General features: G+C 49.4%; 3 protein-coding genes and 1 long non-coding RNA gene across 9 annotated transcripts; 1 reads left to right on the top strand and 3 right to left on the bottom strand.

Moving 5' to 3' along the window:
- Window positions 1–16,946: 16,946 nt before the first annotated feature.
- On the bottom strand, window positions 16,947–23,561 carry TCF15 (transcription factor 15). Its single transcript, XM_043884644.1, has 2 exons — window positions 22,955–23,561; window positions 16,947–17,630 (listed from the first exon to the last, which is right to left on the bottom strand). Exons 1-2 carry the CDS (start codon window positions 23,471–23,473, stop codon window positions 17,556–17,558), a joined length of 594 nt encoding a protein of 197 aa, XP_043740579.1. The 5' UTR covers window positions 23,474–23,561; the 3' UTR covers window positions 16,947–17,555.
- A 40,678-nt stretch (window positions 23,562–64,239) lies between these two features.
- On the bottom strand, window positions 64,240–71,187 carry SRXN1 (sulfiredoxin 1). The gene is made up of 2 exons (XM_043884075.1): window positions 70,829–71,187; window positions 64,240–66,521 (listed from the first exon to the last, which is right to left on the bottom strand). Exons 1-2 carry the CDS (start codon window positions 71,039–71,041, stop codon window positions 66,318–66,320), a joined length of 417 nt encoding a protein of 138 aa, XP_043740010.1. The 5' UTR covers window positions 71,042–71,187; the 3' UTR covers window positions 64,240–66,317.
- Window positions 71,188–71,215: 28 nt separating this feature from the next.
- LOC122681696 lies at window positions 71,216–129,211 on the top strand. 6 transcript variants are annotated; one of them, XR_006337073.1, is made up of 8 exons: window positions 71,216–71,348; window positions 71,978–72,020; window positions 109,826–109,917; window positions 112,109–112,229; window positions 114,449–114,620; window positions 123,011–123,081; window positions 125,007–125,072; window positions 125,672–129,211. It is a non-coding gene; the product is annotated as an uncharacterized LOC122681696 (long non-coding RNA). The 6 variants fall into 6 exon arrangements; XR_006337075.1 differs by lacking the exon at window positions 71,216–71,348 and adding an exon at window positions 71,399–71,458; XR_006337076.1 differs by lacking the exon at window positions 109,826–109,917.
- On the bottom strand, window positions 80,706–95,606 carry SCRT2 (scratch family transcriptional repressor 2). Its single transcript, XM_043884074.1, has 2 exons — window positions 94,500–95,606; window positions 80,706–83,416 (listed from the first exon to the last, which is right to left on the bottom strand). Exons 1-2 carry the CDS (start codon window positions 94,630–94,632, stop codon window positions 82,632–82,634), a joined length of 918 nt encoding a protein of 305 aa, XP_043740009.1. The 5' UTR covers window positions 94,633–95,606; the 3' UTR covers window positions 80,706–82,631.
- Window positions 129,212–142,181: the final 12,970 nt, after the last annotated feature.

Here is a 142,181-nt window from a genome sequence, read left to right as displayed (position 1 = left end):
CCCCGCCCTTCAGAAAGCCCAAGAAGTAGTTACTACTTTCATTTCCATTTTTCAGATGAGGAAACTGAGTCTCTGAGAAATTAATTTATTGTTGTTATTCAGTCACTAAGTCATGTCCAACTCTTTATGACCCCAGTGGACTGCAGCATACCAGGCTTCCCTGTCCTGCACTATCTCCTGGAATTTGCTCAGGTTCACATCCATTGAGTCGGTGATGCTATCTAACCATCTCATCCTCTGCCTTCCCCTTCTCCTTTTGCCTTCAATCTTTCCCAGCATCAGGGTCTTTTGCAATGAGTTGGCACTTTGTATCAGGTTGCCAAAGCATTGGAGTTTCAACTTCAGCATCAGTTCTTTCGATGACTATTCAAGGTTGATTTCCTGTAGAACTGACTGACTGGTGATCTCCTCGCAGTCCAAGGGACTCTCGAGAGTCTTCTCCAGAGAAGTTAATGGGCTGTGCTTAGTTGCTCGGTCGTGTCCGTGTCCAACTCTTTGCGACCATATGAACCATAGCCCGCCAGGCTCCTCTGTCCGTGGGGATTCTCTAGGCAAGAATACTGGAGTGGGTTGTCATGCCCTCCTCCAGGGAATTGTCCCAAACCAGGGATCGAACCCAGGTCTCTCACATTGCAAGCGGATTCTTTAACATTTGAGCCACCAGAGAAGCCCTATTTTCCCTGCTAGGGCCTACCTAACCGAATCTTCAATGCAAAACAAAAGACTCAGTTCAAGCAGGGGTAAGGACAAGAGTAAGAATAAGAGAAGTTAATGCTAGGATTTAAATCTAGTTCATGTGGCTACAAATTCCATGTCTTTCCCACTCCACTTCCTCTCTCTCATGGTCCTTTGGGCATGTTGTATGGTTGTGCTGGTCACTGAGCTTCGGAGGTGCGTAGGGAAGGAGGTGGGACAGTGGGAAGAGGAGAATCATACATGACTTAGACAAAGTCACTCATGTACTAAAACATGTGCTCCATCACATTGGAGATTATCTCTGTATCCCCAGACTTTTAAACGGTGCCTGGCACATGGTAGACAATAAATATTTGTTTTTGCTTGAACTCTTAATAAAATGTTGTCATTATTTTTTTTTAATGTGACTGATAGCTTAAGATAAGGTCAGTCTTTATTTTTTTTAATTTTATTTATTTGTTTTTGGCTGCACTGGGTCTTTGTTTCTGCCCATGGGCTTTTTTCTAGTTATGGCGAATAAGGGCTACTCTCTTGTTGCAGGGCTCAGGCTCTAGACTGTTCGGGCTTCAGTAGTTGTGGTACATAGGCTTAGCTGACCTGTGGCATATGGAATCTTCCTGGACCAGGGATCGAACCCATGTCCCTTGCATTGGCAAGCAGATTCTTAACCACTGGACCATGAGGGAAGTCCTTGACTGAATTCTTTTGCAAAGAAAATGGATGACCCGTTAGAATATAGAGCATATAGACTCAGTTGTTCTAAAATAACACAAATCCTAAGTGATGATAGCATAAAGAAGAAAGTATTTTCTTTGTTTCAGGCCTGGACATAATAACTCAGGACTAGCTTGATAAGGTTGGGGTCCCAGGCTTCTCTTAGCTTGTAGCTCTGCCATCTCTAAGGTGTTGCCTGGCTCCTTATGGTCTCAGATAGCTCCTCCATGTCTACACCATGGCCAGCCAGCAGGGGTGGGGTTGGGGGAAGGAAAGGGGTAGTCATGACTTAGAAGACATGCAGGGTACTCTGTGTACCATTAGTCAGAATTTAGTCACATGACTAGAACTAGCTGTAAGGGAGAAGCTGGGAAATAGAGTCTATTTTGTGTGGCTAGGTGTCCAGCTAAAGATCAGAGGTTTTATTTCTGTACGAGAAGGGGAGAATGGGTGTGAACGACCAGCAGTGGTCTCTGTCACAAATGAGGACCCTATGTTTGAGCACCAGTATTCTTCATGGTGTGAAGACTCCGTAGGGATAGATATGGTCTCTCCCACTAGACTGCAGGCTCCCTGAGGGGCAGGAGGCTATGTTATATCACCCTGATATCCCTGGCAGCTTCTAGCTCAGACTTAAGAAGGAAGCTCTCTCAGACCTTGGATAGAGTCTTGATGATATGATGGAATCAGAACAAGTGGGTTAGAGGGCTTTTGCCTGGTGATGATCAAATGGTGAGGACTAAAGTTCAGGCTGGGCATCTGGGAGGAAGCCAGCTATAGTGGAGGGACTCAGGAAGGTAACTTACGGGAGGACTGGATTGGGTGAAGGGGCAGAGAAGATCTGGGAAGGAGGAGGCAGAGTTGGGGGCAGAAGGGACCGTGCAGTAATCACAGATCTTCTACAATAAAATGCTCAGCAGTCCACAGAGCATCTTGGCTTCTGCTACCTTATCAGTGAGGCTAGATGGTGCCTGAGTTTGAGTGGGGATATGAGGTGCATCTTGAACGCCACTAGCCTGTCCTGTTCCTATCAGAGAACCGGCACCGGTTTCCTCCCTCTTTCCTTACCTCCCTCCTGCTCTCCCTCCCTCCTTTCCTTCCTTCCTTTCCCCTTTTATTTATTCAGTTTATCTCAGAAATTTGGAAGGATTCCATCTTGTACTGGGATCTTTCAAGAGGTCTCTAGGCTATTCTAAACTGGGAAGCATATAACCCCATTCTGTCTATCTATCTATCTATCTCATATACAGGTGTATATATACATATACACAGACACATGCATATGTATATATGTGTATATAATCATCTACTCTGTCAGTGCTAGCCACTATGCTAGTCTCTGGGGAACACAGTGGTGAACAAGTTGAAGTCCTTGTCCCATGGAATGTACAGTGAGGAGAGACAGATAATACATAAATGAATACATAACTAACTATAATTATTAAATTATTAAATCAGTGCTACAAAGTTAATTAAATTATTAAATCACTACAGTGGCTTCCCTGGTGGCTCAGTGGTTAAGGAATCCTTCTGCCAATGCAGGAGACATGGGTTCGATCCCTGGTTGCGAAGATCTCCTGGAGAAGGAAATGGTAACCCACTCCAGTTTTCTTGCCTGGGAAATCCCATGGACAGAGGAGGCTGGCAAGCTGCAGTCCATAGGGTTGCAGAAGAGTCGAACACGACTTCGTGGCTAAACAAAAGTACAGAATGCTATGAGAGCATAATCACGTTTCATTCCAGCATTCATTATACAAATATTTAACAAGGGAGCTTATATATATTAAAAATAATTTTTTCAAAAGAAAAAGTCATGCCCCTTGTTCAAACATAAAATGAACATGTGTCAAAGTTTTTATTTAAATGATTAATTAATGAGAGAAACAATAAGGTGTTAAAAACTAGATCAAAGGAGAAGCCAAAGCATATATATGCTGAAATTAATTTGTTAAGATGTAAAACTATTTTCTTCCAAGAGGGATGGGGTGGGGGGGTGGGGGGATTGATTATACCTCCAGCAGATAAAACTTACTTGCTTCCCTAAGGCAAGAATTATTTGTGTCACTACCAGTCTTGTTACAACTTACACAGAGATGCACCATAGCTCAAAGAAAAGGAAAGGGATCAACTATCACAGAATCAGTTAACCCCAAATGAGGTGAAGACTAGGGATAGGATTCTATAGGACAGCCGGTGATCTTTGTGGTTCTTGTTTTGTTTTGCATTTTGCCATTTTGAAGTTGTTTACAATTTTCCTCAATATGAGTCAAATCTGTACTAGGTACAGGTAATACAGAGGTAAACCGTACAGACACAATATCTCCCTCAGGGAGAAGAATGTTAAATGTTCCCTTAAGTTCTTATAGTGGGGCAGTGGTCTAGGGAACAGAAAGTTTTGGGAAGCCAAACCAAGTCTCTGCCATTTTTGTCTAATAGTCAGATCAGATTATAAAAGCACTTTATAGCCTGAGAAAAACCAGGGCTCTCCTGTCTAGTTCTAAATCCCCAAACAAGCCAAGCCTTGAGGCTTTCTTGTGAATTTCCACCTCTCTAACAAAAACAACTTTATTTCTTACTTCTGCAAAACTATGTCCAAAAATAAGTGATTACCTTTGCAGATATAATAATCAGGTGAGAAAATCATTTTTTCTAACTTGGAGAGACTAATCCTTGGTAATTTTTCTCCCTTGACATATCTGTTGCATTTTTATTTTGTTAATACAAATACCTGTTGTATTGTATCTGTGGTCTTTGTTGCTGCACAGGCTTTTCTCTAGGTGTGGAGAGCGGGTGTTACTTTCTAGTTGTGGTGCAGGGGCGTTTCATTGCAGCTGCTTCTCGTGCTGTGGAGCGCAGGCTCTAGAGTGTTCAGACTTCAGAAGTTGTGACTCCCGGGTCTGGAGCATAGACTCACTAGTTGTGGCACATGGGCTTCGTTGTCCCATGCCATGTGGGAATCTCTCCAGACTAGGGATTGAACCCACGTCTCCCACATTAACAGGCAGATTCTGTACCACTGAGCCACCAGGGAAGCCCCACTGTTATATTTTTTATTCACTGATTTATCATTCCAAAACTTCTTTTCAGGTACATTTTTGTTTGCTTTCTAGCTGCTTTTGTCTCTAAATTTTCTTTGAGACAACTGACAGTTATATACACTCACACATGCCAAACAACCAGGATAATTATACACTGTTCTAAGTGCGTGAAATAAATCAATGCAGTGATACAATCAAGATGAACTGGGGACAAAGTCCTACTGTATAGCACAGGAAACTATATTCATATTATGCGATATTAAACTATATTATGTGATAAACCATAATGGAAAAGAATATGAAAATGAATGTGTACAATGTACAACTGAATTCTCTCTAAATTAACACAACATTGTAAATTGACTATAATTAAAAAGAAAAATAAAACTTGGGAAGAGGGGAAAGATTACTTTAGATAAGGAGTCAGCAAACTTTTTCCTGTAAGGGATCAAACAGTAAATATTTAGGCTTTGAGGCACATCTAGTCTCTATCACAGTTCTTAGCTCTGAATTATAATGGGAAAGCAACCATAGACACTATGTAAATAAATGTATATGGCTGTGTTCCAATAAAACTTTATTTATAAAAACAAATGGTGGGCCAGATTTGGAATATGGGCCATTGTTTGCCAATCTCTGCTTTAAATAATGCAGTTTTACAAGGGCTTCCTGAGCAGATATTTAAAATGAAGCCTGAAGAAAGAGAAGAAGCTAGCATCCCAAGCAGAGTGGACAGGATGTGCTAAGACCACAGGGTAGAAAAGAGTCTGGTGTATCTGAGGAATAGCAAAGGGACCAGTCGCAGAAGCACAGTTATAAAAGAATGAATAAATGAATGAATGAATGAACTCAGTGCCTAACACAAAGACTGCTTACATAACAGGGGCTATAATAAATATTTGTTAAAATTTGAGTGGGTGATATATTCACACAGTTCAAAAAGTATAAAAAGGGATCTTGTGAAGAGTCTCATTCCCAGTCTGTCTCCTTCCCACCACTTTTATTCGTTTCTGATCTTTTCAGAGTTTCTTCATTCAAATTTATGCAAATGAAAACTACATCCTTGACCCCCAGGCCATGCTTGGTGAGAGTAGCTGGGACTGAACAGGTGGAGACTCCTGTGCCCATGTACAAGAACCAGAGCTCCCAACTCAAGCTCCATCCTGGCTCCATCCTGACCTTCTCCACCCTGGCCTGTGTGCAGGGGAGGCTCGGCCCCTCCACAGGAAAAACAGCTTCCTAAGAGTGGGTGGAGTGGGACAGGTCCCACCTGAGCTGCTGCCTGGTGGAGCCACTCCCAACTTAAGAGCAACTGAGCCCAGAGTGGAATTTTCCTCCCTTTCCCGTTTTCCTTCAACTTGTTGTTGAGGAGAAAGTCTCTGTTGAATGCTGGTGTGTTTTTAACACCTCTCTTAACACTTACTTCCCTTTTTAACAGAGAGCAGGCCTCCACCTCCGAGCCTTCGGCAGGCAGCCGGATCTGGCAAGAATTTAATGACATTGTTTTGTTTTCATTGTACTTATTTTTATGGTTACCTTCTATTTATGGCATGAGATACTGGTTTTCCATTTATGGAGGGATCTAAAGTTCCCTTTTGAAATGAATATATCTATGTTTTTAAAAGAGGGTTCATTTAAAGAAAAAAAATATTACATAACTGATGGCACAGGTGGTACCCAGACATGGAAAAAATTGAAAAGAGGGACATGATGGGCTGAAAGGTAGGAAATGCCTCTTAGGTCAAATGCCTTGCCAGCCCCTGTGGAACAGAAAGGACCTCTGAGGCTTGGCAAGGGGAAGGGACTTTTCGAAAGTCACATAGATGACATGGACTGAGACTTGGACCTCCTGATCCCCTTGTGGTGGGGACATGCTGTGCCAGAGGGATAGGGCAGGGTCAGGGATCATGTATACTCTCGCGGGCCTGACCACTGTGCTAGCCAGGGTCAGGGTCTTTCCAAAGATGGCCAAAACACAGACTGAATGTAAAGAGGGCTCAGATTGTGGAGGAGAGGAGGTAAGCACAATGATGTCCCTCAAGCAGAGTCCATGTGCTAGACCCTGAGCTGAGACCTTGCCCAGGGGCACTCACAGATTCAAGGGGAGGACAAAAATAACTTAAGTTCCTGGTGGCAGTGTGGTCAGTGCTCCAACAGAGGCATAGCTGTTACATTCATCACTGCTGACATCTGGGACTATTGCCTGCCCCAGTAGCCATTTCTTTTGGGAAAACCACCGCTCCTCCCTTTCTTGGTTTTATAGCTCAGGTCAGGCAAACCCCACACTGGTTTCAGAGATGGCCATAGGATTAGGTCTAGCCAATCAGAATGCTTTGCGCCTCTAGCCATAGTGATTGGCACAGGTCGGTAATGTGACCCAAGGCAGGCTAATGGGGGCCTTCTCTTGGACTTTTGCTGGAACTACTAGAAAAGGGGCCCAGTCCAAGGGATTTCTAAAAGGATGAGTCCTGATCCAGCATTGTTAGCAGTCATCTTTGATACCAACACCACATCAAACTTCAAAAGCATCAATAAACTATTTAATGAGCACCTATTAAGTGCCATGTATGGTCGTGAGAGTTGGACCATAGAGAAGACTGGGCACTGAAGAATTGATGCTTTTGAATTATGGTGCTGGAGAGGACTCTTGAGAGTCCCTTGAACAGCAAGGAGATCAAACCAGTCCATCCTAAAGGAAATCAACCCTGACTATTCACTGGAAGGACTGATGCTGAAGCTGAAGCTCCAATACTTTGGCCATCAAATGCAAAGAACTGACTCACTGGAAAAGACCCTAATGCTGGGAAAGACTGAGGGCAGGAGGAGGAGGGGGTGACAGAGGATGAGATGGTTGGTTGACATCATCGACTCAATGGACATGAGTTTGAGCAAACTCTGGGAGATGGTGAAGGACAGGGAAGCCTGGCATGCTGCAGTCCATGGAGTTGCAAAGAGTCGGACACAACTTAGCAAGGGAACAACAACGTCTACATGCCAGGTACTGTTGAAGGGCTGGTAAGGCAACAGTGAACAACGCAGCCAAAGGCCATGCTATCTTATAGCTTCCATTCTAGTCTAAACAGACAGGCAATAATCATGATAAATTGATAAATAAGTATCATAAGGTCAGGTAGTAATAACTTAGAAAGAAAAACTAGGACAAACAAAGTGGATGAAGGTTGGTGGAGAGCTGTTTGGGATTGTGAAATGTTCTGAAAACAGATGGCAGTGATGGTGTTCATGGTGAAAGTACTTAATGTCACTGAATTGTACACGCAAAAGGGTTAAAATGGTGAATTTTATGTTATGTCTATTTTATCAGAATTTTAAAAATAGATGGGTGGAGGAGCGCTATTGTAGTGATGGTAGTCAGGGCAGACCTCCTTGAGGAGGGGACATTTGAGCAAAGATATGAAAAACGGGAATTAGTGAGCCTTGAGGATACATGGAGGAAGAGCAGTCTAGGCAGAGGGAACTGCACAAACAGAAGCCAGGAGGCTGGAGTGTGCCCGGTGCGCTGTGAGAATTGCTAGGAAGCTGGTGTGCCTGGGGCCAAGAGGGCAAGGAGGGAAGGCAGAGAGCAAGGGGGACAGGGAGGGAGGAAGATGAGGCCACATGGGGGGCAGAAGCTGAAGCACAGGGAGAGAACTTTGGGTTTGGTTGTAAGAGTGATGAGAACCCTTGCAAGTGTGGGCAGGAGAAGGGGCAGGAGTTGGCCCTTTCTGTTCAACTTTTCCCCTCTCTCCAGCACTGTCTCTTAATCAGGTCAGTCATCTCACCTCTGCTTCCTGAATATCTCTCCTGGGCTGCTGCCCTCTTCTTCCTACCTTCATGACCACTACCTAATTTATCGTTTTTTAACACAGATAACACAAGCAGCCTCCAACCAGCCTTCAGGCCTCCTGCTAATAGGGCCTCCACCATGTCCACTGGAGGATTTTTCTACCTGCACTTGTGACCAGTCCTTCCCTTGGGGAGAGCCGCGTCTCCCCACTTTCCAGTCCAGCCCTGTCCAGCTCTCCAGTCTCTTCTCCCTTCACACTCGCCCCCCACACCTTGGCTGCTCTGAGCCTTCCAGGAGTCCCCCTGCTGCCTCAGGCTCTCTCCTCAAGGCTGGTGCACGTACCCTCTCCTCTACACAGGTCCCTTTTTACCTAGAGAATCTCCCCCATGATCCTTTAAGAGTCAACCCAGCACCACTCTCTGCAGAGACTTCCCTGATTGTCTACACCCCAGGCTACCTTAGCTGCCTCCTCTTCTGTGTTCCCCCACCTCTTCCACCAGCAGTCCAGAGGACGCTGTCACGCATGGCTGCTTGGTTTGGTTTGATTTTTTCCAAACCGCTACCTCTCCTCACTTCCTGGAACCCCCTAGTTCTCTGCCCATAGTATGTTCTCAATAAATATTTGTTGAATAAATGAATGAGTTTGGAATGTATCTTGCAGAAACAACAATAGCTAACTTGGTTTAAGGATGTGCTATGTGCCAAGCTAAATACTTTAGAGTCTGGATCTAATTTCTTTTTCACAGTCTTAGGAGGAAGCTACTGTAATTAGTCCCATTTTAGAGGTGGGAAAACTGAGGCTTGGTGAGATTAAGCAGTGTCCCCATAGCCCTGAAACCTGGAAGCAGTGGAGATGGCAGCGGAGCTGGCAGCAGAGCTGACAGTTCAGAGAGCCCAGTTCAAAGTCATGGGCACATCACACAGCCAGGGAAGGTTTTAATAGCATTATTGGGCCCATGATGGGGTTTCCAGGAGTCTCTGAACTTTATATGAAGCTCAGTTGTTCATGAGCTGTTTTCAGAGAGCAGGCTGATTGCTGTCATCAGAGTCTCAGAGGGGTGCTTGATATTCAAGATGCTCTTCTGCATACAAGAGAAAGGTGGAGAATTTTTGAATATTGGACTGATGAATTCCAAGTTATGCTTTGTTTTTTTTTTTTTCCCCCAAGTTATGCTTTGGAAGGATCACTTGGGCAATCATTGCAGCATTATTCATAAGAGAAAAAATTTGAAATATCCTCAATGTTCACCAAGAATGGACATATTAATTATTTTATGGAATCCTTCCATAGAAGGGAACACCATGCAGTTGTAAAGATGAATGAAGAATCTCTTTCAGCACCAATCTGAAACGATTCTAAGATACATTTTTAAGTAAATGAAGGAAAGTGCAGATGAGGGTGTATAATAAACTTCTGTTTTTAAAAAGGGAGTTGAGGGTAAGATTACACATCTAGATTTGTTTCTATATGCATAGAATACCTTTGGCAATATTCACAATAATATAGACAATGGAAACCCTACTTCATACAATTTTTATAAAGATTAAATGAGTTAATATTAGATAATTGTTTAGAAAAGTGCCTGGCACTTAGTACATACTAGAGGAGATTTTGTTGAATAAAATAAAAGAGGAATTGCCACAGTGGGCAGACAGGAGATGATAGGCGGCAGTGGAAAGACTTATTTCCTCTCATGCTCTCAGGCAACTTTTGAATTTGGTAACATGGGCAAATATTATTATTATTTTTTTTATTATTGACGTGGACCATTTAAAAACTCTTCATTGAATTTATTACAATATTGCTTCTGTTTTTTGTGTTTTGGTTTTTGGCCACAAGGCTTGCAGGATCTTAGCTCTTCAACCAGCATTCCCTGCATTGGAAGGCGAAATTTTAACAACCAGACAGTCAGGGAAGTCCCCGTGGGCATGTATTATTGATACATATTTTGAAAGTTAAAATTAAGTGTATTCAGATACATAAAAGATAATCTGAGGGGATCAGAGACTGGAAGGAGGTCCCACCCAGCATCCCCGGGAATTAGCTGGAATTGGTCAAAGACTGCATTGTGTAGTGTGAAAGTCAGGACGTGAGGAAAAAGCGGAGGGGGGCGGGTGGACACCAAAACGCCCACGCCCCAGGGCCCACTATAAAAAGCACATTTGAAAACATCAGACTGGAAATGTTTTTTTTATTTTTATTATTATTATTTTTTTAAATAGCCAAAGCTCGTCCCCCCAGGAGGCGTGTTGCAGCTGCGGGCCGTGGCAGTTCCCAGGTGATGTCAGTCCTGGCCCCGCGCCAGCCCCGGCCCCTTGGAGACGGTCTTGGTGGGTTCAGCTTGACTGTTTTTCCTTCCTGAGACTTGAGGACACCTTCCTGTCTCAAAGAAAGCAGCCTTTCCAGGGCTTTCTGAGAGCCTGGGGCGGGGGAGGTGGTGGGCCTGGGCTGAGAGGAGAGAGGGAGGCAGGGGAAGGTAGGTGAGGGGTGGGGAGGAGGGGGAGGCCGCATCCAAGAAGAGTGAAGGCTGGGCGAGCTGCAGACAGGCCCAGCTCCGTCCGGGTGGCTTCAAAACCACCCCACAGGGGACAGGAGGGGGCGTGCTCCTTGGGAATCCAAGACCCGTCTCCCTGACCCCTTCCTCCCGCTGCCCTGGCTGCTGCCTGGGGGGATGCACTGGGGTGGGGTGGGGTTGGGGGCAAGATTCGTTCCCACGGAGTTCCCAGCTGGTCAGCGCCTCCTCTCTTCTCTAAGCTCTGGGCCCATCCCTCTCTCCTCTCTGGCTAAAGGCCCGTTGCCAGTATCTTCTGAGCTTTCAGGCGTGGGTTTCTACAGATGGGATGAATTGCAGAGCCGGGTTCGGGGTCTCACTGTGCTCCTCACTGTGTAACCTCGGGTCAGCCACTGCCCCTTTATGGTCTCCACCTATGAAATGGGTCAAACCCGCCTCGCAGGGTGGATACGAGACTCTGATTCTGAGACTCTGGTTCCCTCAGTGTGGGCTGGACTCTGGGCAGGGGAGAAGACCCAGACTCGGGGAGATGAACTTTTCCGTCTTGTTCTGGAAGCCCAGCCTCTTGGTCTTTCAGCAGGTCTCCGCTAAGCACCCGCTATGTGCTGGCACCGTGTGAAGCCCTGGGATGCTGCCGCGTGATGGTGGAAGCCAGAGGTGTTGTGAGCAGGGGCTCTGGCCCAGCTCAGGGGCCTGGGGAGAGTTGCCTCCTGCCTCGGAACCTCGACACTGAGCACGTGGACAGCAGAGGAGGAAGATGAAGGGGTGGCTCTGGACTCTGCGTGTATGCTGTCTCTTCAGTCGTGTCCAACTCTGTGCAATCCTATGGACTGTAGCCCACCAGGCTCCTCTGTCCATGGGATTCTCCAGGCAAGAACACTGGAGTGGGTTGCCATGCCCTTCTCCAGGGACTCTTCATGCCTGTGTCCAAATCCTGGTCTATCATTCAGTGGCTGAATGACCATGAGGATGCTAACAGTCCCTGCCTCTTGGGGTTGGAAGAAGTAGATAAATTATGGGTTCATACCACGCCCGGCGCAGACCTGGTGCTCCGTGAGCTCCCCCATGCTTTTCTCCTCTGTCCGCAGAGGCTTGCCTTACTCGGAGTACTTTGCAGAGCAGCCCTGGATGCCCAGAGGAGACGTGTCAGGGATTATCAGGTTATGTTCAGGGGAGGTCCAAGGACCCACAAGAGCCCCAAGCACTGCATCTCATGCAGGGGTGGCCTAAACAACTTTGCAGGACCTTTGCACACTCAGCAAAGTCTTTTCTTGCCTCCGAGGCATCATCCTTATGTTTCCTCTATTCTTTCTCATTCACACACCCCCACAGACCTTGGAAGCACCCATCATATTTTTACTCTTTCTTTGCTCACAGCCTGTTTTTCGGATAGACCTTGGCCTCCGTGAGAACAGGCACCACATCTGTCTTACTCTCTGGCCAGAATGACCTTTTCGATCTTGTTCTGCAAGCTCAGGTTCCGTCCAGGCCCTTACAGGACTGGGCACATACCTGGTGAGGCCGTGTGGGCCAGGTGGCAGTTCCCAGTGGGAGTTCACTGAGGCTCTGCAGCCAGAACCTGGTTCAAATCCACTCGCTTGCCAGGGGCCATGTAAAGGTGGGCATGTTCCCTGTGCCTCAGTTCCCGAAACTATAAAATGGAGCCATAACTTGTTGAGTAGGTTATAGGTTACATTAACTTAGGCAAAGTGTGTAGACCAAGACCTGACACCTAGTAGGACCTTAAAAAAAGTCAGGCACTTTTCCAAGTCTAGAGGATCTGGGCATTCAGAAAACACCAACTCCTAAATTTTACCAGTCTTCCCTCCACAGGGCCAGTCTGTCCTAGTTTATATAGCCCTTCTGGTCTACTTGGTGCAGGCTGTGCTAAAATGAGGAAAACCAAGGCCCAGAGAGAGGCAGACACCCACCCTAGGTCACACAGGAACAGTGGCCAAGCCAGGTCTCCTGTCTTCCAATCAGTTCAACCTCAGGATCTCCTTGGTTTCTAGGCCCTGGTGGCCTACCCTCTGACCCTGGTTCCCCCGGGAGCCCAATCCCAGGCTCGTGGGGTCTACAAGTCTGGTCTGGATTAGACACGCTGGTAAGCAAACGCCGGGCCCCCCCAGCAGGCTGCCTGGCGGGACCCGTACTCACAGCTGCTGAAGCTCACAGGGATATAAATCATGGTGGCAGAAGCCTCTGGGGCTGGGACCACCTTAGCCTCCTGAAGGGCACAGCGGCCTGAGAGTCATGGGTAGAAATGCTTGGGTCCACTGGGGGTTTTTCTGTCCTCTGCTGGGGCAGCTGGAACAGGGCAGGTCAGAGCGGGCCAAGAGACCATTGGCAGGCCTTACCTCCTAGAGGGCCAAGATCTCAGCTCTGTTTTAACTTTTCGCTCTGGAGTTCTTTACAAACATGCAGCAAAGTAACAGAAGGAGTGCAAAGAACTCCAATATACCCTCTACCTGGATTCCCCGAGTTTTAACAGTTCGCCACATTTGCTTTGTCTTGCTCTCACTCTCACAGTTAATTTTTTCTGATCCATTTGATAGTATGTCACCTACATCATGTTCTTCTACTCCATAATACTTCAGAGTGTGTTTCTGAAGCACCAGAATATCCTCTTACATCACCGTACTGTTAGCAAATTCAGTAAATGTAATGTTGATGTATGTGTGTGTGCTCAGTTGCTAAGCCGTGTCCAACTCTGTAACCCCATAGACTATAGCCCACCAAGCTCCTATGTTCGTGGGATTTTCCCAGGCACTGGAGTGGGTTGCTGTGTCATCCTCAAGGGGATCTCCCCAACCCAGGTGTCGAACCTGAGTTTCCTGTGTCTCCTGCAAGCAGCTTCTTTACCACTGAGCCACCTGGGAAGCCCCAAGTGTGATACTGATATACCTTAATCTGTTGTTCTTACTCCAGTTTTGACAACTGCCCAGTAACATTCTCTATAGCATCAACCCCCAGTAGGACAGGGCCCAGCCCAGGGGCATGTGGCATTTTGCTGTCCCTATCTAGACTTTAGATAGCAAGCCCAGAGGAGGTAAAATATACAATAGCAAGAGATGCAGACAGGTTGAAGAAAGATGGTCAACCTTACATGTGTGTCCCACAGACTGATGATTTTGTAAATCTTCTAATGTTCTCATGATAATTCATCATTCTTGTGATTGTATAGGTTGCTTAATAAATTAACTTGCTGAATATGCTAGAGTTTTGAGGATTCTATTCTGTAGTGTGTTTATTTTTTAAAAATCTAATAGGAGCATCATAAAATGGAAGTGGTCTGGGCTACTGAGGGGAACTAAAAGTGGTGGAGGAGCCCTGGGCTAGAGAGAGGGACTTTGCATTCTCAGCTCCAAAAGCTGTGCAGCTCTGGCCCTTCGCTGTCCTTCTCTGTTTCTCCATTTCCATGGGTGGCCTCTGAGGCTTTCCAACTTGCAACTGTGGAATTAGAGAAGAGAGTCCTAAATGGCAGGCAGGAAGACTTGGGCTCCTGGCGGCTCAGCAGAGCCAGGGACTAGCTAGGGGACCTCGGGCAGGTTGCTTGTCTGTATCAGCTCAACTTCTCATGGTGAAATGATGCACTCTGAGATCCTTCTTGTGCTGATGCTCCTTGCGGCTAAGAAGGCTTGGGTGGAGGGTATAAACTGATATTTAGGCCTCCCCTTCAGGGTCCCAGGTGGCCTGGATGAAGTTGCTCATCCCACCTGCCTCAGCCCTGGGTTTCTCCTCCCTGAACTCCTTAACCTCCTCTAGCCCTGAGTTAAGTCCTCACTTAGGCTACATGGAATGGCTGGGTTGTCCCATCCTACAGGCAGGAAGTGTGTGTGTTGGGGGCAGGGATGTTTGGCAAGTGGCTCCCAGAGGTACTGGTCCACAGTTGTGCCTCTCCCAAGTCACGTGTGTTGCACTGGCCTTGTAGCTCACATGGGCCCCAAGATATTAACTGTCCACTACCCAGGAATGAGGCCCAGGGAAGACAACAAGCAGCAAAACGTGCAGAATGGAGCAGTATGCAGCTGCAAAAAAGCATGAGGCAGCAAAAAAGCATGAAACAGCTCTTTAAACACTGAAGTGTCTCCAAGATGTATTGTTCAGGGGAAAAAAAAAAAAACGCAAGTGAAGATCAGTGTGCGAAATGTCACTTCTCACATGGAAAAACAAGATACACGTGATATGCTTGTATCTGCAAAGACTGCCTCTACAAGAATCCCTAAGCTCTGGTTAACAGAATTGCCTCTGAGAACTGGAAGTGAGTGACTGGGAGAGGAGACTCACTGTCAGTTTATCCTGTCTTCTGAAGTGTGAGCTCTGTAAGTGCATTGTTTATTTCAAGGGGAATACGATGGAAGCAACCCAGTATGAGGAGGTACTCGTGAGAGGCTCCTAGGATGATGCTAATCGCATTTCTTGCTCTGCATGCTGGGTGCACAGGTGTGCTCAACCTGTGAAAGTACACTTAATGGCACATGGACCGTCCTGCACTTATGTTACACTTTGATAAAAGTTTTAACTTAGTATGTTGTAAATGATTATTTAAGTATATGTGTTTTACAAAAACTCTGCAGGATTATTATAGTGTTAACAGTGGTTGTCTTTGGGATGGGTGGTATTTCTAAGATCCTGCAGTATTTGAGTTTATATATATATATATATACACACACAATGAATACCTAAGCAGAGAAATCTATATACTTTTTCAGAACCAGTAATCAGTAGAGAGCATTTCTGGAAGGACACACGGAAACTGCTAACAGCAGTTGCCTTTGGGGAGGAGCCTGAGGGAGGTACATACTTTTCACTGCATCTATTGGATACAACTGGTCTTGTTTACTCAGTGCATAAATGGACTATTAAAAACTATTTAATAAGGCAAAACAAATAATTATTATTCTGTCTCAGCTGTTCTCGCTGGTTAGGGATTAGGCCAGGGAGACTGGGAGGGGTCAAGCAACTTCTCTGGGGTCGCCCAGCAAATCTGGTGGCAAAAGTGGGCCTCTAGCCCAAAGCATCCAACTATCTGCTCTGTCCTTACTTCCAGGTTTCCTGCCATTGACAAGGTCACAGTCGTCTTCCCGTGGCTTTGCCAGGGGCTGCCTGGACCTGGGTAGGTGTGGGGTGTACAACGTGCTTTCCTAATTAGCTCCCGAAGGGGGACTGTTTGCTGATCTGCAAAATGGGCGGCCCCATTTCAGGCTCTGACTGAGGGCCAAATACAGGGTGTGACAGCGAGGGTGCAGCATAGAATCTGAAGCCAGTCTTCAGCTGGTAAAAAGTGTCTGTTAAAAAAAATAAAGAAATAGGCATATGAAAGTACCTGGAGGAAAGGGCAGCTGCCTGGCTCTGCCGTCTCTCCTGGCCCCTCTCCTTGTTCCCTGCCTCCAGCTTCCCCAGCTTCTCTGATCCTGGACCCACAGGGACAGAGCCCCACAGAGAGAGCCAAGAATGGCTCCACTGACCAGCCGTCCCCATCGCCCTCTCGGCTGGACCTGTGAGATGGGGAAACACCACCTCCCACCTCTCAGAGCTGCTGGGAAGATAACAAGGGTCACAGGGGCTGGCACCCCGACTGGGGCATCTCCAGGGCAGGGGAAGGAGCTCACTTTGGGCTTTACAGGTGGACAGACCTCACATCATCACCCTGCCATGTGCCAGCCATGCGCCTTTGGGTGTCATTATTTCTTCAAACCATCTCAGTTACAACAGGGGTAAGAGTACCCCCTGTTAGCACATACCCATTTGCACATGTGGAAAACCACATGCTTCCCCAACCCTGTCTGTAAAGACATGGATAAGGCATAGATTAAAGTATGGTACGTTCACAAGATGGAACAAACAGCTACTAAAGAAATGAAGAGAACCCTTTACCTTTATGTACTGACTTGGGATAACAGCCAAACAGGATTAAGAGGGAAAAAAAAAAAAAGAAAAACACATGGAGCAGAAAGAAGGTAACAAGGGGCTACTGTCTGTGTAAAGGATAGAAGAAAACATACATGAGTATTTCTGTATTTGCTTGGTTATTCACATGGAATAGAAAAGTCACACAAAACTAGTGGCTGAGCCTGTCTGCAGTGGGAGAACTGTGGCCGGAGGACAGGAGGGAGGGAGGCTTTTTTTTTACCACATACCCCTCTGTACCTTTTGACTCGTGAACCATGTGGATGAATACATTCCTCATTCAAAAATAAATAAAATTAAGATTTTTCTTTTACCAACCACACCAGATACCCAACAGTTGTTCAAGAAGACAGTGATGAAAAACTGGTTATCTCGATTTCTGGAGAGGGAGACCCCTATCGTCCTTCAGCCCCACTCCCTCCAGGGCACAGGGCAGCACCTGTGACACCCGTGTCTCTTCCAAGGTCCAGGAGAAGGGCCACCTCTGACCTCTGATGTCCCAAGGCCCCTCCCTTCTGCAGCTGGGAACATCTTTTACTTAAAAATACCTTTTATTTTAAACCCATCAATTCTCTCTCTCACACATACACCCACACTCATCCATAGACGCACACACCCTCTGTCACCAACAGTCTATGTTTTTCCAAAAGATCTGCCTTGTCTCTGACCAGCCAGGGCTGGGGCCGGCTGGACGGGTCCTCACGGCTCTCCAGGGTGGGGCGGAGATGTCCCAGGGGGCCTACTCTGAGGGTCATGGGCCCAGGTCATTGTCCTCTGGTCCCTCCACAAAGAAGGGACCCAGGTTTGGCTCCTGGGGTCTTCTCCCCTGTTCACCCAGTGGCTGGCCTCTGGCCTTCTTCTCAGGGTCCTGCTTGGAGCAAATGACACAGGGATCCAGGCTCATCTCCGTGGCACTCGAAGTGGGGCTACCCCCCTCACCTTCAAGCAGCTGCCCCCCAGGTCACGACGGCTTCCCTGTGGGAAGGGAAAAAAGAGGTATTAGGGGGTTCAACTGTCTTCTTGAACACTGGAACTAACCTCTGTGCCCAGCAATAGGGGACTTGATAAACACATCAGTTAGCCACACAGTCAAGTTCATGAAGCAGAAGGCAGAAGACACTAAATGGACTAACAGGGGATGATGCTGCAATAACAACATTTAAAGACAAGACCAAGGACTGAGTGCGTGCTCCTGTGTGCTGAGATGTCCAGAGAGGGCACATGGGAAACTGCTAATGGGTTCATCAGAGAAGAAGAACGTGATAAGGAGGAGACAGGATGAGAGGGAAGCTTTTTTAAAAAAAACTCTATATACTTTTTTACCTTTTTCATTTCTTTTTTTTTTTTACCTTTTTCATTTCTTTCTTTTTTTTTTTACCTTTTTCATTTCTTCCCCATGTAATCCGTTGCTTAAAAAAATCCAATACAGGTCAAGTCATACAATTTTACACTCAAGGGCATGACACATTCCACAGTGGTTCTCCTGCTGCCTGGGCTGTAAACTCAGTGGGCTCCTCATCAGCCTCAAAAGTAGATTCTGGAATTCTGGCCTCCCTGCCTTCATTCAAGGTGTTCGCAGGAATATGCACTCTGGTCCTGTCCTGGGAAGATTTCTCTGTTCCTGCAACTGCCTGGCACTCCTTGCCTTTCTGGGGCCAGGATAAAACCCAGAAGGGGAATATGGGATCTCTCTGTTCTCCCATCAGGCTGGGAAACTCAGTGGGGTGGCTGGAGAAAATCCTTCACTCTGTAGCCCCAGTTCCAGCCTGGGAACTGGCATGGAGCAGTTACCAACCAATGCTGCTTGGATCAGGGGTGTCCACTGGAAGACGAGCTAATGGTGGCAGCCCTGGAGGCCACCTGTTTCCCTCACGCGGCAGGGACAGTCTCTCCCCGCTATTCTGAGGTCTGACACCAGGGTTTCAGCCTTACTGTAAGCCAGCAAAGTCACAGACATTAGAGCACCCCCTCTTTTGTGTCCTCCAGCATTGCATGAATGGCTCAGAGGCACCCAGCCAGTTGGTAAAAAGGGCTGTGCTAGAAAATCCATGTTGTCCAGTCTGTCTGGTTTCCAGGACATAGTGGGGTCTGAAATCCCACTGTAAACGCTCATTCCTAAGCCTGACTAGGGGATGACGGGACCAGCCTTTTTCTCAGCCATCTAGAGAAATAGCTGACCATCTGGGAGCTCTGCCCCCTGCCCCCCTCCACTCCTGGGCCCAGGTTGGGGCAGATCCATCCAGATGCAAGCCCAGCCTCCCTTGAGGCTCTCTGGGCCCAGGGACAGCGTGTTCATTCACAGGCAAGGCTATTTTGAGGGCTGAGGCCACAGTCCCAGCAGAGCCTGGGGCTTGGGCTTCTCAGACAAACTCTGGCAGCCGCAGCTGAGAAGGGCGGATGGGGGTGGCGCGGGGTTGCGGGGGGGGGGGGGGGGTCGTGTTGAGGTTGGAGGATAGAAAACCAGCTTCCCACCTTTTCAGGGTCAGGAGAGCTGCCTCTATCCCACGTCTGGCAGTCATCGTGAGACTGGCATTTCCCTGAGAATGCTGAGACTGTTCACCTCCCTGAACCTCAATCTCTTCATCTATGAAATGGGGACAAAATGATTCTACTTGCCACACAGAGGTGCAGTCAAACGCAAGTGCAGCTGTGAAAGAGGCTTGGAAACTGCCAAACACATTTAGAAGAGGCCTTGACTAGGCCCCAGATTCTTTGTCCCTTTGCCCCCGAGTGCCAAGGGCTCCGAGAAGCACTGTAGTTAGTAGGTGCTTAGAGTAAAGCAGACCTGGGCTTCAACCGCAGCTTTGTCTTGGACTACCTGTCAGACCTCAGGCAAGTGACTTCAGCTCACGGAGCCTCAGTTTCCCCATGTGTAGTTACCATGAGGATTATACACATTGACACAGGTAAAGCCCTTAGCAGAGTCAGGAACATAGCGAGTGTTCAATGAATATTCACAAGTATTAGCATCAGCATCACCTGATGATGGCATCTCCTTGCCCCACTGCTCCTGGGCTGGTACCCCAAGTGGGGAAGGCTTTACAAGATGATCTTATGTGACCCCTACCCTCAGGTGACAAAAGGGAAAACAGGGCAAAGACAAGAACCCCCTACTTCCCCTTGCTATTTCTACCACAGAGGGCCACACCTAATCCCTCCTTAAACAAGATGCTGCAGGGAGCTATCTCCATGGTGACCCCAACCCCTGACCAGCCAGCTTGGGGCGAGACGGTAGCTTGGAGTGAAGGGATAGAGTCCCGGGCTTTAGAGCTTTCTGGAAGGCTCCCATGGGCTCCCCAAGACAGCCAGTTTTCTTCCAGTTGAGTCCCCAAGTCTTTGAGGAGCCAGAGCCGGCCAGGATCGCCCCTTCTGCCTATTCCCAGAGGAGTCTGTGGACTTGAGAGCATGGCTTCTGCAGCCAAATTTGGCTGGGTTCTAGGTCCTGTAGACAGATCCCAGGGAAGGGGCCAGATCCAGGCGAGGCCCTGAGACTAGCAGAGAAGCCCCCAGGCTACCTGCTATGTGGGTGGGCACATGACAGACACACCCTCTCCCCCAGGCCTACTGTTACCAGGCCTTCCCACACTAACCTCCTATTTCCCAATCGAGCAGGCCTGAGTTTGAATCCTGGCTTCTTCATGGGCAGTGTCTCTGAACCAGTAATGCCATTTCTAAGCAGGTAGGGATAACTAGAGCACCTTCTTCCCCAGCTATTGGGGGTTTTTATCTTTTTTTTTTTCTTTTCTGCACCATGCAACATGTGGGATTTTAGTTCCCTGACCAGGGATGGAACCTGTGTTCCCTGCATTGGAAACTCAGAATCTTAACCTCTGGACCTCCAGGGAAGTCCCTGCTGGGGGATTTTAATGGTAACACATGGAGGGCGGTTAGCATGAGAGATCAGGGCTCATCAAGACTGCTGACACCACTGTCACTGGCCTGTCTTCGCCTCCCCTTTGTGTGTTGCCACTTTCAACATCTTCCTTTCTTTAGGTCATGGTTTCTGATCCCAGCTCTGCCTGTGCCTTGCTCCTAGAACACCTTCCCCTACCCTTCAACCTGCCTGCCTCAATCCTCAAGCATTGTCGGGGACTTAGCCCCTGGGTCAGGGGCTTCCTTTGACCCTGACAGTCCCTTTGTGCACCCCCATCAGACCATAGCATCCCTCTTTTCACCTCCAGGCCCTGCCCTGACCCCGCACTGGGAGTTCCCGACTGCAGTGCACAGGCACCTACCACCTGCTTCTCTGGGAATGTTCTCAGAGCTAACAAAAAGCAGCTGTTGGGTAGTTGAGGTTTGCTGAACCGAGTGGATGGGTGAAAGGCAGTCAGGGAATATCGCTGAGGGCCCAGTCAGCCCTTCACAGCGTAGGCTGGATTGCCCGCAGGCCCATCCTAGCTTCTCAGTCCAGCCTGGAGCACAGAGAAGGGCCCACAGCTGGGAGTAACAGGGACCCTGGAGAGAGTTCAAGTCTGAGCCTACCAAGACTGACTTAGGGAAACAGAGGCAGCCATTGGGGTGGGAGGCCAGGATGGGAGTCTGATGAGCTGGAAGGGGGTGGTCTGAGGCTAGGACCCAGGGGCTTTCCTCAAACAGAGTGAAGAGGGGAGCTGGGGCAGCTTTGAGAACCAAAGACTGGGTGACCCTCAGAGGCCTGACTCCAATCCCTCATGCTTTTTTTAATTTTTATTTTACATTAGAGTTGATTAACAATATTGTGTTAGTTTCAGGTGTAGAGCAAAGTGATTCAGTTATACATACACATGTATCTACCCTTTTTTAGGAGAAGGGGACGACAGAGGACGAGATGGTCAGATGGCATCACTAACTCAATGGACATGAACTTGAGCAAACTCTGGGAGCTGGTGAGGGACAGAGAAGCCTGGTGCGCTGCAGTCCATTGGGTGGAAGAGAGTCGGACACAACTGAGTGACTGAACAACAATCATTTTTCAAATTCTTTTCCCATTTAGGTTATTACAGAATTCTGAGCAGTGTTCCCTGTGCCCTCAATGCCCTGTCACTTTCCAAAAGGCCATGGGCCGGTCAGGGACTCTTTCAGCCTCAGTTTCTGCAGCTGTAAATGGAAGCTGCTGGGATGCAAAGCGGTCACACAGACAAGACTCCTTATGCTAAGAAAAGCCCAGGCCAGAAGGGGAAAGGCTAGGGGTGAAGCAGGCTCTTTGGGGCTGGTGCAAGGGGAGAACCAGCTTTCAGCCACAAGTGCCCCTCAGCGACCTCTGTGGCTGCTCACCCTTACCCAGTGCCTACCAGCCTGGTACCCATCCTTACCTAGGACAGACCAGGGGAGCCTACCTCAAGCTCTGCCCCGATGACTCAACAGTGCCTTTCCTGGACGCGCTGTTCCTTTAGGGGGTGGGTACCCTCAGGGGACCCCCTCATTCATGCTTACTGCTCATGAGCTCGGTGCCTCCGGCTCTTGACTGGGGCTGTGCGTCCCCTTTTCTTCTAACCTCCTGCCCCTTGGTCAGTCTCAGGATGCATAACAAATCTTTAACAAAAAGGGCAGTTCAGGGCACACACACCCAGCAGACCTGCATTCTGGCTTCCGAGCTGGGTGATGAGGGCAGCCCCGAGACTCAGATCCTGATAAAACCAGCAAAGCTACCTGCCTGATGGGGGTTCCTGCAAAGGTAAAAAGAAAGAAGACCACGAAGGCGCCCCTACATAGGTAGGGCCTGCTGCTGCTGCTAAGTCGCTTCTTGTGTCCAACTCTGTGCGACCCCATAGACGGCTGCCCACTAGGCTCCTCTGTCCCTGGGATTTTCCAGGCAAGAATACTGGAGTGGGTTGCCATTTCCTTCTCCAATGCATGAAAGTGAAAAGTGAATGTGAAGTCGCTCAGTCGCCCGACTCTTAGCGACCCCATGGGCTGCAGCCTACCAGGCTCCTCCGTCCATGGGATTTTCCAGGCAAGAGTACTGGAGTGGGTTGCCATTGCCTTCTCCGAGGTAGGGCCTATGTTATGTTAAAATGCCTTTGTTATGATCTCCCCACGCGCTCTTCCCAGCACACCTCTAGTTGGAGCGAGTGTCCCTGGATGAGCAATCTCCATCCTCTAAATTACGCCTGAGCGCCGGGCTTCCCTGCATCCCGTGTTTGGGGGACATTGTGAGCTGTTGTGCTCCACACCAAACTCTGGGCTTGGACAGCCACACCCTCGACGACTCCGTGTCGCTTCCCCCCTCTCTTCACTGGGGTCTCTGCCCCTCTCTTGCTACCTAAGGGGCCAGCTCCCTGACCCCACGGGCGCAGTGCTGGAGCGCGGCGCGCACTCACCCCCTTGCGCTGGTTGCTGAGGCAGAAGGTGCAGATGGAGCGTGGCTGGCGGCCGCCGTCGGGGGCGGCGGAGACCGCGCTCTTGGCACTGCCGGCAGCTCGGAAGCACGGCTGCCCGTCGTCGGCCGCGTCGCCCAGCAGCAGCACGTTGGCCAGATGTGCGATGTAGCTGGACGCCAGGCGCAGCGTCTCGATCTTGGACAGCTTGCGGTCCACCGGCTCGGTGGGGATGAGCGTGCGCAGCGCCGTGAAGGCCGTGTTCACGCTCTGCGTGCGGTCCCGCTCCCGCGCGTTGGCCGCCTGCCGCTGTCGCACCACCACCACCGGGCCCGCGCTGCCCGCCGCCCGCCGCCCGCCCCCGGGGCCCGGGCCGCGCCGTGCCGCCTCCAGGCCCTCGCAGCAGCCGAACGACTGATCGGAGGCGTCGCTTTCGCTCCGGTTCTCCTCGTCCTCGCTCAACAGCCGCACGTCCGGGTACAGCACGTGCGCGCCGACGGGGCGCAGCAGTGCGAACGCCATGGGCACCCGGCCTAGTCCCTGGATGAGCAGCGTCCCGGCGTTGGCCGCGCCCCGCCGTGCGCTCCCGCGCGCTCCCACGGCCCCTTCGGCCGCAGCCTTATAGCCGAGGGAGGGGCCAGTCCGGAGGCCGCCCCGGCCGGGGCGGGGGGGCTCCGCCCCGGCCAATGGGAAGGCTCCCGCCGCCGCCCGGCCAATGGCTAGGCGCCCACCGCCCCCGTCCCCCAGGTTGAAAGCGGCCCGCGAGCTGGTGGCCCGCCCTGAATGCTCCAGGTCCCCGCTGGCGAGCTGGGTAAACGTGGGGGTCGGCGAGGGTGGGATGGGCTGTACTCAGATCCAGACTCATCTTCAGCCTAGGCCGCCGGGAGACTGCGGGCAGATCCCTTCTCTCTTGGCTTCAATTTCCTTGTTTGGAAAGAGGGTTACAGAGAAACCAACTCGGGTTTTTCTGCCCTCAAATTCTGCTGTTGTGATGCTGCAACTCACGTGTTGTCAAATAAGGGAAGGGGGCGGGGGAGCTTTTAACTTGATAAATTCCCAGATTCCTCCCAATCTGATTCAGCAGACCCAGGAATCTGCATTCTCTACAGGATGGTTGTGTCCACGGAGAACAATCGGAGAAACACTAATAATCTTTCCAAATAAGGACTCAGTGTTGTCATGTCCCTGACAACAAACTTAGAAGGGAGAGGGGGAGAGAGAGAAAACGAAAACGAAACACACAAACGCCAATAGCTCTATTCATTCATTTATTCATTCAACAAATACTTACTGGGTCCCGGCTATGCCAGGCATGGTTTTAGGTGAGAAGAGAAATGTGAACAAAACGAATTCTTGGCTTCACAGAGTTGGCATTTTGGTTGAGGTTCTACCACCAAAATGGTTGTGCCAGACACAAGGCTGCGTGATGGTTACTGTTCTCTGCCAAGTTGTGGGGAGGTGCCCCTGATTGACAGAGGAGAGCTCTGTCCTTCAGGCTGAGTGAGAGCACTGGCCCTAGCCTGCATGTCTTCATGATCACCCCTGTTCTGTCTCCACCCCCAATACAAGGAGAGCTTCTCTCCCTTACTCCCCACAGTCCCATCCTGTGCGGCTCCTGCTGCGGCCGCCCTGGCTCCCAATCCACACCCTCCCCTTTCCTTCTGCTTGAAGTGCCAACACCACCCCCTCAAAACACAGGCGCTTACAGAGAGAGGGGGTGGGAGGAACTATCTTCCCTTGTTGCCTTCCTTCCTTCTGGAAACCTTAGATTGTTCAGCCAGATTTCTGACACGTCCTCTTCCTCAGAGGCTCTGGGAAGAATTACCGAGATGATGGTTGCTGGGATCCCCAGGTTGCTCATGTCCCTTTCCCAGCTCCCTTCTGTGGGGCTGGCCTAACCTGGATTCGCTTGACCTTGACAATAGCTTTCTCTTTGGCCCACATGGCAGCCCGTGAAGCAGAGAGAGCCCAGGGAGTGAAGTTGGAGGAGCTCTAGGTGCTTTAGGCTCCATCTTTCTTCTGGGCATCAGTTCTCTGGACTGATGCCTCCTAGCTCTGCCATGCTGTGCTTTCCTGGCTCTCCAGATGCAGGCCAGAACTGGGGAGAGACAGGGAACTGGAGGGTTTCCGTTGGCCTCTGGGAGAGCAGTCCCTGAAGTCTTCAGGCCCTAGGGCCTTCAGGAAGGTCTGTTCCCACACCTGGCTCTCCCCCCACCTCATTTGACCATGACCCCAGACAGGCTGGGCTTTGGAGAGGAGGAGAAGGAGTCTGCTCGGCCCCCTCCCTGCAGGGCCAGCCCCACACACAGCCCCAGGCCAGGCTGCTGCTTCCTGAGCCGATGAATTATTACCGGGAGATTTCCTTCCCTGTCTGCGCCTCCTCACAGGGGCTCCCGCTCCCTTCACTTTCGCTTCCCCCCCTACCTTCTCCCCCTCTCTTCTGCTCTGGACCCTCAGGCAGCTTGAGATTCCTCTGTCCAGCCCCCTCCCCTTCCAGCAGGACCTGGAGGAGCCAAATAGGGCGTGAACTGGGCCCGGAAGGCGGGGAGGGGGGCTTCCTTGGAAGGCGTATTCATTCATTCGCTCCTCAGGCAGGTTTTGACACAGGGGACCCTGGGAGTAAAATAAAACCATGAATGAGACTCAAGGCCTTCTGCCATCCAGAGGGGAAGGCAAGCTGTAAACAAAGAATTCCAGGACAATGTGGACAGTGCAAGCCAGGGCCTGGCATCAGAGAGACCCAGTTCCGGCCCAAGGTTAGCTGCGTCTTGGAGTCTCAGCTTCCTGCTCTGAAAACAGAGGAGTAATAATAGTACTTATTCCTAGGGCTTCCCTGATGGCTCAGTCGGTAAAGACTCTGCATGCACTGCAGAAGATCTGGGTTCGATCCCTGGGTCAGGAAGATCCCCTGGAGAAGGAAATGGCTACCCACTTCAGTATTCTCACCTGGAGGATTCCTTGGACAGAGGAGTCTGGCGTGCTACATCCGTGGGGTCGCAAGAGTTGGACAGGACTGAGCGACTAAACCACCACTTCCACATTCCTAGAGCTTTTGGTGGTTGTTCCCACCACTTCCACATTCCTAGAGCTTTTGGTGGTTGTTCCCTGAGTTGATGCCAATAAAGCTGGGGCCTGGCACACAGAATGCATAACGGCTAGCAGTGGTTGGTGCTAGCCGTTAGCCATGTCAGGGGCTGGACCCTGCCGAGGAGCACTCTGCCTGGGAAGGCACTGAGCAGCTTGGACTCTCTGGGGCCTTTTCCCCGGGAGGGGTAGGGGGCTCCTGCCACATTCTCAGCCCACCCACACTAGGCTTTCAGCCCCTCCCCTCTTCTGTTCCTCAACCTGCTCCAGCATCGCGGGGCTTCTTGCTATCCCTGGAGCGCACTTCTGCCAGGCACCAACTGTCCCCAAATATTCCCAATGCTAGTTCCCTTCCTTCCTCCCCATCTTCCCTCAAATCTCATCTCCTCAGATAGGCCTTCCCTACCCACCAGCACCTCTCTGGCTATCTCTCTTCCCCTTCCCCTATTTTATTTTTTTCCAGAGTATTTATCATTTCTTTCACTCATTCATTTATTCATTCATCCACAAACATTAATTGAGTACCTACTCTGTGTCAGGCGTGGTTCTGGGTACTGGGAATACAGCAGTGAACAGACCACATATTTACCTGTCTGCCAAATGTCTATCTTCATCAGGAAGATAAGTCCCCTGCATATGAACAAGTTCCAGCCCGAGAGGGCGTTCAAAAGTCCAATTTGTTGGTTAGTCAAACAAAGTTAGCTGAGGTACTCGACTAACATAATCGGCTATATAGTACTGTACTTTAATAGGCTTATAATACTTTTCATACAAATAATACTTAAAAAAACAAAAAATAAAATATTTTTCATCTCACAGTACAGTACCTTGAAAAGTACAGTAGTACGGTACAAAGCGGGCATACAGAGGCTGGTGCTGGGTGAATGGCAAGAAGAGTTACTGGGAAGGGAGAGGAGATGGGAGATGGTAGAGCTGAAGGGTTGTCAACAGTAGGAGACGGAGGACAAGCTGCAGTTTCACTCATGCCTGATGATGGAATGCACGTTTGCATCTTTGGAAGTTTGCAACTTGAAGGTTTGTATGTAGGGGACTTACTGAAAGCTTCTTACGGCAGGGACTTTATATTTTGTACTTTGCCCATCACAACCTTCTGACGTAGGTACTGTTATTCCTATATTACAGATGAAGAAACTGAAATTCCAAGAGGGAAAACAGGACTTGCCAAGGTGGCATAGTGGTTAAGAATCCTCCTGCCGAGCAGGAGACACAGGTTTGATCCCTGGGTTGAGAAGATCCTCTGGAGAAGGAAGTGGTAACCCAAGCCAGTATTCTTGCCTGAAAAATCCCCTGGACAGAGGAGCCTGGCAGGTAGAGTCCATGGAGTCACAAAGAGTAGGACACAACTGAGCAACTAAACAACAATGAGAAGGTCACACAGGGGCCAGCAGAGGAACTCGGCTCGGTCTTCCTCAGCCACACAGCCTCTCAGGCAGCCCAGAGGCATCTGAGGGCTGAGGTCTGCCAGGTTAGAGGAGGAGGGTCTTTCAGGCTGAGAGGACCACGGATGGCCCCTGCCTTCTGGACCAGGGCACCCTGGCTTCAGTTATCTGAAACACTTGCAGTTCCTCTGCAGCCCCAGCTTTGCCCGTCTGACCACCTCTTCTGGAGTGCCCACCCTTTGGGTCTGACCAGGCAGCTCGACTGCTCTATCAAAGTTCAGTGGAGCTTCTCAGTGGAGCCCGCTTTGTGGTTCCTCCTCCACCTTGGTGCAAAGTCCTGTATTCATACACCATGTTTTGACTTCTCTCCCTGATTCCCCACTCCCTTTTCCCTCTCCCTACGGGGCTCAGTTGTGTCCGACTCTTTGCGATCCCCTGGACTATACAGTCCATGGAATTCTCCAGGCCAGAATACTGGAGTGGGTAGCTATCCCTTTCTCCAGAGGATCCTCCCAACCCAGGGATTGAACCCAGGTCTCCCGCCTTGCAGACGGATTCTTTACCAGCTGAACCACGAGGGAAGCCCAAGAATACTAGAGTGGGTAGCCTATCCCTTCTCCAGCGGATCTTCCTGACCCAGGAATCGAACCGGGGTCTCCTGCATTTCAGGAAGATTCTTTACCAACTGAGCTATCAGGGAGTCCTCCTACATGGCAACCACCCTATTTTAAAATTTTTTTCTTTTAATACATTTATTTATTTGTGGCTGCACTGGGTCTTCATTGCTGCGCGCAGGCTTTCTCCAATGGTGGTGAGCCGGGACTTCTCTTGTTGCAGAGCACAGGCTCTAGGGTGTGTGGGCTTTAGTAGTTGTGGCGCACCAGCTTAGTTGCTCCACGACATGTGGAATCTTCTGGACTGGGGATTGAACCCGTGTCTCCTGCATTGATAGGCAGATTCTAAACAACTGGACCAGGCAGTAAAGAAGCCACCTGCAATGCAAGAGACCCAGGTTCGATCCCTGGAGAAGCGAACGGCTACCCACTCCAATATTCTTGCCTAGAGAATCCCATGAATAGAGGAGCCTGGCGGCTACAAAAGGAGCCTGGGTCTCAAAGAGTTGGACACAACTGAATGACTAAGCACCCACACACCAGGAAAGTCCCCACTCTATATTTTTAAAGACAATTTTTTAAGGGCAATTTTACGTTTAAACAAACTTGAGAAATTCAGAGATTTCCCATTGACTCCTTGTCCCCACAAATGAATAGCCTCCCTGTCATCAGCACTTCCCAGGAGAATGGTACATCTGTTACAGTTGTTGAACCTCTGACACATCATGGTCACCCAGAGTCCATAGTTTACCTTAGTTTCCCTCTTGGTGTTGTACATTCTATGGCTTTGGATAAACATGTGCTGACCTATATCCATGATTATAGTAGCATACAGAGTACTTTTACTACCCTAACATTCCTCTGTGTTCTGCTTGTTCATCTACCCACAATTCCTGCAGCCACTGATCTTTTTATTGTCTCCATAGTTTTTGCTGTTGCCAGAATATCATGTAGTTGGAATCAGATAGTATGTAGCCTTTTCAGATCTACTTCTTTTACTTAGCAGAATGTACTTAATGTTCCTCCGTATCTTTTCATGGCTTGATAGCTCATTATTTGAAGCACTGAATATTCCATTGTCTAGATGTACCATAATTTATTTATCCAGTTACCTACTGAAGGATATCTTGGTTGCTGCCAGGTTTTTGCAATGAACAATCAGGTTGCTATAAACATCTGTGTGCAGATTTTGGGTGGATATTAATGTTCAGTTCCTTTGGGTAAATACCAAGGAGAACAACTGCTGGATCATATGATAAGAATATGTTTAATTTTATGAGAAACCGCCAAACTGTCTTCCAAAGTGGTTGTAGTATTTTGCATTCCCACCAGAAATAGATAAGAGTTCCTACTGTTCCACATTCTCATCAGCATTTGGTGTAATCAGTGCTCCAGGTTTTGGCCATTCTCATAGATGTGTAGTGATATGTCATTTTAATTGGCATTCCCTTATGATGTATGATGGAGAGCATCTTTTCGTATGCTTATTTGCCATCTGTACATCTTCTTTAGTGAGGTGTCTGCTAAGGTCTTTGGCTCATTTTTTAATAGGGTTGCTTTCTCATTGTTGAGTTTTGAGTTCTTTGTATTATTTTGGGTAACAGTCCTCTATCAGATGTGTCTTTTGCAAAATATTTTCTCCCAGTCTGTCATTTGTCTTATTCTCATGGCATTGTCTTTTGCATAGCAGAAGTTTATAATCTTAGTGACAACTAGCTTCTCAATTATTTCTTTCATGGATTGTGTCATATCTAAAAAGTTATTACCATACCCGATGTCTAGGGTATGGCTAGGTTTTCTCCTGTTATATTCCAGGAGTTTTATAGTTTTGTGTTTTACATTTTGGCCTAGTGTCTATTCTGAGTTAATTTTTGTGAGGGGTGAAAGGTCTGTGTCTAGATTCATCTTCCTGCATGTTGATGTCTATTGTTCCAGCACCATTGGTTGAAAAGAATATCTGTGCTCCACTCTGTCTTGATTACTGTAGCTTTATTGTAAGTCTCCAGGTCGGGTGGTGTCGGTCCTCCAACATCCTTCTCTAGTATTGTATTGGATATTCCGTGTTTACTCTAATGTTTTTGATGCATGTCTTCGAATATGTGGGTGTCCTTATACAAATATATGGTGCTGATCTGTGTGAGTGGATTACTGCATGTGTGCTAAGTGCTACAGTCTGTCCCACTCTTTGTGACCCTATGGACTGTAGCCCACCAGGCTCTTCTGACCATGGGTTTCTCCAGGCAAGAATCCTGGAGTGGGTTGCCATGCCCTCCTGCTATTCAGCTTACACAGATGTGAAGTTTTCATAGGTCTGTTTCTAGGTTGTTTTGTTTACTTGACCCCAAGCTCCATGTGAAGTCTAACTGGAGTCCATTGCTTCTTCCCACTGCTTAGTATTTGTGGCGTGCGTGTGTCCACCATGCCTCCTTTCTTCACTCTCTGACTAATGGGCACGGGGCTAACTCCACTTCAAACACCTCCCCAAACAAAGCTATGACAAACTTTGCTGCATGGCTCTCCTGCACTCCTATGCGTGTTTCTCTGGCCTGTACACCCAGGGGGAGGATTCCGGAAGTGGAGAGATTACACAGAGCCTAAGTGCTGTCTGACTGCAGTCTAGGATGGCTGCTGTCCAACAGGGCACAGTGGACTACTTTTCCCCACGTCATCCCTGGCACTTGGAATCATCCTACTTGCTGTCTTAATCTGAATTTCTCTGATGACAGAGAAGTGGGTTGTTTTCTGTTTCACTGTGCTTGCCTCTCCCACTAGACTATGAGTTCTCCAGGCAGGGATATTACCCCAGAATCTTAGGCCAGAACCCGGACGTTGTAGGTAATAGTGAATGCTTATTGTATGAATGAATGAATGCATTAGTTAAAAGGCTAATACACAGCCTCCTAAACCTGCTGCTGCTGCTAAGTCACTTCAGTTGTGTCCGACTCTGTGAGACCCCGTATATGGCAGCCCACAAGGCTCCCCCATCCCTGGGATTCTCCAGGCAAGAATACTGGAGTGGGTTGCTATTTCCTTCTCCAATGCATGTAAGTGAAACATCAAAGCGAAGTCGCTCAGTCATGTCCGACTCTTAGCAACACTGTGGACTACAGCCTACCAGGCTCCTCAGTCCATGGGATTTTCCAGGCAAGAATACTGGAGTGGGGTGCCATTGCCTTCTCCTAAACCTGCTTTGTACCAAACCTTGACCTTGATGGTGGTGGTACAAGTGTTTGTGTGCAAACAAGGGGACACACAAACAAGGGCAAAGTCCTACAACTCAATCTACCTGGAAAAAAGATTAATGGTAGTTAGCATTTAATGACAGCCTGAAAATTGAAAGTAAAACTGTTAGTTGCTCACTCGTGTCCAACTTTTTGTGACCCCATGGACTGTAGCCCACCAGCCTCCTCTGACCATGGAATTCTCCAGGGAAGAATACTGGAGTGGGTAGCCATTCCCTTCTCCAGGGGATCTTCCCAACCCAGGGATCGAACCCAGGCCTCCTGCATTGCAGACAAATTCTTTACCATCTGTGCCACCAGGGAAGCCCAATGAGGACCTACTTTGTGCCAAGAACTCATAGATATATTAATCACAATCTTAATTTCAATTAGGCAAAATAGAAGTGTATTTCTCTTTCACATTCAAGGTGTTTGCAGGTAGGGCTGGTCTGACATTCTGTAGTGTATGTAGCTTCCAATGATCCTTGCTCCCTGTCACCCCCTTGTGTAGACACCTCCCCCCATTGAATCAGATCTGACTTTTATGGCAGAAATGACAGCAAGTTGTCTCTGAATCGAGGTGATAAAGATGTAGGCAGACCTGGAGATACTGCAGATTCCATTCCAGACCACATCAACAAAATGAGTATTGCAAAAAAAGGTGAATCACACAAATTTTTTGATTTCCCAATGCAGATAAAAGTCATGTTTATGCTATATTGTAGTCTATTAAGTGTGCAATAACAGTATGTCTAGAACATACCTTAGTTTAGAAATAAGGCTTTAAGGAAAATGGCTCCAATAGACTTGCTTGAGGAAGGGTTGCCATAAACCTTCAATTCATGAAAAATATGTTATCTATGAAGTGCAATAAAATCAGGTGCAATAAAGCAAGGTCTGCCGATACTTAGTTTCTGCCTTGTTCTCTTGAATCACTAACTGTGGGGATGGCAACCACCGTATCATGAGACATTCAAGTTGTCCTGTGGAGAGACATATAGAGAGGAACTGAGGCTCCCAGCCTACAGCCAGCACCAACTTGGGGCCATGTGACTGAACCTTCCTTGATGTGGATCCTGGATTCCCAACCTGCAAGAACTGTGAAAAATAACAAACAAAGAAATATAAAGATAATAAATAATCATTGGTGTCGAAAGCCCCTAAGTTTAGGGTATTTTGTTATGTAACATTAACTCCCTAAAGCAGATGGTATCAAGGACCCAGGCTCTGCCCATCTTTTTGCTCCACCATCTGTGACTTCCACTCCCTAGGTCATCTCATGGACCAGTATGGCTGCTGGAGCCGTTCTGTCTGTGTTCCAACTGGCAAAAGGAGAATGAATCAGAAGAAGGAAGGGAACACTTCATCTGTTGAGGACACTTGTCTGGGAGTTACAACTTCACTTCTGCTCACATCCCATTGGCCAGACCTTGCCCTTTGAAGGTACTTTACTGAAAAGGAGACTAAGGAATATAATCTTCATTGCTGGGTTTCTTTTCCTATAGAAGAAAGGAAGACTAGATACTGGAACTCTAGTGATGCCTGCCGTAGAGGTTACCTCTGGAGATGACGCAGCGTCACATGGTTAAATTTGAGATTTGGGAGCCTGCCTGTATTCAGTTCTGCCACTTACCATCCCTGTGATCTTGAAAAATTTATCAAATTTCTCTGTGCCTCAGTTTCCTTGTCTGTAAATCATGGGGTCTAAGACAGCCTGCCTGTAGAGGGTTATTGTAAGGATTAAATGACTCAAAATACATAGCGTTTGTAACAGTCCTGGCACTTGGCATAAGTGTTAGCTGTTATCATCATTTAATCCTTGAAAGAGGTTTTCTCAAGGTCACACAACCAGTAAGTTGTGGAAGCAGAATTTGGCCTGATAGCAATTTTTCCCACTTGCATCATCCCATTGAAATTCTTAGAGAGCAAGATCAGGACCTAGGGCAGTACCCTGCACATAATATGTATCCAGAAATATCTGTCAAATAAGCATTTAAATTGTCCTTCCATAGAGATGCCAGGTTTTGTTTTGTTTTGTTGCTCTGTTTAATAAGAAAGCACCATTGACCCCATGTGGTTCCTCCGGTGAGGAGCCGGAATCTTTGATTCCATCACAAGAGCTCAGTTCCTCTGAGGTCCCTCCAGGCCATTATTTTTAAGAGTGAATTCCTGGGAACTCTTGTTCTGGAAGATGCCCAGAGTTTCATGATAAGAAAAAGTCTGGGAAGCTGCATTTTGCCTCTTCCTTCTAGAGAGTTGCAGATATTAGCCTATTAAAATCCCTGAGAAATCCTGCACAAATAATGTCCGTAGGCTTCTTTTCAGTCTTCATTTTCTAGGCTTATTTGAACACAGACTCTCCCCCCACAAACCCCCACCCCCACCCCACACCACACAGACACTCAGTAAGGACTGTAGAGGACGTTTCTCCAGCTCTTGTCATTGACAGTTATCTTGGTATGAGTGGGTATCCCATTCTTTTTTGAGAGTGCATTAGATAAGGGTGAGGGGAAGTGAGCAGCTGGCTGCTGGTTACCAGGCTGAGTTGGGTTAAGAAAGGGATTCTGGGCATTTTCCCAGAGCCCCACTCTCTAGAGGACACCAAAACATCATTAGAAGTATAGAATATTGGGGGGAAAATGTGTTTCTTGGCACTTTCATTGGGGAAAGAGCCATGAAAATAGGAAGAATACTACTATTGAGGGATTACTATATGCCAGGCACTCTTATAAACATTTGTAGGCATCTTCTCAATTAATCTTCAGAACAGCCCCATGAGCTAAGTACTGCTAATAGTCCCATTTAACAGATGAGTAGAGTAAGGAACGGAGAGGTTTAAGTAACTTGCCTAAGATCATGCAGCTAGGGAGTGACAGGAATTCTTTGATAAATTGTTTATGACCGGGATGAGGAGGGAAGAGACCCACTTAAGGGTATTTTAAACTCAGGTGCTCACAAAACTCCACCCCAGGGAGAAAAGGCCTTTTAACTGCAGTGTTCTGATTTTGTGGGGTAGGGGATGCAAATTTGAGGCCAAGGTGAAATTGCTCACTAATAGAGAGGAAGCTGCTCCTGCTATGGCCGTTTGCCTTCAGCTCCATCCCTCCAAAGGATGTTTAGAGTCTCATGTGTAGAAGCCATCAAGCTGAAGAAAGTACTAAGTAATTTAGCCTGCCCAGATACCCACCTGGCTCAGGCTGGCACTCACACCAGTGCCAGGTGACACAGTCACTGAGATGGTACAGAAGTTCAAAACTTGCTAAATGAAACCACCATTGAAGGAGTCCTTTGAAAAGTCAGAGTCCTATTAAACATCCCCAAGGCTGAGTGTCAGGGGCAGACACCTCATTCCCAGCTCAGCTGCTGACTGTGCCTGTGGACAGTTCTATTCCGCTTTGCACCCTACATGGTGTAGGGGGTGCAAGTTGGGGAGTGGGCCCCTGAGAACTCTGGCATAGAGAGATCATGCTATCCCCAGCTCCAGGTTTGGTAGCCCAGACCAGACAATAGGATTTCAGAGAAGAGTGAAATCAGAGACCTCGTGCAGACTGGAAAGGCTTTCTGAGGGAGGTGGCCTGGATCCAGGTTACAGCGTCTCAGCTACCTTAAATAAGGGAGCCCATTGATGAAGTTGTGGGCTTCCCTTGTGGCCCAGCTGGTAAAGAATCCACCTGTAACGTGGGAGACCTGGGTTCTATCCCTGGGTTGGGAAGATCTCCTGGAGAAGGAAAAGGATACCCACTCCAGTATTCTGGCCTGAAGAATCCCATGGACTGCATAGTCCATGGGGTCATAAAGAGTCAGACACGACTGAGCAACTTTCACTCACTCGCTCACTCACTCATGATGAAGTTGTATTTCCGTCTAATCTCAGTTGTCAGTGGTGATGCTGGCACAACAGATACATTTGTGAGTTGTCCTCCTGGATTGGCATGTAGACTTCTCTAGCTGCTTACACAATATCTACTCCCTTGCTATTGACAGAACCTCAGTTTGTCTAGGGTGGTAATGGGCTCCCTGTTAATAATCCCCTTCTCAGGTTTCAGTGCGGCTAGGGGTGGCCATATGCTTCATTCTGGCCCATGAGATGAAGACAGAAGTTCCTAGGGAGGGCCTACTTCCTTAAGTGAAATGACAGAGTCTCCTAAGAAGTTTTTGTCCTTTACCCTTCACCTTCTTCCTGCTTGGAATGGAGATGCAGTTCCTGGAGGTGTAGCAGCTAACTTGCTGCCGTGAGGACAAAGGTCACATGCTAAGGATGGCAGAGTGGAAAGCCAGAATAGCTGGGTCCTTGATAATTTCCTTGAGTAGCCACAGTAGTTCCTAATCTCTTGGGGGCGGGCGGAGAAAAAACAAAACTCCTATTTGGTGAAGCTACTCTATTGGATTTTTCTTCCATGCTGTCAAATACAAGCTGTTATCAGTCCATCCAGGTCTCATAAGAATAATGTTCATACTGTCACCGTCTATGTTGCACTGTGTGTCAGGCGCTGAATAACAATCTCGTATCCACTGTCTCATTTCATCCTCACCATCCTAGAAGTGGGGGCCTGTAATTACCATCATGCAACAGAAAGGGAAATGAGGGGTTAAGAGGGGTTAAGGAACTTGCCCACAATTGCCCAACTAGGAGAAGGGGAGAGTCAAAGATTTGGACCTGGGTCTCTAATTTTATTAAGTTGGTGTTAATGGCCGTGGTGGTTTGAAAACATACTCTTCCCCCAACTCCTTCTATCAAGAGCTAGGGGCTGTGTCCCCTCTCCTTGAGTCTGGACAGGTTGGTGGCTGCTTGATCAGCTGAATTTTAAAAATTACTTAATCATTTCTGGCTGTGCTGGGTCCTCGTTGCTGCATGCAGGCTTTCTCTAGTTGCAGTGAGTTGCGGGGGGACTGGTGGGAGAGGTGGGGTGGGGTGGCTGTTCTTTGTTGTGATGCTCAGGCTTCTCACTGAGGTGGTTTCTCTTGCTGTGGAGCGCAGGCTTTAGGCAAGAGGACTCGATAGTTGCATCACACAGTCTTAGTTGCCCTGTAGCATGTGGGATCTTAGCTCCCGGACCAGGGATCAGATCAGTATCCCCTGCGTTGGCAGGTGGATTCTTAACAACTGGACCACCAGGGAAGGTCCCGACCAGTTGAATTTGACAGAAGTGGCCCTCTGTGACTTCTGAAGCAGGGTCTTAAAGGTGATGCATCTTCTGCCTTGTTCACTGGAGCCCTCCTCACTCAGAGCTCAGAGTTGCCATGTAACAGGTTCAAATTCCCTGAGACTGCCATGCTGTGAGGAAGCCCAGGTCACATGATGGTGCTTCTAATTGGTTATACTATTTTCCCCGTCCTCCCAGCCCAGGGGACAGATGTGTGAATGAAAATGCCTTCGTATGATTCCATCCCTAAGCTGTTGAAACATCTTCACTTTTTTTTTAAATTGGAGGATAATTGCTTCAAACATTGCATTGGTTTCTGCAATATAACAATGCAGATCAGTTATAACTATGTGTTTATCCCCTCCCTCTTGAGCCTCCCTCTTCCCTCACCCCTACTTTTGGGTCTTCCCAGTTGAAGCGTCAGATATCAGGGAGCATCGGCAAGCATTCCCTGCTGTGTCGATTATTATGAATCCTGAACCATAGACTCTGCGAACATAAGAAAATGGATATTTTAAGACACTAACTTGTAGGGTAATTTGTCCCAAAGCAATGCTAATTGTCACTGCAGCTCACTGCAATGCCTCCTAAGTATTATCTTCACACCTGAAAGTACCAAACCCCTGAAAATTTAATTGATTTTTTTTTTATTATTTGCTGTAATTATAGTCTGTAAAGTTACCACCAACACTGAATTAGCAAATATAGAACATCACTCCTAGGGAAAAATATAGAGGTAGTCTGCTGTGAGACCCTAGTCACATTTTCATCAACTGATCAATACATAGCCTTGTTTTAGGTGTGCTTTATATTAGATAAGGATGCCTTATCTATTATATATGATGCTTCCCCCGATGGCTCAAGCGGTGAAGAATCTGCCTGCAATGCAGGAGACACAGGAGACTCAGGTTTGATCCCTGCATGGGGAAGATCCCCCTGGAGAAGAAAAAGGCAACCCTCTCCAGTATTCTTGCTTGGAAAATCCCATGGACAGAGGAGCCTGGAGGGCTATATAGCCCACGGGGTCACAAAGAATCGGACATGATTGAGCATGTACGCATGCACTATCTAATGTATACTGTTGATTCATTCACATTAAAATTATGGACAACAGCATTATAACTCACACCTGAACAAAGCTCATCTAACTCACATTGTTTTCTCTGTAAGACACCTCACAGCCCTCTTGAGCTTGGTGACATCAGACAGCACTTCAGCACTATGCTTAAATTAAGATCATTTTAAACAGAGAAATCACCAACAAAAAGCATGAAAATGTGCAAAGAGAGGCACTAAATAGACCACAAGCAAGACACTTGTTTACAGTATGAGAGTGGAGACGAGAAGGCAGTTAGTATGATCCACTTCAGCTGGAAAAGTGGGTGGGTGTTGGTGACTCAAATTTTTTTTCACTCTGCACACATCCGTGAATGACCATGAAACCACTAGAAAGTATTCATTTTGGTGTTACAAATAAATTTTAGGGAGCAGGCAAATTCACAAATATGGAATCTCCAAATTATAAGGATCGACTGTATTATTTAACAAGCTCAGGGTTTGCAGTCCTGATTGATAATTGTAGTAAGGCATTGAGCAAGTGAAAACGAGTCCCCAGAGCCTTGATTTTGTCATGTGGTCAAATGTGGGTGATGATACCTACCCTGTCGGGTTTGCGGAGGGGAGGGGGTAGTCATAATAACAACTATCATTCATTGAAGGCTACATGCTAAACACTTTACATACCTGATCTCATTGATTCCTCACAACACTCCTATGAGACAGATCCTATTATGAAGCCCATTTTACAGATGAGGAAACTCTGACCTAGCAAGGTGAAGGGACTTAGTCCAAGATCTTGCAAACTAGAACAGGCAAAGCTTGGTCTCAAACCCATCTCTGTTCATGTCCCATGCCCACCTCACTCCAGACTTTTCATGAGCCCGTGTTTACAAGATGCCGGGCATCTGGTATACTCATGGCAAGTGGATGCTTCGCGGATGATCCTAAATGGGGTCTGGGGTCTTTGAGGCCTTTCTGCAAAGGAAGGAGGGGAAACTGAGCCCCAGGGCAGGGTGGAGGCCAGAGTAAGAGCTGCTGAGGAAGGGAGGGAGCCAGTAGGGGGGCGCAGGCAGGGCAGTCAGCTAGGAGGATCTTGAATCAGACCCCGTGGTCCCCTCCCACAGAGGGTTAAAGCAGCCCAGGCTCCTTCCAGCAGAGCGGAAATCACATTTTGAGAGCTGAGCAGAGCTCCAGAGGGAAGCTTTTCTTCTCCATTTGTCTGTTGAGGCTGGCCCATAAAATCCGCCGGAACTCCGTGCTGGACTGAGGAATTCCTGCTGAACGGGGATGCAGAGAAGGCAGCAGGGGGGAGCCCTTACCAGGTCAGCAATCACCCCCCTCTTCAAGGCGTCACCTCTAGATCAGGTGATCCCCTTTGGAGGCCTCACAAGATTTCTTGGATGAGGGCACATACAGGGAAGAAGTGATACCCCCTCCTTCAAGTGAACTTGTGGTGGGGGGCAGGGGGGGGAGCAGGCGGGAGGTGAAGAGTAAGAGCAGACAGGGAGGGGTCAGGGGTCAGGCTGTGGCAAGTCAGTGGGGGTGTGGTCCATGTCCTCCTCTTGGACACTGGGTGGCACTGGGCAAATCTTTGCCCATTTCCTCATCTGACCCCCAGGGAGCATGAGCTGCTCACCTCTACCCATGGCTTCCCAGTCAGAGCTGACAGTTTGAGGGTTTTTGTTTTTTTGTTTTTTTTTTCATCTAGAAGGCTCCTTGCTGCATTTTCTCCCTTGAAGACAGCACAGTTATTACCACACCTATTTTACGATAAACAAAGGCTCAGAGAGGCAAGGTGTTCTGCCCAATGTCACCGACTCGGAATGGCAACTGGGAACTCAAATCCAGACTCCGTCTCTCAAGCATTCACGCTCCTGCCTCTCAATGTGAGCATCCCTAATTCTCCCTGTCCTGGGATGCCCGTTCTCATTTCTCTTGGTTGATCCTCTCACATTTTAAGACTCAGCTCATACATTGCGTTTTCCAGGAAGCCTGCCCTGATTTGCCAAGCTAGACTGGAGCTCCTCTCTGGCTGCCTCTACCCCTGAGAGGTAAATGTTTTGGTCACAGGGCTATGAGCCCTGGGTGAGCAAAACCACTTCTGATATGGCTCCCCCCTGTACCTCCTGCATCAGCCAACAAAAGAAACTTTCAATTTGCCATGCAGATGCTAAGTGTTCGTGGTGGTTTTAACACATGGCCCCATTGAAAGGTTGGGTCCATGTCCTTTATTCTTGAGTCTGGGTGGGTTTGTGACTGCTTTAGACAATAGATCATGGCAGAAGCGACTCTATGTGACTGCGGAGGCTGGGTCATGAAAGGTAAGGCAGCTTCAGCTGTTTACTGGAACACCCTGAACTTTTGAGTAAGAAGCCCAAATGCTCTGAGATCGCCATACTGTGAGGAAGCCCAGGCCATGTGGGGAGGTCACATGCAGGTGTTCCTGTTGGCAGTCCTGGTCTTCAAGTCGTTCCAGTCCAGGGACCTCCAGATGATTCCAGCCCTCAGTTGTTAATTCCTATTGATCTCTGAGTCTTCCCAGTTGAGGCTCAAGATACCACCTCTCAGAGACAAGCTATCCCCATCACCAGCTCTGAATTCATAGGTATCACAAAATAGTAGTTGCTTTAAGCACTTTGGGGGGAGTTTGTTCTGTAGCAGTGGTAACTGGAATAGCGCTACCAATCTGGACAAGTCCCCTTCATTTCTTGTCAGGATTACTGCAACGGTCTCCTCACGAGTATCCTGGTTCCTTCCTTTCCACTCTGCCTTATGCCCTCGGCATAGCAGCCAGATTAGTCCTATAAAGCACAAATGAGACCCTTCCCTTCCCCGTGCAAAACCCTTGGCTCCCAGCTCACTCAGAGCAAAAGCTGAATGCATACAATGACCCACCGGCCCCAGGTGATCTGTTCCCTCTCCTACCCTCTCACCCCTCTGTCCTAACTCCTACCCTCTCCCCTTACTGACTCCTCTCCAGCCACACTGGCCTCTTGCCTCATACACAAGACACTCCATCCACCTCAGGACCCTTGCACACGCTGTGGACAGTGCTCCACCGCCTGGAACACTTCCTCCAGGTGTTGCCTGGAATTTCAGGTCTCTGTTCAGAGGCCTGCCTTATTTAACACCATGACCCTCCCTCCCCACTCCCAAACCACTTGCCTTGCTCTCTTTTTTATTTTGCCATGATCCTTATAACTGCCAAACATGCCATATCTATATATTCTTTAATTAAATTAAATTAATTGATTTTTTTAACACCAAAACATTTTGTATTGGGGTATAGCTGATTAACAATGTTAAGATGGTTTCAGGTGAAAAGCAAAGGGACTCAGCCATACATAAACATGTATCCCTTCTCCCCCAACACCACCGACCACCCCCCTCCATGCCATCCAGGCTGGCCCATAACATTGAGCAGAGTTTCATGTGCTATCCAATAGGCTCCTGTTGGTTATCCTCTGTAAACATAGCAGATGTGCTATCTATTTTACTTAGTATGTTTTATATTTACCATATTTTCTTCATCCTAAAATATCAACGCTACAGAGCAGGGATCACTGTTTACTCATGAATGTATCTATTCCCCTTGCATAAAATAGTAGCTGCCACTTAAGAGTGGTTTGCTGAGTGAATGAATGAGCTGCCAAAGCCCAGATAGGGGGTTGTCTGGCTGGGGAAGCAGCCGGGGCTTAGCAAAGTGCAGGGGTGGAGAGGCCAGCCTGAGTCAGCGCGGTCCGGCAGGGGGACGTTCCATGGAAGAGAAAGCTTGCTGCCCCTCTGGGGAGTCCTGAGGATGGGCAAGGCTTTGAAGATGCACACGTGGGCCATCTCCCGGGCCTCCCTCCTTCCTGGTCTGGTGTGTCTCCGGTCCTGCCAGTAAACAGGATTTCTGGGCAACTGCCTGAGAACGCTGCCCCACACCCCAGAGGCCTTGACTTGCTCCTTCCTGCGCTATAAATCGGGTCCCTTCCAGCTGTCCCATCCGACATCCTGGATGCTGCTGGGGGAAGTGAGGCAGGCAGATTGGTTGGAAAGAGCTGTGCATGGCCTCGAGCAGGGCACTGCCCCTCAATGTTCTTGTCAGCAAAATGGGAATGAGAGGAGGAGAATGGACGTCAGGGCATGACTGTGATGTCCAGTGAGATGACGGCGTGAAAGTCCCTGCTAAACCGAGGTGCTCCAAGGGCTCATGGTGGGTAGTGGTGCAGGGGCCAAAGCCCAGCTCCACTGCTGAGATCAGTCTCTTCACCTGTAAAATGGGGCCAAGTGAGTCATTAACTTCCAGGGTTGTTGAGAGGTTCAAAATGCAGAGGAAGTTCTTAGCACTCAGGAGACATGTAATAGTTGTTAGCTGTTATTGATGGTAATTATTCTAGTAATGATAGAGATTGGAATGTTATTGAAAAGCCATTTGGGAGTCCAGAAGCCTTGTTTCACACCCCGGAGAGGACTGTGGACTTGACAGGGCACAGCTTCAGTCATGGGGCTTTGTGTCCAGCCTGGGCATGGGGTGTGGGAAGTTCATATCCAAGTCTCACTACTCCCCAGCTATGGACATATAGACATGTTATTTAATTGCTTTAGGCCTCAGTTTCCTCATCTGAGAAAGGAGAATAATTATAATACGCGCCTCTTACAGTGACCATGAGGATCGAGTGAGTTAAAATGTGCCCAGTACCTGGCCCTGTGCCTGGTACGCAGCAAGCAGACCATATGGAACAGTGCTGTTCTGTTCACTCCACCAATGGGTAAACTGAGGCTCAGCCAGGAGAGCACACTTGGTCCAAGAGGTCAGTTGTGATGTTTATTGGGGCTGAGTTGGGATCAGCTTCAGTAGAGCATTAGAAACCACAACCAGTGAACTCATTGTTTGTGAGCTGTCCCCTTTTATCTCAAGGATTCTTCTAGCTAAGTGGGAGTCTATGCCATTAATGTTAGAAGAATGGATAAGGGAAAAACTCAACACTGAGAAAAATCTCATCCATGCACTTCTTTCCAGAGAGCTGGGAAAACGCTTAGGACTGGTATTAAAAGATCTTGGGTTCCAGTTTGAGATGTGCCAAGCAAGGTAATGGGCAGTCCTTGAACATTCTGAGCAAGGGAAGATTTAATTAAAGGCTATGTATCTGGGGGGCTTCCCAGGTGGCTCAGCGGTAAATAATCCTCCTGCCAATGCAGGAGACACAGGTTCCATCCCTGGGTTGGGAATATCCCCTGGAGAATGAAATAACAACCCACTCCAGTACTTTTGCCTGGGAGACATCATGGACAGAGGAACCTGGTGGGCTACAGTCCATGGGGTCACAAAAGATTCAGACATGACTTAGCGACTAAACAACAAAGTGTATCTGGGAATACATTTGGGTTGATTCCAGTTCCTGAGGTCTGTACATTGCTGGTGGTGAGTGAATTGGCACAAATCTCTGTGGAGGGTGGTTGAACTCCACAAATATCCCAGATATGTTTGTAGAGCTCTTCCTCAATGCCAGGTACTGAGCAGGGCTGATGATCTGCCACTGCCCCGTGCTTGTGATCTGGAGAGGAAACAGACAATAAACGAACATACAACTCCACATACTGCATGTTGGAGGAAGAACTGCTATGAAGAAATCAAAGCAAGATAAAGAGAAGAACTTCAGTGGGAGGGGTGGTGTTTGATTTGAGGCACAGATTGAGTAGGGAGGAGCCATGGAGACCTGCAGGGAGAGAGCATTTTGGGTAGAGGGAACATTGAATGCAAAGGCCCTGGGATGGGAGCATGCCTGGGAGGTTCAGACTCCTGCCAGGAGCCCAGGTGCTAACATGCTGGGTGGGTTCAAAACCCGGTGGGGCAGAGAAGGAGAACGTGGAAGGCACTAGGTGATAGAGATCACCGGGTCAGGCATACAGGGTTTCAGAGTCATTGAGAGAATGTATTACTCTGAGTAATATGGGAGATCAGCAGAGGCTTCTGAGCAGAGGAGGGACAGGATCTGACTCAGGTTTTAAGGGAAGGCGTCTGGCTGCATGTGGAGAATGGACTGTGGGGGCCGGAATGGAAGCTGGGAGCCCAGGGTCACCAGGAGGGTGACTGGTACCCGAGTGGTGAGGGCAGAGGTGGTGAGCAGTGCCCTGGATTTGTTATGAAGAAATGGAGCTCAGGGTTGATTGAAGGATTGGCGATAACTGTCAAAATTGCAAATGCACATATACTTTGACTAGCACGTCTGCTTCTGGGACTTTTTCCTACATTCACACTTGCATGTGGGGAAATGACCCATATGCAAGAATGTTAGCTGCATATAAAGGAAGAACTGAGCAGGCTGGATTCAGCCAAGTGTGGGTGGGGATGTGGAGATAGTGCTGGGGAAGTGGGGGCTGGAGCTGCCATCTGGAGAACAATCTGTCGTGTTAAATATATATATCAGAATGTGTAAAAGATGGCCACCACTTCTCTGACACTGCTCCCATAGAGAGGTGAGGTCTATGCACCTGCTCTCTGAATCTGGGCTGGCCCACGGCTGTCTGGACCAATGACTATGGCAGAAGGGATGCTGTGTCAGTCTCTAGGCCTAGATCTTAAAAGACTAGCAGCTTCCAATCATTCTTGGAATGATTGCTTGGGGAGAACCAGCTGCCAAGAAGGAAATCCAACCACTGTGAGACTGCCATGCTGCAAGGAAGTTCAGGTAGCTATGGAGAAGTGTCCTTTAGGGTGAGATGCCAAGGGTGGGGAAGCAGAGAAAGAGAAAGAGAGAGAGAGAGACAGCACAGCCAGGCACATCAAGGCTGCAGACATGAGTGAAGATGCCATCTTAGAAGGGAACCTTCAGCCCCAGCTGTCTCAGCTGACACCACATGGTTCAGAGCTGAGCTCCCTAGCCAAGCCCTTTGTGAATTCTTGATCTGCAAAATCACAAACAAAGCAAAGTGTTGTTTTACGCCTCTCAGTTGAGGGCAATTTTTGTTGTGCAAAAGATAATCAAAATACATGTACCCGATGAACCAGTAATTACACACCTATTTGTCCAGACAAAATTCTCATGCCAGTCCATCCAAGGACATAGCAGTGCTGTTATGGTGGTAGACTTAGAGACCGCCCAGTGCTCATCACTGGAAAAGTAAGAAAGAAGAATGAATATGGTGGATGCAAACCAAGGAGTCTTAGTCAGCAATTAGAAGTCACAGGTCAAATCATAAACTATATCAGTATTAAACAGGGAATCAATACTGGAGCACAAATAAACTAAAACTGCAGAAAACACAGTAACACAGAAAGCAACAGTACACATACAAGTACACTGTGTTCATTATGTTCTACAAGGAGACTTACACCTAAATAACACACATGGAACCCAACAGAATGGGTCTATGGAGGTCCCAAAAATGGGCAGGGGAGATAGAAGAAAAGGGAATAGAGGGAGAGAAATAAAACAAAGGATGGGCATGCAGGGGTCAACACTGACAATCAGCCATGACCTGAGGAGTGTTTTTCTTTGTTGTTTGTTTAACTTAGGTCTCTACATTTGACTGTGTGGATCACAATAAACTGTGGAAAATTCTGAAAGAGATGGGAATACCAGACCACCTGACCTGCCTCTTGAGAAACCTGTATGCAACTCAGGAAGCAACAGTTAGAACTGGACATGGAGCAACAGACCGTTTCCAAATAGGAAAAGGAGTACGTCAAGGCTGTATATTGTCACCCTGCTTATTAAACTTATATGCAGAGTACATCATGAGAAATGCTGGGCTGTAAGAAGCGCAAGCTGGAATCAAGATTGCTGGGAGAAATATCAATAACCTCAGATATGCAGATGACACCACCCTTATGGCAGAAAGTGAAGAGGAACTAAAAAGCCTCTTGATGAAAGTAAAGGAGGAGAGTGAAAAAGTTGGCTTAAAGCTCAACATTCAGAAAACTAAGATCATGGCATCTGGTCTCATCACTTCATGGGAAATAGATGGCAAAACAGTGGAAAGAGTGTCAGACTTAATTTTTGTGGGCTCCACAATCACTGCAGATGGTGATTGCAGCCATGAAATTAAAAGATGCTTACTCCTTGGAAGGAAAGTTATGACCAACTTAGATAGCATATTAAAAAGCAGAGACATTACTTTGCCAACAAAGGTCCGTCTAGTCAAGGCTATGGTTTTTCCAGTGGTCATGTATGGATGTGAGAGTTGGACTATAAAGAAGGCTGAGCGCTGAAGAATTGATGCTTTTGAACTGTGGGGTTGGAGAAGGCTCTTGAGAGTCCCTTGGACTGCAAAGAGGTCCAACCAGTCCATCCTAAAGGAGATCAGTCCTGGGTGTTCATTGGAAGGACTGATGCTGAAGCTGAAACTTCAGTCCTTTGGCCACCTCATGTGAAGAGTTGACTCATTGGAAAAGACCCTGATGCTGGGAAGGAATGGGGACAGGAGGAGAAGGGGACGACAGAGGATGAGATGGCTGGATGGCATCACTGACTCAATGGACATGGGTTTGGGTGGACTCTGGGAGTTGGTGATGGACAGGGAGGCCCGGCGTGCTGTGATTCACGGGGTCGCAAAGAGTCGGACATGACTGAGCGACTGAACTGAACTGAACTACATTTGAAGCTTAAAATGTAGGAATAAAGGTAAACAAAATAAATGTCTATAAGTAGGGGTTGGTTGAATAAATTACAGCACCTTCACATGACAACAAAATCATGAAAAAGAATGGAGACATTTGCTACGTACTAATTAGATTTGTAAGAATCGCCGAAGTACTCTGGCAAGGGGAAAAAGTGATATAGAAGGGTGTGTATAATACACCTCCATTGGCGGGGGGAATAAAAATGTATGTATTTGTGTTTACATTTACAAACAAATGGGATCTCTGTGTAAGAATGTCACATAAACTAATACCAGTGGATGCTTCTGGGGGAAAGAGCCAGGTGTCAGGGGACAGGAGTGAATGGGAGACTTCAGAAGAGCTGGTACCCAGGAGGTGTGTTCAGAGAAAGAATCATCGCCCACACTGGAATCATCTTCTCCAGGCAGGCTTGCCTGGTGCAGGGGCTCAGAGGGAAAGCAGACCCCATCCTGACCCGCTCAGGGTTCTGACTCTGCCGCATCCATGACAGGACCTTGGCCAACAAGACCCTGCATGGTTGGGGGCACTGCTCACCGGTTGCCGGCCTTGCCTTCCTTACCACTCATCCATCATGGCTCCCCTTCTCTACTCCCCATCTCCTGCCGTGTCTTTAAACACTCTAAGAAATACAAAGGCTAATATAATAAAGCTACATGTTCTTATCACCCTGTTTAAGGAAGAAAATGCCAAACACAATTGAAGAGTATAGTGGTTTTTTGTTTTTTGGTTTTTTTGCACGTGGTGTGTGGAACCTATAATTCCCTGAGCAGGGGTCAAACCCATGCCCCCAGTAGTGAAAGCGCTGAGTCTTAACCACTGAACCACCAAGGGAAGCCCTAAGAGAGTGTAGTGGTTTTAAAATACGTCCATAAATTCTTTGAAACAACTTCCTTCAAAGGGGACCCCTAATTTCCCTTCCCTTTGAGTACTGGGTGGGGCTTAACTGATGAAGAGAATGAGGTGAAAGTAATATTTAAGGCTAGGTCCTAAAAAGGATACGACTTCAGCCCAGATGTCTGTCAATGCTCACCTTTGGAGTCCAGTCCCCACGCTGTGATGGGATTCAGGTCACATGGAGAGGAACTGAGTCCCTCTCCTCTCCCTCCCCTGCATGCCCAGCAAACAGCCAGCACCAGCTTGCCAGCCATGTGCCTGAGCCACTTTGTCAGCAGTTTCTCCAGCCCCAGTCAGGTCTTCAGATGACTGCAGCCCCACTTGACATCTGAACACCAACTCTTGAGGACCAAAACCACCAGCTAAATCACCCCCCAACTCCTGACCTGCAAAAGCTGTGAGAAATAATAAATGACTATTGTAGCTTCAAAACATCATGTTGTGGGGTTGTTTGTTTTGCAGAATAGATAGCTAATACAGAAGGCCCCTGATATCCTTTCCCAATAAACCGTGTCCCTCTCCAACCAAAAGAAACTTCTCTATTGGTATTTATTATTCCCAGGAATGTTTTAACTTTTACTGTGTCGATATAAATCATTATACAATGTATAGGACTGTATTTCATTCTCAAAAGTGTATAGAAGTGCCCATGATATAAAGCATACATTTGTATTTAGGATATGTATCCTGTCTCACTTGCCTTCTTTTCTTCCATGGCATGTTTTGGGGCTTCCCAGGTGATGCAGTGGTAAAGAATCTGCCTGCCAATGCAGGAGACACAGAAGATGCAAGTTTGATCTGTGGGTTGGGAAGATCTCCTGGAGTAGGAAATGGCAACTCATGCCAATATTCTTGCTAGATTTTTCCCATGGACAGAGGAGCCTGGCAGGCTGGAGTCCGTGGGGTCGAAAAGAGTCGGACATGACTAAGCAGCCCAGGCATGCTTTCGGGATGCATCTGTGTTGAGGCAGGCAGCTGCAGGTCCTTGTGACGGCTGTAGACCGTACCGTTGTATTAATAAACCACAGTGTATTATCCAGAATTCCTGGTTGGTGGACATTCAGGTCATTTCTGGGTTTTGCTATTACAAACAACAGTCTCAGTAACATCTAGTTACTCTCTACTCCTCTTCATATGGGAACTTCTTGTTTGAAATCTCAGCTGTGATGTCACCTTGCTGATCACCCCTCCTAGCTGTCGGGTTCTTTAGGGCTCCCCAAAGCTGGTCTCTCTTGGTGCTCCCTCGACTTTTCCTTCCGGTATCTAGTGTCCTTGGTCAGCTTTCAATCCTTTGGTCCTTTCCCTGAACTAGATAGTAGCTCCATGAGGAGGGTTTTCTCCCAGTTTTCCTCCTTTCTGCCCACCCCCACCACACACCCAGCATAGGGCCTGAAACACGGTAGACCATCAACAAAAACATGGTATATTAGAAACGGCTGAGAATTGCTTCCTCACTTCGGGCCTCAATTTCCCCATCTGCATGGTAAAAAATTAGATCAATTTTTGGGTGACTTTCATTCAGCTTTTGAGAGGGGCCTCTGTGGCCACTGCAAGGTAGAGAGAAGAGAGCTTCAGCTTTCGGCAGAGCCCCCATTCTTTCCCCATGTCCTAGCTTGGTCTCCATGGGAGATTTGGTTTGCAAGGGAATAGCTACCATTTACTGAGCCCCTGCTATTTATCCGTGACAGGCATGTTCTAAGCTGGCACAGGTAATTTCTCACTTCAGCTACTCTTTAGCCCTCGGAAGTAGACACTATTACTCTCCTCTTGCTACAGAGGTAAACTGAGGCACACAGAGGCTAAGTAACTTGTCATGGGACTAGCAAATGAGGGATTGAAATTTGGGTCAGAAGAGACTAGCTCCAGAGCTGATTGTCTAACCACTAACCCAGCCTGCCAGCTTTAGAGAAGGGTGGGGGCAGAGGAGGAGGAAGGAGAAGGGCAGGGCAGAGAGGAAGGTAAACAGAAGGCTGACAGTCACTCTTCTGAAGGCCTCCACCAGCAAGAGCATCCCAGTGTCCTCACTCATTTCCCCAGCCCCCTGTCTCTCAGCCTTGATGGCTTGAAAACATCCTGCCTCCCCCCATTTGGCTCCCTGGCCCAACTCCAAGCCTCAGCAGGGTCCTGCTGTGCTTCAGCGGCTCATAGCTCTCCCCCCGCATCTCCTTCCAGGTGTCTGGACACTAAACCCCAGGAGCTGGGGTCTGGAGTCACAGCCCAGCTCCAGCAACAGGACAGGAGGGTCTTTCCAAATCAGTTCTTGTTCAGTCGCTCAGTCGTGTCCAGCTCTGCGACCCCATGGACTGCAGCACGCCAGGTTTCCCTGTCCTTCACCATCTCCCAGAGCTTGCTCAAACTCATGTCCATTGAGCCGGTGATGCCATCCAACCATCTCATCCTCTGTTGTCCCTTTCTCCTTCTGCCCTCAATCTTCCCCAGCATCAGGGTCTTTTCTAATGAGTCAGTATCTTGTACTTTCCCAGGAACATCAGAGGAGGGAAGTATGGTGAAATTAAAAGGGCATCTGACTTCCCTGGTAGCTCAGACGGTAAAGCGTCTGCCTACAATACGGGAGACTAGGGTTCGATCCCTGGGTCGGGAAGATCCTCTGGAGAAGGAAATGGCAACCCACTCCAGTACTCTTGCCTGGAAAATCCCATGGACAGAGGAGCATGGTAGGCTATAGTTCATAGTGTTGCAAAGAGTCAGACACGACTGAGCGACTTCGTTTTCTTTCTTTCTGTGTCTCTGGACACCTGGGCCCCAGGGTGAGTTGTGGAGTTGGGGTGAGGCAGCTCATAGCTGTCTCAGCCTCAGGGGATTCTGGTCCAGAATTGGTTGGGGGGGAGTGGGGCCTGGATCCGGATGGTACCTGCTCCCTGGCCGGCAGCATCCTCAGGGACTAGGCGGGAGGCTCCTGAACGTGAGTCCTGAAGGGTCCTTGGCAACTTAGGATTCTGGTGTTCCTTTGCATGACTTCTGAGCTTGTCAGCCTAGCTGTCTTCCATCTCTGTCTCCCTTTTTCAATTTATTTTCAAACTGTATGTGGTTCCAGGCATTGACCCTTCTTTTATTCATTCAACAAATCTTTACCAAGGACCTACTGTGTGCCAGGCACTGTTCAGGCACTGGGGAAACAGCCATAGGTGAGCAAAACTGACAAATATTCTGACCCCTATGGGATGTGCTCTCTCTTTGTAACAGAGAAATAAGAAAAATAAGTAAGTCAGGAGAAAAATTGAGAAGAGAAGAAGGTACCAACTTTTGGGAAGGGGAGTGAAGAGGGAGAGGTAGTGGCAGAGGAGAAAGAGGAGGAAGAAGAAGGGGAAAGTATTTTATTTTTACTTTTTTAATTAAAAAATTTTTATTTTATTAAAACTTTTAAAAATTTTAATGCAATTTTAAGGGTTACACTCCATTTACAGTTATTACAAAATATTGCCTATGTCCCCCATGTTGTACAATACGTCTTTGTAGTTTATCTTATACCCACTGTTTTGTGTCTCCCACTCCTGCCTGCCTATACTGGTGCTCCCACCCCTCCCCCACCCTCCCCTCCCCCTCCCCCACCCTGGGAAAAAGTCTTTAGATGGCCTCCTGAGATATAATCATAATCATACCAGGTACCTAAGTCTCGTCCTGGCTTAGGTTGCCGGTATCCCACAAATACTGAACCTGAGCCTTAGGGGCTGTGAGCTGCGACTACTGAAGCCTGTGCGCCCTAGAGCCGGTGCTCTGCAACAAGAGAAGCCACCGCCCTGAGAAGCCTGTGAGCTTCTAGAGAGGAGTCCCGTCTCGCCACAACTAGAGAAAAAGCCCGTGTGCAGCAACAAAGGCCCAGTGCAACCAAACAACCAGACAGACCCACTAAAGCCTCTCTCCTCGGTGAAATTTCTTCCTGCCTTCCACTCCTTTGGGCTCCCACAGCCCTTTGCAGTTCTCTTTTCTGGTTTGGTTGGCTTCCCTGCAGGTCTCCCTCAATGGCCAGTGAGCCTCTGAAGGGCAAAAGCTGGATGTGGCTCATCTCTTTTAGTCCTCATGCTAAACCCAGAGCCTGGTACGTGGCGGGCATTCCACAAGGGCAGGGATCATCCCATTTCACCTTTCTAGCTTCAGTGGCTGGTCGAGAGGAAGTGCCTGATATATGTTGTTGGACAGATAAATGAACGAATGAATGCCTGATTGAAAGCGTGAGTAATGACATCAAGGCTACTTTTCCAATAGCAGCAAAATCTCAGTGCTGGGAAAACAATTCAAAGACTAGAATTCTGATTTCTAGGCCCTTCGTTCCTAGATCTTTAGAATGTTGTTGAAGAAGAGTCCCTGGCATCACTTCTTCCAATTGGGTGAACTTGGGCAAATTGCTTCATCCTGTGCCTGGGTGTCTTCATTTGCTCAAAAGAGGAAACAGTCACGTCTTTCTCATGGGGTTCTTGTGAGGATGAAATCTGACTGTGTGCGCCAAGCACTAAGCCCAGCCCCTGGACACCCATGAGATGTTGGTTCTTCAAGTCTATACTTGACTTTATAGATTAGCATGGCCCCTGTGCAAGGATGACTTTTTATTTTGAAACAATTTCAGATTTACAGAAAGTTTGCGAAAATAGTACAAAGAATTCCTGTATGTCCTTCATTCAGATTCCTCAAGTGTTGACATTTTACTACCCTTGCTTTATCCTTCTGTCTCTGCATATATTTTGTCTAAACTGCTGGGAGTGAATTGCAGACACCACGCCCTTTTATCTCTAAATGGTTTTATGTACATTTTCTAAAAAACAGATGCAAAAATTAGGAAATTAACATTGTAGGTAACTATTATCTACATTTAGACCTATTGAAATGTTTCCAATTTTTCCACTCTTGCCCTTTAAAGCAAACAAACAAAAACTTTTTTTTCTGACCCAACACCCAGTCCAGGATATATGTTCCATTTAGTTTTTGTGTCTCTTTACTCTTTTTTTTTTTTTTTTAAATCTGGAACAGCTCCTTTTTCTTTGACTTTTATGACCTTGACATTCTTGAATCTGTATGGGCTAATTGTTCCTTTATTTGGAATCTTTTTGATCTTTCCTTACGAATAGATTCACATCAGGTGCTTCAGGCAAGAAGACCACAGAAGTGATGCTGTTTACATCACTTATGGGGGGCACACAATTTCATTTTGCCTGATTACTATTGATGTCCACTTTGATCACTTGGTTAAGGTGGGGTCTGCCAGTTTGCCCACAGTAAAGTTACTCTTTTCCTCTTTGTCATTATCTGTGTGTGTGTACTAAGTTGCTTCAGTCGTGTCTGACTCTTTGCGACCTCATGGACTGTAGCTGCCAGACTCTGTCCATAGGATTCTGCAGGCAAGAATATTGGAGTGGGTTGCCATTTCCGTTTCTAGGGGGCCTTCCCGATAGGGAAATGCATTAAAACAATGCAGATATTCTGTTTCTCTTCGTACTTCCTATCCACATACATCTTTTTCATTAAATGTAGTTCCTATTCAACTACAGAATACATAACATGGACCAAGAATTCAACAGTACAAAGGAGTGTAAAGACAAGTCTCTCTCTCACCCCATCTCCAGACACTTCAGGTCTCCTCATGAGCCATCCCTACTCCTGCTGCTTTTTGTGTCTTCCAGAAGTGTTCTAGCAGGTTATACACTAGGCCGACTAATAAACACCAGTCCCTCTTTGAGAGCTATATGCACACGGGATGTAGCTGAATACACACATTGCTTTGCATCTTGCTTTATTTCACTTAACGTTTTGGAGATATACTTGCACATAAAGATCTCCTGCTGATTTTAGAACCTTATTTCCACCTGAGATGCAATCCCTTCCCTTTCACAAATAAGGAAACCGAGGCCCAGAGTGGGGAAGGAACAGGTCCCCAACGTTAGAAGGAGAAGGAGACTTGGAAAGCAGCCTGGGTCCCAGGCACAAAAGAGTGGCTGGGTCTCCCCACTGGGGAACCAGGCCTTCCAGGGGCTGCCCCCGATGAGATGCCAGGGCCAGGCTCAGGTCCCTGTTCTCCTTCTTAGCTCTCGTTAGGGACTTCCCTGCAGCTCCCTGCTGGGCCAGGCCTTGGGAGCCCCATTGATCCTCTGACAGCCCAAGACGGATCGTCGGCGAGTGTGTATTCAGGTGCAGGCCAAGCACATGGAGGCCAGATGAGAACGGGGTTGGGGGGGTCAGGGGCCCACTTGGGTGGGGGAGAGGCCTGAGGAGGAGAGGAGAGAAGATCCCACAGACACCTGCCTCCTCTCTCCCTCCCCCATCATCCTGCCCTCCTTGGGGCTACTGCTCCCCCAGCCCCTTCTCGCCAGGCAGGGCCGTCCGGCAGGGACAGGGACAGGGCTCTCCCCAGTCCTCTCCTCTCCCTCTGGCCTGGGAGGCTTGGCTGTAGTGAAGTGGGGTATGGAGTGAGCCCGGCTGGATCCGATCGATCGCAGCTCAGGCTCCTCTATGCAAGACAATAGCGCCTCCTGAGCTTCAGTTTCCTCCAGACAAGGAGGAGCGAACATGACTTACATGGTCCAGTAGGCAATGAAGCAGGCTGGTGACTGTCCCCAAGACCTCCCATCAGCTTCTCAAAACTCCCACTGCTCGTCCCTCGCTAGTTATGGAAGCCCCCCCGCCCCCCATCTTCCCCAACTCACCCTCCTTCCCCAGAAGGAATGTAGAACTGAGCCGGGCCTGCTGACCCAAGAGGGCTCCTGGCACAAGTGCCCTGGGGTCGCTGTGTCTCTGCACTGCGAGGAGCCCAGTCGCAGCCGTGGGCAGGGCTCTGCCTCTGGGCTCGGGTGGTGGGTGCTCACTCCCTGGTGAGGTGGCTCCTCAGCCCTGCCTGCTCTCCCTTCTTCGCAGAAATCTGCCCCCCTGTGGCTACCAGATGACAGTGTGGACCCCAGAGTGGAGGGGTCTGTCTAGCTGCCCTGTGACCCACCCCGTCCAGAAGCCCTGTAGATGGCACATGCAGCCCAAGTGGGCACCTGAGTAGTGTGTGGTGTGCAAGGAGGTGGGGGCCTCAGGGAGGCCAGACTGGGGGTGGAAATGAGCTCAGAGAGAGGGATGGGGGAAGAGGAGTGGGGCTTAATGAGAGAAGAGGGTCTTCAAGGGAGATGTGAGAGCAGAGACAGGAACAAGGATTCAGTGAAATACACCGGGACTTGGTGACAGGGGCTCCTGATGACCGGGACTCAGAGAGAGGCAGGGGGCACAGAAAAGAGGCTGGTGGGACAGAAGGGGAGGGTGCTGTAGACTCAGAGAGGAGAATGGGCCTAGGGGGACAGGAGACAGGGGGCCAGGGGACAGAGGGGAGCACCAGTCTGGGGAGGAGTGGGTGCCCACCCTCCCCCCGTAGCTCAGGGAGGAGGAGGCTGGGTCCCTGAAGCGCAGCCCCAGAGCAAAGCCCGTGGGAGCAGTCGCCCAAAGCTTCTTCCCAGCTGACAGACCCTGAGCTAATTGTCTTTAATGAGCAGCTGGGCCCCGTTTCCTGGGATTTGCATTTGCAGATATTCGGCACAGCAGCACCTCTGTGGATGGCAGCCAGACTGACCTTCCAGGGGGTGATGATTCCTGCAGCTGAGGTAAGATCTCAGGAAGGGCCTCCCCTGCCTTGTGCAGGGCTGGGGAAGGCGTTGATTTGCGCCCCCTCCCACCCCCTGCAGATTAGGGGATATTGGAGGGCAAAGTCCACTGGAGGCAGGGGGCTGGCATCAATTATCCATCTTGGCCAGGGCCACGGGTGTGGGTCCCAGGGAGGGCACCGGGGTTTTAGCCCTTGCAAATCTCAGGACATTAGGCTTGGAACCCCTTAGATCCTGAAGTAGCCACCGTTGCAGAAACAAGAGAAAGAGCCAGAGAGGGTAGGGTGCTGAGCAAGGTCACACAGTACAACAGAAACACTTGGGAGCCAGTCTGCGCCAGACCCTGTCCAAAGCAGGTTCCTGAATCTCACTAGCTGGTAAAGTGCTGGTAAAACCAGTGGTCTCTATTAATGACCCCATTTTACAGATGAGGAGACAGAGGCACTGGGCACTCACACAGCCCAGAGGCCCCACAGCTGGGATTTGAACCCAGTCATCCTGGCTGGTCTCTGCAGGGTAGGATGGTGGGGCTCTCAGACCTGGGCTCCCCCAGCCAGGGGGGCTGACACTGCCTCTCTCCCCCTCATTCCCCTCTCGGCAGGGATGCCAGTATGTTTGTGTCCCCGGCAGGGTTGGGAGGTGAGACCTAAGTATAAATAAATAAACAGGGAGCAGATGGTGGTGGGGGGGTGGGGGTGGGCAGAGGTAGGGCCAGGGCCTCCTACTCCTCCCTGGGAAAACATTACGGGGCCAGAGCAAATGGATTCCAGACTTAGGGCCTAGGGGCCCCCTCCCCAGCCCTGCTCTCTGGTCTGCCAGTCTGGGACCTGGCCGAGCCCTTGGGATAAACAATGGGCTGGGGCCCGAGTTCTAGGCTCTGCCCATCCCTCATTTCCTCTCTTCTTCCTGTGTGACCTTGAGAGAGTTACCTGTCTGTGCCCCCGTTTCCTGATCTGTCAAATGAATGGAAGATGGTGGTCAAGTTTCTGCTCGAGGGCCACCTTCGCAGGGCAGCCTCCCTTGATTGCCCTAGGAAGACATTGTTGGAGCGACAGCTTAGAGTATCAAGGAGAATGTGAGTGTTTGTGTCTTTCAACCCACAACGATCCATGCAACAGGTATCTGCTCACAGTCTAAGGGGTGTTGGCCACTATGCTATCCTAAAGGCTGAGAGTGTCTCTCCTAGCTCCCACAGCTGGCTCAGAATGGCCACTAACACTTGTAAATGAATGAATGAGTGGGTGGATGAAAGGGGAGACAAGGAACTGCCATGTTTCCTGAATATGGAATCTGGGTGATTGTGGTAGTGGACCAAAGATGATGTGGGTGAACAACAAGGTATTAAACCACAAATATACCATGAAAAAGCCATTCTTTTTTCAGTATCTTCCAGATTTTCCAATAGGCCAAAGAGAAAGTCTCCAAGGATGCTGGTAATATATTTCTAACACCTGTGGATTACTTGTTTGCTCTCCCAGTCTCTTTTGCTCTCTCTTTCACCTGGACAAAGCTGGTCTTGGACCCAGAACTTCTACAGGCAACTGTATCCAGTTCGAATTTGAGAATATTGTTTTGTTTCCGTTTTGCTCATTTTGGTCACTTTTTATTTGTGGTAAGGGATACTGATTTTTCGTTTCTGTTTGGATATTGCTGGTGTGAGTACAAAGTAGCCCTGGAAAATCTATGGAGAAGGGTTGGCATTTTCTGACAAAGAGATTATCTGGGACTGGGTTGGGGGGAGCCTGATGTTACAAGGGAACTTGTGACAGTAATGAAATGTTCTGTTTTGACTGAGGTAGTGGTTACGTGGGTGTGTATATTTGTCAAAATACATTGCTGTGCACCTTAAGTAGAAGCATTTTATTCTGTGTAGATTTTACCTCAATAAAGTTGATATTAAAACACATATATATTTAAATTTCCGTCAGCCTCCCAAGACTGACTGAAGACATTATGTACATAGCATATATAGCACTAAGATATTAAACACAGATGCCCTGTGGGTGTGGCCAGGTCATGAAGGTTGTCCATCACACAGCAGTTTGGGAAACATGGAAAGCAAGATACATGAAAGTCAAAGTCGCTAAGTCGTGTCTGACTCTTTGTGACCCCATGGACTATACAATCCATGGAATTCTCCAGGCCAGAATACTGGAGTGGGTAGCCGTTCCCTTCTCCAAGGGATCTTCCCAACCCAGGTCTCCCGCATTTCAGGTGGCTTCTTTACCAGCTGAGTCACAAGGGAAACCCAAGAATACTGGAGTGGGCAGGCTATTCCTTCTCTAGCAGATCTTTCCAACCCAGAAATCGAACCAGGGTCTCCTGCACTGCAGGTGGATTCTTTACCAACTGAGTGGAGTCAATGAATAAATGGATAGATAAAAGACAGAATAAATGAATGGGTAAATGAGCAAGTGAATGAATATCTACCCCATTGATAGTAATCCTACACAGCCCCAACATACCAGGGACTATCCTATCTCAACTTGCATAGCCCCTGCAATGGGGAGCTCACTACCCATGACCTAGCCTTTTCGAATGTCCAAATGTTAGGACTATGTGAAAGACTTTTCCTCACATTAAATTGACTTCCTGGTGACCTCTTGCCCTCTATGGCTCCACAAACACATCTGCTTCCCTATCTGAGGACAACCCAAATGCCCCTCCCCCTATCTGCTCTTCTCTGGGCTCTTCACCCCAGATGCTTAGTTGCTCTAAGCTGAACCACTAGGTTCAGCTTGAAAATCTTACATCATAGCAGGGCAGCAAGATAAAGAACAAGTACACAGGTAAATAAAACAATTACAAGCCATGAAGGAAAAAAACAGGGTGAGAATATTGGGGAATCTATGGGGGAGATGAAGGAGCAAGGGAAGTCTCTCTAAGGATTTGATATTTGAGCTGAGTCCCAGAGAATGTGAGGGAGCCAGAAGAACCAGAGGAAGAGCATTCCAAACAGAGTCCAGAGCAAGTGCAAAGTCCCTGAGGTCAGAAAGCAATTGGAAACTGTGAGGCAGCCAGCCTGGCTGGAGTGGGATGAGGTGGGGAAGGGCAGGTCATTCAAGGCATCTATGGCAAGGAGCCTGGAATTGTTTTCTAAATTCAATCCTCAAATACTGTTAAGCAAAGGTGTTACGGTATGACTTTCATTTTAGTAGACACTCAATAAATATGTACTGACTTAAAATTAACCGAAGACTCTTTTGGTTCCAGTAGTTCAGCACGTTCATAGTGATAATAATATGCCTTCACGGTACAAGGAGTGGCCCTTCAGAATGGGCCGGACTAGGCTTGCCTCTTGGCTCTGCCTCAGCCCTGCTGTGTGACTCTGGGCAAGGGGCCTCGTCCCTCTGAGCCTCAGCTTCCTCATCTGCAAAATGGGGATCATAAGTGTGTCCACTGCAAGTGGTTGTTGTGAGGATTAAATGCTTTTATACTTGGGAAGCATTTAAATAACATAACAAGTTCTTTTGTCTGTTAAATAAAACAAAAAAGGTGAGGACACAGAGAGCAAGATGACTAATCTTTTTTCAATCTCTTTGAGTCCAGGAAAAAGTCCTGAATTGATGGGGTTGGGAGGGAGGGAAGGAAAGAGGGGAAGGGAGTGGAGAGGGAGGGGGGAAGGGGGAGACAGAGGTTGGACAAAGTAACTGTTACGGTTACACTGCCTACATTGATTGTCACATAGTTTTATGTCACCTGCTACTGATTTTCCATTTAGTCCAACTATCTCAAGTTTCTTAAAAAAAATTTTTTTTGTTGTTTAAGTAAAATAAAAGCAAATAGATTTAACAATTCAAAAACAGTGGTTCCTATAGGTGATACTGAACTCTCCTGTCCCAAGTGGCCCAAATTGTGAAGGAGGCTCTTGATGGGATTTTAGGAAACATATTTCTAACTTCACCTCCTCTTTGCACTCTTGAGGAACTGGAAGCTGTAATGTGTGTCTCATGCTTGGCTGAGTCCTCCAGGGCACTGGGGACAGAATGGTTTCACCCCGGGGACTCCATCTACATTCTGGCCTGCAGTGAAGTTTCTGAAAAGGACTGGTAGACTCTTAAATCTGGGGGTCACTAGAATCCTCTCTCCTACCCTCATCCCTCAGATCCAGTTCCATCCATTGGAAAATTCTGGGGCTCTATCTTCAAATTACATCCGGATTCAGGTCACTTATCCCCACCCTGATCCAATCCACTGACCAGAACCTGGGGGCCCTGGTGACAGCAACAGGCTCCCCTTCACCCCCTTTCCAACCCTGCTTGACTCAGCAGCCAGAGACAGCAGGTCCCTCCTCTGTTCCAAGCCTCACATGGCTCCCAGTCAAAGTGCCAGGCTGACAGTGCCCACCTCTCCTACCTCATCAGCTGCCTGGCCCAGCCTTGTCCCATCCAGGCTGCCCTCACCACACCGGCCACCCTGCCGTTTCCTGGACATTCCAAGGGGCTCTCACCTCAGGGCTTTGGCACGTGCTGTTCCTTCTGACAGCCATAGGGCTTCTTTCCTCTCTGTTCAGGTTGATGCCCCCTCCTTGGAGAAGCCTAACACCTTAATGAAACTGATATTTCCCATCTCCTTTCTTCTTCCCCTGCTTTTCCCTCGCAGCACTTAACACTATCAGATACTGCAGTTTACATTTTATACATGTTCCATGTGTGTTTCTTGCTTATCTCCCGCAAGTGGACTTCAAGAGGACGAGAGTTTCCATCTGTTTTGTATTCTGATATTCTCAGCACCTGGAGCAGTGTCTGGTGCCCCATAGGTCCCAGGGAGAATGAACATCCAGGGAGTGTGTGAAGGGTGGGGGCAGCCACTCCCAGCCCCCTCCTGGCTCCTTGGTCCCCTCTCTGGACATGGCATCCCCACCTCCCTGCCCTTACCTCCTCAGCCCTCAAGGGCAGCACAAGACATGGAAGCTTATCTCTCAGGGGAAAGGTTTCCAGCTGCAGGCAGACCCTCCTCCAACTCCTCCCTCCCCCACGAGCCCAACAGGAACCAGCAAGAGCATTGCCCTCTGGGGACAGTCCTCAAAAGACAGAGGGTTTTGGGGCAGACCCATGTGGGGTGCTCCTGAGCAAGCCAGGGAGTAAGCCATTCCCAGCCCTGTGTCCTCAACTAAAAGGAGGTAAGACCAATAAGAGTGAACAGCCCTTGGGGAGCTTATTTTGCAGACAAGAAAACAGGCACAGGAGTTGAATGTGTCTCTAGGAAAGCTGGGGCCAGGGTTCCTTTCTCTGTGAAAGAGGGATGATAATCCTCCCTCCTAAATTTGTGGTGAGGATGATTAAATGAGTTCATTGGCTCAGACAGTGAAGAATCCGCCTGCAATGTGGGAGACCTGGGTTCGATCCCCTGAAGAAGGAAATGAAAACCCACTCCAGTATTCTTGCCTGGAGAATCCCAAGGACACAGGAGTCTGGCGGGTTACAGTCCATGAGGTCGCACAGTCAGACACAACTGAGCGACTTAGCACAGCACAAAGCCCTTGCACTTAGGGTCTGCACAAAGTAGGTGCTCAAGAAATGCTGGCTACTATTGCTGTTATTCTGAGAGGTGAAGGCGGTCAGGAAGGTTCCATGGCCAGCAGGTGGCAAAGCCAAGATGCAAACCTACCTCCGTGAAAGTGACTCCCCCTCACAATCACAAAATAGTTACAATAATAGTAATGGCAACAATAACAATAATAGTAACGCAGTCACCTACACTTTCCACCCGGGGCGGCAGCGCTCAGCTTGTCAGCGGGCAGCAGCTGCCTGGTGCCCGCAGCCGGGACCACTGGCGCTGGTGCCTCGCGCCCTCCCGCGCCTTTCCCGGGGACAGGTGGGCGGCCTCGCGACCTCCCGCTGGGGGCGCCCCCCGCCCATCCCGCCGCCCGGGGAGCCCCACCGGGCGGGCGGGGGAGGCGAGCGCGGCTCCGGGGGCTCTGCGAGGAGCTGCGAGGGCCTGGAAGACATTACACGGCTGTCGGCCGGGGGGCGTCGCGCGGAGTTCCGGAGGGGGTCCCGGCGGCGGCGCGCCGGGGGAGGGGACGGCCCCACCACAAAGCGCGCTTTGTTCTGCGCTCCCCCCGGGAGCTGGAACCAATGGATTGGCGGCAGCTGAGGTCATCTGTCAGGCAGCGCCGGGGGTCAGGCCCCGGGAAGGGGCCGCCGGGGAGGGCGGGGCGGATGGGCCGGCGGGGATGGGGCGGGGGTCCCTGTGTGCGGTCACCTAACCCGGCTCCCCCCGCTTCGGGCCTCAGTTTACCCCTCTGTCCAACAGGGAAGATCATCTCCTCTCTGTCCAGCTCTTGGGACGGCAGGATCAAGTATGGAAGTGCTGACGGCGGAGCCTTTCTGTAACGAGCACTCCCTACGTGCCGGCTTTGCGGAAGAGCTAGAGGTGGGATTCGAACTCAAAGGCTGCCAGCGAACACTGGAGCAAACATGATTTGGGTGGAAGGCAGGGAGGGACGCCTTGCCGTGTCCTTATCTGGCCCAAGGAAGTCAAGGCCTCTCCCTGGCTCCCAGCTTTGACCCTGGATGCCAGACTTGGCCTACCTCTTGCTAGGGCTGACAAGTGGAGCCACCCAGACCTAGTCTAGACAGCCTTTGGATCTGGTTCTCAGGGGACCCCAGGGTCCAAGATAGAGCAGGGCTGGACCTCCCCCCGCCCCCCAGGCCTCTCACATAGCTGTTTTTTTTTTTTTTTTTTTTTTCTGACTGGAGACAGATCAGGGTCTGAGCACTTTTATCTACCCTCACAAAACTAGATCCCATTTATTCATTTGTTCACACCCCTACCTGTGTGTGCCTCATTCATTCCTGGCCATGCAATGAAACAACTAGGATTCTAAACACTGGATCCAGGGCCTGGAGGGTAAGACCTTTAAATCCAGGCATCCTCAGAAATCCTCAGATTTGCGTGTGTTTCTGGAGAAGGAGCTCATGGTTGTCTTTCAGATTCTCAACTGTGTTCACCATCTAAAGCAGGTTAAGAAACACTGGCTGGAGTGCAGGGGCAGAAAGCTGACCCCCAACCCCTACCCCAAACTCAGGGAAAGGCACTTAGAACAGCCACTCTGCAGAGCAATTGGCCAACACCCGTGCACAGGCCAGGCTGTGCCACGCCTATGTACAGAGCTGATTGGGCACAGAGCATGATGGCAGAAAGCGTTTACAGCAGCAAATAACAGTGACCCCTCAAAGTCATTAACAGAATGACTAATACATGGTTATATGAAGACCTTGGAACACCAGGCAGCAATGAAAAGAATGAGCTAGACCTATATGGACTTTACTCATTTAGCATTTTTATTGAACATTTATGTGTCAGGCAGTTTTAAAAAAATATATATTTATTTTTGGCTCTATCAGTTCTTGGTTGCGGCATCTCTAGTTGTGGCGAGGGGGCTTAGTTGCCCTGTGGCATAGGGATCATAGTTCCACGACCAGGAATTGAACCTGAGTCCCCCAGATTGGACTCCCAACCACTGGACCACCAGGGAAGCCCCTGTCAGGCAGTTCTTGGCACTGGGCCTACAGTCAAAAGACAGATCAAGTCCTGCCTCAAGAATTTACATTCTAGTGGATGAGACAGTCATAAACAGATACAAAAGATAATTTCGAGAAGCGTGATAAATGCCATGAAGAAAATAAAACCGAGTGTGTTGATAAAATGATGGGAGGGGGGACAGCTTAAATAGTGATAAGAAAGGCCCCTCTGAGAATCAACAAGGGTGGTTTCCCTGGTGGCTCAGATGGTAAAGAATCTGCCCTTAATGTGGGAGACCCAGGTTTGATCCCTGGATTGGGAAGATCCCTCATAGAAGGGAATAGCTACCCACTCCAGTATTCTTGCCTGGAGAATTCCATGGACAGAGAAGCCTGGTGGGCTGCAAAGAGTCAGACACAGCTGAGCGACTCATATTTTCACTTTGCTTTTTTCACTTTCAAGAAGTAACTAGAATGAGGGAGACTCTGGGAGAATAACAAAGGCACTCATGGGGTGGAGGACTAAGGCACATCACCAGTGAAGAAATATGACCTGCAAAATTAAGTAAAAAAGAAAAACCCTGTATACTCACACACATACACCTACTAAATTAGAAAAAAGTCTGGAAGGGTATATGCCAAATTCATGAAGGTGTTTACCCCATAAACAGAGAGGGCAGAAGGACAACCATGATGGATATCAGCTTGCCTCTCATATTTTACTGTTAATATTATTTAGCATTTTGCTATCTTAATGTTTAAAAGGTAAATATACACACATTTACCTTGTGAAAAGAAAACATTTAAAAAGTCTACCGTGGTGAAAGGGGTTCGTCCCAGGGCACTACAGGAAATAAGAGGTCCCTACATGCCTGCTGACTTCCCTGGTAGCTCAGACGGTAAAGCGTCTGCCTATAACGTGGGAGACTCGGGTTCAATCCTTGGGTCAGGAAAATCCTCTGGAGAAGGAAACGGCAACCTACTCCAGTACTCTTGCCTGGAAAATCCCATGGACAGAGGAGCATGGTAGGCTATAGTCCATGGGGTCGCAAAGAGTCGGACACGACTGAGCAACTTCACTTTCTTTACACACTGCCTTTCACTGGACCCAAGTTCCCTGGGGCAGTTGTTTGTTTGGGGAGGGGACATGTTTTTGGATCAAGGGGAGCCCAGAAGAGGCATGGAGCTCAGCCTGGAGGATCTGGAAACTTCCTGGAGGAGGTGAGTTTGAGATAAGTTGGCCCAGCACACCCAGTGTAGAGACCCTAGTCTCCTATGACAGGCCTGGAGAGGCCATGATGTGTGCAGGGCCAGAGAGCAAGATCCGACAAGGGTAAGTAAACCTGAAACTCCAAACGCCCAGCCAGGTCTCCTTCTCCCGCCTGAAGCCCCGGCTTCTCTGGGCAATCTATGGGCATCCATCACAGTCAGACCCCTCCATCTTTCCCTCTTCCCACAGCAGTTATTCTGTAGGTCGGAGGCCCAACCCCGCTCGGGCAGCCAGAAAGCAGCGCCATCTGCTGGCCGAAGCGGGAAATGCAGCTCTTAGTCTCCACTGAGAGCAACCAGGTTTCACGCTTCAAAACCCAGCACCTCTTCCTTAAGAACCACCAGTCCCTCCCGCTCCAAGTCCGCTCCGCAGCTTCCTCTCAGTGTCCAGGAGTACTCCTAGCGCTGCCTGTTTGGGCCTTATCTGTAGGAGGGAAAGCCTTCCAAGAAGGGGTAACCACTGTGCTACTCAGTGGGTGCAGGTGTCTGACATGAGAAGCAGTAAGTCATGATAGCAACTTATAAAGCCATGTCCTCAACTACCCTCCCCCGCCGCCAACCGCCACTACAAACCTCCGGGGTAGACAGTCCATTAGACAACTTGGAAAAAGCCCCAGGAAAGGGCTTGCCCAATGTCATATGGAGTAGGTGCACAAGCTAGTTCCAAAACATGGATCTCCTGGGACCCAACTCTTTCTTCTCCATTGGAGGTGAAGGGCTGTCACCATACTTGAAAAAAAAGCAACACAGTCTAGATCAGTGGTTCTGAGCTTGTGGTCCCTAATCAGCTGCATCAACATCACCTGGGAACTTGGAAAAGCAAATTCTTAGGCTCCACCCTAGACCTGAATCAGCAACTCTGGGGGTGCAGTCTGGTCATCTGTGATTTAGCAAACCCGTTTTGTGAACCAGAACCATTGGTTTAACTCAATTACTCCCTCTCTTTTTATTAAATAAACTTTTATTTGGAAGTGATTTTGGATTAACAGAAAAGTTGTAAATACAGTACAGAGTTCCCATATACTCTGCATCCAGCCTACCCCAATATCAACATTTGTATAAATTAACTAAAATCCAGACCTTCTTCAAATTTCCAGTTCTTCCATTAATGTCCTTGTGTTGCTGTTGTTCCAGGATATCACACTGCATTTAAGACTACATCCCTTTAAAATTCCATTGGTCACCTCAGTCATCAATCCCTGGGACAGAGAATGGGTGGGAAAGCTGTTGTCTTCATTACTGAGCTGGAGAAAATGAAGTTTGAAAATGCCAAGTGATGGAGTTCCCTCAGCAGTGCAGTAAGAGTAAGGTCCACCTCACTCTGCACCCTTCCTCCGCCTCTTCCCTTCCCCGCAGGACTACAGGATTTCAGAAGCTCCTTTGGAGTGTCCTACCTGGCCTACCCACCCGCCCTAACCTACCAAAGTACAGATGTTGAGGGCCCTCCCAGAGTGGGCCCAGCCCTAGGAGAGACCCATCCACTGCCCCTCACTTCTTCCCCTCTGCAGGGCCAGGACAGTGTCTTAGTGACTTCAGCCTGGACAGAGCAAGGCCCCGTGCAAGAGAGCAAAAACAAAGAAGCACTGTTATTTGCTATCCAAAGTCATTTGTGATAGAGAGAAAAAATGCCACAAATCATTTGTAGTTTCTCCACGAGGTATAGTCTGTTTCCCCAGCCCTTGAATCTGAGCCAAACTTTTGATTTGCTTTGACCAAAAGGACTTAGCAGAAGTGATGTTACACCAATTCTGGCCTAGAACTCAAAAAAGCCTTGCAACTTCTCTTCTCTCTCCATCTTTCTCTCTCTTCCTGTCCCCTATGCACACCCCACTTCTCTCTCTCTCTCTTCCTCTCTCAGCCCTGATGCCATCATGTGAATAAGCCTGAACTAACTGGTGGAGTGGCCACCTGGAGGAGAACCAAGTCACACAGCCAACAGCCCACCTACTGCTGAGACAAGGGAGTCAGGCTATTTGAGATCATCCAGGCCATTTTGGGTGACAGTTGATTTGCATACAATCCCGTGAGTGACCTCGGGCAAGATCAGTAGAACTGCCCAGATGAGTCCAGCCCAAATTGCTAACCCACAGAATTGTAGGCAAATAACTTGTTTTTAGCTGCCAAGTTCAGGAATTGTTTTTTTCTCAGCAAAGGCTAACTGATACACAATTTCTCATTTCTCTCTTGGCAATGGGATTCCAATATTTTTTAGGAGGCTGTGTGACAGTTCTAGGAGATGGGATATGATTGATCTACTCAACTGTGACAATTGTGTTCCTGCTGTCTTAGCTTTCTTTGCAGCTAGGGGTGGCTACTGTACCTGGTTTGGGCCAAGGAGATCTAAGTCTATTTAGATCTAAATACACAGGGGAAGAGAGCAGGAAACAGGCCTTTGGAAAAGTCCTGAATTTATGATAGAAGCTGATGGGTCCAGCTGGCTGGGCCCTTTCTCCTCCCCGACTCCCTTCTTCCTTGGACATAGCCACGATTGCTGGAGGTACAGCAGCCATCTTGTGACTGAGAAGTGACAAGATGTGTGACCTAACTTTGCTGAGTGGTTTAACCAGTACCATTAGTCAACTGTCTCCAGAATTCATGCTATGTGCAAAAGGAAACTTCTCTTTGTTTAAGTCACTGTAACCTAGGTTTTCCTTCACTTGCAGATGAATGAATTCACACGATACAATACAAGGACAGAAATGCAGAAGGATCTTTGTCCTTGGGAATCCGGAGCCAGTGGCATATGACTCTCCAAATCCGTCTCCTTTCTCATTTCAGCCTCTCAATAATCCCTCAAGAGCAAACACAGGACCCCATTTCCCCCAAGGTGGGAAGTGGGGTTCCCACATTGTTCAGTCATGAGTCCAAGGTCTTGCAGCTAGCCAAGAGGATGCTTCAAGCCAGACCCACCTGCCACGCACAGACAGAATGCATCCCTGCTACACCTTTGCATGGCCGAACCCACTGGAGGCCAGGTGTCTTCCAGGTTCCTGGTAGTGGTGGCCAGTGCCAAAGAGGTTGCTACTGCAAGTCCGGCGTGGAAGCGCCCAGGTACACCCTTAGGTCCGAGAGGGTGGACTGGACAAGCTTGGCAGGGATGGTCTCTCGCTGCAGCTGCTGGTAGGCTGCATACCGGTGGCAGCCCCCAAAGGAGTAGAAATAGTCACCGCCCTGGGCCCCTTTGATCCAGAGGACGTCGATCGGGGGAACACTGTCTGGATTCTCCTGGCAAGAAGAGCACACAGGGTGAATAAGTGTGGCACAGTGTTGGACAGTTTGCAAAGCAGACTTTGTTATCCTGAGCTGAATGCCTCCATGTGCTCACACTGGTTTGTGAGAGGCAACAGTTACATGGTCAGTTTTGTGAGCTGGCTGACCTTGGTAGCATGCAAATCAGTCACGGTAAGAGTATTTACACCAGGGAATTGGCAGATACTACAAATCAAGGCCTCTTTCCACCCCCAGGTTGTTAACCATTTTTCACACCACATGTATATTACCTGGCACTGTTCTAGACTCTGGGAATAAGGTACAGACACAGCCCCTGCCATCATGGGGCACATGGATGTTAGAGTGATAAATGCTATGAAGACAATAACACAGGTTGTCATGACAATGATGGAGATGGCAATGAAGCAGAGGCCTGAACACGGAGAACTCCCCTGGGGAAGATAGAGAGGTGGAATCTTTAGAGAAAGAGCCTGACTGCTAAGTTCAAATCTCAGCTCTGCTACTTAATTGCTCTGTGACCTTGGGCAATTCATATTTGTGCCTCAGTTGCCCCAGATGGGGATGAAGATGACACAACCACCTCATAGAACTATTGGGTTTAATGAGTTAACAGATACATGGTGCTTCAAACAACACTTGGCACATGCAATAGGCTCAGTAATACACAGTGTGTATTACCCATGGGAAAGGCGTTCCAGGCAGAGAGAACAGCAAATGCAAAATGCCTGAGGCCAGAACAAGCTCACTGTATTGCAGGCATGGCAAAGAGGCCAGTGTAACCAGAATAGACTCAGGAGTCTGTGGAACAGAAGAGGCCAGAAAGGTTTTATTGAGATATAATTGATGTACAGCACTGTATAAACTAAAGGTATAAATATAATGATTTGACTTAAAACATCATGAAATGATGACTATAATAAGTTCAGTGAACATCCATCATCTCATATATGTGCAAAATTAAAGAAATAAAAAACTTGTTTTCCTTGTGACTAAAGTGTTAGTCTCTCAGTTGTGTCCGACTCTCTGCAACCCATGGACTGTAGCCCGCCAGGCTCCTCTGTCCATGGAATTCTCCAGGCAAGAATCCTGGGTTACCATTCCCTTTTCCAGGGGATCTTCCCAACCAAGGGATTGAACCCAGGCCTCCTGCATCGCAGGCAGATTCTTTACCATCTGAGCCACCAGGGAAGCCTCCTTGTGATGAAAGCTCTTAGGACTTATTCTCTAACCAACTTTCATATATATGCACAACAGTGTTTATTACATTTATCATGTTGTACTTTACATCCCTGGTACTTATTTATCTTATAATAAAAGTTAGTGCCTTGTGACCGCCTGCATACAATTTTCCTTCTCCTACTCTCCCCCTCCTACCCCTACCTCTGATAATCACAAATCTGGCCTCTTTTTCTACGAGTTTGTTTTTGAAGTATAATTGATGTACACCACTATGTTAGTTCCTGGTACACAATGCAGTGATTGGATATTTCTATACATTTCAAAATGATCACCATGATTGAGTCTAGTTACCCTCCGTCAACATACAAAGATATTACGTAGTTTTTTACTATCTTCCCCACACTGCACATTTTATACACGACTCATTTATTTTATAAATGGAAGTTTATAGGTCCTGGAGTGTTTTAAACAGGAGAGGGTGATATGATATGAGGGACATTCTAGAAAGGTGTGATGAGAAAGCAGCCTTGGTGAGGTGGACAAAGACAAAAGCAGGGAGGACAGAGACAAGTCCCCAGCAGGTATTCAGCAGAAGAGGCTGTCCTGGGTGAGGGCGCTGAGACGACAGGGAGAGGTGGACAGGTTTGCGTCATGTTCAGAGGGCAGATCCCAGGGGAGGGGTGAGTGTGAGAAGGGGAAGAAGAGAAGCTAAGCTGACATCCTGTTCAGGGCCTGAGTGCCAGATGCAGAGTGGGCGGACCTCTACATCAGGAAAGTCTGGGGCAGGGTGGGGTGGAGTAAGGGGAGACGGAATTAAATGAGTTGCTAGAAGGCCTCCCACATGGCCCTAAAGCAGTCTCTTATTAGGCTGCATTGATGGATTCATTATTCCATTTATCCCAGAAATTATTATTAAGCAGTAAGGCCCAGCAGTTATGAGCTGGGGCTCTTGCTTATTGAAATCCCAGCTTCTCCACAGAGTAGCTGGCGGGGGGAGGGAGGTGGTTGGGTAGGGAGGGAGGTGTAAGCCAGGGGCCTTTCCACTGGGCCTTGTTCCTCATCTGTAAGATGGGAACAGATACCCTATAGGCTGCTGATGAAGTTGGGAAGCTGATATAAGTTAGGTGTGGAGCACAGTCTGCCTGGCAGAGCAGCAGCAAAAAGAGGCAGTTGCGCCATGCAAGCCTTGTGCTGGGTGTCAGGGCTCTGAGGATGGGTGGGCAGGATAACAGCCCCCAAAGACGTCCACGTCCTGATCCCCAGAACCTGTGAATATGTTACTCCCAAGGGATAGGAACTTTCCAGATGGAATTAAGTTAAAGATCTTGAGATGGGGATATTATCCTGGGTTGTCCAGATGGGCCAAAAGTAATCACCAGAGACCTTAAATGTGGAACAGAGAGGAGCAAGAGGAGATCTAATGTTGCTGGCTTCCGAGGTGGAGGAAAGAGGTCATGAGCCAAAAATGTGGGTGGCCTCTAGAAGCTGGGAAAGACAAGGAAATGAATTCTCCCCCAGAGACTCCAGAAAAGAATGCAGCCCTGCTGATACCTTGATTTTAGCCCAGTGAGACCCATTCTGGACTTCTGAACTATAGAACTATAAAGTAATAAAATCTGGGCTTTAAGTCACTAAGTTTCTGGAATTTGTTACAGTAGCCATAGAAAACTAATACATGCCATAAGCAAAGACAGGCCTGGTTTTTGCCTCCCAGAACGTATGGTGCTGGTGTGAAGACAGGTGTCTAAGGCCATTACACCCCAGTTGTATGGAATCAGAGGTGTGCTGACAGGTATGGAGGTGGCTAGGGGCCCACAGGAGGCCCCTAACCTTACAAGGGCTGTCAAGGAAGACACTGACACTGACAGAAGGCCGAGAAGGAGTTAGTAAAGAAGTAACGAAAGAGTGTTTCTGGCAGGGTGGGAAAAGCTTGTGCAAAGGCCCAGGGGTAGGAGAGAGTATCCCTAGACAGATCTATCACAAACAGCCAGGCACCATGCTCGTTCTATGACCAGACAAAATCCCAGCTCCTTGGAGTTCAAATGAGATGGGGAGGGGAGACAATAAACACAAACACACAGATAACATAACTCAGGCGTTAACCTGAATTATGCTTTCAAGGCGAATTATTCAGGTTAGTGGGAGACCTACAGAAGCCAGGGCTGCCGGGAGGCAGGCACCTGACCCAAGCGAGGGAGCAGTCCCTGTGGCTCGCTGGAAAGCAGTTCCAGACAGTGGAAGCAGCAGTGTAAACTCTAGTACCGAAAGACGACAGGCAGGCAGTAGAGAGGTTTGGTGGGGCCTCGGGGTCTCCTGTGGCCACTTCTGAGGGTCTGGAGGCTGGGAACATGATGCCGTGCAGGCCTAACCTGGCACTCATGTCCCCTCCCTCCAGGATTACCCCGACCTTCCTGAGCTCTCTCTCTCTGAGATGTGGCTGACCCCATTCTCTCCCAGTTCCAGTTCAAACAAGGTCTTCCCAGCAGGCAGGACACCCCCAGTCCCACTGCCACGGCCAGAAGTGACCACACAGGTTATGTTGTGGCCATGCAGCTGCGCAATGACCAGGCTGTGCCACTTTCTAAAATGCCTGACCTTGGACAAGGTGCTTGGATCCTCTTGGGCCTCATTCCCTTGTCTGTAAGAGGAACAATAGTAGTATCTGCTTTACAGAGTTGGTATGAAGAAGGTGCTGCTACTTATTCGCTTAAGTCATGTTGGACTCTGTATAACCCTATGGAGTGCAGCCTGCCAGGCTCCCCTGTCCATGGGATTCTCCAGGCAAGAATACTGGAATGGGTTGCCATGCCCTCCTCCAGGGGGTCTTCCCGACCCAGGGATGGAACCCGGGTCTCCTGCATCGCAGGCAGTCTTTACTGGGAGCTACCAGGGAAGCCCATATCAAGTGCTATCTTTATAGGAGTCAGAGATAGTTATTTTAATGACCTCCTCCAGTCTCCTTGCTCCACGACAAAACAGAAGCCCAGAGAGGCCCAAACTCTTGCTCAAGGTCACAGAGCAAAGGCTGAGTTCCGACTGAAACTGAACTAGTCCCCTCTCGCGTCCAGCGCGACCTCCCTCCTCCGAAGCCTTCCCAGCGGCCGGCTTCCCCGGGGCCTCACCCGGATCGTGTCCACGAGGCTCTGCACCTTGGCCTGGTCCAGCACAGACGGCAGAGGCCGGATGAGCACGCTCAGCGGCACGTTGTGCACGGCGGTGATGCAGCCCGAGTGGATGCTGCCGCCCTGCGCGCCGCCGCTCGGCCCAGGTCCCTCGGGCGCCCCCCGGCCCGCCCCGGCTCTGCCCAGCGCTCCTCCCGCACGGAGACCCATCATTCCGCCGTCGCCACCGCCTGGGCCGTCGCGGGACGCGCCACGGCCACCCTAGGGCTTTAACCTCGGCCGGACCGTACCATTCCGTGCGGGCGGAGGGGGGGTGCAGCCGGGCCGCGCGGAGCGTCTCTCTCCCCTGGCCCCAGGATGGTCCCGCCCACCACCGAGCGCCCCCGCGGGACCTCTGCTCCGCTCGCCCCCGGCTGCCAGACGCGCGCGGGGCTTCGGCCCTCCGCTGGGGGGCGCCTCGCCGCCTGCCCTCCGCCGCGCGGCGTTCCAGGAGTGGAAGCGGCGGGCAGGCTGACTCAGGGTGAGTCTGCAGGTCGTGGAGTGGGAGGGGCGCGGGTGACGCACATTCCGGGGTGACTCAGGCCCATGGCGGGGGCACAGGGTAGAGGGGGCCAGACGTGCCCAGAGACGGTGAGTCGGCAAAACTCGGCGCTTGGCCGCCCGGCCCTTGGAGCACTGGTGCTGATAACCGCGGAGGTGATAGTAATACCAAAGACAGTAATACTAGGAATCTGATGAATGTGGTGCTGTCAGGCACTGTTCTAAACACTTTGCATGTACATTACCTTATTTAAACCTCAAACAACCCTACCAGCTAGGTATGATTATTATTCCCATTTTACAGATGAGGAAACAGGCACAGCGATTTTCCTGGATTTTCCTCCAAGGTCATGGGGCTAGTAAGTGGCTGAACCAGGGTTCCAAGGAACATTTTGTAAATATTTATTTGGCTGCTTTGGGTGTTAGTTGCAGCATGTGGAATTTAGTTCCTCAACCAGGGATGGCCCAACTAGGCCCCTTGCATTGTGCCCATGGAGTCCTGGCCACTGGAGCACCAGGGAAGTCCCAGGGAGCCTTTTGGAATGGTGCTGACAGTGTGTGGGCACTGGCTTGAACTTCCACAATAACTGTCTGCTTTCATCCCCACAGCGCCTCGAGGAAGCTGACATGGTTGTTGAAGCACTTGTCCAAGGTAGGGCCGCTGGAGATGAAAGTCTGATTATCTGAGCTCAGAGTCTCAGGCCACTAAACACCTGGTTACAGATGAGGACACCAGGGCTGCAAGGGGTGGTGGTGATGTGAAGTGAAAGTTACTCAGTCATGTCCGACTCTGCAACCCCTTGGACTGTAGAGTCCATGGAATTCTCCAAGCCAGAATACTGGAGTGGGTAGCTGTTCCCTTCTCCAGGGGATCTTCCCAACCCAGGGATAGAACTCAGTTCTGCATTGCAGGTGGATTTTTTACCAACTGAGCTATCAGGGAAGCCTGTGACTTAGGTCCAAACATGCCGACTGCTATCCCCACTCTCTTCTATCCCCTTGATCCCAGGTTCAGTACCCAGTGTCCTCTGGAGCCAGAGGGAGGCAGGCAGAGGCTCCTGGTTTTAATCTCTGGTGTTGTTTATAGCATCTGTGGCAACATTAAGACTTTGGCACAGACTGGCCTGGGTTCAGATCCCAAATGGCCACTCCCGGGCTGTGTGGTCACAGGCAAGATGCAACAGCATCAGTCTTCTCTTTTGTAAAATGATTGTGAGGGGATTGTGAAAATATTTGGAGAAAATGGCTGTTAGAGGGCAATGTGCGTGCTAAGTCGCTACAGTCGTGGTTGACTCTTTGTGACCATGTGGACTGTAGCCCGCCAGGCTCTCTGTCCATGGGATTCTCCAGGCGAGAATAATGGAGTGGGTTGCTATCCCCTCTTCCAGGGGATCTTCCTGACCCAGGGTTCGAACCTGCATCTCCTGCATTACAGGGGGATTCTTTACCACTGAGCCCCCAGGGAAGCCCAAATCAGTGCTTACAGAGTGATAATCAAGGAAGGTGACAGGTTTCATCACGGACACCCAGAGTGCTGAAGGAGAACCAGGAAAGGCTTCCTGGAGGAGGGGTTATTCATACTGGAAAGTGGCTTGGTTCTGGAGAGGGAAAACAGGGAAGAAGCAGGTGGTGGTTTAGGGTATAGGATCTGGAGTCACTGGAATGGGATGGATTTAAGTGCGGGCTCCGCCACCGACTAGCCAGTGTGATGTGTGTGTGTGTGTGTGTGTGTGTGTGTGTGTGTGTGTGTGTGTGTGTCTGTGGTGGGACACTCAACTTCTCTGTGTCTTGGTTTCCTCTCTCAATTGCCAGGGAGAGTAAATGAAAGTAACACATAGTGTTTAGAAAGGAATCTAGCACATGTGTGTGTTCAGTCACTCAGTCATGTCTGACGCTTTGTGACCCCCATGGACTGTAGCCCATTGCCATTTCCTTCTCCAGGGTGTCTTCCCAACCCAGGGATCAAACCTGAGTCTCTTGTGTCTCCTACACTGGCAAGTGGATTCTTTACTGCTGAGCCACCTGGGCTTCCCCTCAGCCCCAAACTTACTGGTAATTAGAGAATTTCATCAAGAGGGAAGTTGTTCCTTTAGAACCACTTCCTCCTTTCAGAAAGTAAGAAGAAACGGGGGAACAGCTTCTGGGATGGAAAAATGGAGAGTTGTCCTGAATCTTTCATCATAGTTTGCCCAGTGAGAACCCCCCCACTCCTGGCAACAAATTCTGTATGTTGAGATACCTGTGATTCAACTCAAAATTGAATTTTAAGCCTTAAGAAGACTTGTATTTCCACATAATTAAGATTTCTGGAGGCAGGTATATCTATGATGGGTGAAGAGGTAATTGAACAATGTCAGATTCTTTCCAGCTTTTTGTACCATCATCCTCTGTGTTCTTGTTTTTATCCTCATGCTTGCCCCTCATGGTCCCAAGATGTTTTGCTGTAGCTTCAAGCATTGTATACAACAGCTTTCAAAGGTGGAAGTTAGGACATTGACATCCCTTTGCCCTTCTTTTTAAGACTGAAGAGACCTTTAGTAACCATCCTCTGCTTCCCCACCCTTCTGCCCAGGACGGTTTTCCTCATGTCTCATCATACTTCCATGCCTAAACCAGTCCCTGGCAAGGAGAGTGGAATTACCCTGATTGTGTGCATGCATGCTCAGTTGCTCAGTCGTGTCCAGCCCTTTGCAATCCCTTGGACTATAGCCCACCAGGCTCCTCTGTCCATGGGATTTCCCAGGCAAGAATACTGGAGTGGGTTGCCATTTCCTCCTTCAGGGGATGGCAGGAGGAGTGATCTTCCTGACCCAGGGATTGAACCTGAGTCTCCTGCATTGGATTCTTTACTCCTGGGCCACCTCGGAAGCCTTATACTGATTGGTTTAGCTTAACTGATGTTTACCTCTGGGCTCAAGAAGGTTTACCCTCCCCTGAAGTTCATGGCCTCTGATCCCTGAACAGAACTGGCAAGGCCTGGTACTTCAACCTTGTTTTCCTGTGTGGTTTTGGGGAAGACTCCTTGAGAAAGGAGGATTGATGGGGGAGGAGGACCTGGCCAGTCAGCAGTTCCATTATTTTGGCCCATCTATCCCTAAACTATCCACAGCATCACCGATGCAGTGGACATGACCTTGGGCAAACTTTGGGAGATGGTGAGGGACAGGGAAGCCTGGCGTGCTGCAGTCCTTGGGGTCGCAAAGAGTCAGACATGACTGAGTGACTGAACAGCACCACCACCCATAAACTAATGACATGAAGGCTTGACCTTTGTGTTGGGATTAAGATGAAGTACCTTCCACTGAGGCTAATGTAAGTGTGGGACTGGAAGCTGGAGAAATTCTGGGATCTAACAATATTCTTTTGTTTTAGTTTGGGTTCTCCCATAAGGAGACTCTGAAACTGGGACTTGTCTGCAGGTATTTTCTTGGGGAGCTGCTCTAGTTATTATATCACTGTAATACAAACCACTGCAAAATGCAGTGGCATAAAACGACCATTTTTATTATCCTCACAGATTCTGTGGGTCAGGAATTCAGGCAGGGCACCGTGGGCAGTGGTGGTCTCTTCTCTGCAATATCTGGGCCATCAACTGAGAGGTGATTCAATGGCTGGGGGTGACTCGATGGCTGGGGCTAAAATCATCTTGAGGTGTCTTCACTTACACATGCACTGGACCATCCTGCTTGTCAGCCGGAACACCTCCATGGGGCCTTTCCATGTGGCCTGGGCTTCCTCAGAGCATGGCAGCTCGCTTTCAAGAATGAGTGTCCCAAGAGAACTTGGCAGAAGCTTCATGGCCTTTTCCAGTCTAGTCTTGGAAGTCACATGGCATCATTTCTGTGGTGTTCTATTTGTAGGATCTGTCACACCACCACCCTGCCCCCAACCAGGCTCAAGGGAAGGTACAGAGATTCCATCTCTTGATGGAAAGTGAAGCAAGGTTCTAAAAGAGCTTGTTCCCACAAAAGAGATATTATTGGGACCATCTTTGGAAGACAATCTGCTGTAGGAAGTGATCCCAGGAAAGACTGGGGAAGGGAGAAATGCCAATATAGAGGACACTGATGAGCAGGTTAACATGATGGTTACCTGGGGTCACTTCTGCTGGAGACCCTGTGAGGAAACATCATGCATCAGAATCATCCCACCCTCATGACCTAATCACCTCCCCAAAGTCCTACCACCAACTACCAGCACACTAGGGATTAGGCTTCAACATATGGACTTTTGGGGGATATAAACATTCAGTCAGGACGCAACAGTTAGAAGTGTACATAGAACAACAGAATGGTTCCAAATCAGGAAAGGCTTACATCAAGGCTGTATATTTTCACTCTGTTTATTTAACTTATATGCAGAGTACATCATGAAAAACGCTGGGCTGGAGGAAGCACAAGCTGGTATCAAGATTGCCAGGAGAAATATCAATAACCTCAGATATGCAGATGACACCACCCTAATGGCAGGAAGTGAAGAGGAACTAAAGAGCCTCCTGACAAAAGTGAAAGAGGAGAGTGAAAAAAATGGGCTTATAACTCAGCGTTCAAAAAACTAAGATCATGGCATCCAGTCCCATCACTTCATGGCAAATAGATGGGGAAACAATGGAAACAGTGACAGATTTTATTTTGGGGGGGGCTCCAAAATCTCTGCAGATGGTGACTGCAGCCATGAAATTAAAAGACACTTGGAAGAAAAGCTATGACCAACCTAGACAGCATATTAAAAAGTAGAGACATTACTTTACCAACAAAGGTCTATCTAGTCAAAGCTATGGTTTTTCCAGTAGTCACATATGGATGTGAGAGTTGGACTATAAAGAAAGCTGAGCGCCAAATAATTGATGCTTTTGAACTGTGGTGTTGGAGAAGACTCTTGAGCGTCCCTTGGACAGTAAGGAGATCAAACCAGTCAATCCTAAAGGAAATCAACCCTGAATATTCATTGGAAGGACTGATGTTGAAGCTAGTACTTTGGCCATCTGATGCAAAGAGCTGACTGATTGGAAAACACCCTGATGCTGGGAAAGATTGAGGGCAAAAGGAGAAGAGGATGAGATGGTTGGATGGCATCACCAACTCAGTGGGCATGAGTTTGAGCAAACTCCAGGAGATAGTGAAGGACAGGAAAGCCTGGCGTCGGGTAGTCCATGGGGTCACAAAGAGTCAGACATGACTGAGCGACTGAACAACCACCACCACGGAGGTACCATGAGCTGAGTTGCTTAAGTATGGGTGCTGGAACCAGTCACCCACTGGGATGACTCTGATTGGGTTGGAGGAGACCAATCAGCCACACCCCTGCAGTCAGCCCCCTTTGAGCCCCCTGGATGGGTTAAGTGATGAATACATGTCTGAACAAATGTGAGCTTTGTCGACAAGGAAAGGGTGGACTAAAGACCTGGATATCAGTGGCACGTCCCCTTGGCCTACCTTTGATCTCAGCTAAAATTGTGGTGGGCAGTATTGTGTAAACCCAGACTCACCTAGCACTGCTGACTTCCTAGCCAAGGCTTCCATATTTTCCATCCCTGTGGGAGTCTCCTAGAGGTGTTCAGGTGCGCCAGTGGCAACCAGAGCTGCTGAGTAAAAGCGTCTTACGTTGTCACAGGTGGAGAATTGTGAGAAACATTCCAGACCATTTGGACCTTTTTTTGATCCTTCTCAGAAAATAGCAGTACCAGGCCCATTACTATAGCAACAACCCCACTAACACACTCTCTGTCTCATTCTTCTTGCCCCTGCACTCCTACTTCCTGAAATCACCTCCCAAATAAACTACCTGCACTCACAACGTTGCCACTGGGAAGTCAAAACTAAGGCAAAGGGGGAATTTCATGTATCATCCTCAATAGTTCTGAGCCTTGCCTGTGTTAAAATTACACATGTCTTGTTAGATGACCGTGGAGCAGGCACCTGTCTGTGCCTTGGTTTCTTAACTTTCAAAATGGCCTTCATAATGGTGCCTAACTTGTACAGTTGTTGAGAGAATAAAGAGAGGATATAAGTAACGTCCTTAGGACAGTGCCCAACGCACTGTAAGTGCTCAATAAATATGATAATATGTCAATATCATATTGTCAAATATCAAATCAAATATGTTTGGTAACATTTAAAATTTATAATAGATCTCAAAGGTCTCTCTGTCTTTGCACTTCTAGACTAGTTCCAACGTATTAGCCCAGGCTCTTGTTTGCAGGCGTAGAAAGCCAGCGTGAATCAGCTTAATGAAAATGGAACACTTGGCTGCTCCCTTGACTGTAAGGTGAAACTAGGCCTCAGAGAAAAGTGGGTTTGGAGGCTTTTTTCTGTCTCTCCCTTGGCAGAGGGATTACCTCCATGTGATAGGAATGTGGCTATCAACAGGGGGTATCTTTGGCTTTTAGTAATAGAAAGCTGACAAGAGAGGCTTAAAATGCCCTAACATGTTTCCTCTCATGACAGAGAATCTGGAAGTGGGAAGTCCAGGACTGGGGTGGCCGCTCCACTGTCTCTAGGGGCACAGGCCCTTTCTATCTGTCAATTCCATCATTTTAGAGTAGGGTCGCCTCCTAGTTCAAGGATGTTCCTGAAGGGTCAGCCTGGAAGAAGGTGGAGAAATGGAAAGGCAAAGGATATGACCCCCTCCTTTTTCGGGCGTTGTCTCTGAAGTTCCATATAAGACTTTCCCTTGTGTGTCATTGACCAGAACTTGGTCACATGGCCACCGCTGGTGGCACGGGCAGCTGGGACATGTAGTCTTCATTCAATGTGGCAATGTGCTCAGCTAACAACGGAGTTCTCTTACTAAGGAAGGAGAGGATGGATATTGATAAGTAGCTACAATCTGAGCCACAGCTCTCAAGTTACAGGTCTTATGATTTGGAGAGAGGAAATTTCCAAGTTCTAGTCAGATGCCCAGATCTGAACCAATCATCTATGGCCATGAGGGAAACAGACTTTTTTTTTTTTTTAAAGCATAAGCCACCATTATTGATTATGACTTAAATGTGTGTAGTTCATTAAAAAAAAAAAAAATTACTGGTAATCTGCTATTGGCTAGGTATTGCGGTGGTCCCAGGAAATTTTAGGTCAGTCCCTGACCCAAAGGACTGTCAGTGCCTTTCTCATGAAGCTTATAATCTAATGGGGGAGACAAAGAATAACCAGATATCACAGTAATTAATGGAAAAGTGTACATTATTGGTAAGTGCTGTGAACCAAAATCATGTGGTCCTTGAGGATGTGATCATCAAGCTGGGAGATAAAGACTGAAAAAAAATAACTAGTCAACAGTGGTGGTGTTGGAATTGCAAATGAAGTATGTTACTGGTGGTCAAAAAAGCTTATGCAAAGGCCCTGTGGCAGCCGGGAAAGCAAAATTGCTAAACAGTGGTGGCTGTAACAGCAAAGGGGCTTATGTCTGAAGATTCAGCTAGAGTGATAGAGTCAGACTGGGTAGGTCTTTGAAAACAGGGTCCTCTCCCCAGCCCCCACAGTGAGAAATCATTGAGGCATTCAAAGATAGAAGAGGAATAGGAGTGACATAATCAGATCTGCATTTTTAAAAAGACCCCTGTGGTCACTATGGAGAGAGGAAGGGAGGTGGTGGAGGCAGAATGGATCCGGGGTCACCAGTAAGAACGTAAGAGATGATGGTAGCTATGGTCTAGGGTGGAAACTGAGAAGAAAAAGAGAAAAAATAAACAGAACCTGATGGATTAGATGGAAGGGTAAAGGAGATAGATGCAGGAGAGAACCACATCATGGCTTCAGACTTGGGCTGGTCTATGGTACTTTGGGGATATCCATGTGGAGGTGGTTTGCAGGGAGATGTGGATTTGCAGCTCAGAGAGGAGGTCAGAATTGAAAATGTAAATTTGCAAGTCATCTGCATGTGGGTGAAAATTGAAGCTGTGGGTGTGATTGCTTCATGAGAATACACAGTGAGAAGAGGAGTCTAGGAGAGACCTTGAGGAGCACAGACCAGGACAGAGGGAACAGGAAGTGGGTTCCTTACTTAGGCACAGGAAGATGAGTCTGCAAAGTCACTAAGTGGAGCAGCCAGACGGTACAGAGGAGAGCCAGAGTTGCATCCCAGGGGCCTTCTTTTGAGAGGACTGTGAAAAGCAGACTGGACATATGCTAATTGAGGTGCTCTGGGCTGCAGGTAATGGGGATATGGGCTTTCCCATCTCTGCTCTGCTATCCAGGCTGTGGGCTTCATGCTAAGGCTGGTTCCCTTTAAGGTCACAAGATGACACATTAGATGTTTATTAATATAAAATGCTATCTAGAGTGGGTTCTGTTCCCTGGACCTGAAACAAATATAACTGATGCAATAACCAATCAGGAGCAGTGTGGATGGCCAGGGAAGGTGTCAAATGCCCGGGCCCCTCAGACTCCCTTTGGAAACTTTGTGGGGGATTTCCATACTGCTGTCATTGTTGGAGACACCTAGAACTTAGCTCAGGATGCAGTCAGCCTGTCCAGAGGTGTATGAAAGGAAAGGTGGACAGGCACCAGGGTAAGGGTATAAAATTTGAGTGCCCTTCTATAAAAAGAAGAAAATTGAAAGGTGGCTCAAAGGGAGATGGAGTTCCAGCCTATACTCCCAAACCCCCAGCCTGGCATTGTGCCCTCAGAGCACACCCCCACCCTGTGAGTCTGTGCTGGGGGGCTGGAGTTAAATGGCACAATGTTAGTGGTCCCCAGTGAAGTTGTTTAGTAAGGCAAGGAGAGATTTGCATTTTGAAAGCTCACCAAGCCAGCTGGCAAGGAGGATGGACTGGTGCCCCAACAGCTTACTGAACACTTTTGGTGACAGGTAGCTCACAGGCTCTAGGGGTAGCTGCTAGTTTTGGGACAATGTTGCTGAGCCAAAGTCAACCTTTTTGCATGCCTGCATTTGCCACTTGTATGACCAATAGGACTGGCCAGAACACACCCCCCCTCCCCGCCCCCGGCCCAGAGAGAAGGGTGAAGTGGGGAAGAATATAGGAATTGTAAACTGGCTGTCAAGGGACAAATCTGGCCCACAGTTGTATTTGTTTGAGAGGTGCAGTTAATTTGAATTGCAATTAAGGTGAGACATGCTGTTTTCAGGTGCCACCATCCCCTAATGTCTTAGGGCAGCTTGCCTCATTCACTTATGTTATTAATCTGGATCTTGAACCCTTTCAGTTTGCAATCCCAGTATATGAGGACCATTTAGGACTGAGGATGCCTGGTAACTTGTGGATGTCAAGGGACTCCTTGAGCTGTGTGACTGCTGGTGACACCTACAGGCTGGTCAGGCTGGTGGGGGGTGGGGAGGGATTGAGTGGAAAAAAAATCTGGTTGCCTCTTAGATGTCCCCCCACCCCCACTTGTCCCCATCACAAGGTCTAGAGGCACTGATGAGTGGCCAAAGTCCCTTTAATATCCCTGAATTGCCTTACAAGTAATACTGCTGAAGGTGAGGAAGGGATGGGAGTCTGGGGTGGGAGATGGGGGAGGAGAAGGGAGAGCGCCAAGCGCTCATACAAAATATGGCCAAAAGGCTTAGCATGCATGGAAAATTATTGCTGTCGGAAGTTCCTATTTACAGGATCAACACCCTCCATAACTGCTTCTGCATCCCCTCTCCCTCCCCTCATCCCTGCCGCATCCCTTCCCAGGTGGGCCTGGAGCTGAGAAGCCCTAGAGAAGTGCCCCTGCTCCGGGGGATGGGGGGATGGAGGTCCAGGCTCCACCCTCATTTGCGGCTTAGGGAAGAGGGGGGAGGGTCAGAGATTCTGGGACTCCTGCCCCCGAGCTGGGCGCCTAGAGATGGGGCAGAGGCGTGTGCTTAAAGCAGAGGGGACAAGGGCCCGCGAGCATGGAGGTGTGTGCTTCGGTCCTCGCCCGGGCATGCAAAAGCGTGGCGGGGGAGGTAGTGGCGGCCAACGAGGGGGCTGCTGGGAGCCCCGGCCCCTCTGCCCGGGAGAGTTGCATAGACTTGGCGGGAGGGAGCGCTCCTCCCGGGGAGCGGAGCGAGCGGGCCGGAAGCCCCAGCGGGTCCGGGGCTCAGTCGGTCCCTGGAACTTGGGGTTCCTCAAGAAGAGGAATGAATAGGAAACATATCGGGGAGGCTCCTCTTTCCGGTCTCCCTGCAGTGGGAATAGAAGGCTCAGGAGGGCGGGGACCTGCCCCAAGACTGACCTCCTGATGTCCCCCTCCCCCCAGTTGAGGATCAGCAGGCTATCCCTCCCGTTCTCACGCCCCCTTCCCCAGCAAGTTCAGGCTCTGATGAGGGTAGGGCTTCTCCCCACTCCCCGAAATGGGGTGTGTTGGGTGGGGGGACAGCCTTCTATGGCCTTTGCTGTCCCTCTCCTTGACTGGCTCCCTGACCTCCCAGTCCAGCTGGGGAAGCCAGACCATTACTGGGTGAGGGCAAGAGATTAATTAGAATAATAAATAAATAAATACACAAATAAATACACTGGAGAGGCCCAGTCGGATGGGGAGAAGGGCATTTGTGAGGTGCCCCAGACCTCCCCCAACAGATAAAGAGGGTACCTGTAGTCCTGTGGGTAGGGAAAGTGCTCAGAGAATCTGCTGGAGAGGCTGGAAGCCCAAGGAGGGGCTATCCCAGGGTGCGAGAGGGGCTACATTAGGGGGCCGAGCCCTGAACTGACCCTCATGTCTGCCCCAGGTCAGGTGAACTCAGAGGGTTGAGAGCTGCTAGTGGGATGAGGGGTCTGGAGAGAGTAGGGGGTGGTAATGAGTGAGAAGGTCCCCCAGAGGATGAGGAAGGTGGTGTGTGAATGGCTAGACTAAGGCCAAGGTAAGGGCAGGGGGATCTGGGACAGACTGAATTAGATTCCTAAGGCCTGCGTCCTGGTGTGGATGGGAAATCCATGGCAGGCATGAGAGTCAACGGAAGATTTAAGCCTTAAGAGTCGGGGGCTCCAGTAGAGAACCGGCCTGAAACGCAGTTGGGAAGGGAGAGTAAAGGTCTGCAAGTTAGAAGGGGAGAGCTGCAGGGTCTGGACAGGAGAAAATTCCGGCTAGGGGGCCCGGCAAAGGTGCGGACCTGGTGCCTGAGTTGGGAGCCTTGAGGGCACGGACAGCGGGTCAAGGTCCGAATCTTGGTAGCCGGTAAGGACGAGGCGGGTCGGGATGTACTTGGGGAAGACAGTGGCGGAAGCGAGTTTTGGGTTTGGGGGTCGGAGAGAGAAGTTCCGGTCTGGGAGTAGGGTCCCCACGAGGGCCGTGGGCAGGGGGATGCAGCTGGGGGACCCGGGGGCGCGGTGGGCGGCTCAGCTGGTGGGGCCGGCGGGCGGCGGCGGCGGGGGTGGCTCGGCCCCCTTGACGCAGGCGGCCTCGCAGTGCTTGTGGAGGTAGGACTTGAGCGCGAAGCTCTTGTCGCACTGGCGGCAGCGGTAGTGCTTGAAGGCCGAGTGCGTCTGCATGTGCGCGCGCAGGTTGGAGCGGTCGGCGAAGGCCTTGCCGCAGTGCGCGCAGCCGAAGGGCTTCTCGCCGGTGTGCGAGCGCATGTGGCCCTGCAGCAGCCAGGGCCGCGAGAAGGCCTTGCCGCACACGCCGCACTTGTGGCGCAGGTTGTGCGTGAGCACATGCATGGCCAGCGCGGGCATGGACACGTACGCCTTGCCGCACGTCGGGCACTTGCGCGCCAGCTGGCTGTCCAGGCTGCGGTGCGTCTGCTTGTGGCGGCTCAGGTTCGACGACGTGGCGTACGTCTTGCCGCACTCGGCGCACGCGTGCCGGTGCCCGCCGCCAGCCGGCGTCCCCGCGCGCCCCGCGCGCCCCGCGCCGTTCCCGGCGTCCCCCGCGCCGCCCGCGTCCCCGCTGCGCCGCCGCCGCGAGCGCCCGTCCGAGATGAAGAAGGCGTCCATGGAATAGCTGTCGGTCACGGCCGCCTCCCCGCGGAAGTAGCGCGCCGACAGGCTGGACTGAGGGCTCTCGGGGTCGCTGTACTCTTCCGGGGCCGCCGGCGGGTACGCGGGCTCGGCCGGCGCCAGCTCCAGGCCTGGCTTCTGGTCCGCATCGTAGCTGCTGGGGGGCAGGCAGTGCGGGGCGTAACCTGGAGGGGATGAGACAAGGGCGGGGAAGGTGAAGCGCCCAGGAGGCGACCCCGTGGCCTCTCTTTGGGAACTGAAGTTCGCTTGTATAGCAGCAGTCGCCATCCTGCTTCTGTGCTTCTGGGGTCAGGATGCCCGGGTTCAGATCCTAACTCCGTGGGCCGCAATAAAAATCACCCACCTCCATCCTTGTGGAGCACGGTGGGGTTGAATTCTACTGACTTGGTGTTGACTATCTTCTTAAGTGCTCAAGGACACGCAGGGAAGGTATTGTTGTGTAGTCTGGACAGAGAGAGAAACTGAGGTATATAGTCTAAGCCCACAAGTATTTGGTGGAGCCGGGATCCAAACCTTGGCAGCCTGATGCCAAAACCCAGGCTTTCTTTATTCCAGCAGCATTCTGTCATTCGAGTCCTTTGACTTATCTGAATCTTAGCTTCCTCATTTGCAAAATGGAGCTTATGATCGGACACTCCTTCCCAGGGACTTTGGAAGGACTGAGTAAAGTGACGAAAAGAGCCGTGCATTAATTGTTCCTGTGCACCAAGCTCCGCCTCCATGCTTTACTCTGGTTAACTCATTTAGTCATCACTGACCCTATGGAGTAGATCCTGTTTTAACTCCCATTTTACATATAAGGAAGTAAAGAAAGAGCACACAGTAATTGCTGTATAAATGTTAGCTCTTACAATTATGCTTTTTTACTTGCTTGAAAAAGCGACTTCACTGAAGATTATTTAATTGTCTGCCCCTCGCCCCCCACCAGACAGTGAGCTTCTCAGGGTGAAATCTGTGTGCCCAGCACGTGCCTGGCTCAAAGGAGGTGTACAAAGAATAGACATTGCATGAACGAATCACAGTCCTGTTAAACCCACCTCCCAGGGTTGCTGGGGGATTTAAAAGAGGTCAAGTATGTGGCATGTAATAAATGCTCCAAGAAGGGCATGTCCTTGTAACTTGCTCCCAAGCCCGTTTTGCTCCCTGCTCCACTGGAAGCCTTCTGGAGTCCCCTTGTGAGATTCATCCCCCTTCTGAGCCCCTCCTTCCTCTCTAGAGTTGGATCAGAAATCCTGTCCATTTCAGGGTCTAGTGACTGTTGGGTGGGTGGGCTGGCACTCTCCCAGGGCATTCTACAGGGGCTTTCCAAGGGTAGGGACCACCCTGATTTGACTCAGCTTCCCTGGGCCTTGCCTGGTCCCAGCACCCTCCCTGAGGGCCCTGGGACCTGGGCTCCCAGGAGAGTTTCTGGCAGATATTACACAAACTTACGAAACTGGCCCTGAAATACCAATTATTTCCCTTGTCCTTTGATTGCAAAAAACAGTGGGGGTTAGGCTTCTTTACCCGGAGTAGCAAAGCAGGAAATATGACCCTCCACCACCCCCAGCATCCTTGATTCAAATGAGCAGGTGGAAGAGGGCTTTGTAAGCAGGGAAATGGTTTCAGAACATTCATCCCTTGAAACAACCTGCCTGCTTCAGCCTTTGTGCTTTTGCCTCTCTTCTGGCCTTTGGGATGGTCACAGGGTGAAGTCTGTGCAGAAGGCACCCCGGCCCAGAAAGTGTACCTTTATTTTTTAACCCTGTCCCTTCAGCTGCCCAGCAGGGACCTCTACACACAATGACTGGGGGTTGTGGAGGTGGGAGACTCAGTAGGGAGGGCACTGGTCAGATGCAGAGAGGGCAGTGGTGGTGGCAGTTTTATAATGGGGCGGGTTTGCAGCCTCTCAGCACCCCATTCTCCCCTGCTGTCTGCCTTTCATCTGGAGGTTCCCCTTCCTCCCACTCCAGGAATCAGGCCTGGTACTAAAGCCCCCAAAACTTTCAAGGAGTGTTGTTTCAGACTGAGTCAAATACCTGTTAGGCATGCCTAGATACCCTCTTTCTTCTGTGTTTCTTCCCATTGTGATTATTGATGGTAATGATAATACTAGCTGATATTTACTGAGCACTTACTAAGTACATGGCAACCCACTCCAGCATTCTAGCCTGGGAAATCCATGGACAGAGGAGCCTGGTGGGCTACAGTCCATGGGGTAGCAAAGAGTCGGACACGACTGAGCAACTGAAGAAGATACTAAGTACCAGGCTCTGTGCTAACTGCTTCACTCCCGTCACCTTGCTGAATCACCACAAAAGTACTTGTGTTACAGATAAGGAAACTGAGATGCAGAGTGGTGGTGGTACTTGCTCAGGGTGGGACAAGAGTTGGAACCCACTGCACTGCTCCTCTTCCACACGCTGGGAGGAGGGAGCATGGCTGGGTTGTTCATCTACTGGCAGAGCCCCAGCTAGTGAGCACTTGATAAGTATTTGTGAAATGGGTGGTGAATGGGTGATGAAGATTTGCCAGGCCAGCCTCAATCCCTAGTGGAGCAGGGTCTGCCAGGACCATTCTGTCTACCAGATCTTGGGACAACTTGATTTCCTGACACTGATTCTAGCTGGGTGACCTACAGCAAGTTGTACGTCTTCTTGCGTCTCTGCTCTGTTCTCTGGGTATGGGGATAGTATAGAATCCATTTGGAGGGGGTCACTGATCATGTGACCTTGGATGTGCTATTATTAAGGAATGATGGCATATTGGTTAAGAGCACAATTTTGGTACCAGACTACCAGGATTGAGTTCCAACTTTACTATTCCTGGCTGTGTGATCTTAGACAAAGTGTTTGACCCCTCTATGCCTCTGTTTCCCCAGCTGTGAAATAGGGGAAAATAAAAGCACCTAACTCACACAGTTTGTAGTACAGAGTCCATGAATAAACAAACAATAAGTGAAAAGTGAACAAATAAAAACCAACATTCCCAGAGCACTTTTGTGTCTGATACTGTTTAAAGGTTTTACACACGAATGCATCCCACCCTCATGGCTCTGAGGTTGGTACCATCTTACAGATGAGGAAACTGAGGCATGAAGTAGTTGTTAAGCAACATGCCCAGGGTTGTGCAGCTAGTAACTTAGAGCCAGGATTCCAACCCAGTGCCTGGCGTGATACATGTTGGCTGTTACTCTGAACAATAACAGTCTCCCCAGGTGGGTTTCCGTGCTGGAAACCCACAGTTTTCTTGGCATCTGCACAGACACATCTTGCACCTCCAACCTGGGCCACTGTTTCCTCACCCAAGATGTGTAGGTTCTGGCTCACGCTCTGATGAGAAAACTGGTGATCCAGAAAATTGGTAGCAGCTCAATGGTCTGGGTAGTCCTTGCCCTAGCGGGACTCTTTCTGTGGTGCCCTCCGGTGGTGAATTTTAGTACTGCAGCACTCCCTCCTGTTGCTGGGGATCTCTATATAGAAATACTGGCACCTCAAAGGCTGAGCCTCTGCTTAGGGACAGATGCGGAATTGCCTCCCGGTCAGGAATTGTGGGGCCAGACATGGTGGCTAGCAGCTGCGGAGTTTGGCATGAGTTGTGGGGTGGGAGTTGAGGGTTGCATGAGAGTTTATGTGGTCGTCTTGGTGGAGGTGGTTCTAACTTGCTTTGTGATCATGATCAGGTTGCCTAACCTCTCTGGACTCTGTCTTTACCTGTAGAAGGTTGAGTGAAATGCTCGAAAGACCCTTGTTGCATCGTGGCCGAACGGACCCCTCAATGATGCCAATTGTCCTGTCCCCTATCCCCCAATCCCTATCAGCTCCATCGCATTCTCAGACTCACAGACCTCTCCCTAGCTATGTGACCTTGAAAGTGAAAGTGAAATTTGCTCAGTCATGTCCGACTCTTTGTGACCCCATGGACTATACAGTCCATGGAATTCTCCAGGCCAGAATACTGGAGTGGGTAGCTGTTCCCTTCTCCAGGGGATCTTCCCAACCCAGGGATCAAACCCAGGTCTCCCGCATTGCAGGCGGATTCTTTACCAGCTGAGCCAACAGGGAAGCCCATCTGACTTTGGGCAAGTTATTAAACCTTTTTGTGCTGCATCTGGATAAAGGAACTTATAAAAGGACTGACTGAATTAATGGTGTACAATGCTTAGTACAATGCCTGGCACACAGTAGACTCTCAAGCTGTTATTTAATTGTCATTATTATCCTACATTTTCTAGTGGTACCCTCTAATCTGCTAAAGAGTGAAGGGGACACACGTGGGTCATCTCAGGCTGCTGTGTTACCTTGGGCAAACCACCTCACCTCTCTGGACCTCAACCCTGCAGAATCCTTTAGGACACTATTAGAGGCAGTGCTTTTCTGACTCAGTGCATGGAACTTACACAGGTTTTAGATGCCTCCCTCTGTCCTACAGGTGATCATAGAAGGATGAGTTACCTGTCTCCCTGCCGACAGGGTGAGATAGGCCTCTCTTGTTTGGAAACAGACAGAGGCAGGGAGGGCCAGGGACCCAGGGAGACACGACTGACTCTTTTACTCATATTCCATCTGTGTGACCATGGGTAAGTCACAAAGCCTCTCTGGGCTCCAGTGCCCCATTTGAGGGACAGAACAGAGCCCCTCCAGTCGCATGGGGCTATAAGGAAGGCTCAGAAACACTTAGGAGAAGCGGAGATGTCATGTACATCACCCGAGAATGACTTTTGATTTTCCCTGCTCAAGAGTTTTGATACTTTAGACTGAAGGTCCAGAATACATTTTAAAAAATTTTTGCAAGGGAATTTTATGAGTAATCTGGTGCTGGGCATTTCACATTGTCTCTTCCAGTTGTCTGACCCCCTGGGATGAGGTGGGGGAACCTCTGAGAAGCACTGCTGCTTCCAGCTGCTGTTGTGCCCACCCCCTGTGCCAGGCACTGCGCTAAGCCCGGAGGCCTGGAGAGGGCAGAGGAGTTGCTCAAGGTCACTGGAGGAGGAGTAAGGCTTGAAATCCTCCAGAATTTGTGTTTTCTCCCCCCAAACCCCTGAGCAGGCATGGAGACCTGTTGAGGGAGGGAAGATTTTCAGTTGGTGGGAGGCAGGGGTGGTGAGTTTCTTCACCACCTCGTTGGCCCGTGTCTGGTGTAATGACGGCGTATTGGGGGTGGGGCGAAGCTATTCTTCTACAAAATGCACCAGCCCTTTGTAAACCTTTGTAAATAATTAATAAAAGTAATGACTAACCCTGCTTGAGCCCTTACTGTGTACCAGGCACCCTGCTCAGTATTTTACGTTCGTTAGCTCGTGTCTAAGGGAACGTAGCGGCCACTTGCTCCAGTACCCTACCTCTATGGAAGCTGAGGCCCAGAGAGGGGCCTTTGCCAGGTCACAAAGCGAGTTCCCACCAGAGCTAGGCTGGCCCTCTGTCTCCCGGGCCAGTGCTGTTTTTCCCAGTCTCCCTCAGGTTCCCAGTGTCCCAGACCTCCTCCAGGGAATCTCCAGCCCAAATCCCACTTCCCTGTCTCTAGTTGGGTAGAAGAAGAGAGGGCCTAGTGATGGGCCAGCTTCCCAGGTAGCCCACTTTCCCGAGGAGGGCTGGGCCCTGCTAGGTGGGGGTCTGGAGGGGCTGCCGCATGAATATATTTAGAGCTGCGTCTTGCTGTGCCAGGGCCTCGGGCCTTGAGAATCAGCTCCAGCCAGCTGAGCAGAAAGCCAGGTCTGTCAGCAGCAAAGCGGGATAAAAATAGTTTCTCCTGTCTGCTCACAGAGCTGGGCAAAGGGGCTGGTGCCTCCCCCTCCCCTTATTATAGCATCTTTGTTCGCAGTTCCCCGGGCACTGGACCAGAAATGACACCCACCTCCTCCAAGGGCCTGGCAGCTGGTACACCTGCCCACTGGGGAGGGGGCCCCTGAGTCCAGATGAGTGGGGGACAGAGGGGGGTCTGGCCCAACATGTCCAGGGCTGTAGGGTGTGGGGCTCGTGCCCACTGACTCAAACCCAGGCAGTGTTGAGAGCACTCCAGAGCCTCTCCCCACTCTCCCCGCCTCCTGAAATCCCCCATATTCTGGTTTCTCCTGACTGTGACCCAATTCCTGTGGCCCACAGGGAGGTCCACAGCTCTGCAGGAATCAATAGGGAAGATTTTTCAAGGGGTTGTGGAAATAGGCCTGGTGGCTGAGGGTCTGGAGTTGCCCAGCACTGTTGGGTGGAGCAGCCTCCCGCGCCCTCCCAGGCATCTCTGGGGCCCTTTCTGGGCCTCCTTCTGGAGGCCTGGTGTCTTGTATAATGTACATTGTCTCTCTGGGCCCCCTGCTTCCTGCCCTACCCTCTCTGTGCCCCAGAAGAGGCAGAGGGCCCATGCCAACCTCCCTTCTTAGCCAAAGGCTGGCGGCAGCTACTCCATCCCAGGGGAGACCACAGCTGGAAGAAAGCCAAGAGTTCCGGGGCCTCATCTCTCCCAGCAGCATCTCACAGCGCACCCGCCCCCCCGCCGCCCCCAAGAGCACCTCTTGGCTGAGGGGTCCCGGGAACGTGTATGGAGCACCCACCTGGGAGGGGTGATGCAGTGCACCGCTTATGCCCTTGTCATCTCAGGCAAGCCACCTCTCCAACCTCAGCTTCGCTCTGGAGGCTGAAGCTGACCTTCGCCTGCACTCTGCGCTTGCTGCCCTGAGCCCACTCTGTGTGTGCATGCGTGTGTGTTTGGGATGTATAAATTGCTATGCTGCCGTAGGGACTTGATATACTCTCCTGACCTCTATCAGGAGCCAAAATTTGAGACTGTCTGAAGAGTGGACATTCAGCCTGGTTCCTTCATGTCCCCCTTGTGACCCCAGGCTTAAGGGGGGCATGGACCCCAGATTCAGTATCCCATATTCAGTATCCCATCCCTTTTATTGCATATTCCTGCTGACAGATTTTTTAGAAAATAGAATTTTGGGTCCCTGGAAGGCCAGAGCTGAAAGAGATCAAGTTCGACTGCTTTTTTTTGTAAGAGGGAAACTAAGGTTCGGGTAGGGGAAGATTAGTTCAGAGCTTCAGAGGAAGCTGGCTCTAAGACTTGAACTGGCCAGCCTTGAGAATGGACCTGGACATGACCTTGGACTAGAAATTGGATCTGGATCCGGATCTGGATCCTGGAGCATGAATGTTGACTTGAACATGGATTGAAACTTGAACTTGGACATGGATTTGTTTTGAATTTTGAAGTGAGCCTGTAACCTGGGACATTGACCTTGGAACTAGACTTCAGACCTTGTCCTAGAATGAAGGTTGGACATGGACTTTGAACCTGAACCTCTGCCATGTCTCTAAGCTTGACCTTGGACCTGGACCAAGACCAAGATGCCAGGGGCAGAGGTGGTTAAAGAACACTCAGGCGGGCCTGCTGTGCGTCCTTTGACACCTCCACGGCCCTCTCTGAGCTCCCTCTGCCAAGGGACTGGGGATACCCTTTTGCATCCCTGCACCCCAAATAGACTTTCTAAAGTATGGGGTAGACGTGTGGCAATTGGGGACTTTGAGCAGATTCCCAGGCCCAGACTGGGGCGACTCCTTGGCGCCATCAGAAGGAGTGAGCGGAAGCGGGTGCTGGTATAATGTGGTCAACTAGAGAAGCCCATGGGCAGAAGTAGGAGCGCTTCCTCAGCTGCTGGGGAGGCTTAATGTAGCTGCGGAGGGCAGACAACTGCGTTATTGGATTGGCATTGATCCCTCATCTGCCTCAGTCGGATGTACTCTGAAGGAGTATGAGGGCAGGACGTGGTGGGGGTTAAGAGGATGGAGGACCTGGCATCCAGCTGGAGTTCAGAGTTAGGGTGTGTGGAGAGGTCGATACTCCGGGGGCAGTGAAGATGTCTGTGGGTCCATGGAGACCACTGGTGTGCAGCTGGGTGGGCAGCTTCCTTCTCTCAGATGGATGAGTCCCTAGCGTTCCCCAGGATGGGGCCCAGGCCTGGGAAGGGGGAAGTTTGATGGAGTTGGATGATGAGGTTCTGAGAGGGTTGGGAGGATGTGAATTGCCATCTCACTGAGGGACTGAATCTGTGCTTAGAGTCACCCAGGGGAAAGGAGGGGAAGGGAGGGCTCCACGGAGGCAGAAAGCAGTGGAGAAGCAAGAGGGGGAGAAAAGAGGCATTACGTTGGAGAGGATGGTGAAATTAGATCTGCTCTCCCTTCTTTGGGGAGCGCTGCAGAGAAACATGGAACTTGCCCCATTGTGGGGCTTCTTCCCTATTTAGGTGCATTCAGGGGGAGCCTGGAGCCCAGATGTACCTGCCACACCCTCTGCCGGGCCTACAGAGGCTGCTGGTGTGTGTGTGTGTGTGTGTATGTCTGTGTGTGTGTGTGTGTGTGTGTGTGTAGGAGGAGGAGTCCCCCAGGAATTCTCCAGCACTCCCAAGCTTTCCCTGGGCTGGGGGTACTCTTTAATTTGGGGTCTTGCATCTTCATCAGTCAGGAGCCTGTGGTTCCCCTGACCTCCACATTCACAGGCTCCCTTCCTGCCCACCACCCCCATCCCAGATTCCCCTCCCATTGGTCTCCCTGACCCTGCAGCCGTTGTTGCTGCAGGAATGGCTTGTAAGAGGATCTTTCTAATAACTGGAACTATCTCCAGCCCCAGGCTCTCCCCCTTTCCCTCCCTCCTTTCTCCTTCCCCCCTCCTCCTCTCCCTCACTCTCCTCACCTCCCCCCTCCTCTCTTTCTCCTTGTTTACCCAGCACACTTACACACGCTGGGAGAGAAAAACGTCGGCTCAGCAATTTTTCACACTTCCCTCAAACGCTCAGCAAGGTTATTTCCGGCAGAGCGGAGACAACGGACCACTAGATGCCGGCAGGCTCTCCGAGGACCCCCAGCACCCCTACCCACCCGTGGGATGCGGGAGCCTTCATTTCCCAGTCTGGCCACACCCCAGGGATGGAAGAGGCACCCCCCCCCACCCAGCCCCATCACAGAATAAGGCAGACTCTGTGTTTCCCAGCCATACTCAGGCTTGAAGGGTCACCCCTTGGTCTCTGGCACTAACCATTTACTGCAGATGCTGCCAGGGCAGCCAGGTCAGAGTACCTGTCCTCGGCCCTGGGCTGCCTGCAGAGACTGACGCCAAGAAAAGTGCTTGGCCTCAGAAACTCTGCCACCCTCAGCCAGACATCGGATGGTAAATGGAGCCCTACAGAAACCCTGACAATGGCCCCCTGCATTCTGTTAGACCCTCATCGTCATCTCCAATGCCTCCCACCCCACACTTGACCTTCACAGAAACTCAGCTTGTCAAAGTTGGAAGGATGCTTAGATCATGCCATCCAAATTCTTTCACTGTGAGGAGATGGAGAATCAGAGAAGGAAAGGCACTTGCCCAAGGTCACATAGCAAGTCAGAGACCTACAGCCCAGGCCTCCCAGAGTTCCAGGCCAGATATCAGACTGTCAGGACAACCTCACAATTCCCCAGAAGGAGCTGGTCTGGAGCCCTTTAGGGTAAGGGCCAAGGACAGGGTGGTTCTAGGGGGTTAAAGCTGGTAGAACATCCCTGCTGATGGCTTGGCCCTTACCTCGCTTCCCACTATTTGCTCAGAGGCTCCTTTCAAAGCTTTTTTGGACTGAATTCAAGGCAAGGCATTCCTGCCTCCCTCCCGAGGAACAGTCTGCAGTTTTGGCTGTGTGCGAGAAATTCTCTGGGCTTCTCTGGGTTTCCTCAGCTGGCCTGGGACAGGACCAAGGGGCCCTCAGTGGGCAGGAACCCAGGGCTTTGTGTCCGTCCTCCAAGGGATCCACATCTCAGGCTTGCAGGCATTTCCATTTCTACCGAGGTCCTCAGCCCTGGCATGGCCCCAGGTCCACCCTCTGTCCTGCCAGCACTCAGATAAGCCCAGCCATACCCCTGGGATTCAGTCCTCAACCCCCAGAGCCCCTGGGGTCAAGAAGAGGACAGTAGAATAAGAAACGTGGGGCAAAGAAAAGGGGGTTGGTTCTCTTGGGGATCTGGGGGAGGTCAGGGGGTGAGGGGCTGGAGCTGTATCCCTGTTTGCTCCCTAATTTCTTTGACCTTGATGAGGTCACAGAGCATTTTACCCAGCGCCCTCTTGCTACCTGGCTTGGCGGAGTGATGGAATGTGGGCGAAGTGCTTGGAAATCCCTGAGGCAGAAGCTCCCACCCTCCTGCCTTTGCCATCTCAGCTACCTCCTCATCTTCAGCCCTTTCTTTTCTCCTTTTTCTCTCCTCTCCTCTTTCCTTCCCACTTACACACATATGCACGCACACACATACAACACACACGCACACCCCAAAGCTGATGCCACATGTGATGTCAGATTTCTTACTGCCAAAGGGATGCCTCCTCTTCAGACACCTGTCCTGGTGGGGACCATCAGAGGAGAACCCTTTTGTGATCCCCCTGATGGGGGATGGGGTCCACAGAAACAGTCTCTGATTTTTCCCCACAACCTCCAGAGATCACCCCTTTTTGGGCCTGAACGACCTCTCTTGTCCCCCAAACCCTTGTCACTATAGGAACTTGCTCTGAAAAGAAATAGAGTGTGTTGGGGGTGGGGGACTGACAAGAAACAGCAGTTCTGGCTCTAGAGGGGAGTGAGAAGCTGGAGGGGGGGAAGGGGGTGCGACCCAGGAGACCAAGAGCCACCTTGGGGGAACCCCTCCTCGAAATTCCCTCTTCCTCTCAGTCCCCAGGACAGGCCCAGCCTTTGGCAGGCATGTGGCTGAGGGTAACAAAAGAGTTGCTGAGAGAGGGGGCTGAGAAGACTTGTCTGGCATCACCAGGGGGAGCAGGCTTGAAGGGAAAGAGCGTGCCCCCAGCTACCCCTAGGGAGCCAGCCCTCTCTCCCCAGGGACTGGTGGTCCAGGCCAGTTTACCTTCCCCATCAAGAGAGCACTCTCGAACAACCAGCCTCCTTCCCTCAACCAGGAGGAGGGGACCCTTAGAACGCCGTGTGCATTAGCCCCCCAGCACTAACCCTTAATGGACACCACTCTCTCTCACCATCCCTCACTCCAGTACCAACCTAGGGCCACAACTTTCAAAGTCCAGGCTGACGCTCACTCAGCGGCGGGATGGGCCGACCCTGCGACTTCCCCTTTGTACGAACCTGGCCCTCGCCCCGCCTGCCCGGCCCTCGGGAAGCCCAGGAGGCGCACACAGCCAGGGAAATCTCCTCCCGGGGTTCCCTGCCGCGCGCACCCCTCCTCGTGGCCCGAGTTGGGGAGGGCCCGAACTCCCCTCCCCTCTTCTTCCCCCGCGCCGGGTCCCACTCACCGTTGTCCCCGGAAGGCCCCCGGGCTCCAGGCAGTACGTAGGCGGTCTCCAAGGGGTGATAGGTGGGGGCCGGCACCCCGCTGCACTGGAAGCCGTCGCCTTTGATCTTCTTTACCAGGAAGGAGCGGGGCATGGTGCGACTGGCGTGGGACTCGGCGGGGGCACTTGCGAGGGGCCCTGGTCGGGGGGAGGAGGCCAGCCGGGCGCGATTGGCTGTCTGCGCGGGGTTTCAGCACTGGACAGCTCCCAGCGGGCGGGCGGGCGGGCAGCAGCGCGGAGCCGGCACCGGTGGCGGCGGCCCCGGCTGTAGCTCTGGCTCCCGCTCGGGCTTGGCGGCGGCGGCGGCGGCGGCGGCGGCGGCTCTCAGACAGGCGATCGCTGGAGCTGTGCTCAGCACTCCGGCTGCCGGCTTTATATGGGACGCAGGCTGGAGGAGATCAGGTGGTCCCCAGCAATGGAACTGTTCAGCGCTCTAATCCATCAAATGTCCCCCAGGACAATCGCTCCGCACACGTTCCCCTGAACCGGCGGCGGTGGGGGCAGGCCAGGCGCAGGGAGCCTGGGCAGGCAGGAGGGGAGAAAGTGAGGGCGAGAAAAGCAGAGATAGAGAGAGACGGAGAAAGGGGGGCGGGGGGGGGGGGAACAAGGGGGAGAGAGAGAGCGGAGATGAGATACACAGAGAAAGACAGAAAGAGACATACAGAAAAAGAGAGATACATACACAGTGAAAGAGATAGAAATAGGAGCAGAGACCAAGATAAGGACAAAAAGACACGACAGAGAGAGAGAGAGAGCGAGCGAGCGAGAGAGAAAGGCAGAGACGAAGAGAAGTAACAACACACACCCACGGGAGAAAAAGAGACCTCCAGATACACAAAAAGAAAGCACCCCAGGGATGCAAAGAAAGGGGAAGAGAAATGCAAGACAGAAGGAGAGAGGAGAGGAGGTAGAACGGTCTGAGCAGGCGGGGTTCAGGCACATGGGGACACAAGGAAGGGAATGCAGAGAAGAGTGTGAGCTCGACAGCGGCAGACCCCCGCCTGCCTCCAGCCCCCTCCCCGTCCCCTAGTTTTGAAGGGGCCCGTTTGGACACTCAGCTTTAACTAGGGGAAGTCATCCCCCCTCCCCAGCTTGGCCTCCCACTGAAGCTTCCTGTTGGGTTTGGGGTTCAACTTTCTTCTTCCAGAACTGATGAGGGGAGCAAGTCCCCCATGCTGATGCCCAGCCTAGCTCAGCCAGTCCTGTTCCGGTGCCTAGCTCAGGCGGGCGCTGCAAGAGGAAGTGAAAATCGTCCAGTAATTAATTTCCCTGCTGCCGGGGGGTGGTGGTTTTGACACATCCGAGGCTGTGTCTTTCCCTGAAGCGGGGAGCAGACAATAGAGACACGTGGACTGGGAAGGGAGAGGGGGGAAGGGAGGGGGAGCGGGGCTCCCGCTGGAACTCTTTGCAGGTCAGCTCCTTTGTCTCCAGGAGGATCTCAGCAGACCCCCCCCCCCCCCCATCCAGCCAAAACCTAGGGGAGCTCCCATATCTGGGTAGGACCAAGGAGCAGGAGAATGCAACCCCCTGCCCAGAGAGGCTGCTTGGCAAAGTGCCATGGTGGTGGGCCGGCCTTAGCAAGTATGTGATGGCCAGAGCACAAGAGTCCCGGAATCAGACTCTAGGAATGTCAAGATCTCATTGGTTAACAGCATTCTGTTTATGGGATGCTAGACTGATGGAGTGGGGTTGTGCTTTTGGGACTGGGTCATCTAATACCAGTTGGGAGACTAAGACCCTTGAAGACTAGGAGAGGCTGCAGAGGTGCCCAGGGTCCCACAGGGAGTCAGCAGAAATGTCCAGAGACTCCAGTGGTCCTTTGGGACCTCATGCAAATTGTGAGGTGTTGCTTAGAAATCTTAGAATAAAATTTGGACCCCCTGATCTTGCCAAGGTCCTGAATGATATGGGGGGTCCTGCCCACCTTCTCAGAGATATTGTCCCACATTTTGCCCTCTGGGACTTTTTTTAACCTCAGTCACAGAGAGTTGAGGTGACCACACCCCCGGGCTCATGACGCACTCAGTATTCCCTATTCCAGCCACACAAGCTGACTTCTCATCTTGCAGACTTACTGCTCTCTCCTTGGCCTCTACTCTGGTTCTTCTTTTCAGAGGAACCCTGCATTGGCATAGCTGAGGCATCACTTCTTCTGGGAAGTGTCCCTGACTTCCTACATGGTAGACTAGGCCAGCTTGCCCATTGGCCCCTGAGCTGTGTGACTCTGTCCTGTGTTTGGCTCAGCATACTCTTGCAACATGCAGTAGGATATCCCAGCTCCTCTACTTACTAACCATAAGATCTTAAGCAAGTTATTCAGCTTCTCTGTGCCTCAGTTTCCCATCTTATAAAATGGGCTTGCATATAGTAGGTATGTAAGCCTGCTGATGAGCACTTACATATAGTAGGTGCTCATTCTGTGTGTGTTCTGTAAGTACAGTTGTGCCTGGAGCACCCAAGATTCATCTGACACATGTTTGTGGGGTTCTACATAATAGGTGGTAACCTCAACAGTCCTAGTCCCTGGTCTCCTTGGAGGTGACATTCAAGGGACATAAAATTGGGTGAGCAGTGGAGGGTGCTGGTTCCTAGACAGGGTGGCCAGCAAGGGTCTCCTAGAAGAGGTGACATCTAGGCAGAGACTTGAGTGATGAGATGGAGCCAGCCATGGAAGGAGCCAGAGAAAGAGAGCTCCAGGCAGAGGCTTCACAAGTTCAAAGACCCTGAGGCAAAAATGAGCTTGGGCCAGTTCAGGAATAGCAAGGAGTGGGAGGAGATGAGGTCAGGAAGTTGGCAGGGCCCAAACCCAGAAGGTGTTCAATAAATCATGAGTGAATGATGATGGGGTAAGTTGTAGTTGTTGTTCAGTTGCTAAGTCATGTCTGACTCTTTTTGACCCCATGGACTGCAGCATGCTAGGCTCCCCTATCCTTCACTATCTCCCAGAGTTTGCTCAAAGTCATGTCCATTGGTCGATGATGCTATATCAGCCATCTCATCCTCTGTCGCCCCCCTACCCTTTTGCCCTCAATCTTTCCCAGCATCAGGGTCTTTTCCAATGAGTCTGCTCTTTGCATCAAATAGCCAAAACATTGGAGCTTCAGCTTTAGCATCAGTCCTTCCAATGAATGTTCAGGGTTGATTTCCTTTAGGATTGACTGGTTTGATCTGTTTGAAGTCCAAGGGACTTTCAAGAGCCTTCTCCAGCACCATGATTCAAAAACAGCAATTCTTTGGTGCTCAGCCTTCTTTATGGTCCAACTCTGACATCCATGCATGACTACTGGAAAAAACCATAGCCTTGACTATACAGACCTTTGTCGGCAAAGTGATGTCTCTGCTTTCTAATAGGCTGTTTAGGTTTGTCATAGTTTCCCTTCCAAGGAGCAAGCGTCTTTAATTTCATGGCTGCAGTCACCATCAACAGTGATTTTGGAACCCAAGAAAATAAAGATGGTCACTGTTTCTACTTTTTCCCTTTCTATTTGTCATGAAGTGATGGGACCAGATGCCATGATCTTAGTTTTTTGAATGTTGAGTTTTAAGCCAGTTTTTTCACTCTCCTGTTTCACCCTCATCAAGAGGCTCTTTAGTTCCTCTTCACTCTCTGTCATTAGAGAGGTATTATTTGCATATCTGAGGTTGTTGATATTTCTCCCGGCAATCTTGATTCCAGCTTGTTATTCATCCAGCCTGGTATTTCACATGATGTACTCTGCATATAAGTTAAATAAGCAGGGTGACAATATACAGCCTTGAGAAACTCCTTTCTCAATTTTGAACCAGTCCATTGTTCCATGTCTGATTCTAACTTTTGCTTCTTGACCTGCATACAGGTTTCTCAGTAGGCAGCTTAGGTTGTCTGGTATTCCCATCTCTTTAAAAATTTTCTACAGTTTATTGTGATCCACACAGTGGAAGACTTTAGCATAGTTAATGAAACAGAAGTAGATTTTTTTAAAAAATTCCCTTGCTTTCTCTATGATCCAGAAATTGTTGGCAATTTGATTTCTGGTTCTTGGGTGAGATTCAGCCTTAAAAGGTGGATCTCTTCAAAGGTAGATCTTTAAATTTGGAGAACAACGTTTCACTGCTCACATAGAAGTTGTTAATAGTTATTGGTGGTGTAGTCATATCTTCTTGAGTTTGTACTGGGTACTGGGATCTCTGTCCCTTAGTGGTGCTTAATACAGCGGAGTAAATAATGCAAGTGGGCACCCTTGAGCTCACTTCTACCTGCCTGACGATCCTACTATTCCAGGCTTTTACATAAGAGATGGTAAAACTGAGCCCAGAGAGCTTCCCAGGACAGTGCGGGTCCACAGTGAATTAGGCATAGAACTGAACTGAGACTGGACTCTCCCTCATCAGATCTTCTCCAGGGGCGGGGTGGAGAGGTAATCCCCCCTTGAAATGACAGAGAAAGGCCCGCAGAAGTGATGTATCCAAGGTCCATAGTTCACTATTGTCGGGTTGAAGATCAGATCTGAAGGTCAGATCTCTTGACTTCCGGCTAGTAGGTGGTGTGGGCGGGCAGACACCTTTAGCAGATGGAAGAAACCCTCAGCCCAGAAGTTGAAGTTCAAAAATACCCACGGGGTCGGGTGTCCTTAAGCAAGGATGAAATACACAACCTCTGGCATGGTTTCAGCACTAGGACTTGGAGAGCCTTCTGTCTCCCAAACTTCCCCCCAATACTGTCTCATTGGTTTCAGAAAAGCTATGTTTAGGAATTCATTTCTCCAAGTCATATCAAATAAGGAAAGAATTTTAATCCCAGGCATGCTTGCTACAGCATCAGAGACTGGAATAAAACCCTCAAGTTGGAAAAAATGGGGAGGAGCTGTGAAGAAAACATTCCCTTGATGGAATATTCTGCAGCCATTAAAAATTATCATATGGAGGAAGACCTTGTCTTTCAATGAAAGATGCAAAATTTTGAAATCCCTTACAGCACGTTTGCAACTATGGGCCAAAATTAAGATAAACATGTACAGAAAAGTGAAAGAAGGATGGTGGAACTATGGGTGTTTCTCCACCTTCTTTTTTGTGTTTTCCAAAGACTATAAAATGTTTCAGTTCAAGAAACATTTATCTTGAACACTTGCTAACTTCTCCATTACTTCTGAAGAGAAGGAATGATAAAATTTCAAAAAACATGTCAGGAAACTTATTCTTTTGACTTTTGAGAAGATAGCATTGCCTATGGCAAATTTCTCCAATGACAGCAATAATTATTACTATATCAACAGTGGCTTCACATGCCTGGCACTGTTCTAAATATCTACCCTTCACAGAAACTGGCCTCGCCAGAGGCTTTCTATAGAGGGATTTGGAATCAGCCTGTTTTCAGTTCTAATCCATGCTCTGTCATTTCCCAGCTTTGCTTCTCTGTACCTCCATTTCCTCATCTGTGAAATGTAGATTTTAAAAGGGATTATCCCCAGTGTTGTGTCCATGCATGCTCAATTTCTCAGTCATGTCCGATTCTGTGATCCAATGAACTTTAGTGCACCAGGCTTCTCTGTCCATGAGATTTCCTAGGCAAGAATACTGGAGTGGGTTGCCATTTCCTCCTCCCAGGGATCAAACCTGCATCTTCTGTGTCTCCTGCATTGGCAGGTGGACTCTTTACCCCTGAGCCACCTGGGAAGCCTATCTCTAGTGTTGCAGTGAGGATTAAATGATAATGTATCTGTAAAGGGTTTAGAGCAGTGCCTGGCACACAATAATTTGACTTGGTGATTGTTGACTGTACTTTTGTTTATATATCATTTCTCATCTAAGCCTCACCATGTCCTCATGGGAGAAGGCTCTGTTATTGACCTGTTGACAGATGAGGGTGAAATGACTGGCCCAAGGCCATATGGTTATTGTGGGGAAGAGCTGGGGAGGGTCTAACATCCCTGTGGTCTACTGCCTGCCTCTCCAGGAGTCCCAGGCTTGGCATAACTGGTTTAGCTGGTGAAGGCTGCAGGCTCTGCCCTTTCTGCCCTACCCATCTGCTCTGATATCCTTCAGATTTCAACCCTGTCTTGCACATCATGAAGGAGGGCAGCTACTAGTGTCTGGGTGTGACTTGCAGTGCTGTGTAACCCCAGGTAGCTGGCAGAGCTGCCTGAACCTCACTCTGGACATCTGTAAAGAGGGGACCAGGCATTATATTCAGGCTTCACTCCATGGTATTAGAAAGGATCACTGCTCTGGGAGTCAGGAGCCTGATTCTTCTCTCTCTGTTCCTCCTCTGGGCTCCAGCCTTCTGGTCTGTCAAATGGGCATGGGACAAGTTGGTCCCTGAGCTGCTGTCCAGCACCAATAATGGAATTCTGTATGAATTCCAAGGAGGAGAGTGGCTACAAATGCATCCACTTGATGTTGATGGGGCTTTTTCTCTGGTAAGCTTCCTTAGTCTGGCTGTTTCTCCAGTGTATTTCTCCAGGCCCTCCCTCTTCCGAGCCTAAGGAAAGAGGGTAGGAGAAGCCTGAAACTGACTCTTCACAGCTCTGTATGCGTGACTCGGAGACAATGGCCCAAGGCCTTGCGGGGGCGGGGCCTCTGGAATCTGATCACTGCTATATTCTCTCTCTGGTCAATTTGGTCCCCAGAAGCAGATTTGAAAACCAAGATGGAAGTGCAACTTATGGGGGTAACACCTGCAAGAAAAAGAGGTGCGCCTTTAGACTAGGGTGCAAGTCTGACATCTGTGAAAGGAGAGAAGGAGACTGGGTAAGAGGAGCCCCAGGTAGCGATGCAGCTTGAAGGAAGTCTGGCCAGAGCCACAGGGAGCTCCGGGCCCAAGACTTCCTGCAGAGGAGTCTCATGCTGGGTGGAATACCAGGCCCTGGTTCCCCACTGTGCCCAGTCATCAGCCCAGCCTCCCGGAAGGAGAGTGGCCTCAGCTCAGACAGTGTGGCCGACTGAGAGGGCGCTGCAGTGGGAGGCTCTCAGGGACTGCAGTCCAGAGCAGCAGGCACCTCCCTTCAGCTGCTGCATGTTTTTCTTGATTCATTTAATAAACACGGCTCTGGGCTATGTGCCAGGTACTCATCTGCACACTTTACAAATATCACCTTAGTTAATCCTCACACTCGCCTTCTGACTCGTCAGTATCATGAGCCCCATTTTCAGGGGAGGAGACTGAGCCCAGAGAGGTTAAGTAACTTGCCCAAGGCGTTACAGCCAGTAGGTGGTGAGCCATGGGTCCAGTCCAGACAGCCCGCTCCAGAGCCTGTGGTCTCACCACTCTGCCTTGCCGCCTCCTCTCCTGGGAACCTTTCCATTCTCATTCCTCACTGGCTCTGGAGCTCAGAGCCTCAACAGACTTCAGGAAAGGGCCTGACTAGTGCAGCTGAGGGTGTGGCAGGGTCCCACACGCTCCTGGAGCTTCTACCCTGTTCCTGCAAGGCCTCCCACCTCAAGGCCTTTGCAGATACTGTTTCTGCTGCCCAGAGCATGTTTTCCCTCCCTCTTTGCCTAGTTAACCCCTCCTCTACTGCTGCCCTGCTTGACTCTAAGATCTAGCCCAGGACAGAGATGATATGCAGTGGAAGGAGCGATAATACTAGCTGACATTTATTGAGCACTTATTATGTGCCAGGAGCCAAATCCAACCCTTTCTGTGGATTACCTCATTTAATCATCACAACAGTCTTTGAAGTGGGGGCCCACAGCTATCCCCATTTTCCAGATGAAGAAACCAAGACTCAGAGAGGCAAAGTGACTTGCCCACGGAGACCCAGCTAGGTGTCAGGATTCAAACCCTGATCTTAAATATACAATCCCTCTTTCTAACAGGGCCAGAGGTGCCAAAGGGAGTCTCCCTCTTCCACACCTACCCAGGGCTGACTGCTCCTTAATGGGGGTGGGGGCCCATATCTGTTCCATTCACTGCCACATCCTATCACCTACATAGTGCTGGGCAAATAATAAGTGCTCAATAAATATGTATCTTAAATGAATGAATAAACTGACTAGAAAAACCTTGTGATCCATCTCCCCCAACTCACCTTGATCCTTTTTGGCCTGAGCTTGGGTTAGTTCATCAACCCTCAAGGTTTTCCTCTCCTTTGGGGGATAATTGAATCCCTATCCTGACTACCACAGTCCTTGACCTTGCCCCATTAAAGTATCTTTCCTCCCAAGTTTGAGATGTTCCTGAACCATGGCAAGGTCACCCTTTAAGCAACTCCCTGAAACCTCTGGAAAGGGCTGGTTGCAAGAATCTGATCACTGGGCTCCCTGCCAGGTCAGGGGGCCTTGGGACAAGCCCTCAGCATGTGTCAGGGATGGAGAGGCTAAACAGCCGCTCACAAGAGCCTCACATTGAAGCAAGTGAGATAGTTCAGAGTTTGGGCCTGGGTTACCCTGAGCCAAGTGTTAATCCCAGCTGTGCCTCTTCAGGCTGTGTAATTTCAGGCAAGTCACTTTGCCTCTATGTGCCTCTGTGTCAACTTTGTAAACTGAGGCTAAATAGGGCTCTATGAGGCCTGGTGCATAATCAACACTTGATAAATAGAAGCTCTACTTGAACAGCCTTCAGGATATCAGCATCATTCCCTGACTATCCTTGTTTGGCAGTTGGGGAAACTGAGGCATGGAACAAGCAAGTGCCTTCTTTGGGACTTTCAGGCTGCTGCCTGCCAGATCAAGGCTGGCTCCTTCACCCCACAGTGGCCTCTCCTGCCTCCATCTCTTCCCCATCAGCCGAGCTGAGAACCATCCCTGGCAGATGCTAAGGCGGCTGCCGAAGCTGCAGAGTTGGCATTTCCGGGCTCCCAGGGCTCCTGGCACAGAGGAATCAACCCTTCTCTGCACCCTCTAGCTCTGCCTCCTGCTTCTGCTTCTGCTCATATACCAGCTGGGATCCATCAGCTTCTGGAGAAAGCCAGGAGGTGGCCCAGGTGCATGGAGGCAGGGGGCTGTCAATATTGACCTGTGCCTGACCCCAGACTAGTGGACAGACTCCTAAGAAGTCAGAACACCCACAGGCTCCAAGTGCACACCTTCACAGCCTCCCCTCTCTCTCACTCTGGCTGTAGAGGGCCAGGGGAGCAGAGAGGTTAAAAGCATGGATGGCCTGGGTTCAGATCCCTCCTCTGCTGCTTACTGATGAGTTATCTACCCTGGGCAACTTACCTATCCTCTTTGTACCTCCCTCTCTTCAGCTGTGAAAGGAGGATGCTAATGGTACCTCCCTCACAGAGCAGGTGGGAATCCAGTGAGATGCTTAGGATGCTCGTTCACACGCGGTTGGTACTCAGTAACATCAGCCATTTTGAATGTGGAGTCCACTCTCTCTGTTGACCTCTTAAACCTTTCAGCCCCAAGGAGTATCTCCTCTCGACTCCTGAGGCTCTTATGGTCAAGGCCCTGCAGTGAAATCCTACTGACCTGGGACGTGGTAGGGGCTCATTAAAAGGTCTTTGTGGCTGTGATACAGGAGCTTCCCTGGTGTCTCAGATGGTAAAGAATCTGCCTGCAATGCAGGAGACCTGGGTGCGATCCCTGGGTCAGCAAGATCCCCTGGAAAAGAAAATGGCAACCCGTTCCAGTATTCTTGCCCGGACAATCCCATGGACAGAGGAGCCTGGTGGGCTACAGTCCATGGGGTTGCAAAGAGTTGGACACGACTGAGCGACTTCTCTTCTCCCTTGGCTGTGATACAGCATGAACTCATGGAATTTTCATGACTGCTTTTGGAGATAGTATGATGACACTCATGTTATAAAGGACCACATAGGCACAGAGAAGTTAAGAAATTGCCCAAGGGCTCACAGCTAGTAAGTCTGCAGATATTTACTGAGCATCTACTCTGTGCCAGGTACGGCGCTCAGAACTGAGGATGCAGCAGTGGACAGAACAAAGACCTGCTCTCATGTCCGTCCTCCTGTGCTGACAGATAATAATAAACAGGTAGATACGCCAGCTTCCTAAAGCGTCAGGAAGACAAGTGACATGAGGCAGAGATAGAATGGGGCTGTTTTAGATGGGGTGGGTAAGGAACCTCTCTGAAGAGATGATGTTTGCATAGAGTCCAAAAGGCAGCAGGTGCTTGGTTGGGACACAGGGAATCCACACTTGTGTTGACTGCAGCAGGTGCAGTCCACAATCCTAGAGATCCCAGGTCTGGGGGCACCTAGAACCCACCTGTCTGGGTTGGCTTCAGAGTGGATAATGATTCCCTCTGCTTCAGCTGGCCCTCCTCTGTGGACGAGTTAAAAGAACAGGGCAAATGACTTGACTTCTCTGGGTCTTGCTTTTCTTACCTGTCAAATGTGCATTGATAAGCACATCACACACTGCGGAGAGAGGAGATGCTTAACAGAGACAGTCCAAGGAAAGCGCTGAGCACAGAGCCGGGCACAGCAGAGGAACCTAACCCTCGGTGACTGGAGTGGACAGGTGACCTTCGTTTCAATCACCCAGAGCCTTCCAACTACCTGATCTGATGAGTCCCCTCCTCCTACTAGCTGGGTCGGTACTGGCCTCCCCCACATCCTCTGTAGCCAGGGACAGTCACATGATCAGCCCTAGGCCCATGACGTACTGGCTAGAGTATGGCAGCCTCTATACTGAGTGTCCAAAAGCACCAGGGACAAAGGTCAGGGACTCAGCCTCTAGCGTTGGCCTTGGGGCCCATTTAGCAGGGACATCTCCCTCAGGCCAGGCCTTTGACCTATTTTTTTTTCTCTTATTTTTTGGGGGGGGCACAAGAAGCCTCTTATCCTGGTGTCTGACCCTCTTGGAGATTCTTCAAGCGTGTTTGCTACCATGGATCCTTGATGACTCAGCAGCCATTGTCTGGAAACTCCAGTGTGCGTGCTGCATGTGTGCATGCTGAGTTGCTTCAACTGTGTCTGACTCTTTGAGACCCTATGGCTTGTAGCCTGCCAGGCTCCTCTGTCCATGGGATTTTCCAGGTAAGAATACTGGAGTGGATTGTTATGCCCTCCTTCAGGGGATCTTTCCAACCCAGGTATCTAACCCCGAGTCTCTTATATCTCCTGCATTGGCAGGTGGGTTACCACTAGTGCCACTTGGGGAAGCTAGAAACTCCAGTAGTAATATTTTTCCCAAATTGAGTGGAATACCACAAGTTCCATCCTTCTGGTCCAGAATGGCTCCTCAGGGATGTGAAGACACCCAGTTCTTTCCAAGTTCACTCCAAGGGCAGTGGCCTGGGGCTGCTTCTGTTGGTGTTCCCAACTCCCAGCACGAGGTGACTCAGAGGAAAGTCTTAGTACCTGTTCACGGTGAGCAAATTAGTGGTACAGGATATGCTTTCCACATACCTGCCCATCCTGGCTGCTTCCTTCAACCATGTTCCAGTTTTTTGCTGTTTTTCTGAAAGTGTGGGGGTCTAGAACTGAACACAGAACTCCCCAAAATATATGAGCAGAGCTGAGCAGAAAGGGACTGTCACCTTCCTCATTCTAGATATTGGACTTCTAATAACTTGTCCAGATATTTCATAAGCTTTTGGTGACTGCCCTGCTGATGTACATTCAGCTGTTCGGTTTTTATGCCTCCCTGTACTCTTGTTGTTGTTCAGTCACTCAGTCCTGTCCACTCTTTGCAACTCCATGGATTGCAGCACACCAGGTTCCCCTGTCCTTTACTGTCTCCTGGAGTTTGCTCGAACTCATGTCCATTGAGTCGATGTTGCCGTCCAACCATCTCATCCTCTGTCGCCCCTTCTCCTCTTGCCCTCAGTCTTTCCCAGCATCAGGGTTCTTTTCCATTGAGTTGGCTCTTTGCATCAGATGGCCAAGGTATTGGAGCTTCAGCTTCAGCACCAGTCCTTCCAATGAATATTCAGGGTTGATTTCCTCTGGGATTGACTGGTTTGATCTCTTTGCTATACAATGGACTCTCGAGAGTCTTCTCCAGCACCACAGTTTGAAAGCATCAGTTGTTCAGTGCTCAGCCTTCCTTATGGTCCAACTCTCACATCCATGCGTGACTGCTGGAAAAACCATAGCTTTGACCAGACAGACCTTTGTTGGCAAAGTAATGTCTCTGCTGTTTAATGCACTGTTGCTGTGCTGTCCTGCACTGTTGCTCGACCTTATTTTATTGCCTCTTTGCCCTTAATCTCATTCTGACAGTGGCATTCATTGCCCCCTCCCCACCCTCAAGGAATGGCAAATTGACTTCAGCTTAAGAACCCATGTTGATTGGTTGGTAGCTGTAGCCCAGAGCATAGTGCTGAGATAGATTCTGGAACTGAGTTTGGGCTCAGTGTGGGAGACTGCTCCAATTGATTAATGATGTCTGCCAAGATACAGGAATGGAAATGTTAGTTTGCTTGAGATACACTTGTCATTCCCCATCACAGATGCTCCTAACCTGGGGTCCATAGAAATAATACAGGAGGCCCCATTAACTGAGCTAGAAAAAGGATTGCACCTTCAATTTCACTAGCTTCTTTCTGAAATTTATCATTCCTTCTGTAATGAATGCAGGCCACAGATCATAGTGGCATTAACAGGGCTTGTAACATTGTCACTAATAGAAATCACAGATATTTTCTTGTTGCGTTACAGATGTTCCAGATAACTTGAAATACCATTTACACTCATCATGACTTGGAAACTGCTAAATCCTTGTGCTATAATGCATAATCAAGAAGCATATGTATTACTGTAATGAAGATTTATTTTTAATATTTTGATAACTTTCAATATATAGGTTTCCTTTGTAATGCTATATATTTTATGAATTTAAAGACATTATTCTGAGAGAGGTCCATAGGCTTCAATAGATATCAAAGGGTTTCATGAACTCTGGACCATCGGGTTTTAGGAGCTCCCTGCCTTTCCAAGGGAACCTTTCTGAGTTCCCTCCAATATCCTGGGTCTGTGAGAGGAGCAGGAAGGTGAGATGAAGTTCTTCAGGCCAGGAGAAGCTGACCACACAGCCAGCTTCTGGGTCAGCCACCCTGAGGTGCTGTGAGAGGTGATGGACCAGCAGAAGTGGTAGGTGATGTAGGAAGTGAGAGAGAAGAGGTTGTGCAGGCGACTTCTGGGCCAAGGCTGGGCTATCTTGTCTCAGGAGGGAGAAGCTGGTGTTTGCCAAGGTGATGCGAGGGAAGGAGCCTGAGCCTGACCTTCTAGAGGTGGAGGGAAGTTCTAGCCTTAGAGAAGTCCTAGATCATCCTCCCTTATGAGCTCAGAGGCTCTGGACTGCAGGAACCTATAGCCTGGGAGTGGGGAGGCCTTGTCACAGGGGAAAGGGGGTTCAAATCCCTTCATGCAGCATAGACAGCTTACCAGTCATCACCTCATTCATTCACTTATTCATTCATTCACTCACTCATGTAAGTGACCTGGTAATGTGCCAGGACCTAGGCTGGGAACTAGGCAAAGGGACATGTATGCGGCTCAGCCCTCCATTCATAAGACTCAAGCAAAGCCAGTGACAATGTAGAGGCTTGATGCTTTGATGGGTCCATGGGGTTCCCTCGTGCAGTCCGGAGGGATTAGGGAAGGCTCTCTGGAGGAGGTGGTATCTCAAGTGAGTAGACATGAACAAGGTCTGTGGATGCTCAGGAAAGGTTCTCAGGCAGCGTGGGCAGCAGCATGTGCAGAGGAGCTGAGGAAGAAAGAGGCCACGGGGGCATTCTGTTTGGGGGTTGGAGGTGGTGAGAGATGGCTGGGGAGGTCACGCAGGAAGCCTGGAAGCCACATGGACAGCTCCCTGGCTGTGGTGAGGAAGGGGTGTGGGTCCCTGCTGCCCCATCTGTCAGTGGCAATGAGCTGTGACTTCAGTGGCCTGGGGAAGTTCAAGGTCACCGTCTGGGGTAGCAGAGGTGGGGGAGCTAGGGGCCATCCTCTCACCAGGGCTGGCAAAGGCCAACTGGGAAGCTGGGGCCCATGCCTGCCCCACACTGCAGCCTCCATGAAGGTCCTTCTGCTCCGAAGGCCTGAGTGGGCCCTGTTCCTTTATTTATGGGCTGCGTGAGCAATTTGCTCCTTGCTGGCCCGCTGGCTGGGTGTGTGATGTGGGGATTACTCACGCCCCAGTTGTGGTCCGGCCTCTGCAGGCTGCGGGGTAATGAGTGAGGTAATTAAGTGTAAAAGACAGGAGCAGGCAGGGGAGGGCTGAGGGGGGCGAGCAGTCACTGGTTCTTTTCAGGAGCAGGGGAGTGAGATAATGTAGGATAATAGCTCAGCCAGGCCCTGCCCAGGCAGCCCGGCCTGTGCCGAGAGGTGCCCCCCAAACAGCCAAGACAATTCAGCTTTTTCAGGGGAAATGGGGGGGCTTGGGCAGGGCCTGGGTCCCGGGGACAGCTGTATGGAAATGACAGCGCCTCTCCTTGGATCTGTCCTATGTTGGCTGAGGGTGCAGAGCCAGTGCCTTTGGCTGGGGTTGAGGCTAAGAAGTGGCTAGGACGAGGAAAGTAGATGAGTCAAGATGAAGGGGCCACATGGGGCTGGGAGACTGAGCTGTGTGTGGGAAGAGAAGAGAGGTACTGAGAACAGTAGGTGAGGTTGTTGGTGGCTCCAGAGTCTGACTCACTGGGTCGGAACTGTGGCTTTGTCATTGATTAGCTGTGTGACAGCAGCCTATTGTGTTCCCTCTCTGGGCCTCAGGGTTCTCATCTGTAAAGTGGAGGCGTCCAAACGGGGGCGTTTGGAGGATTAGCAAGATGATGCATAGCACCTAGCACACAGTGAATGATCCATATGTGCTTGAGAGTCAAGTCCACAACCATAGGGCATTCCTTTAGTGAATACATATGTACAGAGTGTCTGACGTAGTCTCATGGTTCTGGATGCTGGGAAAACAGTAATGAATAGAACAGAGTCCCTGGATTTCCTCAGTGGTCCAGTGGTTAAGAATCCACCTGCCAATGCAGGTGACGTGGGTTCAATCCCTAGTCTGGGAAGATGCCACATGCTAAGTGGAGCAACTGAGCCTGCCAGCCACAGCTACTGAGCCCATGCTCCAGGGCCCATGTTCTGCAATAAGAGAAGCCACCCTATTGAGAAGCCCGTGCACCACAATGAAGAGCCTGCATGCCCCAACTAGAGGACGCCCGCGGCTGCAATGAAGACCCAGCTCAGCCAGGGGAAAAAAAAAGAATGGAGTCCCTTTCCTCTTGGAGCTGACATTCTAAGAGGGGAGACCTTTCATCATTAAACACACAAACATATAAGGTCACACCAATGATCCCACTTCTGAAAATGTATTCTGTGGATGTGTATGGACACATGTGAAATGAATACATTTAAGGTTATTCACTGCCGTCTTGTTTAGCCCAGTTTAATCTTGTTTCACCTCAGATGCAGTCTAAATGTCTATCATTTAAATGAAGTTAAATGAGGTTAAATGAAGTATGGATGAGCCAGAGGAAGACTATACAACTACAAAAAGGGTGAGGTCACTTTTTATGTACTGATACAGAAAGATCTCCAAGATATATTGACAAATAAAAGGGATGTCAGGAATACTTTGAGTGAAAGAGGGGGGAAATAAAAAATATTTTAATACCAGCTTGCATATATAACAAACTAATAATAATACTTGTTAACTGTGGACAGGACCAGGATTGGAATGAGGTGGGTGGGAGGGAGATTTTTCACTATGTTCTTTTCTATAGTTTTAATTTTTGTACTAGTGCAAAAAAATATTTTTAAATTCAGCTTCCTCTTTCCTCCTTCCCTTTTCCAATATTTGTTGGAGGTGGTGGGCAGGATGTGGGACCAGTCATGGAAAAGCAGCTGAGTGAGGACGGGTCAGAGAAGGGAATCACAGATATGGAAATGGGAAAGGCTAGTGTGAACCCAGTGGTGCTGGGGGAATCAGTATGAGCTAATGGCATTTGATAAGTGTAAACAGATAAGCATAGATATAAATGTGTGTGTCTGTGCCCCATACATGTGTTTCTCAGTCCTATCCACAAAGAGAACCTAGGAGCACTAATACCCGCATAGCAGTGAGTACTCATAACACCAAATCTTGGTTGCTAAATGTAGCATTGTCCACTGAAAGGAACCAGGAATCCTTGGGAAAATGACTGACTTGAGAGCTGGGCCAAGGAAAGTACACAGTAAGCCTGGAACATATACTTTGTCTATAAAATAAGTAACAGTGCTCAAGTAATGCTGGGGACATGTCAACAGAGCCTAGGAGCTACTGGGATGATTTGAGCATCAGAAAAAATGATGACAGTGATTACAACACACCCGAATAAAAATCGGGTTCTATGGAGATTTCCCTGGTGGTCCAGTGGCTAAGACTCCAAGCTCCTAAAGCAGGGGCTCTTGGTCAGGGAACTAGATCCTGCATGCCACAACTGGGGATCCCATAGGCTGCAGCTAAGACCTGCGTGCGTGTGTGGTAAGTCACTCAGTTGTGTCCAACTCTTTGTGACTGCATGGACTGTAGCCTACTAGGCTGCTCTGTGCATGGGATTTCCCAAGCAAGAATACTGGAGTGAGTTACCATTTCCTTCTCCTGGGGATCTTCCCGACCCAGGAATTAATTTAGTGGCTGAAAACAAGATCCATTTAGCTCACAGCTCTATGAGTCCCAAGTCTGGCACAGTCAGTTCAGTTCAATTGCTCAGTCGTGTCCGACTCTTTGCGACCCCGTGGACTGCAGCACGCCAGGCCTCCCTGTCCATCACCAACTCCCGGAGTTTACTCAGACTCATGTCCACTGAGTCAGTGACGCCATCCAACCATCTAATCACACAGTCAGCTACGCCATATAACCTAACCTAATCACGGGAGTGAACTCCATCATAGTCACAGTCCAGGGGATTATGCTGGACAGGCACACCTAGGGGGTTGGAAATCTTGGGTGCCGTCTTAGAATTCTTCCTGCCATAGTGGGAGTTGAGGAACAAGGAAACCAGTGGGGCTGTACAAGAGTAAGCAAGGGGAGGAGGGGTAGGAGACAGCCGAGTATCTCAGGTACCATAGAGACCACTGGGAGGCTGAGGTCTAGAAAGTGACCTTGGGTATTTTTGCTCCTGAGTAAGGGGAGGGCCATGCCAGTTCCCCATGGACTCACTTGAAATACAGAGCAACCCTGAGGTATGACCCAAAAGATGATTTAAATCAAAGGGATGCAGGCCTAAAGTAGCCCTTGAGGAATCAGTGCTGTTGGGCATGGGTGATGAAGCGTCTGCTCTATGCCTTTGACCTGGAAGGGGCAATGCAAGAAGCCACAGGGTCCTGAAACCTATAAAAGTTGGCTGGAAAAATATTTTCAAAACTTCCCAGGGACTTCCCTGTTGGTTCAGCGGTTAAGACTCCGTGCTTCCAAAGCAGGAGCCTGGGTTTGATACCTGGTCAGGGAAGTAGACCCTGGGTGCCACAGCTGAGATCCCACATGCCACAATTAAGACCTGGCACAGCCAAATAAAAAACAATGAAAACTTTCTAAAATTCAAAGCAATAAAGTTCAATTATGTGTCTACAAAGCAGCATTATGTCAACTGGTGATCAACAACAGATTGGAGTCACCTAATAGTTACACCTAATAGTTACATCAGCATTATATTTAATATGATTGCATTTTGTTTCCATTTTTTAATTACTGTGTTTATTTCCCCATAGGGTCATAGCAGCATACGAAATAAAAAGGTACAGAAGGGGATGGAATGAAAGGAAATCTCTCCTACTTTTGATGGCGAGCCACTCCTCCTCCTCCCTGGACGCCAATTTTCTGGGCTCAAAGGTATTTTCTGCACACAAGTGAATGCACATATACACACTTTACAAGGGTAGCTGCTCTGCCTGCTTTCTTCCCCTTGGCAGTGTATCTTAGAGATGCTTCTGATGACTTCGTATCGAGCTGCCCGGTCTTTTGTACAGCAGCGGCGTGGTCTGTGAGCCAGCTCTGCCAGCAAACCTACCACTTCTCCCAATACCCTAAGCACTCTTGGCTCTCCCTGGCCCCTGGGAGAGTCACTGAAGCTCCAGCTCATCTCACTACTTCCACTCAGTTGATGAGTCTGAGATCTGCTTGCCCATCCATGGCTTCCCAACAAGACTGAAGGCTGAATCACACCACCCGGAATTGTGCAAGAGTTAGGGCCCAACCCCAAGGCAAATGAAACAAGAAAGCCAGAAGGCAGGGTAGAAGGGAGATGAATTTATCAGGTGCTTTAGGCATCTTTGACTCAGACGGTAAACAATCTGCCTGCACTGTAGGAGACATGGGTTCCACCCCTGGGTGAGGAAGATCCCCTGGAGAAAGGAATGGCAACCTGCTCCAGTAGTATTGCCTGGAGAATCCCATGGACAGAGGAGCCTGGTGGGCTACAGTCCATGGGGTCACAAAAAGTCGGACATGACTGAGCGACTGACACTTTCACTTTGAAGGGCAGGAGGCTGAGGGCTCAGTCCTGCCAACCTGAACATCACTGCCCACCTTTCCTGCGCACAGGTATAAGTTTCTCTAGAATGTATCCAGGAATGGGACTGCTGGGTTGTAGAGTAAGTGCAGAATAATGACAAGTTATTCTCCAAAGTTGTACAAATTGACCCCCCCTAAAACCAGTGTCAAGGAGTTTTCTTTATTCCATGCAAGTGATCACATTTGGATTTGTCCAGCCTTTTAGGTTTTGCTGATCTAGTGGACATGAAGTGAGCTTTTAATTTGGATTTCCTGAATTACTAAGAGGTTGAGCATCTTTTCATATGCTCACTGGCTATTCATGTTTTCTATTTTCTGTGTTTGTTCTTTTTTTTCTTTTTGATTGTCTTTGTCTTGTTGATTTGTAGGAACTCTTTATATACTTTGAATACTAATCTTTGTCAGATTGTTACAAACATTTCCCAGTTTGTGGCTTATCTTTTCAGTTTTCTATGATGAACTTTGAACAGTCTTAATTCTAATGTAGATTAGTTTATTAATAGTTGCCTTTTATGGTTTGGATTTTTTGCTTCTTGTTTGAAAAATTTTCACCAACACAAATCCATCCTAATCTTTCTACAGTACATTTATACATATATTAAAAATGAGACATATTGTATGTCCTATTTTATAGCTACTTTTCTACTTATGGGGCCTTCCCTGGTGGCTCAGACGGTAAAGAGTCTGCTTGCAATGCAGGAGATATGGGTTCTATCCCTGGGTCAGGAAGATCTCCTGGAGAAGGAAATGGCAACCCACTCCAGTATTCTTGCCTGGATAAGCCCATGGACGGAAGAGTTTGGCGGGCTATGGTCCATGGAGTTGCAAAGAGTCAGACATGACTGAGCGATTAACACTTTCTACTTAAGAATATAACATGAACATTTATCTATGTCTAAAATTCTACAGCATCATTGGTAAATGGTTGCATAGTTTTTTTATTGCATGAAACATACTATTTACTGAATCCCTTATGCATGTTTTCATCTCCTATGTTGTTTTCAGTTTTTCATTATTATCAACAGATTTGTCAACAACATCCTGCAGCTATTTGGTCTACATTCATGGTGATTTCTCATAGATAAAGTCCTAGGAGAGAAATTGCCCCTCCAATTAAAGATTTCTGATCCATTGTAGCAAATTTGCCAGAGATCTTACTTGATTCCCTTCCCAGAACAACATGACATTGTATTAAATTGCCCTTCCCAAAAGTCTAGAATCAGCAAAGTGGATGGATGGCACCAGGTAGGGGGTCCTGGAGACTGTGTTTTGAGCTGAGAGTAGTTAGGAGATGGGTTTGGTTGCAGGCATGGAGATGGTCCCTCTACGGGAAGACTTTACCCCACTCCTTCCCACTGCCCTCACAGGTAACACGCCTTTATTAGGTGGTGTTGAACAAAAAGAGCCAAGAAATACCTGTTGAGACTGGCCTGGGTGTTGCTTCTCTGCTAACTAATTGTATTTCTTTCTTTCTTTCTTTTTTTTTTTTTTTTTTTTACCACGTTGCATGCCTTGTGGGATCTTAATTCCCCAAACAGGGATCAAACCTGTACCCTCTGCAGTGGAAGCTTGGCCTCCTAATCACTGGACTGCCAAAGAAGTCTCTAACTAATTTTATTTTGAACAGTGTGAGTGGCTGCCCCAACTAGTCTTTCTGTGTGTTGAGAACTGGTAATAGTGTCACTTACAGCTGCTGCCAACTGCGACTGGGTAAGCAAGTTTCTCATGAAATATTTTTCCAGTGAACCGAAAAATAAAAAAAGTCCCCCAGAGAATGCTCAGCTTGAGAACTTGAAAACCTTAGAATAGGACCCTCATCTTGCTAGGAGTATCAAACTTTTAATAGATAAGTATTTATGTTAGCAAATATCAACATATATTTAAAATTATTAATTGATACTAAATTTTGTTTATGGTGGTGGTGTACAGTTTTCCACTAGTGTGAACTGGCTTTATTTATTAATTTTTTTAATGAGACAATTTAAAGAAAAATATTGAGTAAATTATATGAAATACAAACAGAAAGAAAGAAAGAGTTGGTGGGGGGAGGTGGTATAGTTGTGTAGAAACTTTGAGAAACTCTGCCTTGATGGAAACCCCCTCCTTTGAAGAAGTCTAAGACATGGCTGGGTTGGGTCAGGGAACAGCAAAGCCTTAGGACTCTAGGGAGGCCTCTGGGCAGCTCCAGAAGATGGAGACATCCTATTCAGAGGAGGGGCAAGTCATTCTTTATGTTACCGAAAACATATGTAGGGACTAATAAGTGTCTTTCCCTCTTCATTGTCACTTAATACTTGTAGCAGCTTTGTGCAGTTCCAGGCTATGGGGGAGGTTACCCCATTCCTTTACAGAGAGGAATGGAGGCCTGGAGGGAAGAAGCAATTTGCTTGTGCTGCTCATGGGGTGAGCAGGCTTCCTTGGTGGCTCAGATGGTAAGAATCTGCCTGCAATGTGGGAGACCCAGGTTCGATCCCTGGGTTGGGAAGTTAGGGAAGATCCCCTGGAGAAGGGAATGGCAACCCACTCCAGTATTCTTGCCTGGAGAATTGCATGGACAGAGGAGCCTGGCAGACTACAGTCCAAGGGGTCGCAAAGAGTCGGACATGACTTAGTCACTAACACACACACATGCACACGAACACACACACACACATGCTCATGGGGTGAATACATGGGAGAGGAGGACTTGGCTCTAGTGGTGGCTTTGGAATTTGTGAAGAAGTATATCAGGACTTGGACCTCTGGGGCCAGTACACCCACAACCCTTTGATGACAACAGTAACAACGATAACCATTAGCATTTATTGAGTGCCTGCTGTGTGCTGGCTCTCTGCTAAGCAGCCTTGGCTGTCTCCATGAACACTTTATACTCACCCTCTGGCGTCGGATCCATCACTTCCCAGAACGTGTCGAGGGAGAAGTTATCAATTCATGGTGCCTGCTCTTGTAGAAACTTGAATTCCAGTAAGGCAAAAGTAAGGCAGAAAACAACCACAGAAAGACGTACATGAATGAGGTAATTTCACATAATGATAACTGCTATGAAGAAAACCAACAGGGCAAAAAGATATGGTTTCTGGAGGTAAGGAAAGGACAGTGCCACATGAGGTCGTCAGGAGAGGCTTCTCCGAGGAGGTGACATTGAAGCAGGCGCCATGAATGAACTGGGTTTGTTCCCAACCCCACTCATGACCTCAGACCTGTGCCACTTCAGCCTCAGGTGGCTCACGGGTGCTTCTGCCAGTCACCCGGCTCCCTTGTTAAGTGTCCTAGAGTTGTGGCTTATGGGCAGGAGTGTCTGGGACCTAGGGATGGAAGGGTGATAAGACACCCAAGCTGGAAGAGTTCGTGCCCATGGGGCTGCCCTGTCCAGTTCTAGGGCCTCTGTGTTCGAGGAGTTGTACAATACCCAGAGGTCTCTGCAGGTGATCTCTCTGGCCAGAAAGGTGACCAAGTCCCAAAGAGGAGATGGGCCCTGCTTACAGTTGTGCAAGTGCTGGGCTCAAGGGTACCCAGCTAAGAGGCCACCTAGCACCAGGGAGAGGGAGTGGCTGTCTCTAGTTCACACAATGGGATGCTGTGGGCTGGTGTGACTCTGAGCTTGGTGGGTTATGAGGGTAGAGATTGGCCCACGTTGCTTGCCCTTCTCTCTGCTTTGAGGCTTTGCCCCTGCCAGCCCAGGAGGCTAGAATAGGAGGCCCAGGAGGTAGAACATCATCACTATTTGAGGATTGCAGTCCTCCTTGATTATGGTGAGGGGAGCTTCTCAAGCTCATCACAGGCCTTCTGGGGCAGGGAAGGGGAAGGCCTGGGACTCCCTGGGGTCTTCGTGGAGCTTACAGGCTGAAGAGTGGGCAGGGCCTGGGGCGGGGGTGGCCCAGAAGGGGCTTATCTCCTCTGGGCCAGTGTCAGCTCAGGTCCCCAGCCTGTGGTACAGGCTGGAGCTGCCAGCCTGAGACTAGGGACCACAGCGAATTTGCATTTATATTGGAGACTTCTGTTTCCAGGGCCGGGGGGAGGAGGGTAGCCACGCTGGTCAACTGAGCAAGAGGCAGAGAGGAGGGGCTCCCGGCCTTGTCCTGCCAGGGGCACGGAAGTGGCTGGTGGGCTGGGCCTGCCTGGCCGAGGAACAGCGGCACAGAAGGTTCTCTGGGCACAAGGCCGGCCCTGACAGCCTGCCGGTCCACCCTCCCAGGCGCTTGCCAATGTCAGCTGGGAGTTGGCTCTGCCCCATGGGCCTGGGAGAAAGGTCAGAGGCCTGTGCCAGCAAGGGACTGGTGGAGACAGAGGGACTCCTGGGCACAACTGCGTTGTCCTGTCCTACCCTCTTCTCAACCTGTGAAGTGGTTTCAGCCAAGAAAACCAGGGCTCAGAGGCACTGAGCAATTAGTCCAAGGCGATCCAGCTCATAATCTAGTGCCCCTGAAGCTGCCTCCTAGTAACACTCAGGGTACTCATGTGCTCTGGGAGATGCCCTCTGACTCTGGGGTAGAGAGGACTTGGCAGATACAACAGTATCTGATTTGGGGAGAGTGGAAGGAGCTCGTCACAGACTCGTGACACCCTTAGGATTGGCTTTGTGATGGTTCGGCACACATGCTTCATTTTATGAAGAAGTCCATGGTTATGACCAGGTTCAGGCCAGATTGACCCTTGCCTTTGGGGATTGTAGCTTCTCCCTGTGAGATTTCATAAGGGGGAAGGAATGACAGAAAGGCACGAAGGAGGGAGAGAGGAAGAGAGGGAAGCGTGGAAATAAGGCATGGAAGAAAGGATAGAAGGAAGCATGGAAGGAGGGCTGGCTGGAAATAAGGAGGGAAGGAAGGGAAAGAGAGCAGTTGAGAAGAGGAGCCAAGACGTGCAGCACCCCACCAGCAGTGGGAGAAAGCCACCCACCCCCCGGCAGTGTGCTGCCTCCCTTATGCACCTGGAACTGTGGTGAGTCCCCTCCTGGCTGGGGGATGGAGTGGTGCTCCCTCCCCATCCTCCTGCTCCTCCCACTACACCGAGTCCCTCCTGGCTTCCAGTGGCAGGCTGAGTCCTGCTCTACGCGGGGGACCAGTGACTGCCTGGTGGGTGCTCCAGGGAACAGAGGTCAGAGCCCCCTGTGATTTTGGGGCTCAGTTCTGGTGACCCAGGCTTTATCTTCATCCCTTCGTGCTTTGCTGCCTCTGGACGGGGGTTCTGTCTTGCTCTTTGGGCTCTCTTCACTGCCCCCCTCCCCCATCCCTCCAGAAGGAGGTCTTGGCCCCCTTCCCCCAGCCTGTGACTGTGGGCTTGCAGCTGACAAACCTCCTGGTCCTGGCTCTCCATCCAGTAGCACGAGCCCTCCCTGTCTGTCACCAAACAGTCAGGATGGCCTGTTCCACCTGGCAGGCTGGCTAGTGCCCAGCTTCGTCTTGGGAAACGAGGACCAGCTCTGACAACCTGCTGCCCAGCTCTGACAACCTGCTGCCTAGGTTCAAATCCTGACTGTGCCTCTTCCTGACTATGCCCGAGCTGTGTGGGCTCGGGCAAGACCCTTCGCTTGTCTGGTATGAAGGTATTAATCGCTCAGTTGTGTCCGACTCTTTGGGATGCCATGGATTGTAGCCCGCCAGGCTCCTCTATCCATGGCATTCTCTAGGCAAGGATACTGGAGTGGGTTGCCATTCCCTTCTCCAGGGGATCTTCCTGACTCAGGGATTGAACCTTCATCTCTCATGCTCCTGCATTGGCAGGCAGATTCTTTGCCACTAGCACCACCTGGGAAGCCCTCGCTTCTCTGAGCCCTGGCTATTCATCAGTAAATGGGTGGAAAGCTAAGACCTGCCTCTTAGATTGCTATGTGGATTATATAAGATCATGCCTGGAAAGTGCTTGGCTCTGTGCCTGCCATCTAGTAAGCACTCAATACCTATTAGCTCTTATTATCCAAACTCTGTCTTTCAGCCTAGTGGGGATGTTAGGTTCCAGGGACCTGTTTCTGCGGCTCCTCCATTAACTTTTTTATGCCTAGTGTCTCACGGCTATTGCAGCATATCGAGGATTGAACCCTGCCACTGTTTTACTACTGCCGCTTCTTCCAGCTAACATTTAATGTGTCTTTATGATGAGCTACACATTGTTCAAGCATTTTAAAAAATATGGCTCCAAATTCCTTGACTCTCTTCCTGTCAAGGGGTGGGGTCTATGACCCCTCCTATGATAGTTTCTAGAAATAAAATATGGCAGAAGTGACACTGTGTGACTTCTGAGGATAGGTTAGATGTGGCCATAATCACCTGTGCTTGGGTCTCAGGGGACACTTGCTCTTGGAACCCAGCTGCCATGCTGTGAGGAAGCTCACGACCCAAGGAGAGGCCACATACAGCTGTTCCAGCTAATAGCCTCAGCCGAGCTAGGCTTGGCTGCCAGACATGTAAGGGCAGACTCCTTTTGATGATTCTGGTGCCTGGTCTTCAGTTCTTTCCATCTGAGGCCCCAGATACTGAAGAATGGGAGGAAGCCATCTCCCATGTGCTCTGTCTGAATTCTTGATCCATAAGAATCTGTGAGCTCTAGAGGCTGGTTAACAACACTGTATTTGGGGTGGGTTGTTACTCAGCAGTCAATAATCGGAACCCTTGCACTGACTCAGGGAGTAGTTGTTACAATCATCATTTCACAGAGGAGGAAATTAAACCCAAGATGCTTCAATGAGTTCCTCAAAGTCACAGGGCACCTAAGAGAGGGGATTTGTCCTCATGGGTCTCATTCAAAGCCGTGCACCATCCTCAAGGACATGGTGGGCCAGAGAGGGGATTAGGTATCAATTTGAAGGCCTTGGGGAGCCGCAGGAGGGCACTGCAGTGGAATCTGTGAGTTTGGGGAAGGGCTCTAAGAAGGGTGCCATGTGGAGAGGCTGAGAGGCTGAGAAGGGGCTTGAAGTGGCCACTGGGATGGACAGTGCCATCCTGCCATTGTCTACTATCTGCTCTCTGCCCTACCTCTCAGAGCTGTGAAGCTCTGAGAAGGACTCTGAGAAGTCCTTCTCTGTGAAGGACTCAGTTAGGAGTCCTGATCTTAGTTCTTCATGAGCTATGCACCTCTCAGAGCTTGGCCCAGCCAGGGATGCCCACCAGTTGGGCTGACCTGGGCTGTGCCTTTGGACAGGCAGAGCCTGGCTGCAGAGGCCAGGGGCTTCAGGGCCAATATGAGCAGAAAAAAGACCCAGGTGAGTTCTCTGCCCTGTGCACCTCAAGATGGGCCACAGTGCTCCAAGATCACCTGTGCCAACTGCATCTGTTTTGGAGTTGGCTGTGAGTGGAAGAGAACTCCGAAGAAGAGTGCCTTAAAGGAGACAAACACTGATTTCTCTTTCTCATAAACAGTCCAGAGGCCGGCAGTCCTAAGATAGCAAGATGGCTCTTTGGTCCACAGGGACCCAGATTTGTTCTATCTTACTGTTCCACACTCCTCAACACCTCATGGCCCAAAATAGCTGCTCATTCTCCAGTCATCATATTTACATTCTGGCCAGAGGGAAGGGGGAAGAGGCAAAAAATGCTCTGCCTCTCTTTAAGGACCTCTCTCAGAAATTGCACATGGTATTCTACTTTCCTCCTCTTGGCCAGGATGGAGACACATGGTCATACCTAACTGTAAGAGGCTAGGAAGTGTGGTCTCTATTCTAATGTCCATGTGTTCAGCAAGGTCTGCGGGGTCCTAATACTAAGGGAAAGGGAGACCATCGGCTTAGAAACCACCAGTAATCCCAGCCATACCCGAAAACTAGCAGCCAGAGTGAGTGTTTTTAAACTCATATCATTTTATTTCCCTGCTTTAAAGCATCCTGTAGCTCCCCCTGCTCCCACTATAAAGGCTAACTCCTTATCCAGTTCTCAGGACTGCCTGATTTTATCCTGACCTTATACCTCTGCTGCCTCATCCTCCCCAGCCCACCCCCAACACTGAATTCAAACCATACCCACACCCATTCTCACCCTGAGTCTCCTCTATGCTCTGATGATTTGGGAAATCCATAGTCAAGATCAGTCACAGAGGCAGTTGAAGACCATAAGGGCTGTGGTTGTAAAGTCCCTACCATGTGCCAGGTACATATATAACATTTTCCCATCTCAATCCAACCTCAGTGCCCTGTGAGGTTGGTACTCTTGGGACTTCCTTCTGTAGATAAGAAACACACGTGCTGGGTAGAGGCATGTCATGATCTCCTTGCTGCACTGCCTTGCTGATGAGAAATGACAACTGTGGGCATGGTGCACAATGCTCCCTTCTGTCATCTTGTGGCAGTCCTCAGAGCTACTGTGTCCCTTTTGCAAATGAGGAAACGGAGGCTCAGAGAGGAACAGTGACTCCCCCAAGGCCACGCAGCCAGGTAATAGCCATGTCCTGATTGGAACCCAGGTTTCTCTGCCCCTTGCCTCCTGGAGCTCATCCTGGCCGATTTCAGGGCCTATTCCCTGGAGCTTCACCAGCTGCCCCGTTTGCCTCCCCAGGGAGGAGTGAGGACAGACTGCACTCTCCCTTCTGTGGTCCTGGTGAAGGTGGCAGGGATTCCAGTGTCCAGGCTTCAGATGAGGAGATGGAGACGGAGGTCCCCAGAAGGAAGGAACTTGCCCAGGATCCTACCCATCATCAAGGGCATTACTGGCAAGGAAGCCAGGTCTCCTGGCTTCCAGTGCAGGGATCTTACACACTCAGCTAATTCATGCACAAATATTTATTGAACACCTGCTGTGTGCCAGGCACAGTGCTAGCCTCTGGGAATCACAGAGATGACAAAAACAGGCGTAAATGCCTGTACCCGCCACCGCCCCCCCTCTGCCCCATCCCACCATGGAGCTAACATTCTAGGGCAGAGTTGGGGAAGGGGAGGTGGTGGAAACTAACCAAATAAATCTTCAGCAGCTACTGTCTTCCCTCTTTATTTCTTTCCTTCAACAAATATTTATTGAGAACTATATTTCTATAAGACAGACATGGTCCTGACTCTCCTGGAGTGAGGGTCTAGTGGTGGAGATAGGCACTAAATGAGGAGACACATAAATAAACAAGATAAATTCAGATTGTAATAATGGCAGAGAAGACATCAAGGTTAAGTGCTGGGGAGTGAGGGGGAGGGGAGGCAGAGCTTCGGAGGGTGTGGTCTGGGAAGGTTTGAGGGCTGGAGCTGAGATCTGAAGGGCATGAAGCAGCCAAGCAGGGTGTTTCAGTTGGAGGAAACAGCAAGTGCAAAGGGGCCAGGTAGGACTGAGCTTGGAGGTGTGGGGAGGAGCAGTGAGAAGGCCAGGTGGCTGGAGCAGGGTGAGAGGTGGCAGGTCAGACTGGGACGCGAGAAGGGCCAGGGTGCCGTGGAGGGATACTGAATCGAGAGAGGGATGACTAGACCCACAGGGGGCACTGCTTGGGCAGGCCAGTCATCCCTACATCTGGGGGTTTCCCAGCCAGACCCCCGAGGGGGAGCGCTGAGCACCTGCTGGCCTGGCACTGTCTGCCTCTGCAGAGATAAAGCCCCACAGCCCCCTGCAGTGGAGCCCCCCTGGGCAGTTGCTCCACCTGCACAGCCGGCGAGGGCATTGTGTGCTGGCTCTGACAGGCACACCTGGTGCTCTCACTAGCCTGCTGTCTGTCCTGATTTAGGGGCTCATCCTGGCTGGTTTCAGGGCCTGTTCCCCAACGTCCACCAGCTGGGATGAGGCTGGCTGAGGAGGAGGAAGCAGGCTCTGGTAGTAACCCGGGTAGCAAGCATGTCTCAACCTGGCAAGCCCACTGGACCCAGAGAGAAGTAGTCCTGAGCACCTATGAAACTCCAGACTTCCCTTTTCTGTTCACCTTTCCCCAGATTGCAAAGAGCCTGGGGCTCATGCAGGAAGCAAGGTTCAAGTGCCAGTTTAACTGTGATGCTTAGAAATTTTCAATCTCCCTCTCTGGGCCTCAGTATCCTCATCTGTACAATGGAGGGGTTGACTTGATTAAATTCAGTGTAGACTCTAGAGATAGACTGTCTGAATCTTCACTTTACCATGTAGTGGCTATTTGAACCTAGGTAAATTATTTTCAGTGCCTCAGTTTACTCATCTATAAAATGGGAGTATAATAATAGCATCTGTTTCAAGGGTTGTCTGAAGACTGAGTTATGTGTGCTTAGAAGACTGTGCCTGGTGCTTAGAACACTGCTTGTCCCATGGTAAGTGCTATATTTAACTCCGATTGGTATTATTATTCAAATCTTTAGAGAACATTGAACTGGAAAGACTTAGAAAGACTCTAAGATAACCGAGTCTGTTTGTTTGCAAACTTTTTGGTCTTTGTTTTTAACAAGAGGCTTTGCATTGCTCAAGAGAAATTTTACTCAGAGGCCCAGCTGTTCAAGAGGATAGAGGGAGGGGGTGCCTGCCCCACCTGCTTCCCCGTCTCTGTGTCTGCAGCCCTCAAGGGGGATGCTGGAGCATAATTTGAGAACTCCTGCTCAGTCCATCTCCTTCAGCTCACAGTCAGGGAAACTGAGACTCAAGAGAAGGACAGGGACCAGCCCAGGTCCCACAGGGATTGAGTGGCTCAGCCTAGCCTAGAACCCAGATCCCCTGGTTTTCTCAAAGCAAGACAAGGGGCAGGAGCTGGGAGAAAAGCAAGGACCAGAAGCCACTTAGGGGACTGGGTGCATTGTGGCGACAAGTTATTAGCATGCAAATTACATGCAAATAGATGCAAAACAGCATGTTTTATGCTAATTTGCAGAGTCGAGAGCTACGACATTTTTGGTAATAGGGCAGCAGCCCTGGTCCCTGGGCATTGCCGAACACGCGTCCCTTTTTTCTTTCCTTCTTTCATTATTATGATCAGGCCCATAAATCTTGGCTTGGCTGTAATCCCGCCCCTTCTCGTCTGCAAGCCTGGCTCTTGTCACCCTCAAGGGCTTCCTCTTCAGTCTCCTGGTCCTGCCTGGGCTCAGAGATGGGCCTGGGCAACGGATCAGAGAACCAGGATTCAGGAGCCACTAGTCAGCTCCAGGGCGTGGAAGCTGCTCCTTGAGGAGGGGGGCCTGGGTGGAAATCTGATGGGGCTCGGGTCATGGCTGCCACTCCTCTGTGCCAGTTGTCCTGGGCATCTGGAGTATGTCCACCATGCCTTCCCAAAGCCAGCCCTAAGCCCAGGTTTGGCACCTCTGCTGAGCTCCCATGGCCACTGTGGTATTCTTGCTATTGTCTGGGGTTGGCCAGCCTTGCAGGATGACCCACTCCAGGAGGGCAGGGCCTGCTCCTTTTCTTGTACACCCAGTACCTCGGACACAGGTTTTGGATGTATCTGGTGTTGGAGAACTGAAGCAGTACACAGAGATCTAGATGTGCACCTGGGTGAGCTTGCAGTTTCTGAAACCATACTGCTTGAATTCAAATCCTAACACCTCTGCTTTCTGAGAAAATGCTAGCACTCATACTAACAGGAACGATGCACCTACCATGATCCAGGTGCTTTGCTTGACGCTTACTGTTTAGGCTCTCACTGATAATAATACAGTAAGTCCCCCACAGACAAACTTTAGGTTAGGAACTTTCAGAGATGCGAATGTGCCCCTGTATGCCAGTTGCTGTACTTTACCACTGTACTTTTCAAGACACTATACTGTAAGATTTAAAATGTTTTATTTTTTGTGTTTTTTTATGTATTATTTGTGTGAAAAGTGTTATAAACCTAGTACAGTACAGTATTATATAGCTAGGTGTGTTAGTTGGGTATCTAGGATGACTTTGTTGTACTTACGAACAAACTGGACTTACCAGCACACTCTTGGAAAGGAACCTGTTTGTACGTGGGGGACTTACTATATCTTATAGGGTGGGTATTTTATTATGGCTCCCATTGTATGAGGAGAGGTCAAATGATTTCCCCAAGGTCACAACCCCAGGGGAGCTAACTAAAGGGGCATTTATATTTATTGAGGATGAATGCCTCACAAGGCAGTGATTCTAAACCACTCAGCAAAGCTGCTGTCACAGGAAATCAGAGCTTCTACCTTACCATCTGCCAACCTTTTGACAGTGTTAAACTTTACCTGTGCCCATAGAAAATATGGATGGTTAAGAAATCTCCTCAACTTTTTGTTTTTTGCAGTCCCTCTACCCATTTTGTTCTGGTAAATGGCTTACTGCAAGTCACCACCTTCTCCATAATACTTAGGTAAGACTCTATCCATCTTTCTCATGGCTCCCCTAAGACTGGAGATGACTCCCCTTGTTTGTGACCTTTTCCCTTTTGCCTGAGCCTGCTAAGGCCAAACAAAGACCTTCCCATTCTTTGTCTCCTGGTCGATTAGCTGAGGTTAGAACTGTTTGTGCCATCTGAAACTAGACACAGAGAGAAACATTTCCTGTTCAGCTGGTTGAGACAAACATTCCCCAACCTGTAACCTGTCTACTCCACCCTATAAAAGTCAGGCAAACCGGCCCAGCCCAGACACCGTGGTCTTGGGCTCGCGGGTGCTTCTCCATTGCAAGAGCTTGAAAAAAAGTCACCTCTCCCATTGTCCGATGTATTTTGTCTTTGACACTCTTCTACTGTGCCGTTTTTCAGTTAAGGCTCCCGAGCCTTTTTAGAGCCCCGCGTGTGACCTTGGATCACTTCCTAAGCATCTCCAGGCTCTGGGCTCCTCTGCTGCAAAACGTGATGATCACCGGCCCTACCTCCCCAGGTTGAGACAGGAGATCACGCCCGGAAACGCTTGGCGCAGAGCCGGGCCGGAGTGAACGCTCCAGAAATGTCAACCTTTGTGTTTGCAGGAGAGGCGAGCGGCGCTTGGGACACTCGGCCGGCGGAAGTGGAGGAGTGGAACGCGCGTCTGGAGACCTCTACCCCTGCTCCGGCGCTGGGGGGCTGTCCTCCGGCGCCCCCCGGGATCGTAGTCTGGGTCGGGGGTCGGGGTGGGGGGCATACTCCCCACTCCCGCCCTCCCCGCCGCCCGCCTTTGATTACGGCTAGCAGCGAATCGCCGAGCAAATTAACTTTTTGCACACTTCATTATGCGCCGCCCCGCGTCCCCCCGGGGCCGCGGCCCCGCCCCCGCCCCGCGCCGACAACTTGATTGGGCAATTAATCTTCGCGCCCCCCCCGCCCCCCGCAGCCCGACCCGGGCCTTTGTGCGCCTGCACGCGGGCCGCCGGCGCCCGCCCGGACGCCGGGTCTGCTGGCGCTGATAAGGCGCGCGCGCCGCCCGGCCCCCGCCTTTGTCCGCGCGCGGGGAGGCGCGGCCGTCGCTGCCGTCTAGCACCCCGTCAGCGCGCCCCCGCCCCCTCGGCTCGGTCCATCTGTTTGAGCTGCGCAATCCTCCAGCGGCCTGGCGGGGGAGGGGTCTCGCTCTCGGGCCGGGAGCCAGCACCCCCTCCACCCGGTCGCTCCCTGTGTAGGAGTGACGCCCCCAGCCCCCGAGAAACACACACGCGCGCGCACACACACACACAGCGCCCAATTAAGCAGCGCGGTAGTAATTAAGAAGTGGGGGGCGCGAGGCACAGCAGCAGTCTAAGGAATGGAGGGGTTTCCGAGCTGTGTCCAAAAAAAGAAGGGGCCCTGCCACCCATTCTGTACCCAGGTGTGTGACCTCTGGTTACACGCTTGGGGCTCTGCAGACTCGGATGGCTGTGGTTGGGGTAGGAGGAGAGAAGGAGAGGCCCTGGGAATTTCTCTGATAAGTCATGCTTCTTTGTGCATTTTTTTCTGGTGTTTTGCCAGCAATTGACCCAGCCTCAAAAAGGCAGCCTGTGATTAGTGAGTGTTGAGAACCCGGGCCCTAAATGGAAGCTAAATGCAGGACGATTGTAGAGACCAATAGCAAGGTGGTTTAGAAAGAGCTCCCAACTCACTGTGGGAGGCTGTGTTTCAGGTAACAGCTCTGTGCCCAGGGGTGGTGGAGGCCACGGGCTGTCAGCGCTGGGCATCCAGCATGTGCTCACCGGTGTTGGTTCTTGGGATTTTCTCTGGCCTTCCCTGGACGACACAGGCCAGGGACTGAAAGCTGATGGGTGAAAGATGATGCTGAAAACAGGCTCTTGAGTTTCCTCCTGCTCCAGGGCCAGTGGGCATGGGTGCAAAGCTTGTGGTCTGTGCAGAGCTTAGGGCTGGGGTGTGTGTGTGTGTGTGTGTGTGTGTGCATGCTTAGGGCTGGGGTGTGTGTGTGTGTGTGTGTGTGTGTGTGTGTGTGCGCGCGCGCGCGCCCTGGGAAGTGTCTGCACCAGCTTGTGAAGGGTTCGAGTTTTGTTTGAGTAAAGGATTCTTAGCCTTCACTAGTGCTCATAATAAGGGTGTGACCCAGTGTGCACAGAATCTCTGAGGAGGGGGCTGGCAAAGCAGCTTCATCTGGGCAATCCACCAGCAATGCTGACTGAACACTCACTGTTTGCAGAGTTCACAAGGGCGCCCCTAGATGCTAGGACAGCGTGAGCAAAGCAGAGCTGCTTGCTGTCCTCACAGGCTCACAATCTAGTCTGAGAGAGGGATGAGAAAGCAGATAAACACAGAAGTCATGAGATAATAGAGCTGGAGATTAAAATAAAGCAGGACAACTGAGTTGGTGTGTGGGGGAGATTAAAATAAAGCAGGACAACTGAGTTGGTGTGTGGGTCCCACTTGCTGGACACCCCCTCCCCACCACCACCCGGATGCCCCGATGCCCCGGTAATGAAGTCTGCACTCTGGAATGTAGGGACCTGGGCCGCCCTGACTCTCTGCAACCCATCTCTCTACTCCCTGGGACCTAGACCCCCCAGCCAGTTCTGTGGCCATCCCAGGGGCAGGGTCGCTGGGATGATGGGCAGGCTCAGTCTGCTGTGGGCTCTCCCCCTTATTCCTGTGCAGGTGGTGGTGGTGGTTCCTTCGGATAATGACAGCCTCCAGTCTTGCATGACGGAAAGGCCTCACGGGTTTATAGTCCAGAAGGGGCCCTGTGAGCAGAAGCTGAATTAAAATGGAGAAATACAGCTTCCCCTTCCTCCCCTCCTCTCCCTCCCCCCGCCCAACTTCCCTCATTCCCACAGCCCCTGAGGCCATGGGTGAATAGTTTCTTAGTCCATTTGCCTTGCTAAGCTGAGTTAGTGAGCTGGGAATATACCTCCCTATGCAAAGAGTCAGACACGACTGAGCGACTGAACTGATGGATACTAAAGTTAGGAGACACCCAGAACCAGCAAGTGGAATAAAGAGAATACTGCTTGACTCTGAATGCACCACCCCTCCACTCCCCAGTACAGACTAAGTTTAGATCCCTTGTCAACTCTAGTCCCCGATTCTAATGTTCTGGCTCTAAACATTCTAAGACTTCAGAGTTGTAGACTCTGACATTCTAGAATATTAACATCCTATGCATCTTACATGACCATTCTGGATGTCTATGATTTCTGCCCTTGTGTTCTAGAATTCTGGGACCCCAATATTGATTTTTGTTGGGGTCTACTCATTGAAGTAACAAAAGAGAAAGACTCCATGCAGAGTCACATGAGTTGTCATAATGATAGCAACTAACAGTCTTTCAATCATGCTTTTATTCAACAGTTCTTTTTGTTGTTGTTGTTTAAAGAATCTTTTAAGTGCCAGACACTGTTCTTGGATTATACAAATAAATTTAAATATTAAAAAATAGACAAATACACAATTTGTTAGAAGATGACATGCGCAGGAGAGAGGGGTTGGGAATGAGGGAGCACAATTCAAATTGGTGGTCAAGGTAGGACTTACTAAGAAAGTAATATTTGATTTTCTATTTATTCTTTCATTTATTGAAAGTTGAAATCTCGTTGTATAACTATGGATTTGTTTCTCCTTGAAGGTCTACCAGCTTTTGCTGTACATATTTTACATCTCTGCCATTAGGAGTATAAACATTTAAAATTGTTTTATGCTCTTAATTAATCAATCCATTACTTGTTATGAAATGACCTTTTCTATCCCTGGTAAGATTCTTTGCTCTGAAATGAACTTTGTCTGATATTAACCTAACCACTCTAGTGTTCTTTTAGTTAGTGTTAGTATGGTTTATCTTTTCAAATCCTTGTACTTTTAACTTGTGTCTTTATATCTGAAGTGGATGTGTGGTTTTGTTTTTGTTTTGGTAGATGACATGTATTTGGGTCTTTATAAAAATTCAATCTGACAATCTCTGCTTTTTAATTGGGAGTGTTTAGACCATTTACATTTAATGTGATTACTGATATGATTCAATTTAAGCCTATTATCTCATATTTGCTTTCTCTGTCCCATTTGCTCTTTCCTTTTCTTCTTTTTCTGCCTCATTTCTTTCTTTCTTTTTTATTTTGACAATTTTTAAAAGTCTTTATTAAATTTGTTACAACATTGCTTCTGTTTTATGTTTTGATTTTTTGGCTCTGAGGGCATGTGGGATCTTAGTTCCCTGAGCAGGGATCAAACCCACACCCTCTGCATTAGAAGGTGAAGTCGTAACCAATGGACTGTCAGGATAGTCCCTTTTTCTGCCTCATTTCTGATTAACTGAGCACTTTTCATCATTTCATTTTCCCTCCTTTATTGGCTTCTTATCTATAATTCCTCATTCTGTTATTTCAGTTGTAGCATTAGAATTTATGGTATATGTCTTTAACTTGTCACAGTCTACTGTCAAGTGATATTATACCACTTCATAGGTAGTGTAAGAACCTTATAATAGTATACTTGCATTTCTCTCTTCCTGACTTTAATGCTATTATTATCATGCATTTTACTTGTGTAGATGTTACAAACTCCACCAAATATTATTATTTTTGTTTAAACAGCAAATTACCTGTTAAGGATAACTAAATGATAATATGGAATCTTACATATTTACTCATGTAGTTAACATTTTTTCCTTTGCTCTTTATTCCTTTGCATAGATCCAGATTTCTGTCTGGTATCATTTTTCTTCTGCCTGAAAAGACATGTGCAGGAGAGAGGTGCATTTATCATTTTTTGTAGTGCAGATCTGTTGGTAAAGAATTCTTTCAGCTTTTGTATGTCTGAAGACATCTTATTTCACTTTCATGTTTGAAAGATATAGTAACAGGGAACAGAAATCTATGTTGACCCATTTATTTTTCTTTCAGTAAGTTAAGATGTGGCTCTACTATTTTCTCCCTTCCATGTGTCCAGTAATGAATTTTCATTATCCTTATCTTTGTTCCTCTGTACTTAACATACCTTTTTTCTTTGACAGTTTTTTTTTTTCTTTGACAGTTTTAAAAATATTTTCCTCTTTGTCACCAGTTTTGAGCAATTTGATCATGATAGGTAATTTTCTGTTTTTTTTTTTTTTGTGCTTGAGGTTTGTTAAACTTCTTGCACCTGTGAGTTCATAGTTTACATCAGATTTGGAATATACTCAACCATTTTTTTTTTCAAATTTTCCTTTCCTTTGGAGAACTCAGTTTCACATATATTTGACTATTGGAAGTTGTTCCACATTTCTCGATACTTTTCTTGTTTTTATTAAAGAATTTTTTTCCCCTCTACATGTTCCATTTTGGGTAATTTTTCTTGCTGTGTCTGCAGATTCATTAATCTTTTCTTCTGCCATGTTTAGTCAGCCATTAATTCTAGCATATTTTTCATTTCTGATATTGTAATTTTCATTTCTAAAAGTTTGATTTGGATCTTTTTATATCTTCCATGTGTCTCTTTCACTTGGGAACATATATAATACAGTTTTTAAAATTGTTTTAATGTTCTTATCCACCACTTCTTTGTCAGTTCTGGGTCAGTTTCAACTAATTCATTATTGTCCTCACTATGGGCCATGTTTTCTTGCATCTTTGCGTGCCTGTAATCTTCATTTGGATGCCAGACATTGTGAATTTTACCTTTGGTGGATGCTATAGATTTTTATATTTCTATAAAAGACGCTTGCTCCTTGGAAGAAAAGCTATGATCAACCTAGACAGCATATTTAAAAGCAGAGACATTACTTTGTCAACAAAGGTCCATCTAGTCAAAGCTATGGTTTTCCCAGTAGTCATGTATGGATGTGAGAGTTGGACTATAAAGAAAGCTGAGCACCAAAGAATTGATGCTTTTGAACTGTGATGTTGGAAAAGACTCTTGAGAGTCCCTCAGACTGCAAGGAGATCCAAACAGTCCGTCCTAAAGGAAATCAGTTCTGAATATTCATTGGAAGGACTTACGCTGAAGCTAAAGCTCCAATACTTTGGCCACCTGATGGGAAGAACTGACTCTGAAGGTGGGAGGAGAAGGGGGTGACAAAGGATGAGATGGTTGGATGGCATTACTGACTTGATGGACGTGAGTTTGAGTAAGCTCCGGGAGTTGGTGATGGACAGGGAAGCCTGGCTTGCTGCAGTCCATGGGGTTGCAAAGATTTGGACACACCTGAGCAACTGAACTGAACTGATAAATCTTGAGTTTTGCTCTGAAATTCAATTAGGTTACTTGGAAATACTTTGATCCTTTCAAGTCTTGCTATTATGATTTGTTGACTGTGTCCAGAGCATTGCTCTGTTAAAGGCTAATCCTGTACCAATACTGAGTGATGACCTTCCTGATTGCTCTAACCATTACCCCATGAATTATGATTTTCTCTATTTGGCACTATATTTGGTCCTGTGTGACTGCTAGGCCCTGCTCTCTAATCTTTAACCATGTTTTTCCCAGCCCAGAGTAGTTTTGTTACACAAAAGCACCAACCAGTACTCAGTGTAATATTCTAGGGTAGGGGAACTTCCTGAAGATTTCTAAAATTCTCATTTTGTGCAGCTGTCTCCTGTCTGATGTGAAAGTGAACGTGTTAGTTGCTCGGTAGTAGCCTGCCAGGCTCCCCTGTTCTTAGAATTCTCCAGGCAAGAATACTGGAGTGGGTAACCATTCCCTTTTCCAGGGTATCTTCCCGACCCCAGGATTGAACCTGGATCTCCTGCATTGCAGGTAGATTCTTTACCACTTGAGCCACCAGGGAAAGCTCTGCTTTCCTTGGTCTTCATGGACTCTCAGCTTCATTTCGTTAACTCAGAGTGTCAGCTGGGTATCACCTCCTTCCTGTACTAGGATCTAGAAACTCCTCCCAGGCAGTCAGTTCAGTTCAGTTCAGTTGCTCAGTCATGTCCGACTCTTTGCGACCCCATGAACTGCAGCACACCAGGCCTCCCTGTCCATCACCAACTCCCGGAGTCCACCCAAACCCATGTACATTGAGTCAGTGATGCCATCCGACCATCTCATGCTCTGTCGTCCTCTTCTCCTCCTGCCCTCAATCTTTCCCAGCATCAGGGTCTTTTCCAATGAGTCAGCTCTTCGCATCAGGTGGCCAAAGTATTGGAGTTTCAGCTTCAACATCAGTCCTTCCAATGAACACCCCGGACTGATCTCCTTTAGGATGGACTGGTTGGATCTCCTTGCAGTCTAAGGGACTCTCAAGTGTCTTCTCCAACACCACAGTTCAAAAACATCAATTCTTCGGCACTCAGCTTTCTTCATAGTCCAACTCTCACATCCATACCTGACCACTGGAAAAACCATAACCTTGATTAGATGGACCTTTGTTGACAAAGTAATGTCTCTGCTTCTTAATATGCTGTCTAGTTTGGTTATAACTTTCCTTCCAAGGAGTTAAGTGTCTTTTAATTTCATGGCTGCAGTCACCATCTGCAGTGATTTTGGAGCCCAGAAAAATAAAGTCAGCCACTGTTTCCCCATCTATTTGCCATGAAGTGATGGGACCAGATGCCATGATCTTAGTTTTCTGAATGTTAAGCTTTAAGCCAACTTTTTCACTCTCCTTTTTCACTTTCATCAAGAGGCTCTTTAGTTCTTCTTCACTTTCTGCCATAAGGGTGGTGTCATCTGCATATCTGAGGTTATTGATATTTCTTCTGGCAATCTTGATTCCAGCTTGTGCGTCTTCCAGCCCAGCGTTTCTAATGATGCATATAAGTTAAATAAGCAGGGTGACAATATACAGCCTTGTAAGCCTGAGTAATCACAGGGTGCATATTGTTTGCTTTTCCTCACTCAGGAATCACTGTTCCTCATTGCCTGATACGGACTGCCTGGAAAACTGTCATTTCATGTCTTTTGTCTTGTTTTTTTTTTTTGGTTTGTTTGTTTGTTTTGTTTTTGTCCTTTCAAGTGGGAGAGTAAATTCAGTTCCTGCTACTCCATCTTGGGTGGGAGCAGACATCAGAATGGAACCTTCACAGACTTGAAGGGGGTGATAGAGTTAACCATGGGATATGGGTGTGGGGGGGAAGAAGATGATTCCATCCAGATAATGGGGCCAGCCAAGTACAATGGCCCTGTGCACATGTTCCTGAGAGTGTCTGAGGAACAGAAAGGAGCCAGTGTGCCTGGAGCAGGGGATGCTGAGGGAAGGGGTGTGACTTGGGAGAGGAGATGAGGTGGCAGATTGTGTAGGACCTTGCAGGCCATGGTCAGAACTGTGGCTTTTATAACAAGGGAAATGGGAACTATGGGAGGGTTTGGGCAGACAAAGGAAGATCTTTTGACGTACACTTTACAGGATCTCTGAATTGACTAAATTAACCAAATTAACTGAGAGAGGCAAGAGTGAATGCTTGAGACAGCCAGGGACTGGTGCCCTGAACCTGAAGAGAGGGATGGTGCCTCAGACACATAACAGGATACACTGTTGAGGGGGTATTAACTAGGAAGACTTTGAGGGAGGCTTCTGGGGTACAGTTAGTGTTCTATGTCTTGATGGAGGTTACATCATGTGTTGACTGTGTGATAACTCGTTGAACCAGGTGTACATCTCTGGTTGTGTTCTCATCCACATGAATATAATATCTCAAAAAACAGAAGAGATGAGGGTGGTTTGGACAAGGCTGTTATCAGTGGAGGTGGAGAGATGTGGGGGCAGATTCTGGATCTCTTTTATAGGTAAATCCAACAAGATTTGAGGATAGATGTAATGTTAGGCATGAGGGAAAGAAAAGGGCCCAGGTTAATGCCATGAGTGGGTTTGAGAATCTATTTTTTCATTAGGAGTATAGTTTGTGTGGTGGATTCTGGAGGTACTGATGGTTACCTTTGTTTGCTTCTGTGAGGTTAGACACTCCCTGAGAGTGAAAATGATAATGTAGAAACCAAACCAAATTGACAGGAGAGACAAGGTCCACACAGTAACATATCAGCTCCTGGATCCAGCCATGCCTGAAGTCAGCACTCTGGTCTTCTCAGTTACATAAATCAATAGTTCCTTTCTTTTCCTTCCTTTGACTTGCAATTTGAGAATCCAGACTGATACAACATTTTCACGTGCTTTCCTCTGTCTGGACCATCCCAGAGATCCTGTATTGAAACTATAGTCTTCCCTTACCATTTTCAACACCTGCCCTACACTTTCTTTCCTCTGAACTTTTGTTCCTTTGGTTCCCTCTTCCCAGAATGACCTTCTTTCCCTTGCTTCCTGCCTTCATATCAAAACTTTCCTCCTGTTCAAATCCATCCTGACTCCACCAGCTGAAAGTTGGAGCTGACAGGGCCCTTAGACACCAACCATCTATCGCCACTCCCATTTTGTGGATGGGAATACTGAGGTCACTCTGAGATATGGGCAGATTTGGGGTCAGGATTTCAGTATCCTGACTCTCTCAGAAGCATTTCATGATCCTCCTTGTTCAGTCATTTCTGTCCCCACCCTTGCTCAGGGCTGAACCAAACTCTTCACAATGGTTTTCCTTAGTCTGGGATGCCTTACATCTCCCTGTCCTGGAAAAGTTCCCATTTGAGCTTGAAGACTCCACTCAAGGATCAGACTTCTGGAAGGCTCCTTTTATTACCAGGCTGGGTCAGTGTCCTGCTAGGTACTCCCACGGCTGTCTTTGGTACCTCCATGAACCCGTTCATCCCTCGGTATTGTGAGTGTCTATATCCTGTCTGCCTCACCTTTGGGGCAGGCTGTTCTGGAAACTTCTGGAAGAAGTTTCCCAACGAGTGTATGTTAATCAACAAACATGGAGTGAGAAAGCACACTGCTGGGGAGGAGGACCAGCACTAGGCTTGGAGGCAGGAGGGCCAGCTGCTGTCCATCTCCCCCCTCCCCCCCCCAGCTCTGTGACCTCAGGCAAGTCATGTCCTCTATTTGAGCCTTGGGTTTTTCATCTGCGAAAGGAGTGGGACATCATAGTGGTTAAAACCTCAGACAGCCTGAATTTGAATCCTGGTTGTGTGACCTTGGGCAGATGACTTAAATTCTCTGGCCTCAGTTTCCTCTCTTGTCAAATCAGGATAATAAATGCACCCACCTTGTATAGAGTACTTGTAAACAATAAATGAGTGAATATTTATAAAGTTTTCAGAATTATATTGGAACAGCATATAAAAACCCCAAATGATAACCATTAAGCAAAAGAAGAGTCCCTTGGACAGCAAGAAGATCCAATCAGTCCATCCTAAAGGAAATCGGTCCTGAATATTCATTGGAAGGACTGATGCTAAAGCTGAAACTCCAATATTTTGGCTACCTGATGTGACGAACTGACTCATTTGAAAAGACCCTGATGCTGGGAAAGATTGAAGGCAGGAGAAGAAGGGGACGACAGAGGATGATATGGTTGGATGGCATCACTGACTCAATGGATGCGAGTTTGAGTAAACTCCGGGAGTTGGTAATGGACAGGGAGGCCTGGTGTGCTCCAGTTGATGGGGCCGCAAAGAGTTGGACACGACTGAGTTACTGAACTGAACTGAACTGAAGCAAAAGAAACCCTTGTCTTACTGAGAGAGGATGAGAGCTTGGCAGCCATTATGTGCTGTGTGAGTGGACTAGGGTTAGTCTCATTAGGTAAGCTGCCTGGGAGAGACTGGCCCTGACACTAACTCGTTAGGTGTCCTTGAACAAATCATATCACCTCTCTGGGCCTCAAACTCCCCATTTATAAAATGAAGGGGGTTGGGGAATTCCCTGGGGGGCGGTTAAGACTCCACACTCTCACTGCTGAGGCCTTAGGTTCATTCCTTGGTTGGGGAACTAAGATCCCACAAGCTGCCAGAATAAATAAATAAATAAAATGAAATAAATACAATAAAATAAAACGGAGGGGTTGGTCTAGGGCAGCTAGAGTTAAGGTATTAGCCTCTCCGAGTCTCGTGACTGAATGTGTGGAGTGGGGCTGACAGCTGCATGCCTGTCGTGGGCTCCTGTGGAGGATTATGTAGGACAGAGTCTGTGGAGCGCATGCCAGCCGTGCTGGCGATGCAGTGAGTGCTCTGTAAGTCTGCCTATCCTTTGTTCAGTCTCTCAGTCGTGTCCAACTCTTTTGCAAATCCATAGACTGTAATGTAGCCTGCCAGGCTCCTCTATCCATGGAATTTCCCAGGCAAGAATTTGCCACTTCCTTCTCCAAGGGATCTTCCCGACCCAGGAATCGAACCTGAGTCTCTTGCATTGCAGGTGGATTCTTTACCGCTCAGCCACCTGAGAAGCCCGTGCCTGTCCTTACTGCCACTGTTATTCTGGCTCTGACAGCCCAGGGTTCTCTGAGGTGGGGCTAGACAGAGGACGAGCTGGGTACCCATAAAGTATCACCCTACTTCCAGTTTAGAAAGATGAGAGCCGCTGTGTGACCTCTGGCCAGTGTCTGCCTGTCTCTGAGCCTTATGTGCTGGGCTGTGGCATAAGCAAAAAGGACGAGGAGCACGCCCACTGGAGAAAGAAGAATGCGGCCCCTCCATGCCACAGGGATGGGCTGTGTCCGCTTTTGTGTGGCCTTTGATCTCCCAGGGCCAGCAATGTCCCTGCCACATGTGTGACCATCTCAGAATTGTCATCTGCCACCTGCTGGGGCCTGGGAGTGGGAGGCTGAGATGGGAAGAGAGCAAGGTCCAAATTCTGGCTGTTCCTGTTTCTTGTTCTGTGACCTTGAGCAAACCTCTGTGCCTCTCTGTCCCATTTCCTCACGTGTCATGTGGAGATGCTTTGAGTGCTTAGATAGGAGAGTTCACTCCAGACCCAAGGGTTGGGGGCAGTGAAGAGGTGGCGAATGTTGGCCTGGGCTGGGAAGTATGAACTATTCCCCTGGAGCTTTCCCCAGGGTAAGTGAGAAGCAGTTGGGAGCTTAGAGTCCTCTCTCTATGTCCTGTAGGTAGAGCACAGACTGGCTGGCAGAGGCCCGGGGCTCATCTTGGGATGGAGACAGATTGGCAGACAAAGGGGCGGCAGGCGGGTGGGGCGGGGGTGCCCCTGGGGAGGGAGGGAAGAAGGAGGGGCGAGGAGCAGGAGGGAAGGAGGCAGGGCTGTGTGCAGCCTTACAAACCCTGGACCTATGATGTCTCCAGCTGGAGGCTAGACTGGTCCCTTCCTCAAATGGGGTGAAGAGGGGTGCTTGTTGGTCCAGCCCTCTGGATTCTGGGAATAAATGAGGGAGGGACTTGGTGGGTGGCAATTGCTGAGACTGTGATAAAACATTCCCTCCTTCCCGCAGATCGACCCCCGCCTCCCACTCCCCGGCCGCACTGCTACTGTGATGTCTAAACAATAGCTCTCCTCTCTTCCGGCAGTTCTCAAGGCTGCGTGAGATTGCTGGGACCCACCCCCAGGTCTGGGGTAGGGCCTGAGAATGTGCGTGTCTTACCAGTTCCTGGGTGATGGTGGCGCTGCTGGTTCTGGTGACACACGTTGAGAACCCCTGTTCCACTGAGTGCCCTGTCAGTTCAGGTCCTTTAGGTGCAGACACTAGATGGAGCCAGAAGAGTAAGAGGATTACTGGGGCTTGATGGCTATGCAAGACCAGGGGCGTGGGGAGCAGAAATGGACAGAGAGAACTTGAGACTGCCACGTGGCTGTCTGGCACTGCCAACCCAACCGGGAGCTCTGGAGAAGAGTCCGCCCATCAGGGAAGCCCCACGCTGAGCAGAAGTTTCTCCTGCTGGTTCAGACATTGGCTGGGATTGTCCAGGAAGGCCGTGACCTTGGCTCAAAAGCTGAGGTGGGTGCTGAGGTTGCTGCCGCTGGAGGCTGTCAGCTCACTGCTCTCCTGGTACCCAAAAGGCAAGTTCTCCCTCGAAGGGAGAACGAGCACCCTGCCAAGTCTGCTGTGGTGTCTACCGCGTGCCAGGCTCTGGGTAGAACATTTACCTGGATGAGTGCAGTTGCAGAACCAGAGCAATCTGACAACTCAGATCTAGTTGTCCCTACTTGAAAGAAAGTGAAAGTGAAAGTCACTCAGTTGTGTCTGACTCTTTGTGATCCCATGGACTATACAATCCATGGAATTTTCCAAGTCAGAATACTGGAGTGGGTGGCCTTTTCCTTCTCCAGGGGATCTTCCCAGCCCAGGGATCAAACCCAGGTCTCCCGCATTGCAGGTGGATTCTTTACCAGCTGAGCCACAAGAGAAGCCCAAGAATACTGGGGTAGGTAGCCTATCCCTTCTCCAGCAGATCTTCCCAACCCAGGAATCGAACCGGAGTCTCCTGCATTGCAGGCAGATTCTTTACCAACTGAGCTATGTCCCTATTTAACAGATGGGAGAAGTGAGGCTCTGAGGGATGAAGTCATCTACCCAGAGGTGGAGCCAGGATTTGAATGTCTCTCATGTCATAGCACTCACTCCTCTCCACCTGGGAGGTGAAGAACATCTGTGCATTTACAGCTGGGGACTCTGAGGTGTGGAGAGGTCAACAACTTGCCTGACTACGCAAATAAAGTAATTGGAAGCTCTGGGGTTTGAGCCCTACTCTGACCCATCTCTTCTAACTGCAAATGCTACCCTTGGATACTGATAGGAGGATGTAAGAGCAGGAGACTTCTGATCTTCAGGATTCTGACTTCTCCATATTTTCCTCTCACTTGACTCCTGACTCATCTCACCTTTCCTCAGACTCCTCTGTGGCCTCCAGCCACTAAGGTGGCCCCCAAGAATCCCCTTCTCCTGAAATTCACCTAAACTTTGAATTGTAATAATGTGGACCTGTGTAACCAGTTGGATTTTCTGGAAATGGTGAAATGTGACTTCCAAGGCTAGGTCTTGAGATGTAGTGCCTTGGTCTCTGGATTTGGTCACCCTGGGGAGGCCAGCTGCCATGTATGAAATCACTCTAGAAGCCTGTGGAAAGGCCTACCTCCAGCTGGCACCATCCTACCAGTCCTACCAGTGAATGAACCACTTTGCAAGCAGATCTTCCCGCCCCAGTCAAGCCTGCAGATAAGTGCAGCCCCAGAACCACCAGCCAAGCTGGTCCCAAATTCCTGACCCAGAGAATTCCTGAAACCCATTAACTTATGGTTGTTGTAGTTATAAGTCACTGAGTTGGGGGGGGTGATTTGTTTTGCAGCATCAAACAGTGAGGGCTCTTCCCCACCCGTTCTTGGCTCCTCCTGTTTGTTGCTCTGGTGGCCTTCTGTAAATTGTTCACTCATTCATTCATGAACATTTTTCAGTCACCTCCTGTGAACCAGGCATTGGAGACACAGGTTACAATAGACCAGGCCCCTATCCTCAGAGTTCTAAGATTCAGGCCTCCTATTTTACTGTGATTTTCTAAATTCATCTGTATTAAGTCACCGATTGTTTGAGCTGAATGTCCCTGAGTGACTCCTAACCTTTTGGGAGATTTTACCCCTTTTGAGAGTCTGATGAAAACCAAAGGCCAGAAAAGGTCACCTATACACAGAATTAAATTGGGGTACACTTTCAAAGGGATCTCAAGTCATCCAAAGCAGAATCTTGGCCCCCAGATTCCAGATTCCCCTTCTGGCCCCTGTGGACATCAGCTCAGTGAGGAGTAAGCAGGGAGGCCTCAGCTTTGATCTGACGTTTATGTAATGACACAGCCTGTGCTGACGGCAGGGGGCCTTCAGCTTGGTCCAGGCTGTGAGTGGCCTGGGCTCTCCTCTCTGTGCCCTTGGTGGACTGTCCTGCAGAGAGGCTGGTGGGTCTGGGGTGCTGAGTAGGTCACTTGAGAGAAGAGGGTGAGCGTGCCCGATGGATTGTGTACAAGCGGCTTCTCCAGCTGAGCTCCGCCTGCTCCGGAGGCTGGGGAGTGTGGAGGCTGGGGAGTGTGGAGCCCGGGGAGTGTCGAGGCTGAGGGTGCAGCAGCCTCTGGTTGGACCATGGGCTCCAGCTCTGCAGTGGAGCTTTACCAGTCCTGGGCCCTGGGGGATTTAACCTCACCTTCTGACTTTGGCTTCTTCAACTTTGAACTGGGGACAAGCCCCCTGAAGGGGGGCCATGGGGTAGAAACAAGTCCTCTGGACAGGCACACTGGGGACTCGTTGCCTGGCAGACCCTCTGGTTCTTTGGCCCTCGACCTCCTCTCTCTGGCTCTGGGCAGCCGCTGGCCTCATCACCTCTCTCAGGGAAGCCACCATTTTCCGGCTTCAACTCTCCACCTTCTCAGGAGCCCGGTGTGTGATTCAGGAAGCAGCTCCGTAAGCGGGACGGGGGTGGGGAGGTGGGGTGGGTAGCAACTGGGGGTGCAGGAGGAGGGGGAGGGGTGGCACAGGCGGAGGGCAGCCTCCCTCTCCCAGGCCCCCAGGGAGGGGCCCCCTTCCCTCCAGAATGTTTGCTTCTCCCCCTCCACTCTTTCCACCTCTCTCTTCTTTCTCTTCTCTCCTTCCATCTTTGCTATTCCTTCCTTCATTTCCTCTTTTTCTCCTTCCTCCCTTCCCTCTGCCTTCTGCCCTTCTCTCCGCCTTTCTCGTCATTCTTCTTCCCTTGTCCTTTACCCTCCTCTTCATCTTCATAAAGATTAACAGTGTGGACCCTGGCTGTCTTAGGTTCAGATTCCAGCTCTGCCACGTACTGGCTGTGTGACCTCAGGCGAGTTACTTAATCTCTCTGTGCTCTGGTTTTCTGAACTGTAAAATGAAGTGCTCACTAACGGGCACTTCTTTTGAGGCTGTTATGAGGAGTAACAGACCAGTGACTGAGGTTGTTACGAGGAGTAATTGAGGAGTCACTGCTCAGCGAGCATCTGCTCCTCTGTTAATATTCTTCCCTCCCCTCCTTTCCTCCTTCCTGCTGGTGGGCTCCCTCCCTGCCTGCCTACAGGCCCGATGCTCCAGCTCTCGCCCCTTCTCTGCTGGGATCTTGGGCCTGCCTCCTGCGCAGGCCCTGCCCTGCCCCATCCTTCCTGGACTGGAGCGGAGAAGCAGGAGCGCAGGCGTGGGGCCAGGCCGCCCCTGGAGCAGTGGCAGAGCCAGGTGGTTGGAGCTCTTCCCCGGCCCCGCCCATGACGTGCGGAGCTCCCTTTTGTGCTGCGGGGTGACAGCCTCTCTCAGCACCTTACTTGGCAGAACTGTGCCTCTGGCCTGGGTACAGCTGAAACACTCAGCCTGGGAGGCGGCCGCCTTGGAAGGCTGGGTGCTCCAGAGCCCCCTTCTCCTCCACTTGCTGGTTGGCTGGCCTCACAGGGACCCCCCAGTGCCCAGCCTGGTACCCACCACACAGCAAAAGTTCAATCAGTGGGTGGGCACGGAGGGTGATATCAGCCTTGTTTTGGGCCAAACACTGCTCTAAGTGCAGATTTTTTCATCATCACATCAGTCCTCTGCCTCTCTAAATTCCCGTTGTAGAGACGAGCAGACCAAGCCACGATGGCTCAGATGGTAAAGAATCTGCCTGCAATGCAGGAGACATGGGTTCGATCCCTGGGTCGGAAAGATCCCCTGGAGAAGGGAATGGCAACCCGCTCCAGTATTCTTGCTGGATTTTTTCCCATGGGCAGAGGAGCCTGGCAGGCTACAGTCCATAGGGTCACAAAGAGTCAGACACACTTGAGTGACTGAGCCACAGAAAAGTGTGGGAAACCACCCCAGGTTGAATGAGTGGATGAAATGATAGCTTTAGGAGGGGAGGCATTTTACTGAGAAGGAAACCAACACATCGGTTGACCTACAGCCACCGAGGTGGTGAGTGGGAAACATCAGGACTTGACCCCAGGAATCCAGCACTGCTTCTCACTTGCCTATAATCATGCTAGGACAGTTTGGCTGGGTACCTGCCCACTCTGGCCCTGGGCTAGGAGGAGCAGCTGTGAGCAGAGCTGCAGCAGAGTGAACCACTGACCAGAGGCCCGCCACCAGCCAGTGACCCAGTCCTTGCCACACTTCTTTGAGAGTGTTGTCTTTATATTTCAGGTGAGGTGCCTAAGGCTCAGAGAAGGCAAGCAACACGCTCAAGGTCACACAGCCAGTGGATGTGACTCCCAAGTCCTGCTTCCGATCTTCCAGGAGGGAGGCCTGGGAGATAGACAGGCCTGGGGTGAGAAGACAAAGAAAGAAGGCCATGCCCAACACCACCCCATTATTCAGTTTCTGCGGCCAAAGTTACAGTT

Source organism: Cervus elaphus, chromosome 23, assembly GCF_910594005.1.
Source record: "Cervus elaphus chromosome 23, mCerEla1.1, whole genome shotgun sequence".
NCBI lineage: Eukaryota > Metazoa > Chordata > Mammalia > Artiodactyla > Cervidae > Cervus > Cervus elaphus.
Note: the sequence above shows the minus strand (reverse complement) of the source record. Positions and strands in the feature narration are given on the sequence as shown.

Excerpts from the sequence above, each read along its gene's own strand:
- TCF15 (XM_043884644.1), bottom strand. The coding sequence starts at position 23,473 with ATGGCGTTCGCACTGCTGCGCCCCGTCGGCGCGCACGTGCTGTACCCG. Across the intron at positions 17,631-22,954 it reads TCAGCAACCAGCGCAAGGGG|GGAAGCCGTCGTGACCTGGG; the intron begins GTGAGTGCGCGC and ends CCCTTCCCACAG.
- SRXN1 (XM_043884075.1), bottom strand. The coding sequence starts at position 71,041 with ATGATGGGTCTCCGTGCGGGAGGAGCGCTGGGCAGAGCCGGGGCGGGC. Across the intron at positions 66,522-70,828 it reads GCCTCGTGGACACGATCCGG|GAGAATCCAGACAGTGTTCC; the intron begins GTGAGGCCCCGG and ends TCTTCTTGCCAG.
- SCRT2 (XM_043884074.1), bottom strand. The coding sequence starts at position 94,632 with ATGCCCCGCTCCTTCCTGGTAAAGAAGATCAAAGGCGACGGCTTCCAG. Across the intron at positions 83,417-94,499 it reads GGGGCCTTCCGGGGACAACG|GTTACGCCCCGCACTGCCTG; the intron begins GTGAGTGGGACC and ends CATCCCCTCCAG.